Source organism: Rutilus rutilus, assembly GCF_951802725.1.
Source record: "Rutilus rutilus genome assembly, chromosome: 18".
Taxonomy (NCBI): Eukaryota; Metazoa; Chordata; class Actinopteri; order Cypriniformes; family Leuciscidae; genus Rutilus; species Rutilus rutilus.
Genome location: NC_140231.1, coordinates 25,931,157 through 26,049,820, shown reverse-complemented (window position 1 = coordinate 26,049,820; position 118,664 = coordinate 25,931,157). Strand labels below are relative to the sequence as shown.

Here is a 118,664-nt window from a genome sequence, read left to right as displayed (position 1 = left end):
GAATTTTGACCTTTGGTTATCAGCGGGTGAATGTCATGAAAAAATGTCCAGGTCATATTCCACCCCAAAATCCGAAAAAAAAAAAAAAATGTATTTGTGTATTGGAAAAAACCAAGCCTATTTTTAGGACCAATAAGTTGTTGTTTGTTTGTTTGTTTGTTTGTTTGTTTGTTTTCTTCTCTTCTTTTTCTGAATTTTGTAACAAAACAAAAAAAATCTAAATTTCACTGCAATAATGGTCTTTATGATACTTAATGAGAAATAGACTTTCATTTAAAAATAAGGTTTTTGTTTTGTTTTTGTTTTTTTGTAGTGAAACATGACCTGTATATGTTCTTGAGAGGTTTTGTGACATTTGCCTAAAAAATTGTGAGTGTGCCATTTCGTTTTTTCTTTTTGCTTTGTGTCAGTTCCCATCACACCAATTCATTTAGGTTGAGATGTAGATTTTTAATGCCCCAGCTGCCAGAGACCCTTATTTGACTCTTTAAAGTTTTCAAATATACAGCAGTCTTCAGTTGTAAAAGGCTTTTACCTGGCGTGAGACGGTACTAAAAACCTCAATCAAGATAGTCCAGAGAAACATGAGTGTGTTACTGCTGATACTCTTCAAATTATATCAAGCAATTTCCTCTGATATGGAATCACTTTTGAAAGATGTCTCTGGGGCAGATATATAGGTTATTGGGGACCTCATATGGCCCATCATGAATAAAAGTGCTGCGTTATCATTTTGTTTTTATTTTTTTCATTTTCATCTTTATAGGTACAAAAACAGCCTGTTTAAGCTCACTTTCCATGTGCAATTTATTTTGACGAGTGTTGCTTCAAAATCATGATTAAATTGTGATGTGCCACGTGGCGTGGGTGCTTGTTGATGCAGGTGGATCTCATGTAGTCAAGGTCACCCAAAAATCAAAAGAAAAAATAAGAAAATTACCTTTGCATTTAGAATATTAGGCTTTTTTTATAATGAGTTACCATTATGTAAACATACATTCCTCACTCTCTAGATATAGATAAAGACAAGGGTTGGACAATGCAACTGAAACACCTGGTTAGTATGGTGTAGGGCCTCCTTTTGCGGCCAATACTGCTTCAATTCGTCTTGGGAATGACAGATACAAGTTCTTCACAGTGGCCAGATTGAGTTTGAGCCATTCCTCTTAGAACATTGGCCAACTCACTATTTGATGCTGGTGGAAGAAAATGTTTTCTGACTTGCTCCTCAAAGTACCCCTAAGTATCTCAAAAATGTTTAGATGTGGTGACTGCAGGCCATGGGAGATTTTCAACTTCACTTTCATGTACATCAAACCATTCTGTCACAAGTCTTGGTGTGTGTATTGGTGCATTTTATCATGCTGAAACACGGCACCTCCTTCAGGGTACGACGTTTGAACCATTATGTGCACATGGTCCTCCGGAATGGTTCGCTTGTCCTTGGCACAGTTGGGAACGCCATGCCCAAAAACATCACTGATCCACCTCCGTGCTTCACTCTGGGCAGCAACAGTCGGGAAGTTAAGCCTCTTTGGGGCTCAACACCGTAACTCCCACGAATGTGGAAAAGACGGTGGTCTCATTAGAGAACATGTTTCACATTGTCCACAGCCCAAGATTTGCACTGTTGGCACCAATGAAACTGACTTGGCATTGACACGAGTGACCAAAGGTTTGGCAGCCCGACCATGAATGTTAACTCAGTGGAGCTCCTGATGAACAATTTGGGTGGAAACAGGAGAGTCAAGGTGTGCATTTAATTCTGCAGTATTTTTCTGTTTTCGGGTTAGTGCCTGGACATCCCTTTCAGACAGCTTCCACTTGCGTCAACAGTTACTCCTGTTGGATGTGGTTCGTCCTACGTGGTGGTATGCCGACATTACCCTGGATACCATAGCTCTCAATACACCAAAAAGACTTGCTGTCCTGTTCACAGATGCGCTAGTGAGACTTGTCTTCTTTTGAACTCTGACATGTCTCCCATTATGTTGTGTGGATTGCAATATTTGATGTACAGCTGTTCTATTGCTCTGCTAATTCAACCTTCACACACTGCTCTTACTGATGGAATGTAAAATCAGTTAAGATTGGCCACTAGGCCGTGCATATATAGGCGTGAAACCTCCAACACTATATTGGACAGTGTTTCAGTTTCATTGTCCAACCCCTATATATATATATATAGTCGTGAAATTGCAAAATCTACATTTTTTTCTTTTTTTAGATGAAATATGACCTGCATATGTTCTTGACAGATTTCATGAGGTTCACCCATCCCGTACAGGACTGATTATTCAAATAAAGTAAACATGATTCTTCCTCGTCTGTTTGTGTCAGCATCCCTCAGTCTAGGCTGAAAAGACTAGAAAAGGCTGAAAAGAACAGAGCAAACCCACTGCTGGATGCATCACAAAGAGCATTCTGGCCTGGAGTGAGTCAGCGCTCAAATGCAGATCTATTGTTATAATTGTAAATGGGGAAATGTGCTGAACCTGACGGACAGGTAGAGCAGATCAGAAGGCTTTTGTCTTGACGATACAGAGATCTGTTGCTCTTAAAAGTGTTTAAAAATGTTTCGTTTTATTTTAAATTATTTCAGACTTCAGTATGATAAAACCTAATCTTCTTTTCAAAAAAGTGTGGCTGTCACTGCACTGGTGTTTATGAAGCACAGATTTTGTCCAGGAGCAGAAATGGTGAAACTTCCAGGGGAACAGAGAGTAAGCAGCAACAGAGGTCACGGTTTAAGGAAATTCACACCCCACATGTTGAATGAGGTTGTTAAACAGCATATTGTGTGTCGGACAAAATAAACGATCAGCCGAGGATCCATCAGCCTATGGCATTGCTGAAACTGGGGAAACATTTTCATCCCGTTCAGATATGAACCAATCCAATAATTAGAGAGGAGGACATTACTAATCCAATACATCACATTCAGTAATGCTAATTTCCAAAATTGCATTAATTAAATAAATGAGTAATTTGTTATTATGTAGCTCTTTACACTCTGGACTTTCTTTCAACCAACTTCATGAGGTGCTGGACACTTATTTCCTCTTTTCCTTCACTGTTGTTCAGTCATCCATTTAAAACAAACTTTAATAGTCTACTTTATATTTCTCTTAAAAAGTAATTTAAATAATGTTTATATATTTCATATTTAAAGTTAATAAGTTATACAGGTCAATTTCAATGATCTACAATCATAATAATTTGCAGGAATATTTTAAACTGACTGACAACTTAGCGAGGCCCCTAATAAATCATAGCATTATAGACTTTTTTAACCTAATAAATAATTTTCTACTACGATTAAATGTAGGCTACATTAACGACGACCGCCAAATACATTAACATAATGTTGACTTGAATTTGAGTTTGATGACCAGAGCTTATTTTTATCCAGCCAATTATAATTATAAAAAGGAGACATTGTACATTATAAATGCCATAAACGTCTTTTGTGGATTTTTAAAAAGCACAGAATTGTAAGAATGAATATATATCTACAGCAGAACAAATCATTCACAAGCAGAACATGAAACGTGAGACGGTAGAGCGTGCGCGCGCACGCAACCGACGCGCACGCGTACGCTTGACCTTGTTTTTGTTGATGTTTGACTAGAGTGCGGCTGCGCGCGGCGATGTACGTTGAAGGATGACGCGTTTTGTCAGGAGAACGACGGATAGAGAGAGAGAAAGAAGATAGGTGAAAAGTGAGCTGGGTGCAGGGGAGGGGCAGCTGTACCGTTGTAGCTCCTCCACACAGACGGAAAACAAACAATCCTGTCCTGAAAAAGATCTCAATCAAACGGATCGGGGATCGGCCACTAAAAACAGAATCGGACGGTTATTCGATTCATCCTCGGCCGACGCGACTTGGTTGGATTCGATTAGTCGCGGCGCTTTACCAGCCCAGAGGCCGCCGAAATAACCCCATCGCCATTATATGATCCACTTCCCAGCGTCGCTGCTACCCTCCATGTGGGTGAGGGAACTGTGCGTGTCGGGCTATGGCGAGAAAAACAGTTAGCAGGAAAAGGAAAGCAGAGGAGCCCAAGGAACAACAGGTAAAAAAAAAAACAGATCTCTGTTATACCTAACAAAAACACTAACGTTATATGCAGCCATATGCTAACCTCTCATTTTATATGAAATAATAACCACGTATAATGTAAAACAGAAGCTCGAAATGTGACACTTTACAAACAGGAACAGATTGCAGTCTAATGTTAGCACCAGTCTGCTGGCTAAAGGCTAACGTTAATGGTGTGGTTGTTAACTTAGTTGTTGTTGACATTGATCTGGCATTGGTGAGCTGGTTTATTAATGTGTAATCATTTATCAGTTGCCTTGGACATTGAGGTTATGTGTCTGAGTGCTACGTCTTAATCCTGCACTAGATTACAGGATAATGTTACTCCTGCAAGATATAGACCGCATTAGCTGGTTAGTCGCCCAGTAAGACTGAGATCTGCTATAGTTCTCCATTATTCCATCATTAAGATGAGAAATATCAATAACACAATGTATTTTTTTTTTTTTTTGCTGCACAATGATATTGTCTCAATATCAACATTTAATGTTCTTAACATGTGTATCAATGTATTCGATTGTCCCTTTATTTTTATATAACCACAAAGCCACATTTCTTCAGACTTATTCAACATTTTATATAATTAGATATATTTTAAACATAAGAAAACAGGCATAAATGTAGTCTTTAAAGAAACATTACTATACTACTATGTCCTGACAGCAGGAAGAGTTTAATCTCAGCCACAGTTCATAGATGTGTCTGTACTTTCTGTCAAAACTGTGACGTTTTAATGAAAACATTTATATAATGCAATATCAAAGTCTTTAATGAAAACATTTATATAATGCAATATCAAAGTCAACCTTCATCCTGATGGTCTTCTTTCTATATTTCACCTGCTATGAGTTCAACAAGGTCATATAGGCGCTGTTGAATTTGTATCATTTAAAACAATTGTCATTGTCAATGTTTTTAACTTGTCTAGTTTTATCAATATTCATGATGAATATCTGACACATTATTTTGAATCTGTTGATTATTGATCTGTATGGCTTAATTATGGCCTTGTAGTGATGTTAATGTGGATTCACAGGACAGGATAGAGTTCTCATATGGGGGGACGGCGGTCTTCAGTGCAACACACTGACTAGTCGCTTTCCTTATTTGGTTTTGTTGAAGGTTTATTACTGTTATCACTAACGTATCCCTGTGTGACAGCCATAGCTAGAAGAGAAAATCATTAAAAAAAAATCCACTGATATCATAGGCCTCAACAATTGATGTTAGTAGTAACTAGACCTTATAAGGTGATTGATTGTCCTGATTTTATATGTTCATCTCACTGATTATTTAAAACTCATATTATTTTATTATTATAATATTGTAAATATCATATTATAATACAGTGAGTTTATAAAGTCTATAATTTCATGCTTCAATACTTGAACCACAAAACCAGTCACATGGGTCAATTTTTTTAAATTGAGATTTATACATCATCTGAAAGCTGAATTAATAAACTTTCGATTGATGTATGTTTTCTTAGGATAGGATATTTGGCCGAGATACAACTATTTGAAAATCTGGAATATGAGGGTGCAAAAAAATCAAAACATTGAGAAAATCGCCTTTAAAGTTATGCTCGCGATTGCCCTGCATTCACTCACAAAAATAAATGTTTTATATATTTACGGTAGGAAGTTTACAAAATATCTTCATGGAACATGATCTTTACTTAATATCCTAATGATTTTTGGCATAAAAGACAAATCTATAATTTTGACCCATACAATGTGTTGGCTTTTGCCACAAATATACTCATGCGACTTGTGACTGGTTTTGTGATCCAGGGTCACACATATCATAGCTTAATATACAGAGACAGTTACATCTAACCCGTTTGCAGGGTTTATTCCTCTAAAAATGTTTGTTTGTGGATCCCAACCAACACAACCCAGCAGCAACCAATGGTGTGAATTTGGGGGCGGGACTAGTCAGATGAGATATTTTTGTAGTACAGCTTGATTGTTAATGTTGATTCTTTGAGTTTTTCCCAACACTCTTGAAGGTCTTTTTTTTTTTTATGGTATGATTATACACTTGCAGAGTTTGTGAATGGGAAGGTGGCCGTGTATTGACTAAGATCCTATCCTGAACTATTTGGCCCGGCCGTTAGGATCTGGGTCAGTCAGATAGAGGGCCGACGTTTACTGGCCTGAAGGGGGATTGGAAGAGCTTTACTAGAGTAGAAACGCATCAGTGTTTATGACTAGATCTCGCGTAGGACAGATTATGTCATTTCAGCGAGAGTTATTTATATGGGTGATGATGTCTTGATTATAAGCATTATGATGTCAGTTCTGTTTAGCGGGAACAAGCATTAAAATGAATGAGTTTCCGTCTCACACACACACACTGATTGTCGGGCCTACGGGAGCTGATATACTTCAAGCCATTGGTTTTACACACCCCCTGTCATGGCTATATTGGATTTGCCGGGAGCACAGAATCGCTTTGTCTGCCAGCTGGCGTTAGCATCAGATGGATGCCCTCACTTTTGTTGTTTGGCTGTTTAGGTGCAATATATTGTGTTTGATCGTATAGAGTGCTGTTAGCAGGGTGAGGTGATGCATTTTCAGTGCCACCAGGTGTTTTTCTTCGAATGCAAGCTGTTTTTAAAAGCCGCAAAAGTGCATACACAGTGCTGGATTGCAAAGGAGCCACCTTAAACCTGATGTCCTGTGAGATTGTTCTCATAATTTATGGTTTCTGTTTGAAAAAAGTTACATAATCAGAATGAGAGAGAGAATATGCAGTTTACTAACAAAGAGCATTTTTGTGAATTAATGCTTCATTAATGAATCTAATGCTTTCCAAATGAATATCATTTTTTTAATGTTATGATGCTTAAATTTATTTGTAGCATTTAACATGATTGTTTCAAGTTTTTTTGTGGTTTATTTAGTTTAATATATTTGATTTATTTTGTGATTTTTATCAGTTGAAATGTGAATGCCTGGTTTCACAGACAAGGGTTAAGTCTAGTCCCAGCCTAAAATGCATGTTTGAGCTGTTTTAACTAAAAGCACCTTGCAGTGACATCTTAAAATATGTCAGCGCCATTATTTTTCTAAGACACATTTATAAAAGCTACTTAAATGTCCTAATTGAACTCCTACTCTAAGCCCTGTCTGTGAAACCATGCCGAAAATATCAGTAACTGCCAGTGAATGCTTTACAGTTTGTTTTAGATTATAGCATTTTTTAAAGTCACATTTATTATGAAAGTAAATTGTTTTCATTTAGATTTTGTTACATCCTTTTTGTCCCTCTGACAGTTTGACTGGTGTCAGAGTGCTTTCAAGCGTGCCCGCGTGTCCAGCTCAGCGCGTCATGCCCAGCACTGGTGGCAGAGTCGGCGGTCGGTGGTGTGCTCTGTGAGAGGGAGGGAGTTTCGCCCTCAGCAGCAGCACGAGTGGAGCTTCCAGCGGAGTCTGCGTGGATTCGCTGCTGGACGCATCCCCGGGATCCTCAGAGAGAGAGAGTTCTCCCTCGGCCGCCTCAACAAGGTGTTCGCTTCCCAATGGCTCAACCACAGGCAGGTGGTGTGCGGGACCAAATGCAACACGGTGAGGTGGTTTATGATTAGTACTTCAGTATGTAATGTTATCAGTGCTGTACTGGTCTCTCCTCACATTTAAATCGTGAAATATTTGAAAGTTTACTGTTAATTTTGATGTTTGGTGTAAACTGGAAAATAGTTTACTCTATTTCACAGTTTACACTTTCTTTTACTCTTTTGCTTTCACTCCCCACACATACAGGATGCAAGTTACTTTTATTTTCCAGATTTTCTTAACCGTACTTAATTTCCCTGAGAGACTTGCTGGATATTCTGCATATTGAGTTGGGTCACCTGCTCATTACTAGTAACTACATTACTAAAGTGCAAGACATAAATCTTCCAAGAGAAAAGGCAAAAAAGTAGACTACTATTATTATGGTTTACAATCTATATATATATTCAACTAGTATTTTTTTAAAGGGGTGGTTGAATATGATTTCACTTTTCTAACTTTAGTTAGTGTGTAATATTGCTGTTTGAGCATAAACAACATCTGCAAAGTTACAATGCTCAAAGTTCAAAGCAAAGGGAGATATTTTCTTTTAAAATCATTGCTTTTTAAGGACTACAACAAATAGCTGGTAAGGACTACACGAGCTTCCTCCCGGGTTAATGACATCACTAACCCTAAAATTTACATGAACCCCGCCCCCGGGAACGTGATTTATAGATTATCAAGACAGAATATGCTAATCAATGACTAGAAGATAACTACACATAAGCTACATAAATTCATTAACTAACCGGTCAGAAATGTTGCTCTACATGTTGTCATTTCTTCTTGAGTCTCTCCATCTTTCTGACTTCGGTTTGAATATAAAAGGCTAAAAGTTTTTGAAATTTAAGTGTGTGTCTGTGTGAGGTAAAAGGACACGAGCTCTTGAAGCTCCACCCCTCTGTGCTGGTAGCAGCAGCTCATTTGCATTTAAAGGAACAGACACAAAATGGTGTGTTTTTGCTCACCCTCAAAAAGTGACAAATTTGACATGCTATATAAAAATATCTGTGGGGTATTATGAGCTAAAACTTCACATACACACTCTGGGGACATCAAAGACTTATTTTACATCTTGTGAAAAGGGCATTATACCACCCCTTTAATGACAAAAACCCAACAAAATTACTTAAACTTTAACTAAAATTAGGCAAAAGGTTTTCAAGGCACATGTCACCCTACAAGAATATTCCTGGTTAAATAATCTCTATTGACAGCTACTGTGACATGCTGTTGATTGAAACAGAAAATAATTTTGGCCTGTAAATTTATGCTGTTATAGAGTTTAACTTTTTACATTTAAAGTCCCCCTTAAAACTCATCTTTGATCTAAAATGATTCAATGTAACCCTACACCCTTGCTTCATTTAGTATATGTGGAATCTTGAATATGCATATTAGTCTCCTCCTCCACTCAATCACACGCCACACGATGGCAAGAGGAAATACTGGTTTAATTCAGCCATAAATGTTTGAACCAGAAACTGATTCACAAGAAGTGGAAGAACGAATTATACAGGCTTTTCTACAAGATGATGATTAGCCTTTGGCTTGACTACTTTAGCAAACAACTAATAATGTGTTGTTGCTCATTTTACATGTTCAAACCATGTTCCCGGAGTCAGATGGCTGCCTTCTGAAAATCAGTATCCTTAGAAATGCTTTGAACAACTTAGAAAACCAGTGGAGAAAGGCATATAGTCCATCATAACATAATATATATCATGAACATAATTCTCCCTGCAAAACATGCAAATTCTTTTATCTCCATCATGCTTTTCCATATAACGAAAGAGAGTGGCAACTGTCAAGCTCCAATATGACATAAAAGTACAAAGAATATGTCCAGCTGTTTTGCTATATGCTTCTAAGACTTTCACCGTGGTTCTGAGATGTTCCAGACTACAATTTAGAGCTTGATAGATTTCACCTATTTATGTGTTTTATTTGTGTGTGGATTTCCAAAATGATCTAATTATGTTTGATACAGAATTCCTACAAGGATGACTTTTACTAATCCTGTTTTTCTTATTCTTTTAGCTATTTGTGGTGGACGTCCTCTCAGGACAGATAACCAGGATACCCATGCTGATTGACAGAGAGGGCATGGGAGATGTCTCCCAGGGTTTGGGTGGAGTGGGAGGCCATTTCCATTTCCAAAATCCAGGATCAGTCGGTGGCCTGGATGTCCAGCAGGGATGTGGCATCCATGCCATAGAGCTGAACCCCTCTCAAACTTTGCTGGCCACTGGAGGTGACAACCCCAACAGCCTGGCAGTGTACAGGCTTCCCACACTTGATCCTGTCTGCGTCGGGGATGTGAGTCCGCCTTTTGCTCCCTTTCTAGTTGTGCAAGTAGTGTAAATGTCAATGGATTAGTGGCTTTAGCCTTTGCCTCCATAAAAAGGAAAAACAAAAGTGCTCTTAGTGGCTAGCTTTGACTAACGTAATTGAAAACAATTCTGTTATTTAAAGACTCACTCAAGTTTGGTTCTATATTTCTAACAGGATGGGCACAACGACTGGATATTCTCCATTGCGTGGATCAGTGATACCATGGCAGTCTCAGGTAAGAAGCTTGCAGATCCAGTTTTGAGCAAACACTTAACACCGCGTCCTAACACATTAAGTGTGAGTGTACATTTCAAGAATTGCCAAAGTCATATTTCACCCCAAGCGCAAAGGGAGAAAAGAAATAGAAAGTATGTTTCGCATGAAGAAAATGGGGCCTAGTTCCGGAACATTAAGATTGATATTATTTTCATTACAGTTTAGCACAGCCTTGCATGCATTTCTTAGTAACATACTGTAATGTGATTTTAAAAAAAATATATTTATAAATCTATTTCATTCTGATTTTAATAAAAAAAAAGAAAAAATGTCAGGACATGATGGCTTTTCATTAGTTTAATTACAGTAATGAAAATTACATTTTGAGTTCTAGTAATGATTTTTTTCTCTAAATTGTCTTGAATTTGTCACAACTCCTGAAACATGCTTTCCCTGACTACCCTGTTTGGGTGTATTTTGAGATTAATTATACATTATCTCTTGTTGTACACCATCCTATGCTGTACATGGTTTACATATTCTACTGTTCCATTAAAGGAGAATGCATCTTTTTTGTTCACTGGAGCAGGATCTCGTGACGGTTCCATGGGTCTGTGGGAGATATCAGAGGAGGTGTTGTCTCAAGCGGAGAAGCATCAGAATGAGAAAGGTGTTCCTAGTTACTCCCACATTTCTCACCGCGCTCTCAAGGACATCCCGAAAGAGTACACCCACCCCTACAACTGCAAAGTGCGCGCACTAGCCTTCAACAACAGCCATAAGGTCAGCGGCTGTCTTTGACTCGTGTGGCTGTACTGACTCAAAATGAATTGTCTTTGTGCGTTATTCAAGCTCACCGTTTCTCCAATTTCACTTTTATCTTTTTCATTCATCCATTAGGAGTTGGGTGCCGTTTCTCTAGATGGATATTTCCATCTGTGGAAAGCACAAGACAACCTGTCTAAGGTACAGTTACTAGTATCAGTACCAGTATTTTTTTTTCCTCTCATCTATTGGCTTTTTATGCCTAGCTTAATATTTGATTTTTACAGTAGTCTCATGACTGTTTTTTCCGTTAAATTTATTTTCAGGAACTTTCTACCAAACTTCCTTACTGTAAGGAGAATGTGTGTCTGGCGTACGGGATGGACTGGTCTGTTTATGCGGTCGGGTCTCAGGCTCACGTTTCCTTCCTTGACCCCCGGCAATCGACTCAGAACATCAAATCCGTGAGCTCCAGGGAGCGTGGCAGTGGTATGTTTTTTTCCCCTTCCAAGATAGTTCACACAAAGTTAAAGGAGACATATCATGCTTTTAAATTGTTCCTTTTTACATATAAATCATACATTTGTAGTCTATATAAAGCGGAACTGCAATGCTTGGGTCTGAATTCTTCATTATTATAGCTCCACAGGCCCCTTTTCTACCCCTTTTCTGATGTGCGTCTGAGAGCAACTCGTTTTGGTGCGGTCTCTTTAAATACAATTGAGACACTTCATACCCCGCCCCCTCTCCAGGTTGCAGAGGTTCAACTCCACCCCGGTCGGCCATTTTTGTAGTTTGATAGCAGAGATACGATTATCTAGCGGCACAGAAACGTTTTATTCACACGTTATTAACAAAATGTCAACAACGGAAGACTTGTCCAGCCAGCCTTACATGTTCGAGCCAGAGTCGGAGCCGGAGCGAGATGAAAATGAAGACGACGAACCTGCAGAACAACGTCTTCATATGGATGTATCGCACTGGTGTGTACTGTATTTACACATGAAACTTTGGTCTTCCGACCTTTTACCACCGTGTCGATTTATTTCGATTAATATGTGCGAGGGAGAGAAAGCAAGACAGCGTCTAGTTTGGAGACGGTGATGTCTTGTTTACACTTTCGCCTGGCTCCGAAGAGAGAGAGAGAGCGCGCGCGCGACCGGGTCTCTTTCTCTGCTCGTTCTTTCAGTTAAACATGCGCCCTTGTCACAAGCGCGGCAGTTTATCTACATTAGACGGTGTAATGAAGCGTGTGGGTTACTACATCCAACAACCGAACATTTTAACTTACCCTCTCGTAACTTCTGCATCCTTTAGCTTGGACTACAAAATTGCAGCGAGAAATAAAAATGGCGGATTGCTCGACTGTTGGGCCGGAAGTCAATGTCCTTATTTGGCAGTTCCGCTGCAAATACTGTGACGTAATAGTTCAAAAAACGTCATAGATAACAGAAAAATCGGAACAGGTTGAAAAATATGACCAAAACAGAATATAAAGATATCAACGAAGCACCTGAAGAGAATAATTTCATATTTTCTGTACTTCTAAACACTCCAAATATACAACAAAATGCATTTAAGGGCTAAAAAAAGTGCATTTGGCATGATATGTCCCCTTTAAAAAGTTATATTTTGCAGAGCAAACTGGTGTTCAGTTTTCAGTTTTTATTTATTTATTATTATGTCTTAGGTATTCGCTCTGTGAGCTTCTATGAACACATAGTGACAGTAGGCACTGGCCAAGGTTCCCTGCTCTTCTACGATATCAGGGCCCAGCGTTTTCTGGATGGCCCATCCAGCACACCCGGCGGGTACCGGAATCGCACAGCAGAGGGCATCCTTAAACTCTCCACAGGGAGAGGATGGCTGGTAAGATTGTCCATTTTGCATGCTGAAATTGTACATATTGATTAGACCTTGATTGATTATGTATATTTTATTTGATGTAGGCCATTGCAGGCACTTAATACATAAATATTTTATTTATTATTATATTTTACATACATTAGAGATGCATGAATCTGGAAAAATTGAGTAAAAAAAAATTGAAGATCAAGATTCTCCCTCGATTCTGAACAGACAACTAAAACAAATAACATGTAATTTACTAGAGGTTCTTACTAAATGTTAGTTGCTGCAGTCTATTTAAAAGTGTTTCATTCATTATTTTTTTTAAATCAGTTAACTAATAAAGACTTAACTTGTTTTACTGGATGAATCAGTGTTTGTGAATAAATGTCTTGCATGAATGATTCAATGTCAAATACATTTTTAACAGTCATTTGTTGCCACCTGTATTGGCTTAACAATGTAATTGATACAATCTTGTCAAGTTACTTTCAAAAGGTGATTTACTCAATTTTGCAAGGTTGCATTTCTTTTACCAAAAATACAGTAAAACAGTAATATTGTGAAATATTATTATTTAAAACATTTCTCTTTTGTGTTTTGATATATTTAAAAATCGTATTTATTCCTGTGATGTCAAAGCTGAATTTTCAGCATCATTACTCCAGTCTTCAGTGTCACATGATCCTTCAGAAATCATTCTTATATACTGATTTGCTGCTCAAGAAACATTTTTTATTATTATCAATGTTGAAAACGGTTGTACTGCCATATATTTTGTGGAAACCATTATACTTATTTTATATAAGCATATTTATAGATTAATAGAAAGTTCAATAGAGCAGCATTTATTTGAAATAACATTATAAATATCTTTAGTTACTTTTGATCAGTTTAAGCCATCCTTGCTGAATAAAGGTATTAATTTGTTTAAAGAAAGTCTAACTATTACCAAACGTTTTAAATTAAATCTCATACCTAAACAATTATTGTTTTGCATTTTGTTTATTTATTGAACTTTCATACTCATTTAATGTACATGATATATTGCTATTTTCTTCTTTTGCTTTATACACCAACCCACTACCTAATTTTTTACCATGGGCAAACCTTGCAATTAATTAGTCTATATATAAGCTCCTTTACAAAGTGCTTACTTAAGCAGTCGGTTGCCTGCAGCATCAGCCTCTGCTTACCATATGGAAGTTCATTAAGCAGAAATGCTGTCTACTGCATTAATCAGGAGTCCACATGGAAGTATAACTGCTATTTGATTGGTTTAATTGACCCACTTAATTTGCTGCCCTTTTGTTAAAACTTTGAATAATTTAACTATGTAAGGGATAATGCACAGTTAGCTACTCATTATTGCAAAAATAAACAACTCCATACATCAGGGTCCTGATTTCCCTGTCTGAGGCTATTTTGTCATAATGAAGTGTCAACTGTACATTATCCTGCTTATTACATACATATACACACTGTTCAAAAGTTTGGGGTCAGCAAGATTTTTTTTTTTAAAGAAATTAATACTTTCATTCAGCAGGGATGCATTAAATTGATCAAAAGTGTTAGTAAAAACATTTATAATATTAGAAAAGATTTCTATTTCTATTTCTTTTGAACTTTCTATTCATTAAAGAATCCTAAAAAAGTGCATCACGGTTTCCCCAAAAGTAGCAGCACAACTTTTTTTCAACCTTGAATAAGAAATGTTTCCACCAAATCAGCATATTAGAATGATTTCTGAAGGATCATGTGACACTTAAAGATTATGATTTCACTTTTTTAACTTTAGTTAGTGTGTAATGTTGCTGTTTGAGCATAAACAACATCTGCAAAGTTACAACTTTCAAAGTTCAAATCAAAGGGAGATGTTTGCTTTTAAAGAAATCGTTTTTTAAGGACTACAACAAACGGCTGGTAGAGACTACATTAGCTTCCTCACGGGTTAGTGACATCACAAACCCTAAAATTTACATAAACCCCTCCCCCGGGAACACACAAGCTCTTGAAGCTCCGCCCTCTGTGCCGGGAGCAGCAGCTCATTTGCATTTAAAGGAACAGACACAAAACGATGCGTTTTTGCTCACCCTCAAAAATGTACAATTTTAACATGCTATAAAAAATGATCTGTGGGGTATTTTTGAGCTAAAACTCTGGGGACATCACACTTATTTATACATCTTGTAAAAAGGGGCATTATACCACCCCTTTAAGACTGGAGCAATGATGCTGAAATTCAACTTTGCCATCACAGGAATAAATTACATTTTAAAATATATTAAAATAGAAAACCGGTATTTAAAATTATAATAATATTTCACAATATTACTGTTTCTACTGTATTTTTTTATCAAATAAATGCAGCATCAATGAACATAAAAGACATCTTTCATTTAACTTGAACCAACATTTAAAAAATCTTACAGACCCCAAAATGAACGGTAGTGTGTGTATATTTATTGAGGCTGAATTAATATCAGAAAAGCAAAAATATCAGTCAGGTTCTTGTACCGTTTCTAAAATTCAGATTCTTCTCCCACAGAATCACGATGAAACGTGGAGAAGCTACTTTTCCGACGTGCGCTCCTTCCCGAACGCCGTGTACACACACTGCTACGACGACTCCGGCACCAAACTCTTCGTGGCCGGCGGACCCCTGTGTTCTGGCCTACACGGAAACTACGCCGGCCTCTGGAGCTAACCTCCGTCCTTCATCCCTCCATTTCGCTCTCACGTACCATGGGCTTATAGGCCATCTTCCATTTTTCCTCCTCACTCTTTTTCACTTTCAGTTTAGCTTCTATCCAAGATCATCCTCTATTTCTCAACGGACTCAGGAGCATAGATGTGATTCTCAGCTGTTTGTTTTTTTGTGTGTGCTTGTTCTTCTGTCGTTAAATTTTCATTTGCCTATTGTACTCCTGAATTGACATCTGTTTGTGTGTGTGTGACGAAAAAACGGCAAAGAAAAAAGCAGAGATGTGACCCTGGCTGATGTCTGATCTCCTGGAGAAGTTCCTTTGAGTCCTGAAAAAAATGGAGGAGGTTTTTTCTTCTGTGCATTGGCTGCCTGAACCTTTGAGAACTGTGGAAAAGTGTAAAAATATATGAAAATATTTAGCAGTCTCGCTGGGCATTATGCTTAAGATTTTTTTTCTTTTTTCGTTTGCTGTTTTTTTCTTTTTTTTGGGTTGCTAGAAACTTGGCGTGTTGAGTTTGTTTTGTTGTGTGATTTTCGAAGACCTGCTGATCAGCCCTCTTTCATGGCTCGCAGTGGACTGACATTGTGCATCCTGAAAAGGCTAAGAATCGGCATTTGGAGATGAATCTTGGTAAATTAAACGGACAGCCTGACCTGTAACCTCACTGTGCAGTACTGGACACTGGAGTCAAGACTGCATATATATGAAGAGCACGTAAAACATGGACATGAATCGCATAGCGGTCAATGAAGACTTGCCCGTTGTTTTCATTTTTCCCTTATGTTTTCAAAAATAATGGCAGGGAGAGACAATTGAAGGAAATCAGATACAGTTTGTGTTCTGTTGGAGGTATGTTGGATAATGCCTCTTTTATTGCTGATTCTGTACTAACGCACGCACACACTCACATCAAGATTGCGATTTTCCCTCTGTGACATTTAGACATCTTATTTATTTTGTATTGTTGCCATCACTAGCGCTCATGACGTTCAGGTACAATCATATTTGTTAGGATTGTTGCTTCTTATCTTCTCTGCTCAAAGGCAGGGCAGTTTTGTGTGACGTTGCCTTTCCAGAGTCTTTCTGTGAAAGACTTTTGCAGATTGAATTTGTTTAGGCTTTTCTTTTTTCTTTTTCTTTTCTTTTTTTTTTTTTTTTACATGGAAACTTTCATGAAATTGTCACGAAATTGTTAGTTCAATGACCACAGTAACAGGCATATATTAAGCAGAAATTAACCATCACTTTTAAAATGTATTTTATATATAAAATGTATATGTATACATATTTGGAATCTAATAGAGGGAGAATACAGTTTATGTAAATGTCAGAGGATATATGTGCGTGTGTGTGAGTGAACTAATCTGTCATTATTTTGGTGGTGCCCTTTTTTATACACACTTCCTGAATGTTTTTACAGATTACAGAAGTGTAAAGATATTGTACAATATAAAAACAAAACAAGCGAAAGAACAGTAACATGAGACATTCTTCAAAAAGAAAATGAATAAAACTTTATTGATGTATTTTTCTTCCATTCTGGCTTTGCATCATGATGTTTCTTTATGCTGAAGACTTTTAATATCAATTTATAATTCGTATTGAGAAAAAAAAACAATATACACACATACAGAGTGGTTAAAGTGGGATTTGGCAGGTGGGGGAACCCTCAAATTTTGTGTAGATGCAACATGGAAAAATGACTCACCGTGGGACAACATATTGAGTATTGTGGTATAGCAATACTTTTTGGGACAAGAGTGTCACTGTGGCACAATAAGATATTTTAATGGTTCTACATCTACACTGATATGATGACGATTCTATGTTAAAATTGCTGAACACAACCCTGTTTTTCAGAATGTAAATTCAAACATAAAAATGAAGACAACTATAACAGAAATAAATCACAACCACAATTATGTAAATTTGACATTAGCCTACTTCACCTTTGACTTTTAACTCCACTGCAACATCCACTTGCTCTGGCTAAAACAGCAATTGTCAGGGGCGGACTGGGACAAAAATTTAGCCCTGGCACTGTAGCCACACCTGCCCTGTTAATTTTAATGGTGTCCGTGCCGGAGACGGTGGTGTCCGTGCCGGAGACGGTGGTGTCCGTGCCGGAGATGGTGGTGTCCGTGCCGGAGACGGTGGTGTCCGTGCCGGAGACGGTGGTGTCCGTGCCGGAGACGGTGGTGTCCGTGCCGGAGACGGTGGTGTCCGTGCCGGAGATGGTGGTGTCCGGAGACGGTGGTGTCCGTGCCGGAGATGGTGGTGTCCGTGCCAGAGACGGTGGTGTCCGTGCCGGAGATGGTGGTGTCCGTGCCGGAGATGGTGGTGTCCGTGCCAGAGACGGTGATGTCCGTGCCGGAGATGGTGGTGTCCGTGCTGGAGACGACAGAGATGTGCCAGAGACGTTGGTGTCCATGCCGGAGACGGTGGTGTCCGTGCCGGAGACGGTGGTGTCTGTGCCGGAGACGTGCCAGAGACGTTGGTGTCCGTGCCGGAGATGGTGGTGTCCGTGCCAGAGACGGTGGTGTCCGTGCCGGAGATGGTGGTGTCCGTGCTGGAGACGGCAGAGATGTGCCAGAGACGTTGGTGTCCATGCCGGAGACGGTGGTTTCCGTGCCGGAGACGGTGGTGTCCGTGCAGGAGACGGTGGTGTCTGTGCCGGAGACGTGCCAGAGACGTTGGTGTCCGTGCCGGAGACGGTGGTGTCCGTGCCAGAGACGGTGGTGTCCGTGCCGGAGACGATGGTGTCCGTGCCGGAGACTGTGGTGTCCCTGCCGGTGTCCATTCCGGAGACGGTGGTGTCCATGCCGGAGACGGTGGTGTCCGTGCCAGAGACGGTGGTGTCCGTGCCAGAGACGGTGGTGTCCCTGCCGGTGTCCATTCCGGAGACGGTGGTGTCCATGCACTTGTCAAGAGTCAAAACTGCAATCGCTATAGCCTACAAACGTTCTTGACCATGTAGCCTACCTTTGTAAAATTGGGGATTTAGCACTTACTAGCATGAAGAACACTAAATGGACACAGACTGTGCATAGAGATCGATTTAAGATTTAAACTCTTCGATACAAAAACATACCCTGTGTAAAATGTTGATCACATTATTCGAATATCCACATGATTGCAAATGTGACATTGATTTTATACAACAGTTATATACAACAAACGAAAGGTATTAATATTAAGTGATGTTAATTTTAAACACAGTAGGCCTATTGTCAGTATTTTTTTCAACAAAATAATAGCTCCATGATAGCCACAGCAAAACAGCAGCACACAGCAGTGTTTGTGAATGAATCTGCGGCTTTGAACAAATCGTGAGAGTCAATGCTTCAATGATTCATTCATAATTACAGCCACTTGCTTCCTTACTGAATGAATGAATGAATGACTCGGTGACTCACTCATAAAGACAGTGACTTGCCGCCACCTAATGGCGGTTTTAATTTAAAGTCCCTGTAAAGTCAAAATTAAGTATGTGTTCTGAGTTTGTCATACCACCGAAAAATGTGTTATTAGCCACCCAGCCCAATTTCAATGATTAAAAAAGCCGCCAAGTAAATAAAATAAGCTATCAAAATCTCGAAAAAATGAGCAGTAGTCTCAGCTCTCAAACGCTGGGGGCGTGTCCGCTGGCTGCGCTGAAACCACGCCCACTCGCGGGAAATATGACTCGCGCACAGCTCGTGCATGTCGGCGCGACGGGAGGATGAAGGCCGAAGCGGACAGCGGGAGATAGTCGGTTCGGCCCCATTCACCAGTAACAGCGGATTATCAGTGAATTCCAGTTGTCTCCAACGAAAGTAAACTATCCTGATCTCTACAGAGGCGGGTGTGGTGGTGATCATCAGCTCTCCATCAAGGTAACGTTAGCTCTTCACAAGATAAATCCACCTCTTCTTGGTATGATCATTTTTCGGAAATTTAAATAAGGACACCGATCTGTTTTCTAAGTGATTGCATCCAGGGAATACGCATTTACATGTGGGCATAGTAGCTAGCAAACTGTAGGCTGTCTGATAGTAACTCGCGATTGAGCGATAGGCTTAGTGACTCCGTGCGTCATCAAGTAGGGGCCCAATCAAGCTCAGGGGGTCGCAGTGCGTCATCGAGCCCCCGTTTTAGCCCCGCCCAAAAAATCCGGCTCACAGCAAGGGTGAAAAACTGTTAAACGGTCTAACTCCACAATTTAGTACTTCACAGTTCTCAGTCTTTGTAACATGTTTTAGCAATACATTTCTAGCACTTATAATGTGTTTAGAATTTTTTTGTAGAATTGCCTTTACAGGGACTTTAATATTTAAAAGCATCACTTCATTTTTTACCATCATTGCATATTTCTCTATTGTTTTGTTGTTGTTGTTTTTTTAAGCATTATTTATATTATAAAGGAATTTGTAAAGGTAAAAAATGCACTGGAAAATATTGCCCCTTACTGGAAAAGGTGTGACTGCAGAGAGGGGGTACACAGAAGGATGTTAAAAGCCTTAGGGGGTACGATAGCCTACTCTAAAAAGTTGGAGAACTTAACTGTACAAATGGTAGCTAATGTTGGAGTGTGGGAAATCCAGTTCTCAATAATATTCATAAACTCATTACCATAGCTATTCTTACCTGTAAAAATTACATTTCTAGATATCTGTAATACTATTTTCACTAGTTAAAATGCTAATTCTTATCAACAATTGAATTTCAATTAGTAAAAACTATAATTCTTGATATCTGTAATTGTATTTTCACACTATATATATATATATATTTATATATTGGTTTTTTATCCATTTTGTGAGGAACACTGCACTGTAGTGATTCATTTGACCGCTGGGGGCGCAAATCGTGTTGTGACCATAGGTTGTGACTACTATACAGTGGCGTGACAGAATGCTCGTTCACGATTATGATCTGTAGAGACCCGCAATATACATGTACAATCACTCGATACAATAAAGCATCATTCAATAGATGAACAGAGAATAGCGAGAATAGACAACTTTAATTTTAAACTCCAGAAGCATAAAGAATATATCCTTTCAGAAATGGAGTAGTGAGAAATGGCGAGTAAATAATGACAGAATGATTCTTTAAGATGTTATACAATTTATAAATTGCGTTTTAATTCATTACTTGTATACTGTTAAATTGTGTTGTTTGTATAAGTTGTTGTTGTGTACGTGTGCGCGCACTTGTGAATGTGCCTGCTGGTGCGGGAGCGCGCCTGTAGGATCTGCATGGAGAGAATCGGCAGCAGCGGTGACGGTCACGTGACGGAGTCTGCTGCTGGCTGAGTGAAGCGTGTTAGCAGGTAATAAATAAAAAAAACAAATCTCTCTTTCAGACTCTTTCACTGGTTTTTATATATCCGATGTTACGTAATTAACATTTCTATTTCTTTGTCGCTCATCTGTTTTAATCCGTCGCTGACTGTTTTTCGAGGTTATGTTGCCTTTTGTATGGCTTTGTTTTTCCTCAGTTTAGCTTACTCGGCTGTAGCTCTGTTGTGAGACCGTTTTCCTCAAACATCCCTTCACAACAAGCCCGTATCACTATTAAGCCAGTTTTTCTTACATTAAAAACGTCATATTGATATACATCTTGGTGTTTAAATGCTCATAAGGGTTTAAATGTTATGAACAAGGACGCCGGGCGGTCGTGAGTTAGCCAAGCTAAGCTACAACAATTGGAGAGAGGAAATGACATTAGAGATCATGGACAAAGGAGAGCAGAGACTGTATGCGCTTATGCTCTTCACAAACTCAGTTTTTGCACATTCATGGGGTCAAAAATATGCCATATGTAACTTAAATCCATCCGAACATCTCTAATGAATCTGTAAAGTTAAACTAGGATGCTGGTCCTGGTTCTAAATACCCTTTGTTTGAGCCGTCACATATATATATATTTTTTAACCTTGTTATGTTTATGCATGTAGTTTTTGGGGGGGTATATGGAACATGGTTATAGAAACTCAGAAAGCAAACAAAGTCATCTGTGCATGTGCTTTGATTCTGGTCGTTTGTTTAAAGTTTTCTAATGTGAGCGAGCAGCCATCACGTATATTGTTTTGATTACGAATGTTTATTGCAATTTGTCAGTAGTTGCTAATTTTATAAATTTTATTACTGCTCGAAACTGAAAAACCCAAACCAAGTTGTCTGTTTTAGTGATAAACTAATTATTTGGCCATTTTGAGAGTATTGACATTGGCTATAATAACTCACCAGTATGCTCATTTGATCAGTTAACACAAGTAGTATTATGCTTATGTAAAAGTAACAAATAAATTGAAAAATATCGTCTGATAACTTTGCTATTTCAAAATTCACATTTTCTGTTTTCCTACATTTTGGTGCATTTTGGGTGAATGTGAATATTTGTAAAAATGTATGTAAATTTTAATCTTCATAATCTTTTCTGTTTAATTATGGATCACTAATTATTCCATTAGCTACCTATTCATAATCAAAGATGAAACTGATTGAAATTTCAGAGTTTTTTGGCTTATTTATCAATGTGCATTTCTAAATGTGCTTTATACACAGAATATCTGTGAATTCGAGGACACTATGGGTGGTCCGCTGACCAAGAGAAAGGCTTTGTTTTTCCATTTTGTAACGATCTCAGAAATGTCCCCACATGAGACCATTGTCAGCTGGTGGAATCACTTTTGTGGGTTGTTTTGCTTGCTGTCATCATTAAATGGTTGGTGACCAGCAGCGCTTGCTCAGCCAGTTTCACCCCAGCAAGATCTTTATTAGTGTATGTATTCTGCAAGCTGGGAATTTTTGCCGGATATTATCTGGTGATCTCTATACGTCAGAATCTAGCTGGAACGTTGTTGTCGGGCATTTTCTGTGTGACTGCGTAGAAGCATTAAACATGCACAATAAGATCTCGTCTAGCAGCCAAGAAAAGCCCACTGTATCCATCACAGATGTTATGTGTGTTGCCTTGTCTTCTGTGTGAGCAGTGATTCTTGCTGATGTTTTAGTCTTTAGTTTCTTGGATGTGAAGAATCTAATGTACTGTAGTCTCACAAGTGGAGTTTTTTTAATTTGGTGGAAAATCATCTAAGAAGGTTTTTCAGGAATAGCTCATCCAAAAATGAAAATCCTGTCACTTACCCATGTCATTCCAAACCCATTTGACGGATTTCTTTGGAACACAAAAGCAGAAATGTAGCATAGGGTAAGTGTACCCTTTAAACCCACTTTCAACTCTGAAGTCAAATAAATAAATAATAATAATAATAATATTTTATGCTGCTCATTATTTTAACCAATCCAGTGATTTGTTACTTCCCTGGCATTTTGTATTGCATACCAATCACATTTGGCAATGTTGAGTTAGCCCCACCCACGTGCATGCGGTCTCAGGGGACCTCACACACGTCACCCCAAAACTTTGGTGTTTCGGGACCCTTCAGAATCAACACATTTCTGCAATTTTCAGCCATTTCTTTGGTAGCTACATTGGTATTATGACAAATCAGAGATAAATGTATTATTTGTGTATGAACAAATAGTACTTTATCATTTTATATAATTTTCCTTTAAATGGAAAGAGTTTTATTAGCTTGCGTTCAAAGCTAATCTCTTGGTCAAACCTTTAGCCTTACAGAAAGGCTAGACTGCATTACAGACGGCAAGAATTAAGCATGTGAACTGCAAACAATAAATGTTTTGTATTAATTTACAAATAAATACATCATAAATTGTTTTAAGATTATTTTCATAAATTAACTTTTTTTTAAAGCTGGGCTTAAATGGTACAGCGCCACAAAACGCATGCAAACTGTAGCCAACACAATCTAACCTTGAAGGGAAAAAAACTAAACATTTCTCAATGTGGGCACAATGAAAATCACTTTGATACTTAGTCCACAGAATATTTAAGCTCCATGCTTGTATTTGTAAACACATCTTACATTTTGAAAGGAGGACATTTTGTCCTTTTTCACCATTACTCACTGTGGAACCATTTAAGCCCACCTTATGTGTTTCAATAAGGAATCCCTCTAATTGCAAACATTGATACATAAAGTGTTTAATGATAACATTTCTTTGTCTGCTTTTACCTTAGTAACCTTTTAACCTTACCTTACTTACTACCTTAATTTACAACTATATTTAGATAGGCCTACAAATTACACACATTCATTCAAATGAGATAGAGCCCGTTTTGTCCTAAAGCCCCTTATGTATAACCGGGCATAATTCGGGAGCCAAGCCGTAGGGGGCCCACTAGGAGACCCCCCGAAACCCCAGAGTCTGGAGCCCCAACTCGGCTTGGCAGAACTTCCAGCTTGACTCCAGTTACAACTCCAGTCAAGCCGACTTAAGGCTCCACACCACCGGCCACTAACACCTACCCATCCCACCCAGGGCTCTAATCAAACATTAGCAAAAGGATTTTTTTTTTATACTTCCCTGTCACTGAATAAATATATTGATGTTTTACTTCCTTAAAATCAATTAATTTTTATATTTTGTGAATCAATGATGATGTGGGCTTATCTGGAACACATGCGGGCTTAAATGGTGCCAAAGTGCCAATTAAGCCCATGCCAGACTTCTGACTTTATTCCTAAATTATCTTAATTTTATATTGCAAAATGTACATCAACTAATTAATACATTTTCAAATGAGAGATAAATATTGCATTTTAACAAATGATTTTTCTTATAAACTGTCAATATCTATGAAAAAAACCTAGACTTAGATTTTGGTGGGCTTAATAGGTACACTTACCCTACATCCGCTCTTTTCCTTGCATTGATAGAGAAAGAGGACAGTGGCTATCCAGCTCCAGTATCCTCCAAAAATCACTTTAAAAGTATCATAAAAACTCTGCTTTACTTATATTTTTTACTTTACTTATACTACTTGCCCTATATTCCAAGTCTGTCAAAGCCATAAGATTGTTTTGTGTGAAAAACAGACCAAATTATAATCCATTAAAAATCTACTTCCTATCCATTAGGGCTGGGCGATGTAATGATATTATCATATAACGATATCTCACAAGTGCCCTGATGTCGATTTCAACAGTCAGTTGCCACTTGCCAGATGTATTTTACATAGCCCCATAGTTACCGTACGCATCTATTTATTTTTTGAGCAGTTTTGAGACTACACAAATTAGTACAAAACTCTCTACGGACACACTATAGCTCGAGTTGCCATTGGCTAGTACATTTTTTAATTTTACTCACCAAAATGTTTACATGAAATGCAAGAACATTACAAAGTCAAGTAAACTGTCAGTCTGTAATAAAATAAGAAAAAAATGATCAAATAAACACAATAGGACAAAGATGCAAATTAAATAAACCCAAGCGTCAACCTTCCGCTCTCTCTCTTGAGTCCAACACGGACGGGACTTAAACTGCAATTCATGGACTGGCTGCTGGAGACAGGCTCCAAAAGAGAGTCAATTCCCGACTTTACAGCTGAAAAAAATATATTTAGCAGTTCGTCTGCTGTCTGTTAGCCGTCACGTCACCTCAGCTAATCTCGCCTTTTTGCCCTTTTTCGTTTATCCGGGAGTGACGCGCAGCCAAGATGGCGACGGCCGGCTCCACTTTGGGCTTCAAAAATGCTCTTCAGAAACCTACGGGCGAAGTCATTTTTTTACAGTCTATGGTTATAACTGATTCTTGTTTAATCATTTTTATGTAGTTAGGCTAGAACTTTGAAATTTCGCTTGTATCTAAAATGTTGGTGTCGTCAGAAACTTATTTATTTGAGTACAAGGTTGAAAACGGTAACACAAAAATGATCTGTTCTCTTTTTTTGTGACTGGGCCAGTGAAAGTATTGATAGTGCAAGTAAAAATCTGAACCACTATCCTGATTGGTCCAGTAGAAAAATCCTTAGCATGTAGCCCTGGATTTAATTGTGAATATTAACCTTTTTCTCACACAGAACTATTGTATGGACTGAGAAGACTTGTAATATAGAGCATTAATCGTACTAATTTTATGATGCTTTTTTTTTTTTTTTTTCTAAACGGACAGCTTATATGCCAGCATGGCAAAGAAAATAATTAAAGATGGAAAATCTTACAGGTTTTGAAACAACATGAGTCAATGATGACAGAATTTTCATTTTAAGGTGAGCCATCCCTTTAAATGACCTTGTTTCTACGGTTTAAGCTGTTGTGTCAATGTGTTTTTCGTGGTTAATGAAATGGGTCACTTACGACGAGCAAGACTGTTAGTCTGGCACCTTAAAAAGAAAATTTCTGTAATGTAAACATTTCTTCTGTGAAATAGCTAGATTTTTAGATCACCAATACATGCTTCAGTGTGGATTCAAGGATTATTTTCGGTAATAAACAACAATGTCCTCATGTCAGAAGACTAAGTTATTGTTTTGTATGCATAAGGAATAGCTATGTGATGTGATTGGAGTGTGAGCGTTTTAGAAGGACACTACAGGATAGTTGCGAAGTGTTAGCGGACACCAGTGTGGGCTTTTGGCGTGGTCTTCATTTCAGCGGGGCTCGGATAAGCTTGATTGTTTTTTCTACAAGGGTTTCTGGCGGTCAGAGTATTGCTCAATCTTGCCCAACTGGGTTTAGGAGAAAGGAAATCCGATACGGCCCCTGTGCGTTTGCTCCAACACTGCGCGGGACACTGAAGGGAAGATCTGCAGAAAACGTCAGCTAGCTCGCTTGAACAAAACCTCATCTCGTGTCTGCAAATATTTGGACTAGAAACTAGGACATGGAAGTGTTTTCCGAATAATAACCACTTCCTGTGTTTGGCCTTGTTTTTCTTCTAGATTTTTCTGTTTTGTACATACATTGTTTTGTATATACTGTATATGATGACCTCGGTGGGCATCGAACGAGCCCGGGGCACTCGGGACAAAGCGCTGCCCACTACCACACAGACCACACAGCCACAGAAACAGCTTCAGGTGAGTGAACAACAACGTATTGAAACATATGCTATGTTAGGAATAACATACTACCATGCTGCTCTTACTATTTCTGCAGTATATAGTATGACCATACTCTGCTGGAATGTATCCCAGAATGCAATATGCTAGACCTTCCAGTTTCCTTAGGGGGATTTTCATAAGACACTCTTTCATTAAAAAATAACAGCTAGATGGAGCACAAAGGGAAACGGATGGCTGGGGTTTTAAGCCGCACCTTTAAACTAACAACTAAGTTGAACTGTTTTAAAGTGACATCTTCACACAGTGCTTATGCTTGGATGCTCAAAAAACAGAGCAAGACAAATGTGTTTTGGCTTTAAAGAGGATGAATTTAACAATCTAGTCGTCATCCCTAATTGATTAGTCAGTTGCTATTTAATTACACTACTAAAAGTCAACACATTTTTCACTAGATTAAATTTCTACATTTTCATTTCAGAGATGATAACTGGACTCCACTTGCTAAATGAAACATGCAATGTACTGAGGTCTTGATGAAGAAATGTACTACTATTTGAAATGTTTATTGTTGTAATATGCATACTTTTACAGTATATACTGCACAGTAGGCTAGTAGCCAAACATACTTTCAGTGGCCCATGTCTACCTCCACTTGTATGTGACATGTCCTGGTCTGCTCATTCAATTCCCTTTTATTAATTTTTAAAAAAAGATCCTTGGACCCTCATTCTGATAACTTGTGCTTCCAATTGCAGGCTACAGCCGAACAGATCCGACTGGCTCAGATGATCTATGACAAGAACGATGCAGATTTTGAGGATAAAGTGAAACAGGTATGAGAAGCTCTCTTCCATCCGAGTAAAGTTATGATTAAAATCCTCTTGATAAACCCCAGTGACGACCATATTTGCTCATAGCTCATAGAGGTCACAGGGAAGAACCAAGACGACTGCATGGTTGCTCTCCATGACTGCAACGAGGATGTCAACAGAGCCATCAACTTCCTGCTTGAGGGAACCTCTGATGCAGTAAGAATTCCATCTAACAGATGCACATGTGATCTTAGACTACTTAGTAGGCACTATTCAAAAAAGGTGAAGTAAAACTGATTTTATTGAAAATGTTGTTGCTACTGTCAGCTGTTTTGTGGCTTGGCTTTAAAATGCAAAACAATGATTTGTCAAGCTGGGCTTTATTATTTTTCTGCATGTTTTTTTTCTTTCTTTTTTTTAGCTTAACGAACATATAACAGCACGTAATGCCCATATTCATGTGTGATTGACGCTAATCTATTTCAGAGATAAAGAGTCTGGGACTTATGTGGTGAAATTTGAGAGGCCTCTTCTTATAGACTAGGATTTGTTTGAATTATTTCTGGGAATGAAACTCAAAAATAGAAAGTGGGTCACTTCTGTAGTGTTGATCAGAAGGTAATCCTGTGTCATAACAGACCTCTGCCTCCACCACTGTGTCAAAATACAAGCTCCCAAATGTCCTTCATCAGTAATGAGGATTCAACAGTGATGATTAGCAAACCTGTATTTAAATCGGTTATGTAAATGGCACTTCATTGACACCAAACATCTGCTGAACAATTATCTTCTTTTACTTCTTTTTTGTTTGTTCTGACTAGTAGACATTTTATTACTTGCAGACCTCTTGGGAAACGGTGGGGAAAAAGAAGAGCCTTGGGAAGGATGGCACCTCCACTGAGAGTAAGGAGAACAAGGAGAACAGGGAGAAGAAAGAGAGGGAAAGCAGCAGGGGTCGTGGAGGAGCGAGTCGCCGTGGCAGAGGGACCAGTCGCAACAGGCCAGGTGAGTGTGTTGATGAGGTTTCCTTGTTGTTTTTTTACATAGCAGTTTAGGGCCTATTTACACTTCTCTCTTAAAGGGTTAGTTCACCCAAAAATGAAAATTCTGTCAGTAATTACTCACCCTCATGTTGTTCCAACCATGTAAGTCTTTCGTTCATCTTCGGAACACAAATTAAGATATTTTTGATGAAATCTGACAGAATTTTGACTCCTCCATAGGCTTCCAGTGTGACCGAAACTCACCGGCCCAGAATAGTTATTAAAACATCGTTAAAATAGTCCAAGTAACTACAGTGGCACTACATTAAGTTTATCATGCGACGAGAATACTTTTTGTGCGCAAAAACAAACAAAAATAACGACTTTATTCCACTTTTCATTTCCTTCTCTCTGGGCCTCGTAGTGTGTTTGCGCTGCGCGTCTGTGTTGCACGTCATCACGCAACACTCACATGACCGGCGTCGACCAATAGTGAGCCTACGTGGTGACGTGTAACACAGACGCGCTGCGCAAAAACACTACGCAAACCAACTAGACATCCAGAGAGAAGGAAATGAATAGTGGAATAAAGTCGTTATTTTTGTTTGTTTTTGCGCACAAAAAGTATTCTCGTCGCTTGATATACTTAAGATTGAGCCACTGGAGTCACTTGGACTATATTAACGATCTCTTTAATAACTTTTCTGGGCCAGCAAGTTTCGGTCACACTGGAAGCCTATGGATGAGTGAAACATGGCTCAGATTTCATCAAAAATATCTTAATTTGTCTTCCGAAGATGAACGAAGGTCTTACGCGGTTGGAACAACATGAGGGTGAGTAATTACTGACAGAATTTTAATTTTTGGGTGAACTAACCCTTTAATGCGTTTTTACTGATCGGATAGCAACCCGCTTGTTAAAATTGTTCATTTACACTGTGTTTGCAAAACAAATAAAAATCCGATCTTCAATTCCAGCATTATGTACACATTCAGTTCACATCAACAAAAGCAGCTGATCAAATAGGAGCGGCATCAGCACTGGTATGATAATTTAGTCTCACTACTTTTAATGAAGATGACCGTGTTGAGCTTCAGGATGCGATGCCGCAATTTCAGTTAAATTTGTGGCTGTATGTGTGTCGTCTTGCTGAAGAAGCAACTCATCTTAGGCGGGCCATATCTGTGGCGATGCGAGTAGCAGTATATATCTGTCTATATGTGTCATATATGGCTGTCGGGAGCCAGTATAACACGCTCTCACACCTTTGTTTTTGCCATTTGATCACATATCTGGCTTCAACAAGCAGACACATTTACACTTGTCCAGTTGCATCTGGAATGCGTCTCAGACCACCTTTGTGGTGATCGGATTGCAGTCTGTTTCGGAGGGTATTTACATCTGGTATAGCTATTCAATCAGAGAGAGCGCATAAAGTGGATAAGTGTATCCAACAGCAATATTTAGGTGCACTTTTGAAAAAGGATAGCAATGCCACCACCTCTGCCTGTTTATGACCTTTTTTCTTATTTGCGTTGTATGCCTATTAATTGTTATTTAATTGTGTGGACGGTAAAAATTAATTCAGGGATCCACCCCCACCCTCCTCAATAATAAAACGAAAATTGGCATCAGATTCAGAGGGAATAGTGATTGCGCAACAACAACTTTTGTACTTTTGTTTTTTTGTTTGTTTTTTTACAGTTTAATTGTGTGGAGTAGGTTTTACATTTTAAAAAGGCTTATGTGTGATCTCATGTTGTTTATCTGTATAGCAAGGACAGAGGAGAATGGTGTGGAGCCTGCTCCTGTTGAGAGAGGTGCTGACCGTGGCCGCAGGGGAAGAGGCAGAGGTGAGCCCACACACGGTATAAACATATCATTCACATCAATTGTGCTTACTAGGGATGTGCAAATCTACGCTTAAAAATTCAATTAGTCGGGTTTTCTCTATTAGGGAAGCCCTGTATAATTAGTCTCATAACCACCCGGCACTGATCGGACATGTTTTGTTTTTAGAGATTTATGTATATGGCTCTTCAGTAGGGTCACTGACACATATTCAACAAATAAATCCACCAAACCTTTTGTTACACCAAACTGACCATGGTCCTCATAAAACACTGAGATAAGAATGTTACTTCCAGCAGGTGATTTGAAGTCTTTATTGTTGAGAGCAGTGCTTTGATGTCTGTGGTGGTGGTGCTTTAAAGGGGATGAATTTCTCCTGGGTTTTTAGTGGGTTTTATCCCCTGACAGTTATAGTAGCTATAGACTGTCAGCAGTGCATTAAAACCTCTGAGAAGTTGCGTTTCCCCATTTGAAGTGCTAAATACCTTAAAGATGAAACTCAAAGAAAATAAATCGAGCTGTTGGACAATTGGGGTGTTTGGCCATCCTGACGCATCCCTAGAGCTTGAGTTTTTATAAGTGCTTATGAGGTTTTATTTATTTATTTACAGTGTCTGGAGGTAGAGGCAGAGGTCGGGCTCCAGTTACCAGCAGGTTTACAGCACAGGGGATGGGGTGAGTATCACTCAAATGTTATTTAAACCTATAATCAATTTTCATTATCACACAGCCACTAAAACCCCTTCTCACACTCTGTGTATCCTCCTGCAGGACCTTTAACCCTGCAGACTACACCACAGACAGTGGGACATCAAACTCGCACGCTGATGTCTGGGAGACGGGGGCCAACGACACTACAGATGGGACAGGTGAGAGACTCGCCTCTGTTGCACAGAACTTTTAAAAATCCTTTGGCCCACTCTCGTCTCTCTTTCTCTCTTTGACACATTCAGTGCCATGGCAGAATACTCTGGACGAGTGGGCAGCTGAAGACTGGAGTGAAGATGTGAGTGTGAGTCATGCTCTATAATTAACCTCCTATGAATTATGGGATTTACAGAGCTTGAAATGAATAAGCCTGAAAAGACATGGTATATGTGCTGTCCAGAAATATTAAAGAATCATATTATGTAGACCATATATGAATAATACAAATTGTATTTATTTTATTTATATTTATTTATTATCACTAATTACACAGTATCTCTTTTTTATGTTTTTTATGTACAATTATTATTATTAATGTATTAATGTATTATTATTATTATATTACCAACGTAGTATTATCATATATTTATAGTTATAATTCTTTAATATATAATTATACATTTAATGTTTATATTTTGTACATCTGTATAATCTCTTTTCATATATTATAGATATTATATTAGAAATATATATAATTTTATTGAATTGTAATGTAATTATTATACATTATAGTTTTTATATACTATTTCATATATTTTATATCTCTCCCTCATATTTGAACACTATAGTCATATACTATATTTTGATATAAAAATAAAAGCACTAACTGGCACATTCTGATCTCTAAAGCTCTCTGAGACCAAAGTGTTCACATCCTCTTGTGCACCTCCAACTGAGAACCACATCACACCTGGCCAGAGGTAATAAAGTCAAAGCTGGGGTTCTGTTTTCATGTGTTTGAGTTCAGCAAAGACAAACTTAAGGAAATCTATTCTTTTAATTTCAGTCATAGCATTGCATTGTGAATATAACGTCTTGTTTATTTCACTGACTGTATTGTGTGTTTGTTGTAGTCTGGATCTGTCGTCTCTGCTGCAGAAGCCTGTGGATCGAGAAGAGGCGGGGGGTCTGAAGGCCGTGGGCTCCTCTCAGGGGCTCGGCCACAGTCTGGTCTTCACCAACTCCCACCACCAGCCTGCTCGAAACGGAGGCACATCTTCTGGCTCCAACAGCTACACACACGCCACTCTGGTGAGACAATCCACAGCCATGATTTACAGCACTTACACAAATGTTTTCCTAGAGAACGAATGGCAATGGCTGGCAGGATGCCTATTCAGAAACTTTATTCATTTTCAGGTGTTTATTTTCCAGCTAGTAATTTAAAAGACTGAGTGTATTGTGCAACATCATTAGTGCTGATACAACGAGATCTGAATGGATTTCCTAATGGCACCTTTCCTTTGTGTCTTTTCCTAGTCCTCTGTTTTGGGTTCTGGTTTTGGAGAGCTTGGTGGTCCAAAACTCGGGCAGACGGCCGGGCAGCAAATACTGGAACAGCTGAAGGGGCCTGGTCTTGGGCAGCTTACCTCCCCGCCCTCCAGCACAGGGACCAACTGCACCCCTGTAGGGGGGCTGGTGGGGACAGGGATTTCAGTGCCCTCCTCTTCTTGGGACATAAAACCTCCTGGAACACAGAGCTCTGGTTCACTCCCGTCCCAATTCAGTCGTGAGTTTTAGAATTGCTTTACTGGCCCGGAAACACAATCTTGGTCATACTTGCAAACACGTAGCTATGCATTAACACTATTAACCTATTCATTCCAAATCAGACTTTTTTTCTTAAGTGTGAACGGGTTTTTTCTGTATTGTTTGCCCTGTAGGGGAGTTTCAGATGCAGCCAGAGCCATCTTTGGTGCTAAGCCAACTTGCCCAGCGACAGCAGGGCTCCCTGACCCACACGGGGCCTCTAGCCAGGCAGCCCAGCCCTCCCCCACTGAGTGCCCCTTCGCCTGCCTCGGGAACACTGGAAGCCTTTCCGAAAGCGCCGGAACCATCACAGCACCGTGACGGGCCCTCAATGGCCCCCTCACAGGCTGCCGAGTCTCAGGGCAGCAGCACACAGCAGCGGCAGATAAAGACCCAAAAGCGACGGATACCTCCCACTTCCAAGGTGGGAAAAACATGTTTAAAAAACATCGAGGTGGAATGCTTTGTGAGATCTCTTGGTGAGCTCTCTATTACCTGGTACAGTTTGTAGATGAACATACATAAAATGGCCGTCACAACCTATTTTGCTTATATAATCTGGCTTATTTCTGGGTTCAGAGGGATTTTCAGCCAAAAAGAGTATAGGGTGGGTCTTGATTTTTATCCATCTGGAATTTATTAAATCGTAAAAAAACTGGGTGTTACCAGAATGTAGGGGGGAGCAAGTTATGAAGAAGAAAATACACAGATGAATTGCTCGAGCACGGTTTAGGAAATTAAATAGTCCATTTTGAATTTGTTGAAATTTTTCTTAAATTTTTTTTCTTTTGCATATGTGTTTACTCCTGTAAACAGTATTACCGTTTAAAAAATGTGGGTCGCTAAGACTAACATTTTTGAAAAGTCAAAAAGTGCTCACCAAGGCTGCATTTATTTGATCAGGAATACAGTAAAAGCAGTAATATTGTGAAATATTACAATTTAAAACAACTGTTTTTTTTTTTTTTTCATATATTTTAAAATGTAATTTATTCCTGATTATCAGCATCATTACTCCAGTCTTCAGTGTCAAATGATCCTTCAGAAATCATTCTAATATTCTGATTTGGTGATCAAGAAACATTTATTATAGAGGAAACTTCAGTTTTGATCAATTTAATGCGTTTTAGAATGGGTTTACAACATTTACCTCTAACTGTTACAAAGCCTTTTTGTTTTCATTGATGTTTTGTCAGTATATGCTGTGTGATTTACATGTGTTTTTACACATCCAGATTCCTGCATCAGCGGTAGAGATGCCCGGGTCAGCAGATGTGTCCGGTCTAAATGTGCAGTTTGGTGCCCTGGACTTTGGTTCAGAATCTGCCCTGCCAGACTTTGGCCAGTCGGAGAACTGCAACAGTGAACCCATAAGGGAGGCTGCAGTGGTTCCTCAGTCACAGAGCAGCCTTTACTCTAAACCAATCAGGTCAGTCAGTGGGAGAAGTGGACATAATGAAGACAAAATGGTCTCGCTGTTGTCTAAATTGAATTTAAGTGCTTTTTCTTCTTCTTTGAGCAGTGGACTTCATGTATTGCTGATTTTCCTAAATCTCTCAACGCATGTCTTTCAAACCAGTGTGCTGTCTTTAGCTTTAAAACTCTCCATTCTGCATGCTAATATGTTTCCCATGATCTCCCCTGCAGTGAATCTCTGACCAGTCCGGTCCCTTTGCTGCTGCCTCTGGCCTCTTCTGACAGCATCTACCCCTCTCCCTCGGTACCTCTCCCCAGCCTCGCCCCCTCCCACACCACCCCCAGCTCTGTGACAGCCCCCTCGTCCTCCTCATCTTCCTCTTCCTCCTCCGCTGCATCATCGGCGGGTAACAGCTTTGACTGCGGTGTGGCCCCTCACTCAAGACTGACCTTTTCTCAGAGCAAGGAGCTTTCTGGACCTGTGACGGTAGGTGCACACAGAGAAACCTTAGTTTTCACAGCTACAGAGCTATTCTCAGTTAAAGGGCTACGTCAACCAAAAATGAAAATTGTCATCATTTACATTACCGTCTAAAAGTTTGGGGTTAGTACTATTTTTTTTATAATACTTATTTAAATATTAATACTTTTATTCAGCAAATATGCATGGATATTTATAATGTTACAAAAGATTTCTATTTCAAATAAATGCTGATCTTTTGAACTTTCTATTCATGAAAGAAATCAGAAAATGTTTTCCACAAAATTATTAAGTAGCACAACTGTTTTCAACATTGATAGTAAGAAATGTTTCTTGCACCAAATCAGCATATTAGAATGATCTCTGAAGGATCATGTTACACTGAAGACTAGTGTAATGATGCTGAAAAACTTAGCTTTGCCATCACAGGTTTAAATGACATTTTAAAATATATTAAAACAGTTATTTTAAATTGTAGGAATATTTCACATTTTTACTGTTTATACTGCATTTTTGATTGAATAAATGCAGCTATGGTAAGAAAAAGGGACTGAAACAAACTTTTCAACGGTTGTGCACATGCTCTCATGTTGTACCATGGATGCACTATTTCTTTAGTGCACCGTACATCAAGGAGGTTATGCTGCTAATATTGATTTGATTCAGTATACTTTGTTTGCATCTCTGACAGAACGGTTTCAATGGTGCGAGGACCTCTGCTGCTTTAGACAGTAAGTCACACTCATCAGTTTTACCCTTCTTTCTGTGTCATGCATTAAAGATTTAACTTCACGCTTTTTAAACTGCTTAATTTTTTGTAATATATGACATTTTATGCCTTCTCCATCAGCCACATCGAGTTCCTCCACTCCAAAACAAGAGTCTCCTTCTCTGGTCAGCAGCACAAGTGTTGCCCCCTCTGCCCCATCCTCACTGTTGCCCCCTTCTGTTACACCACACAGCTCGGTTCTGCCCAGCCTGGCATCTGAGCTGTCCTCTGCCAGCTTACCTCCCCTCAGCAGGTGAGCGAGATGTTTATTTATACCTTTTCTTTTTTGTATTACCCATTTATTTACATTTGATTTCATGTTTTGACAAATGTTATGTGGGCTACATATATCTGTGACACTGCCTGTTTTTCCTGTAGTCATGTGAGCAGTGGCCATCCCTCTGTGTCGGCACTTTGCACCACATCTTCACTTACAGTGAGTGCTGTAGGATACAATGACACACACTCTCTCCTCACCACCTCCACTGTCTGTAACAACTCCGTGTGTGTGTATGTGTCCTCAGTATACAAGTGTGGACAGCGTGAACTCTCTCGCCCCCTCATCGATGGCATTTTCCTCCCAGCCTGTGTCCGCTCTGTCCAGCGGCAGCGTGAACAGTGCTACGAGTGGCGGCAACAGTCTGCACGGGTCTGGAATTTTGGGTCATGGCACCAATGGTAGCGTACTTTCCGGTATCAGGGCTGCCCCGCTACTGTCTTCCTCCAGCGGTGAGAGAGCACACACGCATCACGATATTGTGATCACACAGCAGTTATCACAATACCATGTAGTATCATGACATCATTTGTGTCATTTAGATGTTGAGCATTGAGTGTTGGCATTCTGCTGTCGTTTTAAGTCTTATTGCTTAATTTATTTCTACAAAGCTTCACTTATTAAATAAAATAGTTCTATGAAGTACTAATAGCACTTTTACTTGGGATTTGAAAAAAATCACGAGTGAAGAGTCTGTTCTGCTCCGTACAGCAGTGGCTGCAGAGTCACTGTGCAGTATCACTTATCACATGAAGAGAGTAAGGAGAGATGACTGACAGGACGGAGAATTTGGTAACAGATACTGAGCGTCATTGATAAATATCTCATCTTGTAAAATCATGTGCGGTCAGGACCGCTGCTCCCTATACACAGAGTACGCATGATTGGGAACTTAAAAGCGAAAGTGCGTGCATTTAAAAGCGATTTCAATTGTATGCCAGGCTTCTATCATATTTGTCTCCTAAGCCTAGTACACTGGCATGGGATCGTTCAATGGCACTCAGAGGTAGAGAAATAGACTGGGACGTAAGCTGGGATAACATATGTAACTCCTCTCATAATCCTAACCATCAGTTTATTCATATGAAGTTTTCTCATAAGGCATATATTACTCCTAGAGTCAGACACTTAATTGGTCAAGCTCCACACCCATTTTGTGCTTTGTGCTCACAGAATACTTTAAGGACTTTTATGCATATAATGTGGGACTGCCCTAAGATTTATGATTTTTGGAATAAGGTGTTACAATCATTGTCTGATCTGATTGATATTCAGCTCCCTATGGACCCTGTTTTACACCTTCTCAATGATGACTCTAAACTTGAAGGCATGAATGAAAGGTCTAGAAAAATTTGGTTAGCTGGTCTAACAGCAGCCAAGAAGATCATTGTTCAAGTTTGGGTTCCACCTCACAACTTAGCCCATAAGCATTGGCTGAATACGTTCTTAGAGATTCTTTTTCTTGAACTTTCTTCTGCCAAGATCAACGGCGCTACACCTCGGACTATACAAACATGGAGCAATGGAATTACCAGAGTTCAAGACATTTTACTGAAAGGACACTAAGTGTCTGTTCTATAACACTGACTGTGCTACACTGATAGTTATGTTGTATCCCATGCGGTAGGGGTGGGAGGGTGGTGTAAGTATTGCTGCTGTATCTGTATTGTTACAATACCTCTTTTATATTGTTACCCTCTAATACAATAAAAATGTAGTAAAAAAAAAAAAAAAAAAGCAATTTCAATACTCAGCGTATAGATAGCGGCTCCTTGATGCCCGCAAATTATAGGCCTATACACAGAGTATGCGTGATCACAAATTCAAAAGCAAAAAATAACAAAAACCAGTGCGCATTCAAACCCCCCCCCCCCCCCCCCCCGGTGTTATCAGTAATACCGGTTTTGTCGCAAGTTTATATACCAGTGTGAAAATTTCCTCTCAGTGACATCCCTAAATCTTATCAGCAACTCCTGCTTCCATTTTAGTTCAGTCCGAAATCTGCAATCTTCATTCTCCAACAACTCTTCCTCTTCTGTGTGCAGGTAAAGCTCCTCCTAATCTCTCTCAGGGGGTTCCTCCACTGCTACCTAACCAGTACATCATGGGACCCGGAGGTCTGCTGCCTGCCTACCCGGTAAGAACACTCATCCTCTTAAATCAAAACAGAGCAGCTCTCACCCCTCTGGGAAGTATTGTAGTGTATGTGGAATTTCAGGATTTGTGTGTGTGTTTTGGGTTGGGTGATTCAGTGGTGTTGCTTTTATGCACTCTTGTGAAGTGTTGTGTTATTGTGTGCACGACTTGTAACGAGTTTATGTGATCCATATTTCATTATGTGACTCAGTACAAGCTCTGAACCTGTGAATAATGAAATACTGAATATTGATTTCGGTAACATCTATAGTGTGCAAGGTGCTGAAAGTTGTTGTTTGTTGTGCAGCAGATTTATGGCTATGAAGACCTCCACATGCTCCAGTCCAGACTACCAATGGTGAGTCTGAGACCATCAAATTCCCTCTTAAAATACATTAGAGCAGTGGTTCTCAACCAGGGCGCCTCAACACACTTCCAAAGGCCCTCAAGATGACTGGATTATTTTAATGGTTGTTTTGTCTTATATTGTCTTATAAACTGAAACAACTAAAAATCAAGATATTTCTTATTATTTGGTTATTTTTATATTAGTATTATATATTTATATATTATCATTATTATATAATCTTTTATATTTTTATTTTTGTGGACAATAAAGGGAAAATCAAAATGGTTGATCCATTTTACATTTCCTTTTAAAACTTAATTTCTATTTTCTTGACTATTGGTTGACTGGCATTAGACATCTTGAGTGTAGAATGGCGAATATAGGTCTATGATATTAGACAAACACAACTGCTGATATTCACTCATTGACAAGATATAGATATTTTGGGAAACAACGGAAGAGCTAACATCTGTTAATGTGCCAAGCATCTGTGGTTATCAGCTCAAAAAGCCCAAAGACAAATCGGCTTGTTGCAGTTATTACATAATTTGGGATATATTTGAGATAACATGATTGTGCACAGTGTATTCCAGTTAATTTGAAATTACCATCCAAATAAAGTATCACTTTAAAATGATTAAAATCCAGTGTAAAGTGAAGAAATTAGGTCAAATATATTTATGTAATTATTTAAATAATAATAATTAATTCTTATAACTATATTCATTTAATATTCAAGCATTAATGGAAAGTTGATTTAAATATTCATTAAAATAAAATAAAATCTGTCCTGATCAGTATTTGTTCACATGGCCTTAAAATCATGTAGGCCTAATTTCTCAAGTTCATTGTTAATAACTCTCTGTGTATGTATAATACATTTTAAATGTAAATAACAAAAAAATGTATTTGCTAAGCACAATTATTTAAATGACAATCAATTGTCAAACTAGACAAATGTTCACTCTGCAGTCTCTGCTTTTTGTGATCCCTGTAGGATTACTATGGAATCACATTCCCAGGGCCGACTGCTACGCTGTCTGGCAGAGATGGAAGCCTCGCCAACAACCCTTACTCAGGTTCCGCATTGCTATATTCAGTTGCTTTTTACTGGTCTGTAAGCTTAGATTAAAGCAGAAAATAAAAAGTATCTGGTATTTAAAAAAAATTTCTCCACTCAGGTGACATCACAAAGTTTGGCCGAGGTGAATCCGCCTCACCAGCCCCCTCTGCCAGCCTGTCTGCTGCTCACGGCCCACAGACGGCACAGCCTCCGCAGGCTCAGAGCCAGGGACAGAACCAGCCCCAGCCGCAGGGTCACCACAACACCCAACAGACCTTCCTAAACCCAGCCCTGCCCCCTGGATACAGCTATACAGGCCTTCCCTACTACCCCGGGGTGCCTGGCGTGCCCAGCGCATTCCAGTATGGCCCGACCATGTTCGTGCCCCCTAGCTCGGCCAAGCAGCATGGCATGGGTCTGAGCAACCCCACGACGCCATTCCAGCAGCCCAGCGGCTACGGCCAGCACGCCTTCAGCTCAGGTTTGTGCAGATTAGACACATGCGCACATTCTCATGCATACTCTGTGCTGTTGAGTGTTCAAGGATTGTTTTTGTCCATTTCAAGGGTATGATGACCTGACGCAAGGCCCAGCAGGAACTGAGTACAGCAAAGGCTACAGTAACTCTTCTCAAACACAGGCCAAATCTGCTGCCTCTGGCCCAGGGAAAGGTACACACACACCTCATTGCAGTTTTTATGTATAAATTGACCCTGCCCACTAAATTAAAATGATGCATCAATTTGTGTCCCAGTTGTCTCTGTGACATCTAGCAATTCTGGGGTGCCAGACATCAGTGGAACTGTTTACAATAAAACACAGGTGCTTTTATTCATTTATGCTTCACACACATATACACTACCGTTCAAATGTTTGCGGTTGGTAAGATGTTTATGAAAAAAGTCTCTTCTGCTCACCAGGCTACAAGTATTTGATCAGAAATACTTTTCTTTTGCAATGTAATTTGTTCCTGTGATGCAGCCATTAATTTAGCGTCACATGATCCTTCAGTTAAAAAGAACAGCAGTCTAAAATAGAAATATTTTTGAACATTATAAATGTTTTTAGTCACTTTTGATCGGTGTAATGCTTCCTTGCTGAATAAAAAAAAAACAGACCCCAAACCTTTCTATAAATATAAATGCATGTATATAACGAGAGAAACATTAGTTATATAATGTGTGTGTATGTCCGTGTACTTTTTTCCTGCAGCCGTTTGATAAGCAGGGTTTCCATGCTGGCACACCTCCTCCTTTCAACCTCCCCTCGGCTCTGGGCGGCACGGGACCTTTGACCCCTGGTGCTGCCCCTGGTTATCCTGCTCCATTCCTTCACATTCTGCCGGCACACCAGCAGCCCCACTCACAGCTGCTCCATCATCACCTCACCCAGGACGGACAGGTCAGTCCCTGTCTGTTCACACAAAGTCTGAAATTTTCTAATTAAATAATGCATCTCAAACAAAACCCCTTATACGGAGTCTGAGATATTATTGAAATGTACATCAACCAAAAAGAATAAATGTATTTTATACTTTTCCTGTAATTTCAGTCACAGAGAACTTCGCTATACTGTCTTCAAAGTATTAAGATGTTATAGATGTAAGTACAAAAGTTGTCAACATGGTAACCTTTCACCCTTGTAAGCTCATCTTGTCTGGTGTGTGTGTGTTCACGTAGGGTGGGCCAAACCAGAGAAGCCAGTCCAGCGCCATGCAGCAGAAGACCCAGGTCAACAAGTCCAACTATGGCAGCTCTCCCTACTGGGGCAACTGAGCACAGTCCCACACAACAGGTGCCGTCCCGCACCCGACGACACACGCCGATCAAAGCAGAGGGACGCCCGTACACACTACCATCATCCTCATCCTCCTCCTACATTCTCATCTCCCCTTTTCAAAGTTTTGGCTGTTGTATGTAAAGTATATTTATGTATGTATTTATACAGTATATATGTATTGGTAGAATATGAAATGTGGTTTTTCTGCATTTTGTTTTTGAAGGAATTTTTTTTTTTTTTTTTTTCATTGCTAACTGGTTAAGAGGATATGATGACAGAGAAGTGATGAGAACATAAAGGAAGAGTGAATATACTTGAAGCAGAGCAGGCATCATGATTCAAACATGGAGTTTTTATTTGTATACATACCCCTGATCATGTATGTACATTACTGCTAAGCTTGATCACTCGATGGTGAAGCCTTTTTTTAACTTTTGTATTTTGCTCCTCTCCCACCCCTTCACCTGTGAACTTTTTTTCTATCGAGGGGGATTTTTAATTTCAGTTCTTAATTTTGTTCCCTCTGCCCTTCATTTGTGAAATCCCTCCCACCCACCAAATTGGCTAAATGGTAGCATTTTAGATTTCATTTTAACATTGGTTTTACCCTTGTTGTCAAAATAAAACTGTCCAGTTTACTCGTTTCAGTCTGATTTTTCACGCACCCAGTACTTCCTCATACATGAGTAGTAATATTTAATTTATTGAAAATATATGCCATGACAGATCATCTCTCGATCTCTCTCTCTAATTCTGCATTCACATCAAGTTTATCGGGAAAAAATTCAACTTTTCTAAAACTTGTAATTGGAGGTTAATTTAACATTTAATACATTAGGGGCTTAGATTAAGTGAGAATTAGGCCTTAGTTCAATTAGGCCATTAAATGTGCCTTAGAAAAAAAACATTACTCAACACGGTGGAGAAGAAATTGTTGAATAAAGTTTTTCGCAAATGTACACACTTCAAAGGTTTGAGGTCAGTAAGATGCTTATTTTATACAACATGATACAAGATATTGCAGTAACAATTTTGACCCTATTATATGGTAAGTAGCCAACATGTTAATATTGCTGACTCATTTTTATAATTATAAACTAACAATATAAATAAATGTACAAGATTAATCTCATAACATGAAATAAAGTAAATACATTCATCCCCCCTTTAAGGTGCATTAAACTCTGTAAATACATCTAAATGTAACCGCTCTGTAGCGTGTCTTTTCTTAAAATGTAAGATTTAAAGGAATAGTTCACCCAAAAAGTCATAATTTGCTCATCCTTATGTTGACAGTAGCCATTGACTTACATAGTAATACCATGGAAGTCAATGGCTAGATAAGAGTCAACTGTCGAGTTACAGACTTTCTTCAAAATATCTTTTTAGATCAACAGAAGAAACACATACAGGTTTGAAACATAAGTGTGAGTAAGTTACAGAATTTTCACTTCTGGGTGGACGATCCCTTTAACGTACAATTTAACATTACCCAAGAATAACTACTATAAAAGAGTGAATTGTCATGTTAGCCATTACATTAACTACTGTATAAACTTGGCTCCTTTGTAAAAGTGTTTTGTTAATGCCATGTCATCTTCTAACAGCAATTAACATGAGGAACAGCTGAAGTTACAGAATCACATTAATTTATTGAAATGCCAATCATTTATGCAATGCATATGAATCAATAGATGGAGTACTTGATAACGGCTAGGTAGACACCACATGCATGATATCAGTTCATTTTCCATCTCTGTAAATGAATTTCAGTACGTTTAACTATAAAAATATGCTTTGCTACAAACAGCTCCAAATCAGATTATAATGAATAATCAAACCAGCACACTTCAAGAAAAACCTTTTCATCAATTAAAAGCATGTGACATTTAAAGTGAAATTCAGATGGCAAGCTTGGAAATCTTTTCACTGATGCCAAAGGGCCGTCATTTTATTAGAGCAAGGCACATAAATGAACGGTTTCAGAAAGGTGCTTTGAGAATGACAGGAAAAAGCAGTTTGTATAAAAGAAACACATGACAACTCAATGCATCACTCTTCTTGCGCGCAGCTCTCAAACATCTTAAATTCTTGACCATGAGTCCAACATTCATAAATGAAACAAAAAAACCTGTACAATACTGAAAAAGTCCAGTCAGAAGGAACACGCTTATTCATCCTCCTCTGCCACCTTTTTCTTTTTCTTCTTTTTCTTCTCCACCTGCGTCACAGCCTCCTCCGTCACCTCAGGCTCCGCCTCCACGACGTCAATCGTCCTCTTCTTTTTCTTAGAAGGCGTGGCCTCACCACCGTTTGTCGTGACCTCTTCCTCCACCTCTGGTTTCTCCTCAGCTGCCGGCTTCTTTTTCTTTTTCTTCTTTATGGAATCCGGTTTCTCCTGAAGAACAAAAGGAAGCCATTAACACCATGTATGAAACATCAAACTTCAGATTATCAAGCTCAGAGATGATCATGTCCTGCTCACTTCAGTGATCAAGCCCACAGAGTCGGGCCTGTCAATGGTTCGGAGGAGATTTGCTTTAGCATGACTAGATATGAGACAGGTCCATGAGAAGGTCCAGCCTCCAGTATAGACATGCTTTTCAATATTTTTTGATGCCATGGAAGCCCAAATATGACCAATACTAAAATTATACTCAGCACTATAGTGAAGAAAAAAAATATTTGAAACTAAGGTATATTTAAACCAATCTTATGATTTGTATTAAAATCAAATTATGTGAATAATTTGAAATGTTATTTTAATTTAAATTAAAATCCCTGAAGTGTGAAGTACCTCAGCATCGCCATTGGCTTTCTCTTCATCTCCTTCTGCCGTAGAAAGAGCTTCTAGTTTCCTCTTTTCACGCTTCTTTTTCTTCTTTTCCTTCTTCTCGAGTTTGCGCTTGATTTCAGCAGTCACCTCAGTAGCCTGCGAGCGAGAAAAATGTTCATGTATCTGCATTTGCACAAGCCTAGTAAAACCCAAACTTCACAGTGCTGTGTCAGGCTCATTAAATCAGTTAAGCCTCCATGTAGGAGTCAGGAGAGAAGAATCATCACTCACAGCACTTCCGGAAACTACAGTAACAACGATTCATAGTGACAAATATTCTCAATCAGCACTTTAAAAGGCATTATTAGCAATGAAAAAGCAGTCACAAAACGTAGGCAGAACATCGAACCCACGTCAAAAAAAATAAATGTTCTATTTAGTGATATTATCATTCAAGCAAAAATGTTTATCATTAGATAGTTGGCCATGAATAACATTTCATAGCCAGCATGCTAGCTAAAAAGAAACCTTTTAAGTGACTGATAATCTGCCCATGTTGTTCTGGTTTCTGAACACTGCTATGGTTTAGTTGTCACCTCTGCAACAGCTTCTTTCATGACATCCAGGTTCTTCCGTGGGGCTTCACCGGTCTCATAGAAGGACAGACGTTCTTCTACTTGACCACGTAGCTTGTCACCAAACACGCACGTGGGAACCTCTGTGTGAACAGAACGAAGACATCAAGATAACAAACACGTACTACTGAAAATGTGTTTGGCCCAAAGTTCTGCTCAGGATTACAATTTCAACAACCACTGAGGTGGGTTACTGTTGACGAAAAATAGAAGCATCATAGCAAAAACCAAGCAGAGGTAAACAAAATAAACGAGGGAAGATGGGATCCTCACCAGAAAAGCAGTCAATGCGTGACGCAATGGTGCACTTGTTGGCCAGGTAACGTGAGATGCGACCCTTGTTCTTGGCAGCGGCACGCCCGATGAACGTCGAATGGAAAATGAGACCGTACTTTGGGGTGTTTCCTTTGGTCTTCAGCGCCCTAATTCACAGGACAGAACAAAATCCATCTACAACGGCTTTGGTGGTTGGTCTCAGACGCATCAATTTAGTGATGCACCAAATCTTAGTAAGGAAACCAAAATTAAAGATCTCATTCAGCCAAAAATTAAGTTTTGGAAATTGAACTCTGTGCTGTTCAGAATGTTGTGATCAATTAAACCAGTCGTCGTAAAGTTAGAGAGGCTAACTAACTTTACATATTGCTACTCTAGGATCATATAAAACTATTTCGGGCAAAAAAAAAAAAAAAAAAAAAAATTGCTGTTTCGGCCAAATATTTTCAGCTGCCAAAATTATGGTGCATCACTATCAAAAATGACTGAAAATACACTGCTATACTAGAAACTCAAGGACTGAGTCATGATCAAAAATCAGAGCCGTGCGTTCAACAGGACATCTTCAAATGTATCTACCTCTCAAAACCCTCAGCAGCTGCTCAGACTGGGGGGAGGGGGTTACGTGAGATTGAGCGGGATCATTTTACAGTGTGTTCAATGACACCCCAAATCACCCGCTCCTGCTACGCCCCGGCCCTGCCATCACTGCAGCTGTGTGAAACCCCAGCAGGGAAGGGGAGCCCCAGTACCTGAACAGGGCCTTCTCTGCCCCCAGGATCTGCACGGTGGAGGCGGGATATTTGGCCAGGTTTGTCAGACTGCCAGCGTGAGAGATGAGACGGGCACCAACCTATTAAAAGAAAAATCAATGTCAGATAACGTCTATAGAAACAAACTAGTCAATCATTACTAGAAAAACATTTATGATCAGGTAAATATTAAATGTCCAGGGGACACATTTTTCACTTTAACATTACAATTATATATTAAAAATGTTGTACAAGATTTTATAATTATTGGCCTAGTTTCACAAGCCAGGTTTGGGTCTTAGTTCAATAAGCTTTTCTAAACATGCCTTAAACATTACTGGTGTGCATCTAGAGACAAAACAATGGCACTGACATTAAGATATCTCAGTGCAAGTTGCTTCCAGGTAAAACAGCTCAAACATGCATTTTAGTCTGGGATCTATATCAGAGCCCTCAAGTGTGCTGACAAACACATACCACGTCACCAATGAGAGCCGCGAGATTTGGTGCCACCTGGCCCATTTTGGATCGCAGGTACTCTTGCAGTTCCTGTCTGTAGTTTGTGAGGGAGATCACACGATTGGAGAAGCTCTCAATGTTGATCAGGTCAATAGGAGAGATATCCATACCTTTAGAAAAACAATTTGATACACAAACTTAGTACAAATCAATGGAGCACTTAAACTGGTTGAGATAAAGTGACTCAAAGGTTCAGTTAATGAGGTATGCTGTCATCACATGGTTTCAGTGGATTGACAGATTATAATAACATCATGACATCCGAGACGCTCACACAGAGCTATACTCATGACATCATCAGTGAGCTCGTCTTACCCATAGAGCTTCGGGACGCGTCAAGGACGGCCTGAGCTTTGGCACTGTCCATTGTGATCTCCTCCATAGCTTCCAGCATCTCCTCACTCAGTTCCTTTCTGTTCCCGATCAGCTTGGCCATTTTACAGTATGTACTGTTATCACTCACTATCTTTATTAGCTCTGGGAAGTGGTAACCGTACCATTCACTGCACAGATAAGAGAAAGAGAATTAGAAACTGTGCCAAAAAGCTGCACTATTTGGAAAGACAATTCATCTTACTACTGTGACTTAGTTTAAAAAAAATAAATAATTTACAACATTGTTAAAAACTCCAGATTTGATTAATACAACTATTGTTATTATTAATAAGTTATTACCCAAAAATAAAAACAAAAAGTGTTTCATTTTACTATACAAAAACACTATGAAATAAATTAATGCCATATTAAAAAGTATAGCCGTCTTATTTTCTTCATTTTCAGGGGTTAAACTAAGCTTTAATTTTCGATTAGATGTAACGATTTCTTTATTATTTTGATTATTCATGTAGCCATTCATTACGAAATCTATGCTCCAAATAACGAGTGTGAAGCCACTCAAAGGTCTGTCTCCCCCTCAGGTTGTGTTCGCTCCAGTTTGAGGGACCAAACACCCCAGAGGAAGGACTTCACTGTGCCTCCACTTTCTGTACAGCCAGTGCACTAGGAGGCGCTGTCTGTGGTAAGCATTAGGAGGTGGCTGGATTAGATCCAACTACAGGAAAGTCCCACAAAAAACATCTTACCGCACACGCATGGAGAACGTGTTGATGTCCTTGTCCAGCTGGTCCAGGAGGGCGATTGACTGGATGATCATGTTGTCCGCCCTATTGACATTGAACTTGACTTTGGCTCTGGAGTAGCTGTGACCCAAACCCAATTGAGCTTTGGACGCGGCCAGAGCAGTGAGTCCCTTCACCAGGGAATGGAAGTGCAGACGCACACCTGTCAATTACAAACAGATGCATTAACAACAGTTGACACTGTTGGACTCTTAAAAACACTTTTTTTTGCCTGTCTGTTCAGCTTTTCAGTATAAAGCATCAGAAATCAGGTTATCTAGGTACATCATTACAGCAGGCTGTTCAAAACAGTTTGTATATGTGATTTGCATAATAAAGATTTAAACCCAGGGGTTTTCAACCTGAGGTCCAGGGATCCCCAAGTAAAAATTATGTTTTAGTAGAAAAAAAAAGTAAGGGAATAAAGAATCAAACTAAAATATTTCAAATACATTCAACAAATGTACACTACAATAGTGACTAGGGAAAACACCAATATAAACTAAATCTTTTCCAAATAATCTCACATTTGTTATTTTTACAGTAAAATTGGGTCTTTATAAATGAAAATATATGGTTGCCTTTTACATGTTAAGATTGGGGGTGGATGTCCATTCCACGAAGTTGATCATATTTGGGGATCCATGGCACCTTTTAGATTGAAAACCCCTGATTTGAATCATCATGCTCACCTCTTATGATTTCAGCTACAACTCCTCCAGTCTGAATGGACAGATTAAGCTCTTCCTGAAGCGCTGCACCAATCTTAGCATCGGACACCCCCAACATGGACTTCTTTTTACCCCCGGACGGAATGTTGGTCTCCAAGAACAACTTGAGATCCGCATGGACAACTCCTGCCCGGGTCAGATGAGGAACAAAGTGTCACTAATTGTAGGTCACAATTTTTAAGTCAACAAATCATCCTCAAATGATCAGTTTGTAGGTATGTTGTCATCACAATAATTCAGTGGATTGACAGATTATATATACATCATTTCATCAGTGAAGCAATTTGAAATAAACCTTCTTGTCTTTTACCTTCTGAAATGGCATTGATATTTTCCAGAGCAGTCTGGGCGGATTTAAAGGGGAAGAATGCACTCAGTCGGATTACGCTACTGAATTTGCCAACATTTAGGACACTTTCCTCCACCTATGAAAGACCAAGAATCATAATTAGTATTAGTCATTAAAAAAAAAAACAACAAAAAAAAACAACTTATATTTAAACTACATTAGCCACTTTCATACTGGGTTGTTCCACCTAGCCACCAGGGTGTAAATGTTCCCCTAGGGCCTTTTTCCTGGTTGCATTCGCACCACCAGCAGGAACGCAGAAGAGGCTTAAGCCGCACTTCTTGTTGTGAATTATTTTTTTGACGGTGTGGCAGTTATTTTTGACAGCGCTGAGAAAACCAGAGTCTGAGCACACAGGGCTCTCATTCTCAATCTTCATTAGTTTACAATCTGTCTAACACGTTATTAGATAGAACTGTAATTCAAAAAAGTAATCTGCCGTGTGGTAGATATTAGAGATGCGCGGTTGGCGGTTACAGCCGCGGACTCCGCGGATAAACTGCGGATTGGGCGGATGACGAAAAATAATATTTTAATTAAATTCGGGCGGGTGGCGGGCGGTTGAACCAATCAAATGAAAAATATATGTATACACAAATCAACGGATGGCGGGCGGGTGCGGTTTTGAAAATTGGTCAAAAACGTTGGTGCGGCTGGATGGCGGACGGATGATGATTTTTGTGATGCGGTTGCGGATGAAATAATAGCCCATCCGCGCATCTCTAGTAGATATCCAATATCGCCATCCAAGCAGAAATACATAATCATGTTTCTCTTGGTTTCCTCCAAGTTGCGTTGGATTTTCTCCTTAGCGTAAAGGTTGAAAGGCCCATCTATCCCAGTTTTCCATGTTTGCAGAATTAGTTTGTGGAGTAAATATATAGGCTATAATCTCTTTGTACATGGCTCTTTTTTTTTTTTTTAATGGCAGGTGCTGGTGTTCTGTGTGCGTTCGGCCAATCATTATATACTTACATCATTGGTAGCTCCTATTGTCCTGGATAAGACCCTAGGAGCTAACTTAGTTCCCCCAAAAGGCATTCCTACAGCTAAAATCGTTCCCAGTTCCCACGGTGCAAACACGCCAAAAAGTTCCACCATTAGATCTAGAAAGGAACTACGAAAAGGTTCCTCCGATGCAAAAGCCCTATTAGCAACAGATCTCTATATTCTGACGTACATCCAAATGTAACAAATTATTGAAAATGGGGGGGAGGGAGGGGTGTGTGAAAAAGTCCTGCACTTTCACTGTAAAATCCAGTTGTGACAAAAAAATAAGCACTAAAAATTAGGGGTGTAACAATATATCGCAATACAAAAATGCAACAATATGTATTGTGAATAAAATTACTATGTGAGAAAAAAAATATATACGTTTTCAGAGTTTTAGTGTCAGTCCTACATTAAAATATCATATATAATGTTGAATATAATGTATAATAATGCAATAGGGGAATATCTGTGTAAAAAAAGTGGCCTACATTATTTTAAATATATCTAGTCAGTGACAGAAACATATTCGTCTAAAATAACTATTTTCAGCTTCAGAATCATGAATATTTTTATTCTGGTGTCTCTATTGTCCTGTGCTTTGGGTTTCCAAAGAATATTTATTTATACACAATGTAATATCAAATTTATCAGTTTAATAAACAGTAAATTTTTTGTTAACCTTTGATCATATGTCTTGGAGTATCACAATAATATCATATCGTGAGTTCAGTATTGTGATATGTATTGAATCGTGACATGAGGGTATCGTTACACCCCTACTAAAAATTCATTTACAATTAGATTTATAACATGCATTAAGAAAAATAGATTTTCATTAAAAAAAAAAAAAAAAAAACACATCTTAAAATCCTACAATCTTTTGAATTCTATGCTCACGTAGGTCATTTGGACTACTTTTCAATGATACTTTTATGGCTGGGGTTTGAACCAACAACCTTCTGAATACATGGCCAAATCTTTAAACCCTTCCCCTCCACATTGTTAGTATGGACAAAAATGTACTTCCATTTGAATTTCCTTAATATACAAACCTGAGGTAGCAGCATTCCAATCTCTTCAACTTCTTTGACAGCAAATAATGCATATCCAGCTGCATGCTCAAACAACACGTGTAAAAGCACCTGAGAGAGAGAAAGAGTCAAATTATTAATTACCACTAATACCATAAAAATAAATTACAACAAAAAGGGACAATGTCCTAAATGCTTAACTCGCATATTAACAACCAACATTTAATACAAATAAATGTTGCGAATCTGAACTGTTGAAGTTGCAGGTCAACACCAGCACGTGGTGGTGGCACTTCCAGGCACAAATACGCCTCGTATTTAAGTAATTAATATGATAATACAGCATTACGTAAGCAGACGATAACAACAGTCGTTAATAAACTACCCATGTTTAGATTGTATTACATTCGAGCTTGAAGCTGGGGAGAAACACATTAGCATGGGTTAGCACAGACACACCACGTGCTACTCCAGTGGATCAAATACTCAGCAAGTCACTTTTAGAATTGAACAACATCTTATAGCACTGAGATCAGAACCAGAACATCGGTCCAAAACACTAACAGGAGGTGAGTGAAACATTACGAGCTCGTTAAGTTAGACTGAATTAAATGGCTGCCGTGGGCTTTAATATCACATTAAGGCCTTGTGTTACCGGATTCGCCAATGTATCCCCTCAAGTAACGGTTAGCCTGCAATAATTGCATATATGCGGTTTGCATCGTGCGATCGCATAATAAATGTGTTCAATAAACTAATTAAAACAATTGTTATAACTCTGTAATAGCAACAAAGCGCAAATCTACAAACATGCACGTCGGCCATCATAAAAGCCAGATTTATAATACAACATGGTGGTGATGTTTAAAACGTTTCAAAACTCCGATCTGCTAATTTCAAAAGATTGCATAAAGAAATAGTGCATGTTTTACCATGTTTACTGATCTCGTGCGCCACGCACGAGGGAGCGTTCCGTTCCTTCGGATCACTTGAACAGGAAAGAATTCACATGCGCTCAAGTACGAAAACCCACATGATTCAGTCACGCAGCCTAACGCGAGATTTCAAAAGGGCGGGATTTTGCGGAAACGTGTGCGTCGCCTGTTGGAAATGCTTGGAAATGCAAGATGCGTGGCACCCGAATGGACATTCCGTTTTGCTGGAGAAAAATGCATTATGGTAGAAGAATTGATGCCCATGTGAGGAATGATAAAATAATTATTATAAAAAAGTATCACAATTGAATAGAGAGTAGGCTACTGGTAATCAAGGGTAGGCATAATTCGCATATACACTCAAAAAAATAAATTGTTGAATGAACATGATTTAATCGTAGCACCCATTATGCATCTAATCAAATCAAGTAAACTTGGAAAGCTTTGAATATTTTATTTGAACACAATATTGATTTGTAGATTAAACATGATTTTAACATGTCAATGCAACTTCTCTACAACTAATTGAATCAAAATGTTTGTATTGTGTTAGACTAATCAAATTTATTCTCATTCACTCAAAGCACTTCCATTCAACAAAATTCTGCCTTGTTACATCAACTAGTTAATGTCTTGTTCATGTATGGTTTTGGTAGTTTAATGAATATCTATCTTTTTGTTTCAATTAGATTTGTTTTAGATGACGGCACTAAAGCCCAATTTATACTTCTGTGTCTAACTCACGCCGTAGCTACGTCGTAGGCTGTGTGTAGCGCGCGTACCCTTCGGCGTACCCTGACGTGCACCTCTCCAAAAATGTAACAACGCGTCAACTCTACGCGGATGCAAGCGCTGTGATTGGTCTGCTAGGATCGCTCCCTGGGGTTTCACATGCTCCCTCTGCATGTGTAATTGCGCGTCAACATGGACAACGACGCAGAAGTATAAATGAAAACCAACGTGTAGTCTATAGCGTAGAGACTCCGGCGTAGGTCCGACGCAGAAGTATAAATCAGCCTTAAGCATGACATTACCAAAACTTCAGTAATCTATAAAAAAAAAGTACAGAAAACATGCAAACAATTAAAAAAATATATTTTATTTTATTTGAGCTCAGGTTCAAACAGTATATCAGTCCAAATAACAGAGCACAAGCCTGTGCAATGCTACTCATTTCACTGAGGACTTCCACATCTTCAATTATGACACAGTTTGCTCCAAGGTACTTTGTGACTCAATGTCTGAATCCTGTGGGACGAAATACATGAAAGATCACAAACAAAAATTAGCTCAAATATTGATCACAAGAATTGCACATTATACACTCACTGGCCGCTTTATTAGGTACACATGTTAAGTAAACGTCAATCTGATACAGGAAAATTTATTCTACATTTACAAGGTTATAATTTCTCAGGTTTTAAGTTGAAACTGTCAGAAAGGTGATAATTCTACTATGTTTATTATTGAGGTCACAGTGGGTGCTGGGCTGTCATTGCAGTGCATTATATTATAAGATTGTTATAATTTATTTGGCCACCATATTTAAAATGAATGAGGTGGCTAAAACATTAGAACCATCTTAGAATACAATGCACTGCAATAAAACAAAAGCATGCATGTACAGTTTCTGATGCCATTTCTTTTTTATGTAAATTAAGCCCCAAGAGAGCTCAACCGATACGAATTTAAAAAAAAATTGACTTAGTGCATCAACCAATTCACATAAGAACTTTGTCATGGTGTACCCTCAGTTTCCTATAAATTAACAATTTGTCCAGCTCAGATATTTGACAAAGTTATGTGTTCTCTTATGTCACGTTTGTTGTAGCAAATAGGGAAAAACACGGCCCAAGTACAGATTCAATGGGCTTTTGAAGCTGTATTTTCTCATCAACTCACCATATATGCCTTCACTAGTTTTTCAGGGTCTTCTTTCAAGTAGGTGCACAGAGACTTGATGACACAGGCTCTTCGGGTATGCAGTGTCATCCTGTGGGCTGGGGACAAGATTAACTCAAACTTAAATTTAAATATACACAAACATAATGATTGCCGCTTACAAAACAATGGTATAGTATATAATGCTTAAGTAACTTGTACCTACAACTCTCCTTTGCAACACACTGCCACATACATGTCACTGAAAGAGAAAGAAAAGGAAAGTTCAATAATCAAGGATAGTTAGTTGTACATTACTGTATGTGAGTGTTAAGAAAAACTACTTACCATGTAAAAAAGGTGAGGTTCACACCAGATGAGCAAGGGGCCAGCCGCCAGCTTTATATTGTGATGCATTTCTTTTTTGTATGAAGAAAAGGAACATTTTCACTGTGAAAAAAAAAAAAGTGTCTAAAAGTTAATCTGCAAAACTGCAACTTATTTACCCTAATGTATATGCTAAGGCCAGAAAACAGAAAAACACATAACACAAGCAGTATTCTCCTAATTTCAAAGACTGACTTTAAAAACTGGGCCAAAGAAAATACCACTACTGGCTGTTGTTACTAAATATCAAGTGTTTTACTTTTATTAATAACCATATTCCCTGAATAAAACCATGCAAACCTATTCCATCATGACTTTAATTATAAACTATTCCTTTTGTTAGGACATTTGAAATGTATGGTCGACTGCATCATAGATTTTACTTGACAATTTTTGCATACTGTATTCAATAAACTGGGTAGCATGTGGCATTTTGGAACTATGTTTGAAAAGACAGAAATGTCTAGTTACAGAACGTTTAAAGTAATATTTTTTTCTGATATACACATGAAGGGCCAAGCCAATATTAGTTAATTTAGATAATAACAACAACAGTCCCTCCGTTGGCACACTCTCAGCAAAATCTCAAAAGAGAAATAAATAAAGCTCTAAACGTTAACATGAAAGGAGAGATGTGAAGTGCACATTGATCATTCAACATTAACTTCTGTTGTTTCTGATGTAACCGATAGATTACGTAAATATACCCCGGGTATGTCGTAAAAATGCCCCATTAGGCATAAACCAGCTAACGTCACACTAACTTACAAACAGAAAAAAACGAGTGCATGGTGTGTTCTATGGCAAGCCATTTTAACTTTTATTCATTTCCAGGATATGAATCCTTGATATCAACAATTCAATTTTAACTAGTAAAAATGTTCATTCTTGATATCAACAATTAAATTTTTACTAGTAAAAACTATAATTCTTGATATTAACAATTTAATTTCAACTAGTAAAAACTATAATTATTGATATTAACAATTTATATCCTGGGAATGGCAATAGGCAAGCCGTTTTGACTTTTAATCATTCGCAGGATATGAATTCTTGATATCAACAACTAAATTTTCACTAGTTAAAATTATTGTTATTGATATCAGGAATTAGATTTCTACTAGTAACAATGGCAATTTTTGATATCAGGAATTACATTTCCACTAGTAACAATGCTAATTCTTGATATCAGCATTTACATTTTCACTAGTTAAAATGATAATTCTTGATATCAACAATTGAATTTCAACTAGTAAAAACTATAATTGTTGATATCTGTAATTGTATTTTCACTAGTGAAATGTCACCATAGGCTGCCATTCAAAATCAATTGTTGATATCAAGAATCGATTTCTTACTAGTTAAAATTCCAGTTTCACTCATCAGAAATACAATTCTTACTAGTAAAAACCTTTATTTTTGATATCAAGAATTCAATTGTCACTAGTTGAAATGTCTATTCTTGATATCAACAATTTAATTGCTACTAGTAACAATGTTAATTTTTGATATCAATAATTCCATTTTCACTAGTGACAATGTTAATTTCTGATATCATGAATGTGATTGTTACTAGTAAGAAAGCCATTTTAGATATCTGAAATAATATTGATATCAGAAATACATTTTCAGATATCAAAAATGAAAAATTTTACTAGTAGCAATTAAATTGTTGATATCAAGAATAGACATTTCAACTAGTGACAATTGAATTATTGATATCAGTAATTGCCATTTTTACTAGTAACAATGTAATTCTTGATATCAACAATTATATTTTTACTAGTAAGAAATCAATTCTTGATATCAACAATTGATTTTGAATGGCAGCCTATGGTGAGATTTCACTAGTGAAAATACAATTGTTGATATCAACAATTAAATTCTTGATATCAACAATTACATTTTTGATATCAACAATTCCATTTTTGATATCAAGAATTGAATTGTTGATATCAAGAATTGAATTGTTGATATCAAGAATTGAATTGTTGATATCAAGAATTTAATTGTTGATATCAACAATTCATATCCTATATGTGTTTTAAATGTTAAAAGGGCGACAAAACTATTACAGATATCAAAAATGTATTTCTTACTAGTTAAAATTCTGAATACACATATCAGAAATACAATTCTTACTAGTAAAAACCTTTATTTTTGATATCAATAATTCCATTTTCACTAGTGACAATGTTAATTTCTGATATCATGAATGTGATTGTTACTAGTAAGAAAGCCATTTTAGATATCTGAAATAATATTGATATCAGAAATACATTTTCAGATATCAAAAATTTAAATTTTTACTAGTAGCAATTCAATTGTTGATATCAATAATATATATTTCAACTAGTGACAATTGAATTATTGATATCAGTAATTCACATTTTTACTAGTAACAATGTAATTATTGATATCAAAAATTATATTTCTACTAGTAAGAAATCAATTGTTGATATCAACAATTGATTTTAAATGGCAGCCTATGGTGACATTTCACTAGTGAAAATACAATTACAGATATCAACAATTCAATTGTTGATATCAAGAATTACATTTTTGATATCAAGAATTAAATTGTTGATATCAAGAATTCAATTGTTGATATCAAAAATTAAATTGTTGATATCAAGAATTACATTTTTGATATCAAAAAATGTAATTGTTGATATCAAAAATGTAATTCTTGATATCAACAATTCATATCCCGGAAATGAATAAAAGTTAAAACGGCTTGCCATAGTGTTCGACTCTGCATTCACTTTATCTCCTGTTTTACCCTCCCATGGTTGAGGTAGAGTTCAGGTTTAACGTGGGTTATGTAGTAAATAGAATGAATTGTGACAGAAATGCACCAAATTGTAGCGCATATATTAACGTTAAGGTGAAACTCGTATCGACGAAGACACATGATTGAACCCAACATAGCCTATGCTTCAAGTATAGGAAAATAAACCTGCAGAAACATCGCCACAGTGTCTAATAACTTATTTTTAATCTAGAATCCCACAGTATTAATTACAAACAGGTACATATCAAGTACTTACCCTCAATATCAAGGATGCAGAACAATTAGACCGCTCACAAAACTCCACAGCCGTCTCTGGACTCGCGTGTGCCCGAACTTCCCGCCGTAGTGCTGAGCATGCGCAGTGACTCACCAGAGAGAATTGTTGATATGAACCGCTTCAGTCTCGTTGAATCAACAAGTGCTGATCTAATTCATTTAATTATTTCTTAATTTAGTTACAAGTAACAAGAATGAATCATTTAACAGAAGTAAACTCGTTATATTCTTATTAATCAGACATATTTGTATCATGCAAATCAAGCAAGTGGCTAGTTGACTTTTTTGAGTGTAGTAGGGTCATTACTTGACTATCCGTTACTTGAGAGGATAGGCATAATTCGCATAATTAAATCGTTTTAGGTGCAATTAATTAGAGAATTATTGATATGAACAGTTTTTATGCAAAAATAGTTCAAATAAAATAAATCACTGTTAATTATTTAAAAGTCATTCTGATTAAAATAATCGTATTATTTAATTGATATTCAATAGGCTAGTTAATGTAAAAACAAAAACAAAATCTTGTTAATTTGAAGTTTAATGTAGGCCTATTAATAGTATTTAAATAATAGTATTTCAAACACATTAAAAAGTATATGTGCTTCTTTCTAATCTGAATAAGCCAATCTAGCTACATGCTGCAAGCATTTGCCCAATAAAACTTTATTAATGCGACTCAGAGTGTTTAGGAAAGACAAATTGGCTAAATATATTTGATGCAGGAAACATTTCAAGAGTTATGATAGGAAACAGTGCTGGTTGCACACTCATCCTTCCACTAATTATCAGACAAATGTGCCATAATGTACGACCCACAGCAATAAATACCAGTGTTGACTTCATATTTTAAAAGAGAATTGAATTTATGACTTTATATACATCAGATGGGAATGCAGAGTCCTTAGCAACAACAAAACGCACACACTTAGGAATAAAAGGAATAATCAAATTTTGCCCTTATAGTTCACCCAAAAAATGGTACAAAATGGTCCATCAACTGTTTGGTTATCCAAACCCTTTTGTGTTCAGCAGAAGAAATAAATTCATACAGGTTTTGAACAACTTGAGGGTGAGTAAATGATGACAGGATTTGTATTTTTGGGTGAACTATCCCTATAATGTTTTAATGTAGTATTCTGGAATACTCAAGATTCTTAATACCCACTTATCAACAGGGAATGTTCGCAAAACTTTGGTTAATGTTCTGGCAAGGTTCTCTCAAAGTTATAAACAAATGTTCTTTAATACAACGTTAGTCCAAAGTTATCTGGTCTTTCATAATATTCACAGAACGTTAGCACAAAAACGTTATTTATACATTGTTCATGGAACTTTTTTTCCCCTCAAACATTTTAGTTGGACGTTCATTCAAAAGTAGCGTTCCCTAGTGTTTGCAGAATTATAAAATGGGATGTTTCTTTAACGTTAGCGTAACAAAGAAAAAACGTAAAAAAAAAAAAAAACCTGGAGCAGAACGTTACCTGGGTAATTACACTTACTGAGCTCTAACATACAAAAACGTAACTATATATACACCAAAAGGTATACAACCAAGTTATGTCAAGTCCTTATAGTGTCTCTCGCTTGTCTCCATGGTCAAGGTGGAGGAGTTTATGGAAACATACGTCAGAGATAGTAAATAAGAGCTTTGAGGGTTCCTATAAATCTGACTGCTCTCTGACCACTGACACAAACATTAAGCCTGTCACGGAGGCCACCTGCATGCTGTACAAAGGTACAACTCTCTCTCACTCTCTGTCTCTCTCACTCTTCCTGATTTAATCATAAAATAGATCCTATCTTTAATTCTCTCTAATGTATGTCACAACTGGAACTAACTTATCAACAAAAGCATGAGTAGCATACACTGTTATCTCCCATGTTGTGTTTAACACTTGCTGATTTGTGTTTTTACATGTCTCCCAAAGATGCGCGGAGTGGTTACAGGATGTTTGGTCCTGGTGTATATTGTTGCTCTTCAGGCTGACCAAGCATATGGACACATCACATTCTTCAGCCCCAAAGAGATGAGAGAGCTCAGGGTGAGTATTCATTTCAATTCAACCTCCAGTTAAACCTGAGTTGTCCAAGAAAGAAATTGTTTTGTTTCTCCCTTTATCTACAACAGGAAAAGGAGGGAAGGAAGGATGCTGATCCACAGGCAGAGGAAGTTTTGATTGACGAAACTGGAGGAGAACCAGTGGTGAGGGATCTCAGCATTTTTTTTTATGGATTTCATAATGTTTTCGAGTTTCTGATTGGCTGATTCCATCTGAAGGGCCAGCCTATAGAAATAGGGCTGAAGCTCACTGCTAAAAAGGGCCACATTGGATCCGCTTTTGGTAAGATGCTGCAGAACATTGTGGAAGAGCCAGAGACGGGTAAGGAGAATTTACATCCATGCTGTGAAATGTCTTTCTATATTTCATATATAGACGCTGACCCCTCTGATGTTTGTGCTCTATTTTGACAGTGAAATAAGGCTGGAATTTTAATCTGCATTCAACGACAATTGCAGTCTGATGATTCGCCACAATTGCAAGCACAAATATTTTGTCTATGAATGTAAATGAATCACAATAAAATGAAATGACATGCAAATTCAGTTTCTTGTCAGATGAATTTTTAAACTGTTAAACAGCATGCTAAATTGCTGTTTTAATTTGACTCTTAATTTGCCTTGTTTCCTGTAATTTTGTAAAATTTGTTACTATTTCCATATTACTAAATATCGTCATTTAATATACCAAATGGTTACAGTAAAATAATCTCAGCTTTACATTTTATACCTTGCGATTTACACTACCATTCAAAAGTTTAAGTCCCTTATACTCACCAAGGCTGCATTTATCTGATGAAAACACAGTAAAATTAGAAATATTGTTGTAATTTCAAATATCTGTTTTCTATTTAAATATTTTAAAATGTATTTTATTCCTGTGATGGCAAAGCTGAATTTTTAACGTCATTACTCCAGTATTCAGTGTCACATGATCCTTCACAAATCATTCTAATATGCTAATTTGCTGCTCGAAATATTTATTAGTTATGCTGCTTAACATTTTTAAAGAACAGCCTAGAAATAGAAATATACTTTTTTTAACAATGTAAAAGTCTTGACTGTCACTTTCAATCAATTTAATGCATCCTCGCTCAATAAAATGATGAACTTCTCATAAAATCTTACCAACCACAAACTTTTAAATGGTAGGATGATGTGTTTTAGTCATAAATAGCCTGTGTTTGTGTGAATTTAATGTTCACAGTGGTTTCAATAGGTATAATGTCAGCTTGAGAGGGCAGCATGTTGGTTGGAAATAATAGGAAACATGCCCAGATGTTTTTTATTTCTTTCTTATAGAGGCAGACCAGTCTGTTATTGCCAAACTCTTTATAACAAATAGAGAACATATGTTGAATCCTTTGGATGTGTTAATGGAAAAAGTGTGAATTCACATTGCATTTTGAGAGAGCTACTTCATTCCGTTTCCCATTGGTAAGTTTGAGAAAATAACTACCACATTGCAGAAGGTAACATCAAAAGCATCATGTTTGAAAGATAAAAGATGTTGAGTGGACAAAAAAGAGACATAATGGCAGAATTAGCCTTTATGTGTTATTTATTCAAAGAGGTTTTGTAAAATATGTTTAATATGCTAGATCTGCTCTATTAAAGAGGTTAACGTTACAACAATCTGAGTCTGACTCAGATGGAGCTTAAGGAAAAGTTAATATTGGGCAAAAGTTATATTTCAGTCTGTTCCCCACATTAAGCTTTCTAAAGATGGTTTCAAAACACTTGGAATAGCACATGATGGGTCACATGGACTCATTACATGGTCCCTATGGTTTAGCAGTCAGTCTCTCACAGAACTCATATTCCTTCACTCCAAGAGCATGGTCTCTGGCATGAGGTGCAGGTAGAACAAGGGAACAGTCACTGTCGAAGTATTTTCCACTTACTCCATCTGTTTCCTCCGACACTGCACAGTATATTGGGCTGAAAGCCCCCTCTTCAGCAGTCTGTGGTGGAAAAATGCACACACACATAAAGTCAATGGATAATAAACAATTTTTGTTGAATATTCACCACATGTTAAAACAAGTGTCATTTGACAAATAGCATTTGCTATTATGATATTGTAGTGCACTTGTGGGGTTTGTGTCCTTTGTTTAAATGAAACTTACGTCACTGGTCTCGATGACAGTAATAATTGCACAATAAAAAAAAATCCCAATTACTAGGAACTTTTGTTATCATATCTTTCCGTAAACTAGGTCACTATTATGAGTCATTCACTCAACTGATTTGTTCAAAAATCATTCAGGACCAAAACTTCACTACTGTTGCGGCTCTGTTTGGAAGTATTTTCATTTGCAGACCAAAATCAGACAAAGTAATATTGTGTCTAAAATCAGAGGTGGACAAAGTTCCTTACTTGAGTGAAAGTACAGATAGGCCACTACTGGTCAAATGTTACTTACAACAAGTAAAAGTTGTAAAGACCGATTTTTACTGTTCAGAAGTTCTCGTTTTTAGAAGTAGGCATTGAAGGCATTCTTGCATCACTATGACTTCTGTTCTCTCTCTCCCTTTCTTTTGTAAATTGCACTATTATGCTTTTTCGGATATTACTTTTGATGCAGCATGTAATAGGCCTATAGCTGTTTCAAACAGTTTGTGAATTTAAAAGGTCTGCAAAGTTTCAAAGATCAAAGTGCACAATAAAAAAAAAAATTGTCCCCCAAAAGTAGGGTTGCCAACCGTTCCGTATACGGGAATCGTCCCGTATTTGACACATAAAAGTCTTGTTCCGTATTGAACTGATACGGAACGCACTTTGTTCCGTATTTTTGAGAATCACTTCAGTGCAAATCCATGACGCTTCTAATATATGTCAGACTATGAGCGAAGACAAGAAAAAAAAGAAGAAAAAAAACCCGACGGCGCGGTAGATACTAATTTCTCGCCCTGTTCGTCTATGATCAGCGTAGCGTTTTTAACATCTTGGAACATCATCAGAGAATACCCTTTTAATTGGTCGATATCGTTTCAGTCATTGCTGACGACAAGTGGCAACGGGGAAATGGGAAAATGACTACCCGTGGCTGGAATGCGTGAGGGACAATGAATACTGTTGTGTTTATTTTTCTTCAAATGCAGTTTAAGCCGATGAGTTTTGAATGTTATATGTTGTATTTGTTTTAGTTAAAAATAATTATAACGTAAACAAATCCATGGTTCATTGTTGGCAAAATGATCATCATAGCCTTTATATTTCACATATAGGCTATGTGGTTCAGTCTTGTATATTGATTAGGCCTACTTTGCTATTCTATAAATATATAGGCCTAATAAGTTGAATTATAATATGCTATAATGTATGAAATATATTTATCTAAATGTATCAATTAGTTTCCACAATATTCACCAGAAGTTTCCCCGTGAAAGGAAGGGTACATAAATGGACACTTAACGGCCTATCCTACCCTATTCTACCCCATAATTCATTGCGCGCCTTTGACGACAGCATTTATTTATTTTTAAAGGCGGCCGAGACTAGAGTTTGGTGGTGGACAGCAAATTCACATTTAAATGAAGTATTATGTTTTAATTTACTCAAATAACTAGCGAAACCAGAGTTAAAGTTTATTATAAACTTCATCTTAACTCCTTCGTCACCATTGCGTGGCTTCATTTGTCAGGTAGTTTTAGGCAAAACTTGTGCTGGGTAATAACGTTATTAGTTTGTAATATTTGCACTAGTCTATCTCACTTGTGTATTATAAGAAATATCACTCACCCTATAAAGCCTAAACCAATAAGAAAAGCAGTAGATAAGGCAATGGGGTTTCACTTTTATGTGTTTTTGTCATGTAAGCTATGTGTTTTTAACCAAATTTGAGTATACAGAAATATTAAGTATATTTTGCATGTCTTGATGTGTCATATTTTGCAGTGTTAACAATGCACTTAAGATTGCACCCCTGTGTTAAGTACCCTTTTCTGCTTTTTTAGAACAATTCGGGAAAAAAATGGGTCTGGGGAACGTAACTCCCATACAGGCACAAAATAATATATATAAGAAAATTAATACACACATCTTTGCTGAAATGTATTGTGCTGTTGTTGTTAACAAGCCATGGTTAATTTGCTCTGCCTTAGGATTGCACGTGTCCTGGGACAGGAGAGGGTGTGAGTGGGAAACTTCCCACTGCTGAAACTTGGCCCTGGTTTGTCCTCATGGATGAGGTGTTGGGACAGAGGCGTTGCACCAACCCCCTGGCCTCAATCCCTGAGGACAGACCAGGGCCGAGTTCAGCAGTGTGTGACCAAGAAGAGGAGGAGCCAGGGGCAGCACCAGCAAGAGCACCCGCACCAGCACCACGAAGAAGGCGAGACAGAGAGGACGAGTTTTTGGACTTGATTAGAGAAGACATGGGACTGCAGAGGCAAGGAGAGCACAGGAGAGGATGGACAGGCTGTTTTCTCTTTTTGAAAGAATGATTGAGAAATATGTATATATATTCTTGTTTAACTTTTTTTCACTTATATTTTTTAAAAGGAAAAAAAAATCTGTACATTTATTTATTTTTATGCAACTTTAAATGTGTAAATAAAAGAGAATTCATTGCTCTGGACATTGTTTATTTTTGTAATGACAGTCATAATTTCTACATGAAACAAATTCTTCTATACCTTTTTTTCCCCAACTATTTACAACATACTTTAAACATATCAAAATCAACATAAACATTTCAATTTACAGTACATAAAATAAGAAAAAATTATGTAGGCCTTTATTCAGCCGAGTGGGTGATGTACTTAAGGTATCAAGAGTAAAAGTAAAGGAATTCTGCAGGAAAAAAACCTTGTCGGGGTTTTTATCATGTTTTTGTTTTGCATTTATATTACTGCATATGTTGCATTTTACTTCTGAATATTTTCAAGGTTGATACATTTAAACTATATACTTTTGTGTAGTTTAATGTAAAACAATGCATCATATTGTAAAATAACAATTTTGTAGTGTTGCTGTCCTGTGTGGGAAAATTACTTAGAGTATTAACGAAGTATGTAGTTCCTTACATACCACCACTGGCTATTTTGAAAATTAAAGTAACAAAATGTAGGCCTATTCTCACAATATTAACAAATTGTTGCTAACTACAGCTCCATCCCATTTCAAAGGGCGCATCTGAAGCGCTCGGACCGGTCTAGCCTACGGACTGATAGCTGCCGATGAAGAGCGGGAGTAACATTTGCACTGGACTTTTTATATTCAGCTGGGTTTTATATTCAAATAGGGTTGAAAACCTGTGTAAATATATTTACCATGGTCCATTTATGTGCATAATAAAAAGAATACACTAGCCTACAAAATCGCATCAAGGTAAGATATAAATGAACATTTGAATCTTCGGCTAAGCCGAAAGTACATGACCTGAAACATCCTTAATAGCCTACCATGTCCTCCAGTAAAATATAAAACATAAAAATGACAATAGCCAATTCTGGCTCCATAGCTGTTTACTCAATTATATCAAATGAATTATCAGGATGGTAGCATACTGTTGCTTGGCGCCTGGAGCGGTGATTGGGAACACCTGGCTTGGAAATCCTACGCTACATGGTGCGTCCCTTGGAGGACGCATAGGCTGCATCATTTGAAGTCCGCGGCCTTCGAAGGATGCAGCCTTCACATTGGGACACAGCTGTTTTCTCTTGTTTGGTGGGTGTGTCAGAACTGCAGTCCAATCAGCAGCAACATGTATATAAAGCACGCGGTATTAAAGTGAACTCGCACAATGGGTTCAAGGAAAGTAATTTACAAATGTGTTCGATGCAGCTCGGTATACGCAACAACTGAGGATATTAGAAGACATGTTTGTCGTAAGTTTTATTGTAAAAAATATAGGATATCAACATAATGATGTAGTTGTTTATATTTTTAGCTTCATTGCAAGTGTATGACATTTGGTATAGAAATAAACAATGGTAATTAAGTGCTTTTCCTAAAAATGAGAAAGAAAATACAGGGTATTAAAACAGTATGATGAACTACAAATAAAGTCAGTATGTGAGGCTAAATAGATGTGTTTTAGTCTGAATTAGGTAAGATGTGTGCTTCCATTTCAGTTTCCACAAATCCCTTCACTCGATTGGGATGTTCTCTTTTGTTCTGGGCGGCAAGTGCAGTAACTGTAACATCGGGCATATTTTGTAGTATTAAACACATATTTATACCGACTTCATCAGGCTCAGAAAATTCTTCACAAAGAACACAAAGAATGGCCTTCTCAGCTGCCATAGTTGCAACTCTTGCGTCATCAGAACAGTGTGTTCAACGCATCACCGTTTCTGTTTAAAAAACGTTGTGCATCGTTTTGTCGGGGCTTAACGCAGCCCAGTTGTGTTGTGGACATGCCAATAAGACGCTGTTTTCTGCACTGCGAAATCAAATCAACTTTGCAAGCACTTCCAAAAGACGAGGACTCTGGCTCAAATTGATATGGTAAAATCGACTCCATCCTTACTGTTGTATCACTGTGTATTAAGCACTGAGGTAGCCTCCGGAGCTGAAATCCAAATATGGTGATAGTGTTTTGTTTCTGACACGTGCTGTAAGCGGTAGACCAATCACAACAGACTGGGCCGTCTGACCAATCAGGGGTGCGTTTCCCGTTCAACGACGTAACTTGCTGCTCAACTACCATAGTACGATAGGCTTGTTCTAACGTAGCTCGATTGCTGTCGTTCCAACCACACAACTTGCGATAATGTTTGCGAATGTTCGTTGGAACTATGGTTTCGGGAAACACAGACTCGTTGAACTATGCTGATAACGACGGAAACAGAGTTGGCTAACGATGCTTTTGGGAAACGCACCTCAGAGCAGAGTAGACCAATCACAACAGACTGGGCCATCTGACCAATCAGTACAGAGTAGGCGAACGGAAAGGAGGGGTTTAGAGAGACTGAATCTTCGAAAGAATCTTTTTCGACTCTTTGATAAATGAGGAGATGTGCAATGTATATTATGATAATATTAAAGTGTTTATTGACCTTTGATGCATGTAAACCTAGGAGACCATCAAAACAAAATGAAGCATAACACTTTAAACTAACCAAACTAAATAAGAGACTTGACTTCCTGCTCAGCTACTGTTCGGACGCTCTTGCTTACTGCTCCGCGCTTTGCTCTATCGCTTTTACATTTTATCTCCTATATTTTAATATTTTATTTCCTTTTATCACCTAATTTTAACTTCAGCAAATCAGCACAGTGCTCAGACGACAAAGTTTGGATTACTACAAAAACGCAGAATTCTTTTACCCGACCAGCTTACATTCCGGGGAAAGGAAAACACAACTGCCTACATTCATAAGGATAAGAGAGAAAATGCCTCTTCTGGTTCAAGAATCTACTTGCTGCACTAACTGCCACAGACTTTTACAAAGGATTGCAGTTCTTGAAACAAAGTTACTTACAGGACCACCAAACCAGACAGGGCACACAACAGAGCTTCGTCATGGACACCCTCAGCATACAGCCGGTGAGTCCCATGAAACTAGTGCTCCTCGACAGGTAGAGAAACAAGCCGATCGTCTTACAAATCGATGGCACAAACAGGGAGCGAGACCCAAAGGTACTCGAGACATCAGATTATCACGAGCATCACATATTACCGCAGTAGCATCCTCTACCCCAGATACAGCTCTGACAAGGATTGCAAACACTGGTCTCCTACCACCGCCTATCTTGAGAACAGATTTGAAGTACTAATGAATGTAAATGAGGAATCTCCAAATGTGATGAATGTGATCGAACACAGACCGAATGGGCCAGTAGCTAACACTGATGCTAACTGGCGCTCAAGGTCGAGCAGACAGTGGCACTCAGCTCAGAGCGCAGCCGAGCCCAGGACTCTGATAGTGGGGGGCTACGTGCTGCCTTCCACAAGCAACAACTTCTGATGTAAACAGGGAACTTCAGAACATTCTGATGAAACATAAGACTGCAAATCGACTCATCATTCATGTGGGGAAGAATGATATTCATAAAGAGCAGTCAGAACTCCTTAAGAAGGATTTCAATTAACTTTTTGAAACTCTTAAATGACTGATGATATTCTACTGACTATAAGTAACTCATCTATATCTCAACTTATTCTAACCCTACCAGTCCACTAATACTCTATTAACACTAATGAGAGTTTACTTTACACACTCTGACTCTCACAAGCGAGTTAGTGGGCATGCAGGTGCAACACTACTATAGTCAACAACCAAATTATGACTTAAAATCGTTTTAAGTATTACATTAAAAAGGCGTAATTGACAAAAATTGTAATTCTGAATTAAGTAATAATTATGACAAGTCGAATTTATGACTTAATGATGTTTTATTAACAAAGTTCGGGAGGAGCAGGTTCAGATAATTAACCAAATTATGCACAGCTGGAGATTAATCAGTAATCAACTCAATGACAAAGTATAAATTCACAGCAGACCTATCTCTGTTCATTGAAAGTTTGTCAGCATCCCTCCTCCACCCCATCTCCTCACTTACAGTTCCATCTACACTTACCAACTGGGGGGGAGTACTCTGGGTTCGGGCCTAACTCCGAGCTCGGAGCCCTCCCCCCGGACAGCACGCCAAATACGCATAAACTTATTGTACTAATTATATGTAGATGTGAACTCGTGAAAAAAGTTTAAATTAAAATGATGACTATGCGTCATAATTATGAGATGGAAAATTTGAATGATGACATACTAAATTGAAATTATGATAGAAAAAGTAAATATTCCATAGTGAAATTTTCTGAATTCAATATAACTGTATTTGTGAAAATGAGTTTTTACATATCTTCTGCTTGTTTCTGCAGTTTGTGTAGGAACTTGAATAACTTGAATTTTATTGGCAATATAAAAAATAAATTGTCTTCCCATACCGGGAGTCGAACCCGGGCAGCCTGGATGAAAACCAGGAATCCTAGACCATATGGGAGGCGTTGATACTGCACCGGGCCGGCACATTTGAAAGGCTGCACTGCACGGTACAATATAATGCTGGATCATAGTTATGCCGAGCCACAGGAGAAGGAATCCTCGTCGCCAAAAAGCAAAAATTTAATTTATCGGGGTGTAAATAAATATCGGGATAGCTTTTCCCAGGTGGAAAGAGCTAATGAAAGGGTGCCTGCTTTCTTCTCGACGGGTAAGTCAAAGTTACGGTCTAAATGACAAGCTTTTTTGTATTGCTTGGCTGTGTAAATCATTATATAGACAGCATAACGGTAGAACATGTATAGTTAAACTCGATGATGTGCTATCGGAAGACATGTTGTCATAGCTTCTTGGCACATAACGGCTACCGCATTTGAAAAAGCGAGTAGATGGGAGAATCGCTAGATGGGAGAAATCTTTAACAAAAAAGCCTCCAAAATCGACGGGGTCAAAGGGCATGCTTCCTGCTATAGCTCTCCCCAAAGTCTATTCATGCGGCCACCATCAACAAATGCTAACATTTGAAACTTCATACATATTTTGAGTAGATAACCGATAGTATATTCTCAGAAAAGGGTTTCACCCCGTGTGTTTCCACATTGATTAAGGATAGTTCGGGAGATACAAGTAAAAATGATCTTATACGATCTTATACTTATACTTTGAATTAAGACGAGTAAAATTAAATGTTCGCTCAAGACAAACTTTACTTATCACACATTGCATCTCTGAAATCGTGTGGTGATTTTCCAAATGATACAACTTAGTCTAAATAAGAGCAATGTGGAGTCCTCGGATTTCTTAAAATCAACGCAGCAACAAAACATTGTGACAAACTTTGACAACAGGTTTCATGTTGTATGGACAAAAGATCGAAGATCTAAGACACCTAAGTACAGTTTTTCAACAATCTAAAGTTTTTGAACAGACGCTGTTTAGTAACAATAATACATAAGTCTTCTAAGAAGATAAATAGAAGATATGATTTTAATAAAACTTGAAAGATTTGATTTAAACTTTTAAGGTTATGCTTTTAAATGAATTTATTATAAAACTCTGGATGTACTCTGGAACGCAGACTAGATTTGCTGTGACATTGTCCCCCCCGAGACTCATCTGGTATGTAACTCCTCCTCTAGTCTCTGTGAGATTCTGAAGCTTCAGTTCACACTGTAGTTTATCACTGGGAGGGTCTGGGGCTGTTATATGACAACTTAAACTATTTGCTTTTTTGGATTGTTTTTATCATTGGATAAAGAACTACTTCGCCTCTCTGGAAATGTAAGGTGTTTTTATTTAGCTAAAACTTTGTTTACATTTTATTAAATTATTTATTTATTTCATTTTTAAAAAATGTAGTTTTCTGTGTTTAGCTGTACGGGATAGCTATGGAAACCACCCACCATAAAAAATCGAAACCCCCGCATGGACAAAAAATTGAATCTTTTTCACATAAATGAGATTTAAGACGGCTAAGTACAGTTTTTCAACACTCTAAAGTTTTGAACAGACATTGTTTAATAACAATTATACTTTAGGTCACCGTTAAACAAAATAATTTATATCATACATAAGTCTTCTAAAAGATAAATAGAAGATATGAATGTATTGAAACTTTAATCAATCTTTTAAAATATCTAATGTAAACTTTTAAGGTTATGCTTTTAAATGAGAGAGAGAGAGAGAGAACCACTCTGTGATTTTGTATTATATTATATCATTTATATACTTTTAAAGAATAGAATGTTTTATGTAAGATGGATTTTATTATTTTTGTTTATCTAAAACAATTGGTTTCAGCAGATATTTTTTATATACTTATAAAGAACAGAATGTTTTTTAACTTTAGTTAGTGTGAGAAAATCAATAATATCAGAAAGGTGATCAGCACATCCTTGAGTTGAGAAAGTAGTTACTATGTCTGATTTCAAAGAAATTGATGGCAAAATTTTGGAAGTGTGTCAAAAGTGTGTTAAACAGTTTAGAAGCAGATCTCCTAGAAGTGGTAAATGCCTCACTTCTCCCTGGGAGTTTTCCAAACTTCCTGAAAACTGCAGTTGTCAAGCCCCTCCTGAAAAAGAGCAATCTGGATAAGACCATATTAAGCAACTATAGACCGATCTCAAATCTTCCTTTCATAGGCAAGATCATTGAAAAAGTTGTCTTCAATCATCTGAACAAATTCTTAAGCTCAAATGGATACTTTGACAATTTTCAATCTGGTTTCCGACCGCACCACAGCACAGAGACAGCGCTCATAAAGATAATAAACGACATTCGCTTAAATACTGATTCAGGCAAATTATCAGTGCTGGTACTACTCGACCTCAGTGCTGCATTTGACACTGTTGATCATAACATACCTCTTGACAGGCTGGAAAACTGGGTCTGGCTTTCTGGGATAGTCCTAAAATGGTTCAGGTCATACTTAGATGGGAGAGGTTATTATGTGAGTATAGGTGACCATAAGTCTGAGTGGACATCCATGACATGCGGAGTCCCTCAAGGCTCAATTCTTGCACCACTCCTGTTCAACCTGTATATGCTCCCAATGAGCCAAATAATGAGAAAGAACCAGATCTCTTACCACAGCTTTGCAGATGACACGACACACAGATCTACTTAGCCCTATTGCCTAACCATTACAGCCCCATTGACTCCCTGGAGTCAACAGTTGGATGTGCCAAAACGTTCTTCAGTTAAACAAAGACAAAACTGAAGTCATTGCGTTTGGAAACAAAGATGAAGTTTCCAAGGTGAACGCACACCTCCACTCTAGGGGTCAAACAACTAAAAATAAAGTCAGGAATCTTGGTGTGACACTAGAGTCAGACCTTAGTTTCAGTAGTCATGTCAAAACAATAACTAAATCAGCATACTATCATCTGAAAAATATTGCAAGAATTAGATGGTTTGTTTCCAGACAAGACTTAGAGAAACTTGTTCATGCTTTCATAACCAGCAGGGTGGATTTTTGGGAGGGCTCCTCACTGGCCTTCCCAAAAACACCATAAAACAGTTGCAGCTCATACAGAACGCTGCCGCCAGGATTCTGAGCAGAACCAGAAAATATGAACATATCACACCAGTCCTCAGGTCTTTACACTGGCTCCCAGTTAGATTTAGGATCGATTTTAAAGTATTATTACTGGTATACAAATCATTCAATGGCCTAGGACCTCAATACATTGCAGATATGCTCACTGAATATAAACCCAACAGATCACTCAGATCATTAGGATCATATCAGCTAGAAATTCAAAGGGTTCACTCTAAGCATAGCGAATCTGCTTTTAGCTATTATGCCAGCCGCAGCTGGAACCAGCTTCCAGAAGAGATCAGATGTGCTCCTACAGTAATCACATTCAAATCCAGACTCAAAACACATCTGTTTAGCTGTGCATTTACTGAATGAGCACTGTGCCGCTGTTCGTCCGACTGTTTGTACTGTACTGTATTTTATTTTATTTTTCTAAACTGTTTTAATTATTCTTATTTCTTTTTATTATTTTAATTTCTTCTATGTAAAGCACTTTGAATTACCATTGTGTATGAAATGTGCTATATAAATAAACTTGCCTTGCCTAAAACAGAAAAACAGCATAACGCTTAAACATAACAAACTTCTAAGTTTCGTAGTTCCCATGTACATCTGAACTTCAGATGGTATTAAATGTAATGTTTAGGAATTTGTTCCAGAATTGCAGTAAAAATGAAAAGCACTAACACATGTCATCTATTTTAGGAACTAGTCCACTAGTGGTGCCAGAGAAATTGGCAGAAAGCAGCCTGGATATGTTGTGTGTTGTTTAACGTCATTGAATTGATAGGTGACTCACTTTGAAGAAGAAAAAGCCGATCAAGTTGAAGAGGAATCGGATAATGAAGTTATAGTTTCTCATTACATCTGTCATAACTACACCTGGATGCAGAGAGTTTGCTGTCACTCCTGAAACACACACACAAAATCATGGTTTGAATGGAAGTAAAATTCTCATCTTTCCAACATGTGTCTTGCCTTTCCATCCAAATCATGTTCAGTCATAAAGAAACTTTTGTTTGAAATGAAAGTGAAAACACATTTTAGCTATAGAGTGCATTAAATTGATCATGGTTATAATATAACATCATAAGTTATAATGTATTTATTATATTGCATGCTCATTTTCTAATGACAGACAGCAGACAGTCAGTATAGATTCAGTTTGGACATGTATACCTGTGCCCTGAAGTCTGCGTGCCAATTCATTGGTCCAAATGACATTGTGCAGCTTGGTGTGGTTATATGTAGCATCCATCACATGGTTTAGATTGTCCCCACGGAAATGAGCGAAGTCCACTTCACCTTTCCAGTGATTCATTGAAGAAACATTTACAATGCGAGCTGGGGCTGATTTCTTCAAAAGGTCTGTGTGACAATAAAAAGAAAAGGCATTATTTATGAGTGTCGCTTGCAGATGTGTCTTTGTGAGATTGGGAATGTTTGACCTAAAAGCAAACTGGTGAGCAGGAACGGCCCAACATGGTTGGTTGCAAATGTGATTTCCAACCCATCAGCGGTGATCTTACTGGGTAGGCCTGTAGGAATGAACAAACCACTGTTTGTATGGACATATGCAACACAAATTTGGACATATATGAGAAAGAGAGCGAGCGAAATGGCCTTTCCACCTGAGGCCCCAGCGTTATTGACCAGGATGTGTAATTCCTTCTCTTCCTCCAAGACCCGTGCTGCAAACTTCCGGACAGACTCGAGCGACGAGGTGTCAAGCAGACGCAGATGCACGTTCTGGTTCCCACTGCTGTCTCTGATTTCTTGCAGCGCTGCAGTCCCACGAGCCTCACTCCGGCACGCCAGGATCACCCGCGCCCCACGACGGGCAAAGTCCAGGGCAATGAACTTCCCAATCCCTGAGAGGTAAAAACAAGAGTTGAATGGCCCAGCAGTACACTCAAAAAAAAAAAAGAAAAAAAAAAAGGGGGGGGGGGGGGGGCTTTTGCAGTGATGCCATATAAGAAGAACCTTTTAGTGAACCTGTTCTTCTTGTTGTGAAGAGCATTTTAATAATCTAAAGAACCTTTTGTGAAATTGAAAGGTTCCATGGATGTTACAGATTCTTCATGAAACCATGATAATAAAGAACCTTTCACTAGTTCACACTTACAAATAAGTCAGATAGAATAAAAGCATATTTGGCGTGCTGTCCGAGGAGAGGGCTCCGGGCTCGGTATTCGGCCCGAACCCAGAGAACTCCCCCCGTATTCCTGGCTGTAAAAGATTGAGCCAAGAGTGAGGAGTCGGGGTGGTGGAGGGATGCTGGAAAACTGTCAAGGAATATTAGGTGAGTTGACAGAGTGGATATATATATACTTCTTGCCATGCTGATTAGGGTAGACATGATTGTTTGATGACGAGTAGATTGGATTGATTATTTGAACGTGCTCCTCCCGAACTTTGTTTATAAAACATCATTTATTTTTAAATTGTACTGGGGAATAACAGAATTATTTAAGACTTCATGCAACAGAACAGCACATTCCAACAGCGTTTTGGTTATAAAAAATATATAATAATATGGTTATTATAATCATGTTAAACTTCAATTAATCTCCACCATGAACTAAAACCAGTCACGCCAGACGCATACCACAAATGTGAAACATCTGGAACTACATTCACGAGCCTGTCTGCTGGTTTAACCAGTTTGGCAGAGCTTTTGCAAGACTCTGCGTAAATACGAAAGCAAACTAGTTTAGGCTTTCTAATAATAAAACATGTTTCATTAACATGTTTTCACCAACATTCATTAAAAACCTATTTTTAAAAATATTTTAATTGGTAACAGTGAGATTCTTACCGGTGTTTGCTCCAGTGATAATCGCAGTTTTCCCTTTTAACTCCACGGGACACGCGCGCGGGTTCCACTGGGCTTTCCGCTGCGCGCGTACAATTATGGCCAAGATCGCCGTTGAAAACATCCATAACGGATGGGAATATATGTCACTCCACTCCCAGTTCATTTGACAAGTCCGTGTTACTCAGTTAAAATCCTCGGTTTACTTAGAAGAGACAATATGCCTAGTCCGAATGACCCTGGCAGGACTGCGCACTGTGCGCGCGAACAGGGCAACGACTGTAAATTCACTGAAGTCATTCAGGACTACCTCATTCAAACAGAGTAAACACAGGCTCCTCTGGGTCTTAACGTCGGAAATACTTTTATAATAGTCCTACAGCTATGAGCCTATAATTATGAGTAAAAGCAGTCCCAATTACAGTAGGCCTATATATGTTCAGACCATGATTGTTGTGTTGTTGTTGTTGTTGTAAATTGCAGATAAGGCATGTTGAAGATTCACTTGGGAACCTAAGAAAAAAATATTCACACCATCCATACGGACTATTCAATAAGTATTGCAAGTATTTCAGAGTCGTAAATCCACATTTCATAAATAAAATACATTTATTTATTTATTAGTTTTATGATTTTTTTATTATATGAATAATTAATAATTATACACTTTTGTGTAGGTTACTTGTAGGCTTCATAGTGTGTACTTAAAATAGCTTGAAACCCCTAAAATAGTATTTGGAATCCATAAATCTTTTATAATGAATGATATAGCCTAGGCTATAGGCTACTAAATCAATAACACACAAGCAAGAGAATGATATTTTTATACAATAATTCACTGACAATTATAGACTATAATAAGCAGGAAACCCAAATTGCCCTCTTGTGTGTGGAACTACTTGCACCAGAAATCAGGATCTGCCTCTACTAGTTAAAAGATCATTTTTTTGACATTAGAACCCGACGGCTAACATATTCATACTAAAAGCCCCCAAAAATGTTTGGGACGTTTGTGGACCATTGTGGACGTTATTGAGTGCACTTATTCAATCTCACATTCAATTCCACTACTGGAACTGTGCTTATAGAAATAAATTTGATTGGTATAGGGGCGATTTCGGAAACAACCAATATCTGAATAATGTGAATATTATTTACTAGTCTTCTCGACTATATGTTTTTCTTCTCCTTTTTTTTTTTTTTTTTACCTTATAGGATGTTACAACGGGGTCCCTGTCATCAGAGGTGGACAGTAAAGTACATTTACTCTATACGCTTTTTGACTATCTTTACTTGAGTATTATTTTTTCTGGAAACGTTTTATTTTAATTTCACTACATTTGAAAGAGAAATATACTTTTTACTCCACTACATTTCTGACAAGGTCCTTGAGTAAAAAGTAGTAATGTCAGTCAGGGGATGATTTTTTTTTTCATCATGATTGAATTTTTGCAGGTGACAGACAGCCTATCAGTAATCACTCTTGTAGGGTCATGTGTCGTCGACCTGGAAGGTCAAGAAGTGCCTAAATTCAGGGTCCGAGTGTCAGCCGCATCAATGGAGATATGCTTCATTCTATCAGTTTATATGTAGATATTTACTGTGTTTATCTATTTCTTAGCCAATCAGAATCATTTAACCTGAAGCAAGGACGTAGCTTAGACCTTGGTGTAGAGTATAATTGCTGTGATCTTTGTAACTGTAAACGGGGTGGCCTACGAACTCCTTGTGAGTCTTAAGCTGACTTCTGCCTGATGAAACTGCAAACTATCTCCAGTTAAAAATTATTTAAAGCAACACCATGTAGTTTTTCAACCTTCAAAATATATTTCCAAGACTCTTGTGATGGTACATCGACTTAAAATAGGTTGAATGACACGTCTGCCATAGCCTGACGGGGTCTGTATCGCTTTTACTGGCACTACGGAACTTCGGGGTTCGGGTAGTAACCCGAGCACAAAAAAACCCTACAAAATTCGACTGTTTTACGGCATACCTCACTTCCCCCTCACCCCCCACCCCCCATTTCCTCAAATTTGGACGTGAGAGCCCAACTAGCGTTTGTTTCCCGGCTGGTATAGCGTGTGTATGCTGTTGTCATGGCCGAAGCAGCAACGAAACCATAAAATCTAAGGCCGGACGAGGATCAATATTGGTCCAGCGTTCGCTCGCTGGCATGAGCTAAAGGAGGAGGAGGGGTGCCCGACCGATGCTGACTTGGCCGTCATGCTGTTGGACAAGTAAGTATATTGACAAAAAAAAAAGTCAGAAGTAAGCCTATGTCTAAACGGCGTGTACAAGTTTGGTAGGGGCTACATTCTTGCAAGTAAATAATACATGATTAAATCTTTTAGGCTAACTAGCCTAATGACTGCAGGCTGATAGTCATGTTTGTTTATTTATTTTTCTGGTGAAAGTGTCTTGTCTCAGGTTATAATGCAAATCAATTTTTCAACCTTGCAGATTCATCTATGGTAGCTTGATATTATAATATTGACGATATATGGCCATTACCTACAACACAAACATTGAATTGAATTAGCATATCCATTCTGTAAAACAGTAGCCAATAGGCTACTTTAATGACGCTGGCTTGTAAACGTGAGCTACGCGATCTTTTGGCCAAATAAAACCCATGAAATTATATTCATATGACATGCTGAAATATATGCCACTGTACCTGCAGACATTTCACACGCAACGCAGGCAGTCTGCCCAAGACGTGAGAACTCCTTCTGCAGAGTTCGGGGGTATCGGCTTGTCAACAAATGCACGTGTATCCCCTGGTGTAACCATGACAGATTTTACGACAGTAGTAGAAGACAATACTGTTTCCCAACTGTAGGGGGACCCCGAGAGCAAAAGTTACACGGTGTTGCTTTAATTCTGACTCTTGTCTTAAATTGACTGCACTTCTAACTCCTGGTCTTAATTATTCATATCTGGTCCTGTAATCCCCTAACTAATGGCACCTTTAATTTCACAATAAAAATAAATAAAAAACCTATCCATTTTGCAACTGGCTAACCAGCTAATAAGTGTTACTAGATAAAAAACTTGAAGTATAACTGAAATAAAACTAAAAATGAAATAAATTAAAAAATATTTAGAAATAGTTGGAAAAAAGATTAATAAAAATGACAAGATCACATAAAAAAGAAAAATATAACTCACTGAATTGAACTAATTGAAAATGAAATATATAATAATAATAATAATCTATCTGAACATATAAAAATAAAAGCAAAATATTACTAAAATTATACACACACACACACACACACACACACACACACACACACACACACACACACACACACACACACACACACACACACACACACACACACACACACACACACACACACACACACACACACACACACACAGACACACACACACTATTGTGTTGTACTTTGGTCAGCTATTAGCTGTTTTAGCTGTTTATCTCTTAAAACTTCATTCCTTAATACAAACCATTTAGAGATAAACTATCTTTATAACATGCACAAGGTATATAGGCTATATGATAGATTATGAGAGTACAGAGTGCAAAGAAGAGTAAATGATACGAATTGCTTGATTGTTCAAGTCTATTAATAATAGCTAGTAGCTACACAAATCAGTTCAAACTATTCAAATAAGGTTTTTGTCAGGTGTGTGGACATATATCAGTGGTGTGCAGTGGTGTTTTAAAGTGAGGAGGCAAATTCCTCACATTTGTTACTGTATCAAATGTAAATTTACGTCTGCTACACTTAGTTTCCCTAGTTAAATAAACATTACATAAAAAGAGAGTCCAAATACAATTCCTTTATTTTATTTTTTGCAATAACTAGCCTAAGTCTGAATATTTTTTGGCGTACGCCATTTTTGGCTTTCGGCGCACGTACACTTTTAGTAAGGTTCCTACGCACAGATTTATAAATGAGACTCCTGGTTCGACGTTAGTTGTGGTTTAGGAACAGGGGCAATGTGTGGCTCAGTACTAATAGTAGTCTCTGGCTTGTTCATCGTGTCAGACTCAATTCCTCCATCTGCAGATGGCTCTGGCGTTGTATCCGTGCAGTCTCTGGGCTCAGAGGAGTGGGGGTGGTGATGTTGTCCTTAGCGGGGCCGATGGATAATGCCATTCTGTTGTTCACCAACTCCACAAAAGTGGCGAAATTCACCCAAGGACTCACACCGTGTAGGCGCGCTTTTGTCTATGTGTTCAGCTGGTATATCCATGTCTGTTTTTCTGTCAGGCGTGGGTGTATATATAAATCACACGATACAGGAGATTAGAAATGAGTCTTTAATTGGAGTAGAAACAACATTACACAACAAACATGATAAAGACAAGAACGGACAAATAACTGAACAAAACAGGTAGAATAAAAACACAGACTAAATGAGGGAGCTAAACAGACACAGCTAAACAGAATGATTAGCTGATGGGAAACTGAGGCAACTAACAAGGACACAGAACACGTGACAGTTGAAAATATAGCTGAGACTTTGAACCAATTCAGTTGTGAAATCGAATGTGTTAAATCACAGTTTGCATACATACACATGCGTGAGGTTAAATTGGAAGTAAGAACATATGAGTTCATATATATGATATATTACAGGATTATAATTGATACTGATGGACCATTTGAAAGTTTGAATAACTCGTGATACTGCTGTCATTGTGGTTTTTTTTGTCTATTTCCTGTCCCGCTCCCTCTCCCTGTACCAATGGGTACATGCATGAGTAATGGGGAGGGGCAAAGACTTCATATAAATAGACATCGCTGACCAACACTGCAGTACAATCTAGACACGTTCAATGGCAACCATTCAAAAAACCTAAATAGCAAACTTTGGGGAGAAGAGCCCTTTGCAGAAAAAGAGCGAGAGGAAATGAAACAGGAAGTCAACATAATGGAGGACGGTTTTGAAGGCCATATGGCACCTACTGTGTTATCCATGTTGAAGATCAAGAACGAATGCATTCGAGTGGTCCTGGCAGAGACCCTCTGCACATTTATCATGATGGTGAGATGGTTTAATAGTGGCTCATTTGCATGTTCATTGCTGGAATAATTGTCACTGTGTGATGATGCCAAGCATGGAAAACAATTTACTGTTGAGTATTTTACTGATGATTTCTTTCGTTGTTCATTGAATTATTAATTCTTCAGCGTGTGTACTTGTCATTGTAATGCTTTGGATCACATAGCCACAGTCAGGTCAGTAGGCTGTGGTCAGTGCATTGGTGATTGGCGTCAGACCATGTGCTACATATATTCTATTCTTAGAAAAACTGGCTGGACATACTTTTTTCCATGATCAGGTGAAATCAATGTGACCATGTCAATTGCAAAAACTTGGCCAACAGCAATGCTAACTGCCCAGTCATTTGCGAAACCTATGTTCCAAATTGAGTATGTAATCAGTCCAGTTTTATTTTAATATTATTCATACACTATTATAGTTTTATTAATATTTTGAATTAGCTTTTGTGTTTATATTTTCAGTTTTCATTTTAATTTTACTTCAATTTTGTTCAACAATTAGGTCTCATTTATTAACAATAGAAAATGCATTAACTAACATGAACTAACGATGACAAATGTTTTTACTGCATTTTTTTTACCTTTATGAATGTTAGTTAATACAAAAGTTCACACAGTGCATTAACTAATGTTAACAGATACAACTTTTGATCTTAAAAATGGATTAATAAGTGCTGAGATTAGCAATAAATAAGATTATTAAATGCTGTAGAAGTATTGTTCTTTGCTCATGTTAACTAATGTAGTTAACTTATGTTAACAAATAAAACCTTATGTGTTACCTTTTATTTTGGTTTTAGTTCAGTTTTAGTTTTAATTGATTTCCATTTAGTACTTTTAGTGCTTCAACTTAAACTGATTTCAGATAGTTTCCAATGTAACACTTCTAATTTTTGTTTAGGTTGAGGTTTAATCTTTAATTAAAATAACAACAATGTTTTTAACCCTGGTGCTGTTTGGCCATTTTTGACTGGAAAAAGTTGTACTTTTTTTTTTTTTTGAATTTTTTACTTCATCGGAATGGTATGAAGTTTGGTAAAGGTTTTGCCACTTTGCCACACACACACACACACACACACACACACACACACACACACACACACACACACACACAATTATGGACATGATTCGAAAAGGTTAAATGGTCCTGAGAAAAATATTCACACTTGTATTGTCCGCGGTAAAAATGATAGCATTGGAAACAAATGGGAAATTAATTTCATCTAGTGGAAACGTCTGGTACTGCACCCAATATTGGATCTTACTGAAAGCTCTTTTTTTTTTTAGATATCAATTCAATTCAATTCAATTCTAATTTATTTGTATAGCGCTTTTCACATTACATATTGTCTCAAAGCAGCTTACAGAAAGTGCATTTCAGAAATGTACATAGAAAAATACAGTTAGTTAATCATGTATTAATTTAGGGCATAAATATCGCCAGCGTTGAGTCGTCTCTTCACAGGCGTCGAGTAGACTTCACGGGTGTTGGGGCATCTGAAGGTTCCATGTGAGGCTGGATACAAACTGGAACTGACGAACTCTATTTACCTCGGGACTAGCGTCCCGAGATAACGACAGAAAAGCAGATGGGAAATAATTAGCATAGATGCTGTTCATAATATTAATGCATTCGATATGATTCAACTGTAGTATAAAATGTAGTATTATGCGGACGCTTGGCTAAAGAGATGCGTCTTTAATCTAGTTTTAAACTGGGACAGCGAGTCTGAGCCTCGGACAATATCAGGAAGGCCATTCCAGAGTTTAGGAGCTAAATGTGAAAACGCCCTCCCTCCTTTAGTGGACTTAGATATCCTAGGAATGACCAGAATGCTCGAATTTAGTGATCTTAAAGAGCGCGATGGATTGTAGGGCGATAGAAGTTCCGTTAAATACCCAGGAGCTAAACCATTTAGGGCTTTATAGGTCGTCAGTAGTAATACTTTGTAATTGATACGGAACTTAATAGGTAACCAGTGTAGAGATGACAGAATTGGTGTTATATGATCATATTTTCTTGACCTAGTAAGAACTCTAGCAGCTGCATTTGGGACTAACTGTAGCTTGTTTATTGAGGATGCAGGACTACCAGCTAATAATGCATTACAGTAATCTAGTCTCGAGGTCATGAATGCATGAACTAACTTTTCTGCATCAGAAACAGATAGCATGTTACGTAGCTTAGCAATGTTTCTAAGGTGGAAAAAGGCTGTTCTTGTAACATATGAAATATGATTTTCGAAAGACAACACCCAGGTCTTTTACTGTAGTGGATAAAGTAACACAATTTTGGAACAAAAGCTCAAATTTGGAACACAACTGGTTTAGATTTATGGGTTTGGTTTTCTTACAGTTTTAGAGTAAAACTGTTATTTATTTCTGTTAAACTATTATTTGGAAAATATATATTTCATATAAAATGTTAAAATAGTATTTTTTATGCATTTTTCATAATAATAAACTTAAACTTCTATAACTTTTTTTTAAATTCCACCTTTTAAACCTTTCACTTAAGCAATATTCTGCCAAGTGTCATCTTTAAAAAGAGACCAAACTTAAGACTGTGCTCCAAAGCATTCAAGATTTCAAGATTTTTAATTGAATTGCTATGCTAAGTGGTTAACGGACAATAAATGGATCAAAACTATTCCATAAATTAAATTTAGTACCACAAAATCCCCTAAAATTACAAAATATTAAATTAAAAACATTATTGAACTAAAATACAGAGCATTAATTTCATTGAAGTAAAAAAAAAAATGCTGTCATTTTTGACCACCATAGTTTTACTTGCAGTTTTAGTTAACAATAATAACTCTATTTATGTCTAATTGTGGTCTCTTTAGTTACAACTATCATATGTTCATTCATAAAATGTTCACTTTTTATCTGAGAAGTAGCCATGAAATAAGTTTTGAATCAGGGTTTTATTTTCCTGTCTAGCTGCACATCATCCATGATAAGCATATTCAGTTTCTCTGACAGACTATTTTTGAATTCCAGGTGTTTGGCCTTGGCTGTGTTGCACAAGTGGTCACAGGAAATGGTTTCTTCGGAGATTACCTCAGCAGTAATATAGGCTTTGGACTGAGTGTGGCTATGGGTGTGCACATTGGTGGAAAAGTGTCAGGTGAGACCCTGTTGTCCCCAAGGTCAGAGTTCTCCTAATTCACTGCTTTCCATTTTAATGACAATTAATAATGCAATATGTTTTACTCCATCGCATAGGAGCTCATATGAATGCAGCTGTTTCGTTCACAATGTGTGTGTTCGGTCGTTTGCGCTGGAAGATGCTGCCACTGTATGTTTTCGCCCAGTTTCTGGGCTCCTTCCTCGCTGCCGGGACCATTTTTTCACTTTATTACGGTGAGAAGGAGTTATTTTTGTTCTTAGTGTTGGAATAGTTCATATAAATTGCCACAAGGTTTCTTCACTCACATCTGTACTGTGCTTTATAGATGCTATACATCATTACTGTGGGGGCAATTTCACTGTGTCTGGTCCCAAAGCAACAGCTGGGATCTTTGCCACATATCCAGCACCTTACATCTCAATCTACACTGGATTCTTCGACCAGGTATTTCAAAATGAATCGTGCAAAAATATTGCTCAACTGTACCCATTAAGCACATTTAGAGGAAGATATTTTTTAATTCTCCGAATCAGGTTGTGGGCACCGCCATGCTGTTGCTGTGTCTGATGGCTCTGGCAGACCAGAGAAACCAGCCGGCTGTGGCTGGAGGTGAGCCTGTTGGTGTGGGGCTCGTGGTGCTGCTCATTGGTGTCTCTATGGGGAGCAACAGCGGCTATGCCATCAATCCCACACGAGATCTAGGGCCAAGAGTCTTCACACTGATGGCAGGTTGGGGCATGGAGGTTTTCAGGTGAATAAATATAAAATCAAGCTATAAAACACTCTTTGATATTTGTTTGGATCAGGGTTTATGATTTGCAATACCTCCAGCATTTTCAGCCACAATAACCCTGAATTATTGATATGCATCACTTGAAATTATGTTTTGGATTTTGATAAAGTAAGTCACAGTTATCTAGAGAGCACCTTAAGGGACATGGTGAAAAAAAAAAAAAAATTGGATGGGAGGATAAAAATATTTCAATGCTTTTGTGTTCCCTTGAGAAACTTTGCATTCGCACGCAAAGAACTCAAAAGGTTTCTCAGGGGAATGCAAACATTTTGCAAGCGAACACAATGTTTCTCAAGATCCTGGAGTGCCACTGCCCTGCAGAGTTTAGTTCTAACCCTAATCAAACACCTGAACAAAGCTTATCAAAGTTTTCAGAGTTACTAGAAAATTGCAGGTAAGTGAGTTCATGGTTTGAGATAAACTCTGCAGGACAGTGGATTTGAGGAACCCTGCTTTAGGGGCCCCGTAATTATCAGATCAGATCTTTAACAGGAAAATATTTTGGTAACAATTTACAATAAGGTCTCATTTGTTAACATTAGTTAATGGATTAAAGGGGTAATATAATGCCATTTTTGTACAAGCCAATATGATTCTTTAGGGTCTAAATTAAAATTTTGTAATATACTTTAATTAAAAATTCTCATTAGTGTTGTAAGAAAACACTCATTTTACCTGGTCAAAAACAGCTCTGTTTTCAGCATGCCGTTTAAGTGCATGTGTCTATAAATGATAATGAGCTTTGCTCACCCCGCCCCTCTGTTCTGTGCGTACACCGTTTTTAACACAATAATGCAATTACCATAACGCGTTGTTCATTATAAACGTGGGATTATGAATTATATTGAGAACGTCGTACATAGAAAACATGCCGTAATGTACCGAGTGTAAACCTTAGCTGCATTCATCGTGAAGCGTGCAAGCCATTTGCAAAGATTAATATAAAGATTAATATAAAGGTTAATAAAACGTTACACTCACTTCTTCTTCTGGAGGTGCAGCAGGAACACGAATAGTTGGTACGGATCCTTTTTTCAGGAGCAGCTTCTTAGCAAAACCAGCTTTATACTGACCCTCGTTTGTAAAGCAGTCTGGTGTGTGAAATAATTTGCGCAAACATGAAAGCATTGACGTTGATCGTGGGGAATATTCCCTTCGAAAACAAAACTCAGCCACTGCGTCTTCAGCGGTTCGGATTTAGGAACATCAACATGACTGCTGTGTTCCTTATTACACCCAAGAACAGAACACCACAATCGCTTAGACGCCATTCTGCTCATAGAGTGCTCCAGCGTATCAACAATGACCGCGCCGGTTTGCCTATGATTGACAGCTCGCTCATGAGCGTGGCCGGGTCTGTGTTGAAACGCTGCTGTCAATCAACAATCGTGGGAGGGGCGTCGATTTCGTGACGTCACAAAATCTAACGGCTTGATTTGAGACGGGGGAAAACATATAAACCACTGGATGGATTTTTATCATTTTATGATGGTTGTGTACAGGCACTGCCAACACACATTTCAGTACAATCAACTTGTAAAAGTGTATGTACCATTATATGACCCCTCTTAACAATGAGCAGTACAGTTGTTACAGTATTTATCAATCTTTGTTAATGTTAGTTTAGTTAATAAAAACAGTCATTCACGTTAGTTCTCAGTGCATCAACTAATGTTAAAGGAGAACTCCGGTCAATTTTAACATTTTTTTGTACATTTGGAGTGCTATCAGTACAGAGAACAACGACAAAAATCGGTGTTGCCTACACCGAGTTATCCTCTTTTTAAAATTTGCACCCTGTTGACTTCAATGGGGCAAGGTTTTGTACCTATGATCACGCGCGTGAACTCGACAATCGACTACTGTGGACTTCGACCGAAAACAGGATGTAAATACAGGTATGTGCGCTGGCTGAATAAACATCATTTTTATTAATATCTTTCACATCTACTGCAGTCAGATTCACCCGCGTTCACTCCGAAGGAATCACTCACATGACCTGTGCACTTGTAATGACACATCAAGGATGTTAAGAGCCTAAAAGCAGGTTTAAAACTTGCCCCATTGAAGTCAACAGGGTGCAAATTTTAAAAAGAGGATAACTCGGTGTAGGCAACACCGATTTTTGTCGTTGTTCTCTGTACTGACAGCACTCCAAATGTACAAAAAAATTAGCTCAATGTTAAAATTTACCGGAGTTCTCCTTTAACAAATACAACTTTTGATTTTAATAATGCATTAGTAAATGTTGAAATAAATACTTAACTAATGTTAACTAATAAAAGTTGTATGCCTAAAAATAAAAATATTAATGTTTTATGTTTACATGATTGTTTATTAAAATAATATTGAATTATTAAAATTATGTAGACATAATACATATTACATTATTATTTAATCAGACATTGATTAAAGAAAAATCCATTGTGATTTTACTCAAAAGTTGACAATAGGGAAAAAAAAAATACAATTATCAGATCAGATATGTAACAAAAAAAAAAAATCATTTAAAGTAGTATGCCTAAATTTGGTGTATGATCACTGTAAAAATGTAAAACTATGTACAATTTTTTTTAAGACCTTTATTTAATAATAAATAATATTGTTTAATTATTAAATTATTAAAACATTTAATTACATGAAAATATAAAATATTATTTTACATTTTTATTTATTGGAAAGAATAATTAGAATTTTTTTTTTTTTACATTATTTATTATTTAATTTGAAAGTGTAAATTACAGTAACAGTACAGCATAATTTGATTACATTTAATTAAAGTGTTGCTTCAATGTATTTCCAGGGCAGGCAATGGATGGTGGTGGGTACCTTTGGTGGCCCCCTTTATTGGTGGAGTGACTGGGGCTTCAATCTACAAAGCATTTGTAGAGCTACACCACCCTGATCTTAAAAGCACTCAGACACAGTCTACAGGAGATCCTGAATGTGTTCCTTTGGAAAAGTGCAGGAATGGCAGTACAGAGATATCTGTGTGAGACCTGCTCAAGTTAAGGACCAAGAATTTTACAGAGACCAAAGAAAGAAAGTGCCATTTCTAACGAGGGCAGCTGGGATGTTTACAGGAATAATATAAAACATGGATAATGGCTGAAAAGCCTATGGGGTAAAATGTTTTCAGGCAAACTTTCTCAGTCCAGTGTGTACTACAGTACTACCTTTTGAGTTATAGAGGAATAAGCTACTGAAGAATGTCAGGACTCAGGATTGTTCATGTTTGATCTTTAATAAATACACACACACTCACACAGACTTATGGGCATCAGTAGATGAAATTAAGCTGCTCAAGTCATGATAAATGCTCAGCATTAGACAAAAGAACAGTCAACACGCCTGTACAGTAGGGGTGGGCGCTATGAGATGGATAGATACATTATTTAAGCTTATTTCTATTCGTTATGATATTGATATATTGTTGTCAAGTAAGCCCCGTTGCGAGCATGTGCATTCCTCTAAACTGTCCGGGTGCTGCACTGCTTGACTGCTGCGCCTTTCCCCCCGAAAATATCACGTTAACAACAACCCTTTAGAAAACGTAATTCCTCTTGATCTGCTTTCTCCATGTTTCTTTGACAAATCTCAGTGTCTCAGTCTCACACACGCTGCATGTGAGTTAACCACGCCCACTGAAAAAATCTGTTACAGTTGACATTTTCTACGGTGGTAACGATATATACTGTCATACCACCCAGCCCTACTATGGGAACAGTCAGTGGGCATTTGTTGGGACAGCCGGGTCACCGTTTAGTCACGCTGTGTCTCCACGAGACCCCTTGTCCTTTGGCTGTACTGCCGCCACTCGCTGGGACCTGCGCTGGCTGTTTCTTCTTGGGAGTGGGTGGCTTGGCCTTGCCGCGGAATGCCTTGGCTGGGTCCAGCTTGTTCAATAAAGGTTCACTGGATGTGTCAAGATAGGGATCACCATAGAACGTCAGTGGTTGGTAGAGAGCGGCCCATTGCTGTATCAAGAAATCAATGGAGAAGTTGCTTATATATATATATATCTGTTCTTCTAGCTCACCATGATAACTATAGGTCACAAGGGTCATTGTTAAAAGCATTTACAGTTAAAGCATTTACTTTGCTTATCTATATTAAAGCTTCCTCTCACTGAAAGAACACCTTATCTGGATGTTTTGGGAAGAGCCTCCTGTTGATAGTTAGAGCCTGACCAAATCCGAACCTTGAAGAAGCTTTGTGTCTGTGTGTGTGTGTGTGTGTAAGTATTCTTGGTGACAGGTTAAGGAACAAGTGGCATTATTGGAGATCGACTGACTTGTTTTCTGCAAACTATCTTTAGTAAAAATGTTCTTTAATTTATTATAATTCTGACTCTTGTCTTAAACTGACTGCACACCTAACTCCTGTTCTTCATTAATCATATCTGGTCCTTGGGTCTTTAACTGTAAATTCCCTAACACTATCATTTAAAAGTTTGGGCACAGTAAGATTTTTTTTTTTCTTCAAAGAAATTAATACTTTTATTAAGCAAGCACACATTCAATTATTAAAAGTTATTTATATTTCAAATAAATTATTTTCAGAGTTTCCACAAAAATATGAAACAAAATATTAGGCAGCATAACTGTTTTCAACAAAGATAATTTTTTTTAAATAATTCTTAAGCACTAAATCAGCATATTAAAAGGATCATGTGACACTGAAGACTGGAATGCTGTGATTGCCATCACAGGAATAAATAATAAAATCTATTTAAATAGTCATTTTAATTTGCAATAAAAATTTCACAATAATACTGTTTTCCTGTATATTTGGTCCAAAAATTCAGCATCAGTGAGCTGTGAGCATAAGAGAGTTCTTTCAAAAACAATAAAAAGTCTTACCAACTCCACACTTTTACTACAGATGGTAGTGTATTTAAAACAGGCCATTTAAAGTAAATGAAGTGATTGTTACTTTATATTTTGCATATATTAAATAAAATATACAGAATAAAATAAGGGAGCCAAAGGCTATTAAGTATTTTTTAACAGAAAAAAATCCACACATCTCCTTTAATTCAATTTGTTTTGGCAGTAAAAAAAAAAAAAAAAAAAAGTGTATCCATATATACTGTATCTGCCACCAAATAAAACCACAGTGTAAAAGCATATAGTAAGAATATTAATGTTTTAGAAAACATTTTGTGTAGACTTTAGTTAAATAAAACAACATAATATTTTAATAATAATAATAATAATTTAAATATTCTGATTTGATAGAACAGAATAGATAATGCTGACCTTAGCTTGTGGGCTGGGGCCATACGGAGTGAAATTACACTGCCACTCCGGAAGCCCCAGATGAGTGATCATAAGTCGGTAGTAGGCAGTGAAGGAGGGGGTGAGATAGTGCCAGAAAAGTGATCGGTCCAAGAACCACACCTCACACTGCTGGGCCATTACACCTAAACAGAACGGGCCAGCAGACACAGGGCCAGATGGTAGATTAAAATGATAGAGCCTAAACCTTTTTTGTATGCTAACTCTTCATATCCTTCTGGATTAAGTGTGGGATGCATAATCACCTGGAGTGCAGTTCTTGTAAACAAGGCAGACTTTGCCATTACTATTGCAGTGGTCCAGCTCAAATATGCGACAACGACAATCAAACTGAGGTTGTTCAGGGCCATCAGATTCTAAAAAAAAAAGACATGACATAGGGTATATAATTCATGCAAATTTGCATGCAATGAAATGAAGATAAAATGCCAATTGAAAGAAAAGAAAGATGAAGATGAAAGAAAATGTCACCCTGTAAGTCATCATCGAAGTCAAGATCAGCTAAGGTAGGTGCATTGGGAAGGGAATATACATTTGACTGAATCAGGGGTCGTAGCTGAGCAACACTGTTTATCACCATGCATCCCACTGGAACCACTTCATCTGGAAGACACAAAGCATGAATAGTATTTTATAATAAAAGCGTAACCATAATATCAAAAAATCCAAAAATGATGTATAATGATGTGGTCACAGAAGTAAAACACTGATCAGATATAAAAAAGCAGTATAATAGGGCTAAATTTAAAGCATCGTTATGGTTTAACCACACTGTAATGGGTTTTGTTTGATCAGTGCATGTTTCAGGGTGCTCACTTTCCAGCTTGGAGTTCCAGGCAAGCATGAAGCCGTCTGTTGTGAGATAGAAATCTCTGAGATCTTCCGGCAAAACACAGTTGTTTTTCTGGAGAACACACAGGAAAAACACACCTGATATAAATATACCCACATCAAAGACCAGCTTTGAGAATATTCTCTGTTATATTGAAATACCTCCATACCTGCTCCCAGGAGAGAAGGCATCTCTTTTCTGCAGGGGCTTTCTCTGCAAATCGTACATCCAGCACACCAGGGAGGTTCTCTGTCAAGCAGAAAATATGCCAAAGAATCATGCACATACATGCATATGTATGTAATAACATTGAAATCTGACTTGGTTTGCATTAGTGCTAAGACACACACACACACACACACACACTTGTTTTTATATCTTTACATAGACGTACATTTTTTTATACTGTACAAACTGTATATTCTCTCCCCTACACTTACCCTACCAATAAACCTAAACCTATACATCACAGAAAACTCAAAAAACATCACTTGGTATGATTTTTAAGCTGTTTTCCTCATGGGGCATGGCCAAATGTCCCCACAATGTAAACATTTTCACGTTTAACTGTCTTTATGGAGACATTTGGTCCTCTCAGTGTAGGTTAAACAAGAACACACATACACACTCACAAAATATGAAATCACCCTAAGCTGCTTTGTTGGTCTTAGCTGGTTTAAGATGGTCTCCCAGTCTAGCCAAGCTGGTCGCCAGCTGACCTCATAGCCTGATCCACTACCGCGAACCCAAAACCAGACCAACCCGGGAGACCAGCTAGCCATGATGTTTTCTTCAGCAGGGCATGCAGCCTATTATAGGATGCAGTCTACAATTATTTTTATTAAACATCGTCCACTCACCCAAAACCCGAGTAATACCGAGGGTGAGTCTATCTACAAACACCTTGAATGTCTTCTCATCTTTTATCTCCTCCATTCCAAAATAACACAAAAAGCATCTATATAATTCTATGACATTTATTCTCTTGCTGCAGTCACACTGACGGATGCTGAGGTTACCAAGCACGCGGAACCAAAACATTGCGGTTCTGCACTCCTATTGGCTGAGAAAATGAGAGATGAGTGATTTGACCAATAGTATACTTGATGGGCGGGCGAAGCAAGTTAATGCATCCAATCACACTCACCAACGATGAAAAAGAGGAGAGGCTCCTACACGCAATCTGGAAGTGGCGGTTGTTTCAGTATGGCGTCTGTTGCTGAGGGCGCAAATGGCAATGGAATCTACTGGATTCATGACAGTATCCTTACATTTTTTCGTATTTCTGTTCGATGAGTCGGTTTAAATTTGTTATATTATTTTGGTTTGGCAAACATAAAGGTTAACCGTGGTCAGTGGTCTGTGGTCAGTGTGTATGAGGGAAGGGAGGCTAATAACTTATTAGCGGATTTTCATTGTCAGCTTAACCGAACTCTAGTTTTAGTAACGTACACAAAGCTGCAGTTGAACGGAATGATACATGTACTGTTCTGAATTTAAGTTGTATTATTGAAAAGACACATAGTGAACGTTGTACAATACTATAGTAAAATGCATGCAATTACAGTTCTTATCCCTAGAACTGTAAAAGCAATAAAGCATCATCACATAACTGCATTTCTATCATGTAGCCTAAGTTAATATTGGAGTAAGTTACTACTGCTGTAGTCTTATGTTATTCTGTTTGTAGACTGTTTGCCTCCTTTTACTTTATATTGTAGGCTTAGCTGCTTCTCTTGTGTTTTCTTTAACTTGCATAGAATCAGATGAAGAACAGGGACAGCCCATGGTTTTTGTTACAGGTGAGACTCTATTTTTAAAAATTTAGTCTGTTACTGTTATAGCCTACTAAAATATCCTGTTCATCATTCTGGCACCTCATGTTTGATATTTGAAAACTCTGACTTCCATCGTCTTTTAGGGATGAGCAGGAACGTCGGTCTAAAGTTTGGTTCAGCAAATAATACAGAGGGAAAGATAAAAAGGAGAGCTGGCAGCATGGATAAAAGTGGCAAGAAACCAGGATTGCATTTGGGAATACAAAATGCTGAGATGGCAGCGGGAAAAGCTTCAGATCGGAAGCTGCCTTCTACTGTAGCCAAATCCAAAACCACTACACCTGCACCAGAACCAGACCTGCCTCCTTTCACTTCAGCTCAGGTGAGCAGTGACTTCTGAATATTTACAGTGTTTGTGTGGTGAAATGCTTTTGACTTTTCACAATTGTCTGCAGGGATGCAAAATTGACACTGTTAGCAGAATAAAAGTCATTTGTGGGATTTCACCAAACACTCTTCCCAAATTTGAAAGAATCATTTATAAATCGGTCAAATAAAAGAGACGGTTTAAAGTCGGCATTAAATGGATCGTCTTTTCTTCCCTATTGTGACATATCCGAGTGAAATGGCTTTTCGAATCAATTTTTTTTTTTTTTGTGTGGGACATGATTTTGTACTTCTCTGGAATTAATTGGATCGTTGTCATTTTAACATTTTTCTCACCCTCCTTACATCTTTGTCACCTTTTTCCATCCCTGATAAGTTTACATTTCTGCATCTCTAATTAATTAAACACCAATCAATTAACACTAGTCAAAAGTCTGTTCATTCTTTATTATTACTAATTTCCATGTTCAATAATACAGTTATCAAAACTATGAAATGGCACACATGGAGGTTTGAAAGTTATGCAGTGACCCAAATATGTTTAATAAATCCAAAAATGTATTATTTTTGACCTATAATTGAACTCTGGACATTTCAATAGATGCTGGACTCCTTTTGACTGATTTTAAATATCCACTCCAGCATCCATTTAAAAAAATAAAATAAAAATAAATTGAGAAATTTGTATATTTTATTTGTTTACAAAACTTATTTCAAGCATGTAAGCATTGGCCTTAAAGTTTTTTTAAGCTTTTGAGAAACATGCAAATGTTTCCAGATTATGTCCTGTACTATATTATGTTTAGTTTTTATTACTAATCACAATTAATCCGATGATTTCAGCAGCAGTGATTTAATTAGTATAGATTTTAGATATTTTGCACATAAATGTTTGTCTTTTTATTTTTTATTTTTAGTGTTTTGTGCCATGAGTATTGAAAACCTTTGTTTGTTAATGTAAGAATGTGTTATGTGAAGGCCCCTTAAGAAATGCATCTAATCAGGGTAAAGTGAACCTGAAACCAACTGAATTATTCAGGTATTCAATAAGACCAGTCAACTTGTTGATTTTGTCAATGTTTTGTTTTGCATTATATCCCTATGATGTATGTAAACTTAATATTTGCATAATCAATTTTTGTCTGTATCAAACATCACCTTGCAAAAACTGATATTTCCTTTAGGAAATGTAAAATCGAACTATCTTTGACAGTCATAAATTGGCAGTTTTTTTTTTCTTCTTAAAGGAACACTCCACCGTTTTTTGCCAATGGGTGGGCAAACGCATTTTTGTCTCAGTGCATGCATTGTTTTAGTTTGGCACGACATGCTAGCTGGCAACAAAGGATTCCATTCTTTATGCTAAGCTAAGCTAGCGGTGGCGCTTCCAAACTAAAACAATGCATGCACTGAGACAAAAATGCGTTTGCCCACCCATCTAAATGTAGGAAAGACGGTGAATAAGCCCTATTTAAAAAAACGGTGGAGTGTTCCTTTAAGGATGTACAAAGAACCTATCCAGGTTTGTTTATTTGATTTGTACATGAAATCTTCTGGAACATCTTGTTCTATAGATGTTCAATAAAATTTAAAGTGTCTGTTCTGGATTGCAGACTCTCTTCAGCGCTGCCCAAGCCAAAAGTAAGCCATCGCTGAAGGATCTCTGCCCAGAGGACAAGCGTCGGATTGCCAATCTCATCCAGGAGCTGGCCAGGTAAAGCCCTCTCATTATAGTGGTCTGATGAATGAATGATTACAGTAGACCTCAAGCCAATGTGATTTACTGTGCATGGATCTGATTTTGTTTACTTGTTTCTTTTCAGAGTGAGTGAAGAAAAAGAGGAATCTGTGCAGAAACTCAGGGATGAACAGGAAACCTTTGAGAAACAAATCATACAGTTAGAGCAACAAAACCAGCTCATCGTACAAGAGAGAGAAAGTATCCTTTTACAACAGAAACAGTAAGAATGCTTATCGAGTTTAGGTTTTAGGTTTTCATTTAAATGAAAAGCTGCCATAAATCACATCAAATGTAAATTAACATCAATTACATTTTAATGGCAAACAGTCAGTGGGGGGTGGTGGCTATGACCGATCTCATATTATTGTATACGTTTTTATTTCACAATATAGTTATTTTTTTGCTGGTGACATATCAGTAGGATTTCAGATTTTAGTTTTTCAAAGTGTTTGCTTGTTTGTTTTATTCGTCATATCTTTTAGAGAACTGGTATCAGTCTCTAACAGGTTTGTTAAGTAGTTTGCCAGGTCTTAGGTAAATGGAAACCCCACTTAAAGAGGTTGTTCCACATTATTAAGCAAGTTACAGTTCTCATGCAATATGGGGAGGAAGAAAGATCATTCTAAAGATGAAAAGCATGAAATGGTGCAATGTCTTGCAAAAGGCATGAAAACAACTAATATTTTGCTAAAACTGAAAGGAGATTATCGAAATATCAAAAGATTTTTGATTGATTTGGAGCATAGAAGAACTTGGTCAGATAAAGGCTTATTAAGGAAAGTTTCTGTCAAACAAATTAATTGTATGTAAGTGCAGCTATATAAAAAAGCAGCTGGTGTGTCTGTAGTCTCAATAACCTCTCCATTCAGGCTGGCAGTTGTGCGTAACGTGGCATTTCAGCCACCCCTAACCAAAGCCCACAAAGAGAAACGTTTGCAAAATAATTTGGAACTCATTGTATTAAACATATCCTCAGCTGTCATCCTTCCTGGTGATATTAATTCAGAACAGACATTAATGGTTATGTGAGTAATTTAAATTATTTCATACATAACACTACCATTCAAAAGTCTTGGGTTGGTAAGATTTTTTTTTTATGTTTTCGATGTTTGCTTATATATTTGATCAAAAATACAGTAAAAACAGTAATATTATGAAACTGTTTTCTATTGTAATACATTTATAAATGTAATTTATTTATGTGATGGCAAAGCTGAATTTTCAGCAGCATTACTCCAGTCTTCCGTGTCACATGATCCTTCAGAAATCATTCTAGTTTACCGATTTGGTGCTCAAGAATTTTTTTTTTTTATTATCAATGTTGAAAACAGCTGTGCTGCTTAATATTTTTGTGGAAACTGTGATAACAGCATTTATTTGAAATAGAAATATTTAGTAAGATTATTAAGTGTCTTTGCTGTCACTTTTGAGGTCTGTTGCACGAAGCTAGTTGAACAAAGTAGGTTTAGAGTTTACAAATCCATATAAATCCAACCAGGTTTATCGGGCTCACAACTCTCAGTATAAACGTTCTCTGTCAACTCTGGTTTAATTCAGGGTTTGCGAAGCGCGTGCACCTGAAAGTGTGACACGTGCGGCAAACACGTGTCATTATGAAAAAAATGTATTGGTCCAGTCTGCGATCTCTAACCCAGAAAAAAAAACTGCTCAGGAGCAGGTTAGCAGTGTAGTGTAAGTTACAAGGCGATGAAACTTGCTAAAAACCATTCCAATCATGTGCCTGAAAACTTACCTGGGTAGCAGCTGAATCCGGCTTCATGCAACAGGCCACTGATCAATTTTGGTGCATCCTTGCTGAATAAAAGTATTAATTTCTTTAAAAAAAAAAAAAAAATAATATTGACTCTAAACTTTTGAACAATAGTAATTCACAATGTGATGACTCAGATCTAGGGTTGCAAAGGGGCGGATAATATCATCAAAACTTACTTCACTTTTTGTCCACAGGCTCAAATGTGTGCCTTCAATAGTCTTGTGCTTTGGGCTGTACATGTGATGGAGGCATGCACAGTGCCAGTAGGGGGTGTGGTCTCAATAGCCATTCAGTAAGCAGTGTGCTATGTGCATGTGCTTGAGGGATGGCATGGATATTCAAGTGTATTTGAATGGCATCTGTTTGTTTTAGTCAAGATTATGCTCAAATATACTTTCCTCAACTATATTTAAGTTCCCTATGAAGAGCCAACCCTCAACTTTAAAAATTCCCAGTTTATTCCCATTAATTCCTGTTAATTCCCTTAAATTCCCATTAATTCCCATGGAAATTTCCATCTTTGAAAATTCCCAGAATTTTGCAACCCTACTCAGATCACAGTCCACTCTTTAGAGAAGGACTGCTTTGTATTTTAGACTGACAGGGGGCAGTGTTGTCTAAGCATTGGGTTCATGTTCAGTCGTGACTGCTGTAGGGGCAATATAACCACAGGATGTCATTGAGACGGTTGCTGAATTACACTTGTTCTTGAAGGGGTGAGGATCCACTTTCTTTGGCATTGTGTGTCACATTGGACTACTCTAATATTGAATCTTTTCATTGAAGATGAACTAGGCTTTATTTGCTGCATGATTGTGTGAAATGTAACAGACAAACGACAAAAAGAATGCACACTGTGTTAGGTTTAATATTTACTATTTTAGATGCCAGTTTTGAGCTCAGGGATCGGACCCGTCCTTGGTTTGGGTTGAAATGCTTTTAATTTTCGTTTGAAATTGAAAGAGCTGGCACTGATCTCATGACCACTGGGAACGGCGTGGGTTTCTTCTCGTGCCAACCTGTCATCCGACTGGCACATCACAAACTTCGCACAGTTCGGATGCTCCCTTTTTTTCCTCGCGGCTCTGCCAGTTTCGGTGATCTTGCTTTGGTCAAAAGACATGGCGAACCATCAGTTTCGTCCAACACTGTGAAATACGAAGAGCAATCGCAGGCTGCTAAATTGCAGATTTGGCAGGCGAGCTCAGAAATTAGGCGAGCTCAACTCAATTAAATGCACTTTGGCTCCGCGGCCTGGCATTTCCACTAAAATTCAAAACTCCATTAAAAAGAGATTGTAGTGCAAGACAAACTGTATGAAAGCCCCCTGTGGAGACAGGGCGGTCTCTAAAGGTATCAGACAGATGCTGGCCCACAGAGCTGGTCTTAAAGGTAAAGGGGGACGCAAAAAGACAAACTGAGTCATGAGGCTCTGTATAGAATAATTGCTCTTATTGTCTCCATCTTATCTGCCGGGATTGCGATTATCAAGAGGAAATATCTCCGTAGGAGGGGGAGAAAAATTATAAGTTACATTCTGTGCGTAGGAAGAATTTGAAGCCCGTGTACGGAATGAAATTAGAATTTTCTCAAGCCTGTCTTTGGCATTCTACACCACGTCTCTGAGCGGTAGATTCTATTACAGAGAAGCTCGCAATCTTTGTTCTTCACAAGGAATTTACATCAAGAAGCATGGAAGACACAAAGAAGAAGTTGAATGCATTCATCAATATCATTAATCTTATTGAAGTTTGCATGGTCGCTTTTCCGAACGCTTCGGATGGATCAGAGGAGCAGAAGTCCTTTTGTAATAGTTTGTTTGACTAGTTCTGAATCCGTGCATCCTGGCGGGATGAGCTTAGGTGGGGCATAAGCCCTCACAGAAATGCCACTTAATCACAAACCCACTGCTTGCATATTGTTTATGACCAATTAGTTTTGTAGACACACTAATAATTGGAAGTAATAAACCACATGCTCCCAGCAAATGAAGTCCCATGATATATAAATAATCAAATCATCAGTGGCTTGGTGAGTCATTTTCACTGTTATTTAAATCGAAGCGTGCGGTTGTGTGAACTGTCCTCCTATCGATTTACATCTCAACCTAACACACGCAGACCATCCTGCCGAGTGGCCCCGTAAAATATTCTCTTCGGCGCAATTTTGTTCTACCTCGAGGTGGATTTCATTATTTTATTTCTGTGCTGCGCTGACAGGGGAGTGAATCATGTTGACAGCGCCTGTCTGAAATATCGAATGCAAACTCTGATTTTGTGTATTTTTGGATGGGGGTGGAGACGTGCCTGCAGCTTTCTTTTCTCCTGATGTAGGCCCTCGGAATGAGCTCTGATTGGCCGGCAGCCAACAGAGGTGCCTGCGCGGCGGGAAGCGAGAGAGAATCTTATCAGTCCCGCTCCAGTCGCTCCAGATTACCAGGCGCTGAGCGTTCCTGCACGCCCTTCTGTTAATGTATTAATATGTGTGTTTACGCCCAACCTGTCTATCAGAGTATCAGAAGCCTCTCGTCAGCTGCGAGGTAGATGCCTGCGTGTGATGCACTCTATCTACGAGACAGGCTCTTGGTTCTCATTACAAATGAGAGGCCTATTTATGGTAAGGGTCCTTGTTGAACAGTTACTCATTTCATACCTGCAATTATACAGAGGTTTGACATGCAGCTGTCATAAAGGACATTGTATGTTGGCACCTCTGGATTTCATATGCCTTTGTATCCTCTTATTTTAGACAGTCAGATGTTGACTGATGATCTTGAATGAGCTATAAGGATTATTTTAAGATATTTTAAGATAAGATATTTCCTTAACAAGGAATCAACCGTCAGTTTGTGGTTCTGCTTTCTTTTTGCGAACAAGGATGTCAAACTCCTGTTTGCGTCACCTGACCTTACGCGAGGGTTGTGTGGTACACTACAATTTAAACATTTTCAAAAAGTTTTTCACAGAAGTCTCTTTTTGCTCAACGAGGCTGCATTTATTTAATCAATTATTTGAACAGTAAAGACCGTTTCTATTTGAATATATTTTAAAATGTAATTTATTCCTGTAATGGCGAAGCTGAATTTTCAGCATCATTACTGCATTCTTCAGTGTCACATGATCCTTCAGAAATCATTCTAATATGCTGATTTGCTGATCAAGAAACATTTCTTATTATTATTATCAATGTTGTGCTGCTTAATATTTTAATATTTTTGTGTAAACTGAAAAGAGCAGCATTTATTTGAAATATAAATATCTTTTAACATTATAAATGACTTTACTGTAACTTTTGGTCAATTTAAAGTATACATTTATTAACATAAAATAACAATAGACATCTTATTATCCCGGAATTGTATATTTGTTTGATCTGATACAGTCCAGAATCAACTTAAAAAAATAGAAATAATCTGCTTTAAAAACCAACATTGGGGTAAAACAAATGGTAGCAGATGGAATTTGCAAATTTGATTTATCAGAGGCCTTTATATTACATTTCTAATCACCAAATTAAACTGGTGGTAATTGGGGAATATTAGAACCATTCACTCTCTTGGTTCTTAACTTTAGTTTTTAATAGTCTGATATATTTAATACTTCAATAATCTGAAACTGAGCATTAACACAAAGTAAGTAATTTGTAGTAATTGTATGGCTAATTGTAATTACAGGCCTGCTTCTCATTCAGACTGACAGCGCTGAATCAGTGGTATTAGTGTATTAATTTTTTATATCACAAATTTATATTATGTGAATGTAGTTTGTAATCAAGCAAACCGTTACCACTTTAAGATGCAAGCTGTAACGTGAAACACAACAAATTGAATAATTGATCTGTCCTCTATGACCTGTTTAACTGACTGACTTCTGTGAAATGCAAGAGAAGATATTTCAAGACAACACTGGACCCCATTGAGTTTCATTGTATGGGCAATTCATACAAAAGTCATACAGGTCTGGAATAACATGGGTGAGTAAAGGATGACAGAGTTTTTGGTTTTGGGGTGAATTCTTCTTTAATGCACCATATTGCTTGGCAACTGTAAGGAAGGTATTTTACAAATACTATATTACTTTAATTATTTATTAAACACTGGTGTCCTGGTTCGTTCTTATACCAATAAGCCAGTGTGATTATACCACTTTACCTTGCCTTTACCAAGGTAAACATCACTAATCCATGGCCTTGTGGGTTATTTTTGTATTTATGAAATTCCTCTTCCTTTTTCTATTGTGCAGTATTCTGGAGATTTTAAAACTAGCCTTTGTTTTTAGGTAAGATTTACCATGCTTATCTTATGGGTATTGGATTGAGAGGCTGTTGAGCAGAGGCTGGATTTAGTGCTTATTGACATTGTAATAACGGAGATATGAGGACTATAAATAATCTCTATATCGTTCTAACTTTCAGTCGGTTTGATCTGTGTTGCCCCTTTCGAGTTCATGGGCCTTGAGGTATTATGATGATCGCTGAGTGCTTGTGCTCTACAGCCAGGCTGATTATTAAGAAGAAAGACCGAAAAAAGTCGCTTTCCATTATTGCTTTCCACGTTGGAAAATTAGATCTACCGAATGGATTTCTGCAAAGCGTGTGAGAGTAAGCAGGCGTACGTCACACTGTCATTAGTCGGCGCAGTCGGCGTGGCTGTGGTTCTGCTCCAGATCAGTTGAGTTCTGCCCAATGCTGCATACGTGCCAGCTCTCTCTGTCTCTCAGCCTGGCATTCTGCCCGCCCCTGCCCAGTCAGACCCAGATGGAGGAGTGTGTGAAGCCCTCACCCCGAAGAAACGCTTCTATCTCTTCTCTGCAGTGCTGCTGTCTCTTCTCACTTTCTTCTCTGTCTGTGCACTTTTCAAAAAGTCACAAACATGACTCCAGGTATTGGCGGCTGGGATTCAGCCAGAGAGACTCAAATGTCAGGAGCCAGAGTAGAAGTCCAACTGGTCTCCTCTTTTTGATATAAGGGCACTGGACAACTGAGCTCTCTGTGGGAGAATTTGTTTTATATATTTTAAGTTCTTGTAGCTTTTCTTAGTTATAACTAAGCTAAAATATATATAAATAACTAAAATATTTTTATTTTAGAAGCTCCGGTTCCTATACAAACAGTCCGACGCACGCTTTCACTGCGCATGTGCATTAGCTTGATCCAGCCTGAAAAATTTCGTTTTCTGTCATGATTCAAACGTTTAGAAACAAAATTTATGAGACAGTTGTTGTCAGAGTCAGTGGTGATTTCAAATATGAAATTTAATCGTAAGCTCTGCGAACAGTTTTGGAGAATTTGATGTTTCCCCATTCAAAGAGATAGGAGCTGTATTTGCAAGCCCGAGAGGCGTTTCAAAGATGGCCACCGAGTGAAATGACTTTTCTTAAAGGGACTTTGGTTGTATTTTATTTAATTTTATTTTGAACTTTTATTTTTTTTTCAACGAAACTGCATGATACAGATTTAGATTTTGGCATTCTCTGAAAAAACATCCAAATTATAACCTTTGGTTATGACCATTACCCTTGGTTTATACCATACTCAGTGTTGCTTGTTGTTACTGATACTGGTCTGAAAAACATTATAAATTAATTTCATCCAAACAAATTTGCCTAGCCATCCGAATAATAAAAATACCACCTCAAATCTTAGGGAAAACACCAACTTCCTCAAAACGATAAACTGGTATTTTAAGTACTGTACTGTACTGTACTTTTTTTTTTCGTTTTTTTTTTTTAAATCACCCTGTCAACTTGCAGACCACTGACCTAGACCAATCTTGAAATGTTATTTGTTTTACCTCTCAAGCTTGATTGAAAATATATTTGAGTGTTTTCCTTGACATACAGCTGATTTTACAGTTACTAATTACCTTTGGGGCACTACCTTGAGGGAGGTTTTTTTCTTTTTGTACCTTCTGTATAAAGTCTCCTGCCTGCTCAGCATTAGCTTGGCAACACTACATGGGGGGAAATGGATTACCATGTTTGGCTTGGGAGGAGAGAGGGTTTTAGTCTAAGTGGGAACAGTGGCAGAGTTATTCAGTGCTTGTTGACCCTTGACCCACGGCACAGGCCTGCAGCACCAGTACCGAGAGTGTCAGGAGCTGCTGGGACTCTATCAGCAGTACCTCTCCCAACAGCAAGAGAAACTCAACAAGTCTATCACACTGCTCAATCAGTCCTGCTCCCACAGCAAGGTGAGTGCTAAGAGAGAGCGTGTCTGTGTGTGGGAGAGAGCGATAGATAGAGGCCACAAATGGCTCAGACTGAACATGTGCGTGCACTGAATTTGTATCCTCTATGCTATGTTGGAATTTTAGCTGATCAGTCACGCCATTGTATAACCATAGCAGGTAGAAATTAATTTGTATAGCCAGCTATCTTTATAACCTGGCAGACCAACCAATTTATCGGCTGATATTTGGCCATTTTGAGATTTTGAATGCAAGCCCAGCCAATTTTCCGTTTTCCTTAAAAAGTTAATATTGGGCGAATTTATGTTATTTCGATTACACATTTGCAAGATTCTTTTATCTAGAATGACTTTATATATTTATTTTGATGTATAAGACTGACCTTGAATACGTGACGATAACTTTGCTCACCGCAGGCGTTTGGAAGTCCACCAGTAATTCCCTAGATTAGATTGTGCTTGGCCAGTCATTTTCCCAGCTACAGATTTTTTTCCCCTGTATTTGTCCCTCTGTCTTGCACATGGTCAAAGAGAGAGATAAGACCACCAAGGTTGCACGAAACATGAAATGGCATTCATAATTCATTTTACTTCTGTAATATGACATTTTGAAATGAAAGAATATTTGACAAGGAAAAATGAATGCCACAGTTTAATATTATCCATCTGAAGTTGTTTGGACATCAGCTGAATTCATTGCTGTGGCAGAATATGTATGTACGTATGTATTTTTACTAGTGCTGTCAAAATGAACGCTTTAACACATGCAATTATTTTTTTCAGTTTAACACGTTAAAAATATATTAACGCAAAATGTCCATTTTGTCGAGTATCCTTAAATTATTTAAATTAAGTCTTAAATAAACGTAAAGAGTGAGAAAATGGGATGCGTGTCAGATCCGGGTCGTGCAGAATGTATTAAAGTGACACATTCAGCCTAATAAACCCGCTTTCATTATGGATAGTCAAAGAGCAAAATAAAAGGAGAAAATTACTGCTCTTGACTGAATAACATTTGTAGCTTTAATAAGGAATAATCTATATTTAATTTATAATTTATGCAGTGAAGAATGTGAAGTGTTTAATAACTTTATTAAATTTCTGTATATATCCATACTGTTAGACCTACCTAAAAATCTTAAAGCACTGTTTACAAGGTTACATGGGTCAAAAACAACGAAAACAATAACTTTTTGTGCATTTTGACTGGGCAAGTAAAAATCTGAACTGGTCTGACTGGGCCAATAGAAAAAAAATGAGCCCTGATATATTGAAGCGCACAGGTAAATGTGACTTTTTATTATGTGAATTTTAACACACAGTTGGAACAGTTTTTGCAACCTAACTATTCATACCAATTCTCAATTTTCATAAAAAAATAACTTTATAAAGGAATTATAAATGAATTGCATCCAAAAAAACTGCATTGTATGAATCTGAATAACAAACACTCCATACCCCAAGTATTTAGTGATATGAAAGGTACCCTTAGTTAGAACCCCTATTCAAAATTGGTGTATTTATTTATTTATTTCAACCTGCTGACCACTTTTATGACCTCTCGTTAATCTTTCATGACCACTAGTGACACATCTGGTCTGAACTGCGTAACTAACAGATATTCAACAAATAAAAAAACCTTAATATCGACCTCCTTTTGTTGCTCAAAATTATCATAGATCTTAAGATTATTCATAATAATAGTAACATTGCTCACAGCAGGCAATTTGAAGTCCAACAGTTATTGCCTTGAAATGTGTTGAAGGTAAATTTGTTACAAAAGCTCTGTTTTGATGGCTCTATCGGCGGTGCTTTTAAAGAGGATGGATTTAGAGAAGCAGCCTCTCAGAGAGGGGTTTTGCATTGTTGACACTTTAGCATCTATAACTGTTAACCTGTCAGCACACTAAAACAGTCTCAGAGAAGTTCCATCTTTAAATTCATACCCTTTAAAGCACTGTCACTAAAAATATCAAAGCTAAAACAAAATAAAACTCACTAACCGACACTGTAAAACTCATACGTTGTTTTAGTTTAGAACGTGCCCCTGTGCACCCTCCATCTTAAGCTTGTATAAGGGAAATGAGCTTGTCCTCTCTGAAACCTTGGCTGTGAGTAATGCATGTTTACATGCTCCACGACCTCCTCTTGAATTAGTCAGTGGCCCATTTCTGTCCCCTCAGAGGCGGACCATTCTCCTTTGTCCTGAATGTTTATCTCTTCGGTGATTGACCTTGGGTTGTTGCGTCCTTTTGGGATGAGCCCACCCTCTCTGACTCCCTTGAGTAAAACCTGCTTTCGTTACTACATTATTAAAAGGTCAGAGGTGACGTGTATACTTTCTCTACCTCTGCTTCATCCCACAGATTCCTTGCAGCGAAGGGGTGCCCAGGAGGTCTTCGTGTGGGAGAGGAGCCGCTTTAGACGGATCTTACTTGGACCTTCCTTTATTAGGAAGTAGAACTGAGAGAGGTGGGTCAGTGGAGTGCACTCATTCTTTCTCAACAGGACCTTTCAGTGCACCCTCCAGCAACGAGCAGAACTGTGGAGTCCATGACAAGCACACCAATCACAATTCTGAAGGTGGACATAGTGATCCCAGCTTCTCCAACAGGGAGCCATCAGCCTGTGATGCCCTGAAGCGGCCTGGTGCCTCTGAACCCAAGTGCTCTCATCAGTGCCACAGAATGGAGAGTGACAACATGCGTGGTGCTAATCGAACCGGACTTGCTCCGCCTCCTGGTCAGGAGAACTGGGAGGAGAAACGGCAGTGTCTATTCCAGCAGAAGAAACAGCTGGAGATTGAGAGGGAGAGAATTCAAGCTCGGTTGGTTCAACAGGAAGAGAAACTTCTGCTCCAGAACCAGCAACTCCGTCAGTCGTACCTTCAGTACAGCAGGTAAGAGCCTGGCACGGGCCTTTTGCTTAAACAGTAGATGATAATGCATACACATACATAACTCAGGGGTGCAAACAGCGCGCTTTTCGGCGCCTCCCGCTTTTTTCACGTCAGTTTGGGTGACTTGTGTGAATCGTGCAGATCCGAAGAGGTTTTTTTTTTTAAGGGGGGGGGTGGGTGGGGGGGTTGAGAGGGTCTGATTATAATTTAACCAACAGTAATTCTGGATTGCGTCCACCAACAAGTAAATAGTAAATAAGCGAATCAGAACACTGCGCGCCAAACCAGCAGTATGTGCGCAAGCGTGAACCACTAGTGTTTCTGTCTCACTCTGGATCTGCCGCTGCATCACATTTCTCTCTGCGTGGCGTGGAGTGTCCGTTTTTATGTCGGCTCTCATGTTAACTGGTTAGAGCTTGTGTTAGAGCACAATGCCTGCGTGACACAGACACACACACTTCTCGAGCCGCGCCGAAACCGCGTGCTAGAAATAGAACCGCAACCGACGCCTATTTTTCACGCGACACGCAAGAGTGTTGGAAGTTTTCAGACAAAATAGAAGGCGCAAATACATATTAATAAATTACATTTTGATGCTTGAAAGTCTCTCGGTTTTGACAAATGCATATATAATTGTAATTTAAAAAATAGGCCTAATTATCGATTTTCAAATATTGCCCCTGTCAATAGGCCTAGCTACAGAACGAAATATTCTGTAGCCTATTTTGCCGTCAATACTGCCGACGTTGTCTTTGCTGTATCAGGCTATATATATATTATGTTTAACATCCAAATGTAGATGGTCTGTCGGCGCACAGAGCCACGCAGTCGCAGACAGTACGTGAAGTTCGTGAACACCGAATTCCCTTTTCTTTCTTATCTATTTGTGTTTGAACAGACATGTGCACGAAAAAATAAGCCAGTGTCCGTCTCAACGAGTTTCCCCGTAAACGCAGTCAAAATAAAACGGATGCGTGTCATTACCGGTATTAGATACGTGCATTCGTCTTAAAGGGACAGCACCCAATATACCTGCAGCTGTTTGTGTCACCAAAGTAATCAAACAACAAAAGAGAAAGAGAAAAATCACGTTTTGTCAAAAGATAAACTGTATTAATACTTATTCTTTATGTATAATACATAAATTCTTTACTTATACTTTATGTTTTTCAGGTAAATTAACTGTATTAATACTTAATACAGTTAATTTACCTGAAAAACATAAAGCACTGCTTTATTTCTCGTGTATTTGTGTTTTATTGTATTTATATTTGTATTTTGTTTATTATGGCGCTTTGCCATTACCAGTACCAGCTCGACTCGACTCGCCTCGCCTCGACTCAGCTCGGCTCGGCTCGCTTTTCGCTCCGTTTTCCATTGCAGATAGTACCTCCACAATAGTACCTGGTCGTCATAGCGACACCGCAGGAAACTGCCGTGACTTAATCTTTTACGCGAGACGCGCGAGACACACCCGCTACCTACACACACAGGACAATGGAGGAAATCGAGTGTATGCTGTTTTTGTTTTTGTTTTTGCTGTTTTTTATTCAGGATACTGCGTCTGGCGCGTGCAATGATGACGCAGTGAATAGTGACGATTCTCTCTGACCAATCAGCAGTCTGCCATGATTTCACGTCACATTTTAGTATCGCCTCAGCTCGCCTCAGCCCGCTTAGAACCGCGCCGGAGGTGGTACGAAAAAAAGTACCTGGAAGCAGGTACAGGTACAACTTTTACACAGTGGAAAACCAAACAGAGCCGAGTCGAGTCGAGCCGAGCCGAGCCGAGCTGGTACTGTGTAGTGGAAAAGCGCCATTAGTTTCTATGCAAATGCACTAGGCCTACCCTACACAATTACCCCAATCATCCTAGAATTATTCATTCTTTACAAAAAGAGCTATTGAAATCATCAGGTGAAATTGTTTTCAGGAAGTAGCAGTAAAGCAAGAAGAAGAAGTGCAAGATAGTTTTTCTAAATTTCATTTGACTCTATGTGCCTATAGGGGTGGGTTGGGGATGGTGGCAATGTAGTATCTGGATATTTGCCGTGGGACGAGGGCTTCGATTACCTCTCTCTTTTTTGACCATACATGTGTTTGCACCCCTGATAACTAATAATGAATACACAGAAGTTCATGCTCCTAGAAATTGTTCTAGTTCACTGTACAATAATCATGATTTTTGATAATGATAATCATGAAGTCCAAAACAGAGATAAGTCCTGCTATTTTTGGTGCTAATCAACATTATGCCACAAATTTTGTTAATACAGCCTAACTTTTGCAAACATTCTTTTAATTTTTGTCTTTTGAAGGCTTCAGCAAGCAACCAAAACAGATTTTGAGAAGCCCTTAAATGGAGACAGCAGTTTTAATGAAGGTCCACAGTCCTGTTTTGTTATGGATCAGGTAACACACAGGTAAAGATTGTCTTAAAAATAGCATTGAATGCAAAAAAGAGCTGGAGAGATAAAGAAAAAGTAAAAATCTTTAAATATACAAAAGTTCCCTATTCAAAAGATTGGGGTCAGTGAGATTTGTTTTTGAAAGAATAATTTTCATCAAAGAATTCTAAAAAAAAGTATTACAGTTTTCACAAAAATATGAAGCATCACAACTGTTTTCAATTGATTCTTGAGCACCAATTCAGCATATTAGATGGATTTCTGAAGGATCATGTGACACTGATGACTATAATAATGACTGCTGAAATTTCAGCTTTGCCATACCAAGAATAAATTCCATTTTAAAATATTTTAAAGGTGCATTGTGTAATATTTAGGAGGATCTGTAGACAGAAATGCAACATAATATACATAACTATGTTTTCAGTGTTGTATAAAGACTTACTTAATGAACCGTTATGTTTTTATTACCTTAGAATGAGCCATTTCAATCTACATACACTGCAGGTCCCCTTACATTGAAATGGTTGCAATTCGTAACCTCACCACTAGATGCCGCTAAAAATCACACACTGTACCTTTAAAATAGAAAAGATTACATTGTAATAATATCTCATAATATGACTATTTTTGCTTTTAAATGGTGTAGAATAGTATCTTTCTCTCTCTTTCTTATTCAGCAGTGAAATAAAAGAGCAAGAGCCACACATTCTGCAGAGAAGTTTTCGACAACCGTTGAGTAACATACAGTCACAGGAACAAACATCAAGTATTCAGCAACCTACACCCAAGCTTTCACAAGGTACGTTAACAAGAAATTATGCTCAATAAGTTATTCCTTTCTGCTTTTTACTTTACCTTCTTAATGGGAAATTTGCATTACATAATTTCAAGTGTCTCTAATTTTCTCCCTGCAGAAATCTCCATTACCAAGAAGGATATGGCCACTTCTCCTGTGATTCCAGAAAGTTTCCGGACATCTGCTCTTCCCAAAATTCCACCTCTTGGCCTTCCCAGGACTCCACAGGCCTCCAGGTGAGTTAAGGTGTCCCTCAGGGTTCTGTCTTTGGTCCACTTCTGTTTTCTATGCCATGGATTGGTTCCTTTATACACTCATCTAAGTCATCACAGCCTGTCTAGGCCCATCTGTCTAACACAACTAATGTGTTTTTCCACACCCTTTCTGTATTTTTAGATGAGCAAAACATTTAATTTAGCCATTTGTGTAGCCACTCTGCCAATTTGGGATTCTTTAGAGAGGCTGCTGTCGCAATTTAAAGGTGGGGGGAATTCTCAAACCTGGTGCTTGAGATAAGCCACTTTCAGGAAACTCAATGAAAAGAACCATACAAGTAAATACAATTTAACAAGTTCAATTCAAGAAGTAGTGAAAAGAGGGAAATGACAGCAATTTTGGCTCAACAGCACAGCAGGGGCCAAGCCCATGTATTAATTGTGTTTTTGGAGTCCCTGCCTTTGTGATAGAGCTTCTTAATGCAAGAATGTGAAAGAGGAGAAGGGGAGGGGAGAACTGATATACGGGGGAATCCAAATAAAACAGGGAAAAAGGGAGAAGAAGTGAAGGAAGAGAAAAAAAGAGAAAGCTGGTCTGGGCCCAACGCAGTGCGAGGCCTTTTTGATGAGTTAAATGAAGATTTTTGCCGGCCAGCGCTGAGGCTGACAGGAGCCAAGCTGAGTCCCATTAGCTGACGTAGCAGGGCCCAGCAGCAGGTGTAATTGAACCGAGTCTTCCAGCTCGGGCCGAGAATGCGCCGCCTCCCTCAGCTTAATGAGAAAGAGTGAGGCAGAGAATGAATCACTGACCGCTAGCGCGAGACACACTCTGGGATAGGGAAGGAAATTCATTACCGTTTTCTTTTAACGTAGAAAGGTAATTAATGTGACAGCATGTCTTTTTTCCCGTCCCCCAACCCTCACTGCGAGAGTATGAGCATGTCTCGTTTAACATGCCATCTCTGAAAAATGCAGATTATTTGTAAGTCGTTTGTTAGGCGTATTTCTTCTTTTTTTTTCTAGGAGAAAATGTACTGACTTCAGAAGTAATTGCCTTTTTTCTCCCTGTATTATATGTTATGGTGAATATTTTGCATTAATATGTTCCTTTCTGTCTCAGATGTTTCATTACCAAGCCAGAACTTTTACAGGGGCTGGGAAAATTAGGTTGCTTTGTGTGCAGCCATGCTATTTGTGGGAGGCATACCAAGAGAATGTCAGAACTGACAGGGAATTGAATACTTGCATATGCTTAATATGTACAGTACTAGGGAACTTGATAAGGGCCAAATGTGAACTAAGACTAAGGCAGAGATGTGTCTCTTAATGAAGTCAAACTGTTGAATTTTAAGTAAGGTCCGGATTCACCTTTCATTGTGACGTCAAACAGCTTTAAATCAAAAGTCAAAGATATGTGATCAAATAGGCGATAAAATAGATCTTTATTTATTTTTAAGAAGCCAGAGGTTGGATGCTCAGGACAACCTCAGGTCTGATGGGTCTGATGCCACAAATATACACTTTAGAAGAACTACCGAATGCCCCTGTCAGCCAGCAGTGGAATCAATAGACAAGCACTGTATTACTACGAGTTTGCTTAAAAGGAGAAAGATGCCCTGGGGATAAAAGTTTGGGTTAATGAAATGATTATGGATTATGGATCTTGTGTCTGCTAGAAATCATAACATTTCACTCCACCTGAAACGGGTAGTTTTCTTTGATTGTCAGTATCCTTCGGGTGTGTGAACCCAAGTACTGATTCTTGCATTATTACACACTTAGATTGGTCTTGCCTTTCAAATTTAGGGATTTTAAAGTTTTGCTAAGGCAAGTGTCACTATTACTATTACTATTTTTCATACTTTGTGGTAGGAATGTTGAACCCAATATATTAAACTTTGGCATGTTTGTTGTCCCACACCGTTTGTGGAAAATGAATGATTGAGGAGACTTACTATTTTCACGTGGTGGGCGATAAAACTGTCGTAAAATTCCTTACATTGAAAAAGATCAGAGCTCTTTGACTTAGTTGAAATTAAAAAAAAAAATATATATATATATATATAATTACTACTTAAATAAATTAATACCACCATGATGGTGTATTTTGCATTGCTAGCTCCACTCACATTTCCTTTTGAAAATATTAAAGTCTTTTTCGAGTTGATCTCACTCAGAAGAGTGGAGAGAAGGCGATGAATTATGCAGTCAGACTGATAAAACTCAACAACCTCTGCAAGACTCGTCAAAACAATACACTCATCAAACCACGTCCTTCTTTCAAATTACCTTCACCTTTTCAAATTAACCTGTGCAGTGTAGACTTGGGCCGTCTCTTGTAAACTCCTCATCACTTTACATTGTGTATCATCAAAATTTTCAGGGCTGTTTTGATAGAGCTGAAGTGAGAAATGTCAGTGCTCCTGTCCATGGCCTGTGCTTCTCCTCAGCTTACTATTGATTTGAAAGAAAATTGACATGCAGTTTTGTCAGTACTTTCCGTTTAGGATTTTTATATTACTGTTTGGGTACAAATTTGTTTGGGCTCTCAGGCGTGACAGACATTTTTAATGAGAACAGTAAAATAACTGGAGTCAGAGGCAAAGGAAACTGATAAACTGTCTTTTGTTTGGAGTAACTGAAGTAGAACCTGATTCTTTTTCAGTGTCTTTCATCCTCTCTCTGCATTTTACTCTCACATTGATGAGAGTAGGAGCTTGAGTTGAAGAGTTAACCGGTAGATATATATATATAATATTTATTTCATGTAAAAATGTAATATAAAAAATATTTTTTATTTTATTAGTTTTGTTGAATTTAAGATTTAGTATTTATTTTATTTTTCTCTTCAATAATCTAGAGAGTTAAATACTGCTATTGTAGTGCTCAGCTTTTCCGGGCATCTTGAACTCTGTTCCCAATGCCTAGCTGATCCGTTGAATGAACAGATAGCGTTAGGGATTAGCAAACCTCCTCTTAAGTGATATTAATGTCTCGTGGTCATTCGCCAGTGGACCTTGTGAAAAGCAATGAAAGCTTTTGGGTAAATATGACTGCCAAACACATTAGCATTCTCTCCGGCAATTTCCTCCTACCAACGCCCTAACATCCCCCTCCCCCGCCCAAACTACACCTACCCCTTCCCTTGTTATAGATTGTGACCGGCGGTAAGAAATGCATTATTCATATCGGCAATGTCGTCCGTTGATGGATGGCTGTTTGAGAGGCCTGTCCGTTAAATAAATCAACAAATAAAAATGCTAATTCTCACATTTCTAGAGGGAGCCTTGCCAAAGTCCCACCCCAACAGCCATCCACCCTCAGTGTAAGCTCTCTTTCTCTGTCTCTTTCCCTCTGATGCAAATGTGCAAAAGAATTGTCGGATGACAATCGATTGTCATTCGCCAAAACGACAAAATGAGATTCCCGGATTGGACATTACTATCATTGTCATAGGACTGGATGTCAACGAAACTTAGATTCAAGTTTCGGGCTTAAAAGCAAAAGAACATTAGGCAGCTTGATCCATTATGATGTCATGAAATATTTGTAGCAATTTTTTATTCTGAGTAAATATATGAAGTTGCATACTGACATTCAGTGAGCAGGTCTCTTTCTCAAACAGGCTTGTAACTGGCTGTGTAATCGCTAGCAAATGAAACATACCTGACAGATAAAGTGCAAAAGTTCTTTGCTTTTGTTAGTTATGATCATAATTCTTGTTACATAAAATGTATTGCAAAGTAATTTCATTAAGAAATCTCCATTTATATAAAATAACAGCAACATCAATGAGAGTGCACAAAAACATTCAGTGTAAAGTTGCAAGAGTGAAATGAAACATTCTTGATTATGAATGTATTACTGGAATATGTTTTGACAGGTTAACAGTGCAAAAACAATGTAGGAGTCAACATTAACTGTTTTATGCTGTTGCTGATACTGTGTTCAAGAATTGGAAATGTGCAATGTAGTTACTTCTCACTATGGTTGCATCCATGAGTATAATGAGGGTGGCCACGAAGATAAGCAGGCTCTTTTCCAAAACCCAGTGAACCACCTACTTAGGCAGTATTTTAAGGCATCATTTTGGAAAAGGTAAACCTAAACTTCTTGTGTGCTATTTATTTTGTTTATTAGAGTACTATCATTGTTAGCTTAGCAACATGTTGTTAACAAACCAGTGTTGTTAAAAACTATTTTCATGAATTGAAATAAAATATTAGATAAAAAAACCTAAAGGGGTAATGAATTGAGAAATCCAGTTTACCATGATCTTTTGACACGCAAGTTTCAGAACTCAAAACTTCCTTTTTAGTCCAAAAACAGCTTTTATTGAAACCGAAACCAAAACCAAGCTCCGAAAACTACACGTTTCGGATTTTGTCACATTATGACATAATAGTTTGACGAAAGACTACCTCTGCAGAATCAGATCAACGGCTACTTCCACATCATCTTTACACCCCTACTTCTACACCACTGGTGCGTTAGTGAGGTGAAACGGAGAGAAGAGAGATACAGGATCACTGGACTAAAAATAACATTACCTTCCAAAGGATCCTAATGCTAGGAAAGTGGTTATTTATTTACAAATATGTGAATATCTCAGCATTACTTGTTTGTTCAGTGCATTTCACTGTGGGTTCTTTGGTAAATCAGTCGCAATTTCAGCGCAGGCTTTGCAAACACTTTCACTGTAAGATATGAACCTGACAAGTAATGCCACAACATTCAAATAACCGTGTTAATTCTAATGCTTTATCTGTGATCAGTGATTTCTAATATGTAATGATTCATGTACAGTCAGACATACTTTGTCTTCAAAATCGTTTATTGCTTTTTATGCGTCAGTAAATCACGCCAGTGAGTAAATGGTCAACTCCACATTGCTTCTCTTAGTAGCATGAAAATGTGTTATTTAAATTTGATTAAATTATATATAGAAAGCGATCAAAGAACCCTCATTTTATAATCGCTGGAGCTGTCAATCACACAGGGTGAGTGTATATGTGACTGAAGGTGCGTTCATGCCATGTTGTAATCACCATAATTATGAGATTTCAACTTGTTAAAAGCTTTTACATCCTTGTAGAACTCGTAATTACAGCTTGTAAGATTGGAATTTTCTGAGAGCTCCTACTTGTACCATGTGACCGCTGTATCACCTGACCTCTGCAGATTAATTTAGGCGTTGATAGTTTTGCCATAGACACTCATACTTTCCAGTCTAAGGACGTGAACAGCATATAATAGAACGTCATGTGTTTGTATATAATTGTAGAACATTATGTGCACCCCTGGTTATAATCAATGAGGCTGTCTACACTGCACAATGAATCTCTTATTTACATCGTGTTTGCACTGTTAGTTATGGTGAAAGCATTCATGAGAGTGCAGAAATAGTTGAGATGATGAGAGCACTGCATTCATGCGCTCAACAGACATGACTGTCATCGGCTAGAATGCTCATCGCTGCAACCTTTCATGCAACTGGAGTAATTCTATAATCACGATTAGTTAATCTCGACAGCTCTAATAGTAAAAACATAGTAAAAGATTTGGAGAGAGTTTCACATGTAATACTTATTTCATATGCAAAGATGTTTGCCAATCACATTGAAGTCTCACAGCAGACACGCCCCTTTCAATGGAGTGTTCTCGGCTGCGTTCCAGTCCAAAATTGCCATGCCTTTCACTTGCTAACTTCCCTCCGTCTCATTCACTCAGATGTGCGTCATTTGCTTACGTTGCATGAGTGCCCACTACTGGCGGAACCTTTGCAATAGGCTGAATTGGAACATGCTAAGCCCTTGATCACTTTGAATCCACTATGAGGTTGATTTATTATTTATTATTTTCCCTTACGAAATTGTTTAATGCAGCATTCTACATGAATATAGGTCTGTTTGAGTTGTTTAAATGAATTTTTTTTTTTTTTTTATATCAGAGTGGCTTGTGGTGGGGTAAATTAAACGCAATGTGCGTTGATGTCACAATCGTGTTACATTGTGGTATAAGGAGCTGCCTGAAGTGTGAAGTAGACTCGCTCCCTCGGTCAAAATCGAGGTAACAAGGGTCTGTCCATATAAACTTCATGAAGTGGAACGCACTTCAAAATGGCGGCAGGGATTCCCCTGAGGGGAAGTGCTTAGGGAAGTTCGCAAGTATGTGTCTAAAAGTGGACTATAATGCAGCCCAAATCAGAGGGCTAAAATAGAAAATGGTCTTTTATTTCTAAATTATGACAAATACAGTAAATAAAATACAGTACTAAAATAACGCTACATCAAACTTTTTACAAACTTTTTTGTAGTATGCAGATTAGTCCCTTATGAAGAATCTCTTATATAGGCAGTAAACAGCAAGCTATTGTTTTTTTCTGATGGCAGTAGGCAGAACAGCCACTATAGTGCCGCATATGTAGGTTTGTTTATGGTGAATGGTCGCTGCCTCCAGAGTCCAGGGTCAGAGCTGTATCAGTGGTTAACAAACTGCAGTGGGTCCAGGTGGTCTGTCTAAGCACCGGCTTCTCAGAGGCCTTCGTAAAGTGTGAAGTGAGATCAACTGGCCTGTAGTCCTCAGGGATCCGGGGGTTTCCGATCTTTGGCAGCAGAACAATGCAAGATGTCTTCCAGAGCTAGGGCACCTTCATCAGTCCCAGCATGAGAAACAGGTGCTCAGGAACCCCACTGAGCTGGCTGTGTGAACATGTGTTCAACACTCTGGGGATCAATCCGTCAGCCTCAAAACTTATCTTTACCTGTGCAGAGATTCACCAGTTTGCTCAGTCCTCACCTGGTCAACTGAAATAGACATTTGAAGGGTGAGTGGAGTAGGTATAATTTTAGGTTTTAAAGGCATAGGTCACCTGAAAGTAAAGAGTCTATCATCATTTATTCACTCGGATGTTTTTTCAAACCCTTAATATTTGAGATAGTCTTTCTGCAAATTTTTTAATATTGTGTCCCATGTAAGAAGTTTTGGCTGCTTTTTTTTTTTTTTTTTAATGAAAATTGTTTGGGTGGCAAGCCTAAAAAATGACAAAAAAAACACCATAAAGGTGCTGTCACATTTACTGTTGTTTGGCAAATTCTCATGGGCGAAATCCAGTTATTTCAATAGAAATGCAAGGATTTTCCTACGTAGATTTCGCAATTGTTTCAAGTTGGTCACACGCTGCGTTGACTAAACAGAAAGCTTTGGTTTCAAAGTGACTTCTGTGTGAGTCGTGCATCATGCATCACTACACTTTTGGCAATGTACCTTTTTTCCCTGTGAAATTTTTCAGAAATTCGTTAATGTGACTGCACCTTAAAATTAGGTCATACATATAACATTCACTATATTTCCCTGTAGTCCTACAAGAACTTTTGTGAGAAACAGGCTGGAATTTAAATATTAATTCAAAATCATTCCTTTTTTTTAAAGCATCTCGATGCGCATGTCTCTGGTTTGATGTCAGTGACGATCAGTTATGTGACACCTACGTTTGATCTCAAATTGGGTGACACGTCTTGATGTCACACATTTAAATGCAAGAATATGATATTGAGTGACAGATTTACTACCTCTGTTCCAAAATCTAGTGAGCTGCCTACCCAGACAGCATTTTAAGGCATCTCAGTCATGCTTATCGACATCTCAGTTAGGATGTTGTCTTAAGGCCCCGATATACTCACGGCGAAGTTCTTTTTCGTTTTTCGTAGTAGTATATAGACCCTATTCAGAGCAGCGCCATAACGGGTATGCATGCAAGGCTGTGACAGATAGACTTGACATTTTTCTCTGGCATCCGCTGTAAAAAGCTCCTAGATCACTTATTTTCTACGGCTCATGCTGCCTGTAGTTTTTTTGTCTTTTGAAATTTCTTGAAAAGAGGTTTCGTCAGCAAAACAATCCAAAAACACATTATATAGTAGTACAACCCACTGAAGAGATGTATGTCTATATGTCTCACAGCCTCACTTTCATTCCCGCTAAGATGACGCTGATTTGAATAAGGTCTATTCTGTTAGAACATCCCTAAGCCGTCCACACTGCTGAGAGTGACGTTTAGATGAATATGGAAATATGTGTTGCGTGCTTTTCTTTTCAATAACAAAATAAACAACAAAAACGACAGCGGTGACAGAACAGTAGTTATGAAAGCTTCTGATCATAGCTATGTGGATATGTTTGCACGAGCTCCAGTAAATTCACATTGTGTTTATTTATATAGCACTTTATACAATAGATTGTTTAAAATCAAGCAGCTTTACTGTATTAAACATGAAAAAACACTGTCAGTGTCTCTTTCGATTAGAATTACAACTTCAATTTCTACTATAAAGCGGCTCTCCGGTGTATTCATGTTTTTACTCACGGGCGTCAGACTTCGATGGACTGAAAAGAAGAAATGAACCAAAGAAGATTTCTATGTCAAAGAAGGCGGGGCCTCAGAGCACACCCCTACCTATTACATCATCGCCACGGACCAATGGTAGTATGAAGGTGTTTACCAGCCAGAGCAAACTTTTCGGGAAAGTTTTTGACCTCCCGAAAGCAGGCCCGGAGTGGGTAATCGGGAGAATTCCCGGTGGGCCGCTTCACTTTTGGGCTGGTCGAGGATTTTATTTTATTTTATTTTATTTTTTTCACATTTCAATGTCACGTTAGTTACATTAGGCTACACACGTTCCGCATTCTGACACCGCAGCGCGCAGCCTCTGCATGGGTTGTACCATGTGAGGGAGTTCTCCCCTCCTTTCCTATAGAGTTGGTTGGGTCCATAGCCCGTCTTTTCCAAAACGTTTTCTCAGGTAGGCTACCGCGGCACCTACCGATAGCTGGGCCGGCCCTACAGTAACGGTACGCGTCAGGGAGGATGGATGGGAGGAAGAGGCCAGAGGTATGGAAGCTTTGTTTCCGCCACAGAATAAAACATTTTAAAAGATAATTGCGACTTTTTATCTCACAATTGCGAGTTTACATCTCGCAATTCTGACTTTATTTCTCAGAATTGCGAGATATAAAGTCAGAATTGCGTGAAATAAAGTCGCAATTGCGTGTTAAGTCAGAATTGCGTGAAATAAAGTCGCAATTGCGTGTTATAAAGTCAGAATTGCGAGATATAAAGTCAGAATTGCCTGAAATAGTCGCAATTGCGTGTTATAAAGTCAGAATTGCGAGATATAGAGTCAGAATTGCGTGATATAGTCGCAATTGTGTGTTATAAAGTCAGAATTGCGAGATATAAAGTCAGAATTGTGAAATAAAGTCGCAATTGCTTCTTATAAAGTCAGAATTGCGTGAAATAGTCGCAATTGCTTATAAAGTCAGAACTGCAAGATATAGAGTCAGAATTGCGTGTTATAAAGTCAGAATTGCGAGATATAAAGTCAGAATTGCCTGAAATAGTCGCAATTGCGTGTTATAAAGTCAGAATTGCGAGATATTGAGTCAGAATTGCGTGATATAGTCGCAATTGTGTGTTATAAAGTCAGAATTGCGAGATATAAAGTCAGAATTGTGTGAAATAAAGTCGCAATTGCTTCTTATAAAGTCAGAATTGCATGAAATAGTCGCAATTGCTTATAAAGTCAGAACTGCAAGATATAGAGTCAGAATTGTGTGATATAAAGTCGCAAAACGTGTTATAAAGACAGAATTGCGAAATATAAAGTCAGAATTGTGTGAAATAAAGTCGCAATTGCTTCTTATAAAGTCTAAGTGAATTATTATTTAACCTTTACATTATTTGTTAACCCATGCCGTATTAATACAAACTACACAATAGTACGAGCTGAACTGTTGCTTCATTTATCCAATTTAGAAAAAGTGCTAATTTGGAATTCCACCATGGAAAAAGTGGGCCGGTCTTGGGCCTGAAACTCCCAGGCTGAAAAGTGGCCCCACACCGGCCCTGCCCGAAAGGCACACAAAACAAACTTAGTTTTGGCCTGATTTTGTTCAAAATAAATCACACAGTTTGTTCTTCAATTTCACTTGAAGTATATCGGGGCCTTTAGAAGTGTAGGCTGTAAAGAGCTCACTTGGTTTTGGAACAGAGCTTATGTGTTGCCTGAGAAGGATGGAAGTTTGAAGATTTGACACCCTTTAATTTACCTCTCTGTGAAAACATTTTCAGGTGTAGTTGGCTGATACTTTTATGATTTCAGACCCCAAAAGTGCCAGGCATGAAGGAAATAGCGGATGGCATGTTTCTCAGTGTCTTGTATAATCACCACTATCATGGCCATGAAGCAAACACTGCTTTCAAATGTCAGAGGCACTTAGTGGATGGCACCGTTTTCTGCCTCTCAAAGAAGCTGAGATCCCTTTCACGCACACACACACACACATCTGTATGAATACCCACTCATCCCTTCTGCTGCATTGGATGCAAATCAATGCTGTTTAGAATGAGCAGTGAATTATGTTAGCAGCATCAGTGGAGCGTGCTTTAAGAATTCATGTTTTATATCTGAAATGTGCACGTCTGTACTCGATGAATAATTTATTAAGCACCTCGACTGAGGGGTTGAATCTTTATTAGCTTAATCTTTGTTTATTTATTCTTTTATTTATTTATCTATCTCCTCGCTCAGCTCTCTATAGTTTCCTTCCAAACTAGGAAAAAAAAAAAAAAGTGCTGGCTTGTTCTTCATACCCACCCTTAGGCCACATGTTTCAAAGCCTGTGAACTGTTGTCTAGTCAGATGCAACAATGTGGCTTTTATGTAGGGGAATCTGAGGATGCGCAGCATTCTGAGCGGTATGTAAATGATCATGCTTTTTAATCCCACTTGTCCACTTTTGTTCTGGTGTATAAAATTAATTATGCGACATTTCCTGAGTCATGTTTCTTGTTCTCATTGCTAGGTGGGATGACTCTTTGATGGAGCTGTTGGACATTTTTAGTCCTGTATCTAACCCAGAGAGGTACCGAATCAACCCCTCGACCCGGAAGAGTTTCGTCGCCCCTCTGTCCTCTCAGAAGACCCTTTTCTCTCATCTAGACCCCAGTCGGTCCTCTTTGCAAGACCTGGAGGAGAGCGAGATCTTAGAAGACATCTTTTTCATCTGTTGAAGGGTTGTAATGGCGACAAAACTCATTTGAATGATCATTAATTATTCATGTGCTCTTAATTCTGCCTTTTTAGTGTCTTGAAATAATTATGGTCTTCATTTTTTTTAACATATTCAAGTGTTGTTTCTCCCTTAATAAAATGTGTTTATTAATAAATGGTGTTGTTTATTCAGTCACAGATGGTTGGGCAACAGCTCCATAAAAGTCTACAGGCTTTTCAAGAAACTGACTTGGCAACGTAAACGTCTCAAGAACAGTTGCTGCAATCTGTAATGTGTAATCCCTCTATCATCTGATGAGATGAGTGACTAGTCAAGAAGATGCATTTCTAGTCAATGCTGCATTTTCCACAAAATCATGAGTCATCAAACTTTCTGCATATATTAACAAATTCACATTTCTTTTCCAAACGTGTCCCGTCACTTTCCTATTCCCCTGCTTTTCCAATATACACAGCATATGTGCTTCGATACTTCAAACTAGATCTGGGAGCATCGGTATATGCAATGGGATTCAGCCAAACATCGCTCCAGGGCTATTGGTCTAATTTGATCTGAAGTGTTGTAAAGAAAGTTTCAGAGAGGCGCCGGGTGTGTGCGCACGTAAACCCTCCACCTTTGAAGTGGTTTCAGAGTACATCAGTCGTGCCACAAATCCATAAAAAAGAGAGAAAGAGATTAAAACAACCATAAAAAGTCTTGTATAGACATACAGCAGGAAATGGGACAAGCATAATGCTGCTTTATTCTACACTGTGCTTTATTACTGGGCTTAAGCGGAAACGCGTCATTCAGTAAAATTACAAAAGAGAGTCTAGGGACCAGAGAAAAGTGTAGTTGAGAACAGGGCAGGAGCTGCGGCAGCAATCCGACTGCTAATACAGCTCAATCTCATTGTGATAGGCTTGGCAAAAATCCACAGATAACCACCCAGCACGCTCAACTGTGCTCAAAATGTCTGGATTTGTTTTTTTTTTACCCCATGTTACTGCATTGTTTCTGTAAGTTTCTGTTTCTGATGAGTTGAAGACAGTTAGTGCTAATGAAGAAAGGCTATGAAACAAAGAGTTGCGGAGAGTCTGATGGATTAGTGCAGTTTTTCTTCCTTTTTTCCAGCGTGTTTGAAAAAGCGGTGAAGCAAATCGT

At 38.1% G+C, this 118,664-nt stretch overlaps 8 protein-coding genes and 1 long non-coding RNA gene across 21 annotated transcripts; 5 read left to right on the top strand and 4 right to left on the bottom strand.

Moving 5' to 3' along the window:
• The first annotated feature begins 3,647 nt into the window (after nucleotides 1–3,647).
• Nucleotides 3,648–17,073, top strand: dcaf12 (DDB1 and CUL4 associated factor 12). Its single transcript, XM_084386300.1, has 9 exons — nucleotides 3,648–4,076; nucleotides 7,384–7,674; nucleotides 9,706–9,984; nucleotides 10,174–10,234; nucleotides 10,805–10,998; nucleotides 11,116–11,181; nucleotides 11,307–11,469; nucleotides 12,671–12,849; nucleotides 15,377–17,073. The coding sequence occupies exons 1-9, from the start codon at nucleotides 4,020–4,022 to the stop codon at nucleotides 15,533–15,535; spliced, it is 1,449 nt and encodes a 482-aa protein (XP_084242426.1). The 5' UTR covers nucleotides 3,648–4,019; the 3' UTR covers nucleotides 15,536–17,073.
• A 3,656-nt stretch (nucleotides 17,074–20,729) lies between these two features.
• On the top strand, nucleotides 20,730–41,473 carry ubap2a (ubiquitin associated protein 2a). Of its 8 annotated transcripts, none has more exons than XM_084387619.1 (28): nucleotides 20,730–20,850; nucleotides 26,334–26,471; nucleotides 27,212–27,289; nucleotides 27,374–27,484; nucleotides 28,111–28,273; nucleotides 30,028–30,105; nucleotides 30,715–30,778; nucleotides 30,875–30,972; nucleotides 31,057–31,115; nucleotides 31,661–31,731; nucleotides 31,885–32,062; nucleotides 32,291–32,540; nucleotides 32,695–32,984; nucleotides 33,796–33,989; nucleotides 34,208–34,463; nucleotides 35,149–35,188; nucleotides 35,308–35,479; nucleotides 35,605–35,662; nucleotides 35,751–35,955; nucleotides 37,549–37,640; nucleotides 37,947–37,997; nucleotides 38,986–39,067; nucleotides 39,170–39,532; nucleotides 39,618–39,722; nucleotides 39,806–39,873; nucleotides 40,264–40,452; nucleotides 40,603–40,652; nucleotides 40,731–41,468. In XM_084387619.1, the coding sequence occupies exons 2-27, from the start codon at nucleotides 26,376–26,378 to the stop codon at nucleotides 40,648–40,650; spliced, it is 3,459 nt and encodes a 1,152-aa protein (XP_084243745.1). In that variant the 5' UTR covers nucleotides 20,730–20,850; nucleotides 26,334–26,375; the 3' UTR covers nucleotides 40,651–40,652; nucleotides 40,731–41,468. The 8 variants fall into 8 exon arrangements, with proteins under 8 accessions (XP_084243745.1, XP_084243744.1, XP_084243743.1 ...); XM_084387618.1 differs by having other exon boundaries at nucleotides 20,754–20,850; nucleotides 30,028–30,120; nucleotides 31,057–31,109; XM_084387617.1 differs by having other exon boundaries at nucleotides 20,754–20,850; nucleotides 30,028–30,120.
• Nucleotides 41,474–42,462: 989 nt separating this feature from the next.
• On the bottom strand, nucleotides 42,463–51,094 carry nop56 (NOP56 ribonucleoprotein homolog). Its single transcript, XM_084387621.1, has 12 exons — nucleotides 50,943–51,094; nucleotides 50,032–50,121; nucleotides 47,948–48,062; nucleotides 47,599–47,763; nucleotides 46,871–47,069; nucleotides 46,104–46,291; nucleotides 45,747–45,898; nucleotides 45,270–45,370; nucleotides 44,515–44,663; nucleotides 44,203–44,324; nucleotides 43,628–43,762; nucleotides 42,463–43,228 (listed from the first exon to the last, which is right to left on the bottom strand). The coding sequence occupies exons 1-12, from the start codon at nucleotides 50,943–50,945 to the stop codon at nucleotides 43,001–43,003; spliced, it is 1,647 nt and encodes a 548-aa protein (XP_084243747.1). The 5' UTR covers nucleotides 50,946–51,094; the 3' UTR covers nucleotides 42,463–43,000.
• mlnl (motilin-like) lies at nucleotides 50,259–58,890 on the top strand. Of its 2 annotated transcripts, XM_084387622.1 has the most exons (6): nucleotides 50,367–50,579; nucleotides 57,888–58,021; nucleotides 58,215–58,328; nucleotides 58,415–58,489; nucleotides 58,565–58,667; nucleotides 58,760–58,890. In XM_084387622.1, the coding sequence occupies exons 3-6, from the start codon at nucleotides 58,215–58,217 to the stop codon at nucleotides 58,765–58,767; spliced, it is 300 nt and encodes a 99-aa protein (XP_084243748.1). In that variant the 5' UTR covers nucleotides 50,367–50,579; nucleotides 57,888–58,021; the 3' UTR covers nucleotides 58,768–58,890. The 2 variants fall into 2 exon arrangements, with proteins under 2 accessions (XP_084243749.1, XP_084243748.1); XM_084387623.1 differs by lacking the exon at nucleotides 57,888–58,021 and having other exon boundaries at nucleotides 50,259–50,579.
• LOC311277335 lies at nucleotides 52,058–56,370 on the bottom strand. Of its 2 annotated transcripts, XR_014625210.1 has the most exons (5): nucleotides 56,264–56,351; nucleotides 53,175–53,276; nucleotides 53,053–53,088; nucleotides 52,848–52,945; nucleotides 52,058–52,193 (listed from the first exon to the last, which is right to left on the bottom strand). It is a non-coding gene; the product is annotated as an uncharacterized lncRNA (long non-coding RNA). The 2 variants fall into 2 exon arrangements; XR_014625209.1 differs by lacking the exon at nucleotides 52,058–52,193 and having other exon boundaries at nucleotides 53,049–53,088; nucleotides 56,264–56,370.
• A 998-nt stretch (nucleotides 58,891–59,888) lies between the features above and the next one.
• Nucleotides 59,889–73,629, bottom strand: LOC311277327 (retinol dehydrogenase 12). Of its 2 annotated transcripts, XM_084387608.1 has the most exons (6): nucleotides 73,159–73,629; nucleotides 71,972–72,211; nucleotides 71,789–71,878; nucleotides 71,520–71,708; nucleotides 71,140–71,249; nucleotides 59,889–60,309 (listed from the first exon to the last, which is right to left on the bottom strand). In XM_084387608.1, the coding sequence occupies exons 1-6, from the start codon at nucleotides 73,319–73,321 to the stop codon at nucleotides 60,130–60,132; spliced, it is 972 nt and encodes a 323-aa protein (XP_084243734.1). In that variant the 5' UTR covers nucleotides 73,322–73,629; the 3' UTR covers nucleotides 59,889–60,129. The 2 variants fall into 2 exon arrangements, with proteins under 2 accessions (XP_084243734.1, XP_084243735.1); XM_084387609.1 differs by lacking the exon at nucleotides 71,789–71,878 and having other exon boundaries at nucleotides 73,159–73,447.
• Nucleotides 73,630–77,898: 4,269 nt separating this feature from the next.
• aqp7 (aquaporin 7) lies at nucleotides 77,899–85,366 on the top strand. Its single transcript, XM_084387610.1, has 6 exons — nucleotides 77,899–78,180; nucleotides 81,207–81,333; nucleotides 81,432–81,569; nucleotides 81,662–81,780; nucleotides 81,870–82,087; nucleotides 84,933–85,366. The coding sequence occupies exons 1-6, from the start codon at nucleotides 78,046–78,048 to the stop codon at nucleotides 85,123–85,125; spliced, it is 930 nt and encodes a 309-aa protein (XP_084243736.1). The 5' UTR covers nucleotides 77,899–78,045; the 3' UTR covers nucleotides 85,126–85,366.
• A 518-nt stretch (nucleotides 85,367–85,884) lies between these two features.
• Nucleotides 85,885–89,286, bottom strand: tpgs2 (tubulin polyglutamylase complex subunit 2; the record flags this gene model as incomplete). Its single annotated transcript, XM_084387612.1, has 7 exons — nucleotides 89,122–89,286; nucleotides 88,431–88,510; nucleotides 88,246–88,333; nucleotides 87,901–88,032; nucleotides 87,675–87,785; nucleotides 87,391–87,554; nucleotides 85,885–86,106 (listed from the first exon to the last, which is right to left on the bottom strand). Exons 1-7 carry the CDS (start codon nucleotides 89,195–89,197, stop codon nucleotides 85,885–85,887), a joined length of 873 nt encoding a protein of 290 aa, XP_084243738.1. The 5' UTR covers nucleotides 89,198–89,286.
• A 132-nt stretch (nucleotides 89,287–89,418) lies between these two features.
• kiaa1328 (KIAA1328 ortholog) lies at nucleotides 89,419–118,176 on the top strand. 3 transcript variants are annotated; one of them, XM_084387296.1, is made up of 11 exons: nucleotides 89,419–89,522; nucleotides 90,022–90,063; nucleotides 90,183–90,421; nucleotides 92,040–92,140; nucleotides 92,250–92,365; nucleotides 100,007–100,131; nucleotides 102,494–103,026; nucleotides 105,345–105,449; nucleotides 106,115–106,236; nucleotides 106,352–106,469; nucleotides 117,312–118,176. In XM_084387296.1, exons 1-11 carry the CDS (start codon nucleotides 89,468–89,470, stop codon nucleotides 117,517–117,519), a joined length of 1,764 nt encoding a protein of 587 aa, XP_084243422.1. In that variant the 5' UTR covers nucleotides 89,419–89,467; the 3' UTR covers nucleotides 117,520–118,176. The 3 variants fall into 3 exon arrangements, with proteins under 3 accessions (XP_084243422.1, XP_084243423.1, XP_084243424.1); XM_084387297.1 differs by having other exon boundaries at nucleotides 89,437–89,522; nucleotides 106,118–106,236; nucleotides 117,312–117,644; XM_084387298.1 differs by having other exon boundaries at nucleotides 89,449–89,522; nucleotides 90,028–90,063; nucleotides 117,312–117,669.
• The last annotated feature ends 488 nt before the right edge of the window (nucleotides 118,177–118,664 follow it).

Bases quoted from the DNA above. Each gene is read 5' to 3' on its own strand.
- kiaa1328 (XM_084387296.1), top strand. From the start codon at position 89,468: ATGGCGTCTGTTGCTGAGGGCGCAAATGGCAATGGAATCTACTGGATT. The intron at 89,523-90,021 runs GTATCCTTACAT...TAACTTGCATAG, and splicing joins AATCTACTGGATTCATGACA to AATCAGATGAAGAACAGGGA. The intron at 90,422-92,039 runs GTGAGCAGTGAC...TCTGGATTGCAG, and splicing joins CTCCTTTCACTTCAGCTCAG to ACTCTCTTCAGCGCTGCCCA.
- ubap2a (XM_084387613.1), top strand. From the start codon at position 26,376: ATGATGACCTCGGTGGGCATCGAACGAGCCCGGGGCACTCGGGACAAA. The intron at 32,063-32,290 runs GTGAGACAATCC...GTCTTTTCCTAG, and splicing joins GCTACACACACGCCACTCTG to TCCTCTGTTTTGGGTTCTGG. The intron at 39,533-39,617 runs GTTTGTGCAGAT...GTCCATTTCAAG, and splicing joins CCAGCACGCCTTCAGCTCAG to GGTATGATGACCTGACGCAA.
- LOC311277327 (XM_084387608.1), bottom strand. From the start codon at position 73,321: ATGAACTGGGAGTGGAGTGACATATATTCCCATCCGTTATGGATGTTT. The intron at 72,212-73,158 runs GTAAGAATCTCA...TTTACCTCTCAG, and splicing joins TATCACTGGAGCAAACACCG to GGATTGGGAAGTTCATTGCC. The intron at 71,250-71,519 runs GTATACATGTCC...TGTGTGTTTCAG, and splicing joins ACGCAGACTTCAGGGCACAG to GAGTGACAGCAAACTCTCTG.
- nop56 (XM_084387621.1), bottom strand. The intron at 47,764-47,947 runs GTAAAAGACAAG...TGACCCGGGCAG, and splicing joins TATCAATGCCATTTCAGAAG to GAGTTGTCCATGCGGATCTC. The intron at 43,229-43,627 runs GTACTTCACACT...TTTGTTCTTCAG, and splicing joins AAGCCAATGGCGATGCTGAG to GAGAAACCGGATTCCATAAA.
- mlnl (XM_084387623.1), top strand. From the start codon at position 58,215: ATGCGCGGAGTGGTTACAGGATGTTTGGTCCTGGTGTATATTGTTGCT. The intron at 58,329-58,414 runs GTGAGTATTCAT...TATCTACAACAG, and splicing joins AAGAGATGAGAGAGCTCAGG to GAAAAGGAGGGAAGGAAGGA. The intron at 58,490-58,564 runs GTGAGGGATCTC...TTCCATCTGAAG, and splicing joins AAACTGGAGGAGAACCAGTG to GGCCAGCCTATAGAAATAGG.
- aqp7 (XM_084387610.1), top strand. From the start codon at position 78,046: ATGAAACAGGAAGTCAACATAATGGAGGACGGTTTTGAAGGCCATATG. The intron at 78,181-81,206 runs GTGAGATGGTTT...TTTGAATTCCAG, and splicing joins TCTGCACATTTATCATGATG to GTGTTTGGCCTTGGCTGTGT. The intron at 81,334-81,431 runs GTGAGACCCTGT...TCCATCGCATAG, and splicing joins CATTGGTGGAAAAGTGTCAG to GAGCTCATATGAATGCAGCT.
- dcaf12 (XM_084386300.1), top strand. From the start codon at position 4,020: ATGGCGAGAAAAACAGTTAGCAGGAAAAGGAAAGCAGAGGAGCCCAAG. The intron at 4,077-7,383 runs GTAAAAAAAAAA...TCCCTCTGACAG, and splicing joins AGGAGCCCAAGGAACAACAG to TTTGACTGGTGTCAGAGTGC. The intron at 10,235-10,804 runs GTAAGAAGCTTG...TCACTGGAGCAG, and splicing joins TGATACCATGGCAGTCTCAG to GATCTCGTGACGGTTCCATG.